Genomic DNA, 144,179 nt, shown 5'->3' on the forward strand with positions numbered 1-144,179 from the left:
GTGCTTGTACATAATAAATGATTTTGAGTTGTGAGTAAATGTTTGACGGTACATTTCACCAACTTCGTATTAAATGCCCATTTGACTTTAATTATCTGATGTGCATTGGGGAATGGAAAACTCTTACTCCTACTAAGAACTTCTGTCCTTCAGCCTCAAAACTTCATACTCCTACTAAGAAATTGCATCCTTCAACCTCAAAACTTATGTCCTGCTTCACGCAAACAAATCCGCAACCTGCAAAAATGTGTTTGACAAATATGGTTGATGTCGCACTGGTTGGGATTAATTTTCCAACAATAAAAACTAACAATGTTCTTCTTGATTTTGATTAAGACATGGAAGTCCACATATGTGATTTTGGGATTTCCAGAATAATTGAGCCACAAATCATTAAAGCCACACTATCCAGCACCATTTGAGGTTGCGTTGTGTTCCAGCACCATTATAATATGAACGTATTAATTATATACTTCTTTTTAAGGGATGAATACCACAGAATTTACATATGTTGAGAAAATATGTGCAAAAGCAAACATGTACAAGTATAGAATGTCTCTAATGAGAAGAGCTACCACAAATGTAATTCCGGTGGGATTTAATTCACTGGCTGAGTGGGTTGGGTGGGCAGAAGTTTGTACTTTAGGATGATCCGCCGGTAGAGAAGATTGTGGCAGAAGTGGTTGATCCTTCACTTTCACAAGTCTAATGGATAAAGAAGCAACTGAGAAAGTTACGGTTTCGATACTGGAATATAAATAAATTAGAGTAGTGCTGAGGTTAGGAGTTGTGTGTTGCATGAATGATCGTAGGGAGAGACTTTCCGTGAGGGAAATGGTTGAATAATATGCAGAAGAATAAGCATGACATGATAGTGCCAATGCAAATACCAACAATTTTAGCATCTCTACTCCAACATAGATAATTTGATTGAGATCCTGAATTCTCGATGTGATCACCATTCTCTGCTGCTGCTGCTCTTTCATCAATACAAATAATTCCATCACTTTTTACTTCAAGACATACATAAGATCTAATAGAACATGATGTATACTTGCAATTACATTGTTTCTCTCATTTGTTTTTCTCCCTTCCACATTTTTATCAATATACTTCCAATTACCTTGTTTCTCTCATTTGTTTTTCTCTCTTCGGGATTTTTATTAATATGAAGGGCTTACAATTACCTTGTTTCTCTTATTGGTTTTGTTTGAAAATTTCAGTAAGTTTATATAATCTTGCTAAATTGTGTGGTTTAATGGTGTTAAAATAGTTAGGTGTTAGGTTCTTTAAAATTCAATTCAATTCGATTTAATATAAGTAAGAAAAAATTTTATCAACTAATAAATTAATACAATATAATATTAACAAATTTCATCTTCTTAAATATGTAATAAATTTATATTTAAAATGTATTATAAATAATAAATTTAAATTAAATTCATATACTTTTTAGATATAAATATTTTCTATATTTTTATATAGTGTAAATTTTCTAGTTCTATATTTTTAACTTAATAACAAGAATTTAATTTTAAATGAAAAATTAAAATTTATATTACATGTAAAAAAAAATCTTTGAAATAATATTATTATATATTAGTAAATATTTAGTTAATTTTAGAATTTTTTTTAACTTACTTCACAATTTATTATTACTTTCTTTTACACTAAATTTAAAAAAAATTGTAATTTTTTTTTAAATTTTTTTTCTAGTTTCCTATTCCTTAATCAATTTCATTAATACTTCCCTTACTTTAATTACAATCTTTAATTAATATAATCATATATCTTTATAAATAATGGAATTCCGATCTTCACTTAATGCGGTAATCTACCTTATTAATAATGCCTTATTTTTATTTTACACGTCATAAATTCACATAATACCTCGTATGGAAAAAGTTTGATAATTTAATCTATGCATTCTCCAATAAGAATAATGTTTGAACTATTTTAGCTTTTCCCCGAGCAATTTTGGAGAGTGCCAAACCCAAAATTAGATCATCATATAAAAGTATTGCTTGCATTGGTGATGCTTTGAAGATTTCAAAGATAGTCTCTTCTATTTTTAACTCCAAAATTAAATGTGCATGAAACATATGTTATTATTTAATATTTTTTTCTCTAACAATAAATTTTGTGAATGTAAGTATATTCACATTCTTTTAGGATAACAAGTTACCATGCTAATTAATTTATTTTTCTTATTAAGCTCGAAAACATATGTTATCATTTAATATATTTTTTCCCTAGCAATAAATTTTGTGAATATAAGTATATTCACATTCTTTTAGGATGACAAGTTACAATGCCAGTTAATTTGTGTTTTTTTAAGAAACATTATTTCGGGTATGTATAAGTTTTTTGGAAATGGTTCATTTTTATGAATCTCATTTCAATTGACGTAATAATTTCTTTTGTGTTGATTTATATTTTTCATTGTACCAACTATTACAAGCTATCTTATTGTATATTTTTGTACCTAACTTGAAAGCATTATTTCTTTACCCATATCAAAACATTTTATAAAATTGCATATATTTACACATAGGTAAATATCACTATATTATTAAATAATGAATCCATAAAGGTGAGGAAAATTTTTAGATAGAGGAGGAATGACCTGTTATAGTGTTTTATAAACCCAACGTTTCAGACTACCAAGTGAGTCCATCATCAGGGAATGGGTAATAGATATTCTGAAGACCAAGTGAGTCCATCATCAGGGAATGGGTAATAGATATTTTGAAGCTATTAATGATATATCCATGAGCTACATTTTAGAGTATATATATATATATATATATATATATATATGATGTAAGAAATTTGGTTGGCTATTATCTGATTAATTTATTAATATTTAATAGTATTTAGGTTTTTTTAATTAATCTGTTAATTTATTGATTAATTAGTTTAATTAATAATTTTGTTATATTAATTAGAGAAACTAATTAACTAATTAATTGATTTTTTAAATTGATTAATTAATTAAAAATTAATTAATTTAAATTCCTATGTTACTATAATATTATAATTAATACATTATGATTTGAGTTTTATTTTAATATTATCAAATGATTAATAATCAATTATTTGATTTATGTTTATATATATTTTTTTAATTTAATTAATTAAATTGTTTGATTTGTTTAATTAATTACTTAGTTTAATTAATTATTTTGTTTTATTAATTAAAAATTGATTAATTGAAATTCATATGTTACTATAATATTATAATTAATACATTATGATTTAAGTTTTATTTTAATATTATTATTATCACTATTTTTCCATAATTTACTTTATATATAATGTTTTTAGTAACTATTTTTTGTTTCATCTATGTTTAAAAGGAAAAATTTAACATTTAAAGAAATTTGAAAAGCTTATCCCTAATTATTAAATTCACCATTTAATTAAATATTCTCTTATATTATTTTCCAATAAATATAATCACTTTATACTATATACAAATAGTCTAGAATCCCTCATTACTAAATTCACCATTTAATTAAATATTATCTTATATTATTTTCCAATAAATATAATCACTCAACATTATATACAAATAATCCCGAAAAAAAAACTTTAAATAAACAATAATTAAATTCACTATTAAAACACTCTAAATATTAATTTATAAAAAAATACAAATAATAAATACTTATCCCCATTACAATATATCCTATCTCTTTTTAAAACTTAATCTTATTGTCTCCTATATTTTCCTCCGCAGAAGACCTTTACACTTTATACATATAATTGTTTATAGGTAACTAACCTTAGTGTTATATTCTCTAACTAAAATAATTTGCTCCACTTATAAAATTTTGAAATATCCTTTTAGATTATATAAAAGGTTCTTCTTAAAACAGTTTATATTTTATATTTTTGGAGATTAAGGAAAAGAGTAGTATCACGGACGAATGAAATTTACGTGGATAATGAACACCCTCATCAGTGTACTAAGCAATTACTCTTTCTCTTTCCATGGGAATTTGCATAGTTATTTTGAATAGTTTTTGTGAAAATAATTAGATTCAGAGCATATAAATTATGTAATTATAAAATTATTTTAAATATAATTAGATATTGAGATAAATCAATATTTATATGTAATTATAAAATTATTTTAAATATAATTAGATATTGAGATAAATTAATGATGAAATATTGTGAATATGTAGATATTAAAACAAAATAATGAAAAAATGATGTAGACACTGAATATATGATGATGATGGTTAATGTCCACTGGAACTAAATTTTGGTCTATTAGGCCTAAAGAAACTGATTATTTAGTTTGATTTAAGATTTTATTCCTATACTCAAAAAGCTTAGAGAGAAGCCTCCCGAGCTCATTGTAATTTTGACAATGTAAAAGGCTAGGAAGGTCAGTATTGCAACAAAGGTTTTGAAACTGAGATCTAATGTGGTTGTACCCGGGGCACTCTAAGAGGAAGTGATTTTCATCCTCCATGTTCGTATTCTCATATAGATGGCAAAACCTTTCCCTCCATGGCGTTTTAGGAAACTGCCCAACAACCCGTTTCACTATGGAGCTCATGAGAGTTCATTCTAATCTTGGCTATATTAATTTTCTTCTTTGAGCTAGTTAAAACATAGAGATATTTTTGATCTTCTAGGGTGGAGTGGATGACCTCCTTATAATATCTTAATTTTCTTTTAGCTGCTAAATCTTTCCCACACCACATTTTTTCTTTGAACTTAGAAGTAACAATAATAAGATGTCAATATATAATAATTTAATGATTATGAAGTTTTGAAGTTGTTAGAAAAATTAATTTAAAGGAAGGATAAATTAATTTTTGAATTTATGGATAAAGTAATATACTTTTTTTTGTAAGCTTGGTAGGACTCTCAGATTTGCGTGTTTACATGTCCATTATTCACCCCCTACGAGGGGATGGTAGCACAAGATTCCAACCCAAGATCTAGGATGGTAGCACAAGATTCGAACCCAAGATTTCCGGGTGAGACTTCATTTCCATTGCCTTCGCCACTTGAGCTACCAGAGGTGGACTATGAATGAACTAATATATTAATAAAAAATGATAAGGGATTTTTATTTAGAGTAAGATTAAAAGAAAACAAAGGTTAAAGGTAATAGTGTGTATATTTTTTAATATTTAAAAATCTTGAGCGATATGAGTGATAAGAGGATAGTGATAGTGATAAAAGATTTTTTACCAATTTAAAATTTAGATATGAAAGTATAGTATATGTTTTTTTTGGATTTAATTATCATGAATTTAATTTTGCTATTATTAACAGTCATATTCATCTTGGAGCAAAAAAATTGGAGGATTATTAGTTACTTGGAAATGTATTAATAGCTCTTTTCCAAAAGAATAATAGCATTGGGGCCAACACAACCTACATCTTCCAGACATTCTTCTAGCTTATCAATGTATATGCCAAAAAAAATAAGGTATAAGGGACACCCTTACTTGACTCCTATATAGCATTTAATTTCTTCCAACCAACCCTTAGTAGTCCTAAGTTTAACATCAACTCTCAATTCAGAAAAAACCATTATCTCTTTGAGCTTCTTGGATAACTTTATCTTAAAACCTATGCAAAAAAATCAAGTATATAAAAGATAATTAAACAATAGTTCACCTATCTAATTATAAATAATGTATTTGAAATTTTAAATAACGTTATTGCAAAATTATAAACTTTGAAATGTAAATTATAATTATTATGATTAAATATATACCATTTAAACCTAAAATTTTCCCACCAAAAGAATTATGTTTGAGATTTCTTATGCAACGATGGCATCACTCTACATGGACCAATGAAGAAAAGGGATGGATTTGGTATTTTAAAAGGTCAAAGTTCTTTAAAGCCCACCATGATCGACTTCGCCTTTTGAAAGGTGAAGCCAACTCCAAGGCAATAATTTCTTTTGAAAATATGGAATAGGTTAGCTGTCTAATTTGAAAGGAAAAAGTGGATCATTTCAGCCGCATTTCAATGTCAAAGCATTGGGAGGGTGAGAGCAGGTGAGAGACGACAACAGCACGGCACAACCACCAATAAGAATGAAGATAATGTCCACATCCACATACTAAGTCAATAGCATTGTATGAAATTGAGAACTACACGAAATATCATAATTATTTTAACGATCACTGTAATGTTATAATTGTTCATATTTTCTTAGGAATCGAATAATTGTTCATATTTTGAGTAATGTTATGTTTATCTTTATTTTGGTTACAGTCGAAATATTTTAGAATTTAAAAAATATGTATTGCGCAGAAGAATGTACCGCGCGGATAATTCATCCAGATGCTGCGCTGTACATCTTGGTTCTATGTAGCCTGAATAACTGTGTAGTAGTAGTTATGTATGGGGTTATATATGTTTATTATTAGATAATTTATTTGTACCATCTTTACCCATGGACTGTGGTACAGCAGGCTGAATAAGTCTTGCCTTAATAATTTACTAACTCTCGGTAGATTTTTCACACTCTGCCCATTTTAAATTTAAACAAATACATTATCTAACTGACCGCATAAACAAATACATTATCTGTACTCCAGTATGGCTTCCGCTGTCGGACATTAAGTATATTAGGTGTGACTAATTCCAACACGGTTCGATGGAGAGGGTTGACCAATGAGTAGTAGAAGTTTCCGAGTACTGCATTCCTGCAAACTTCTATAATGTCGGCGTTAAAGAGCGATATCGGCCGTCTCTTCTTTGAATTGGTGATTTACATAGACGCCACCGTTTATTGGCTTATTTCATCATTTTAACTTCACCTCCTTTGGTTCAAGCACTTTCCTCTGTAATCACATCTCCATTGCTTAAGATTTGCTGAGCCTGGTTCCATGGCTTTCATCTTGTTATTGTTATTGTTTATGCCTTTCTATCATGCCTTTCTTCCGGTTGGGTATTGTGAACCCCAGCAATTTCCAAAATCAAATACCATTTTTGCTTCTTCCAGAGATAGCCATCCCTCCATGAAAATAGCTGGTCACACGCAATGGAATGATATTAATGCATTGCTAGTGTTTAAGAGGAGGATCAGTGACCCAAATGGTGTTTTGGCTGGGTGGAATTCAAGCACTAACAGCAATCCCTGCGACTGGAGGGGTGTTTCATGCAGCCGTGAACCGACTTCAAGAGTTGAGAAGCTTAATCTTGCAGCTGCCAATCTCACAGGCGCTCTGGTTGGAGAGCTTGGCCATCTTAGGTATCTAATGCACCTTAACCTCTCTTCAAATAAATTCTCTGGCCCAATTCTTTCTCAGATTGGCAAATTGAGAAATTTGACAGTCCTGGATCTCAGCCACAACCAGTTGCATGGCAACATACCGCTAGAGCTTCTAACTTCCTTACAGAAGTTGGCCGTGATGAGGCTTGACGATAATATGCTTAACGGAAGCATTCCTTCCCAATTAGGTGAGCTGAGAGAACTTCTGCATCTAAATTTATCTGCAAATTGGTTGTCTGAAACAGTTCCTATGGAATTAGGTCAGCTGCTGAATCTGGAAGTCCTGGATTTGTCTCAAAATAGGCTGTCAGGAACCATTCCTTCTGAATTGGGACGGCTTAAAAAGCTGCGTAAGCTGGCACTGTTTTCCAACAATCTGACTGGTAGAATACCTCCAGAAATAGGTCATCTTGAAAGCCTGCAAACCTTTTTAGCTTATAACAACCATATCAATGGAAGCATACCTTCTCAGATTGGTCAACTCAAACGCCTTCAGAATTTAAATCTGGGAAATAATAGTATTTCTAGAGAGTTACCTGCTGAAATCGGTAAGCTTGTGAATCTTGACTTCCTGGATCTCAGTCAGAATAAAATAGGAGGCAATATTCCTCTGGCTCTGGCTAATCTGACTCGCTTAACATACTTAGACATATGCAGCAACCAATTGTCAGGCCCTGTCCCGCCCTTTCTAGCAAATTGTTCGAAACTTAGATATCTAAAACTAGATCAAAATTCTTTGGTGGGAGAGTTTCCTGCGGAAATAGGGCGGTTAATGAACCTACATAGCTTATCTCTTTCCCTAAACAAGCTCACTCGAGTGCATCCTTCTCTAACGTTCAAAAATCGTAGCAGTGTCGTATTCATAAATTTTTGTGCTAACTATTTGAGTGGCACACTGCCAGAAAGCTGGGGACATAACAGGAACCTGCGAGTGTTAATGGTGGGCTATAACCGATTGGAAGGAAATTTACCCAATTGGCTTTGGGATCTCAGCCGCCTGCAACTTCTGGATTTCTCAAATAATAAATTCTCTGGTAAGATCCCTGCACAGATTGGTATGTTCCAAGCAATGACAAAACAGAGTGCGGCGGGAAAGCCTCCGCCAGAGACTCTGTTGCAGGATAAACTCATACTGAATATGAAGGGACTCGCGATACTTCAGAAATATTTCTTTTCCAAGCAGGCGTTTCTGGATCTATCAGGAAATCGACTAAGCGGGTGGATTCCTTCTGAATTGGGATCGCTGAATTGCCTTAGAAGTTTGAACCTTTCCAGAAATAATCTCAGTGGCAATATCCCGCGCGCACTTGGTCATTTAACGGAGCTGGAATCTGTGGACTTGTCTGAAAACCTTCTGGACGGCCAAATACCGACGGAGTTGACATATATAACTACCATAGCAGTCCTAAATTTGTCGTACAATAATTTATCTGGTGCAATTCCAACAGGTAATGAACTAATAGGTTATATATATATATATATATGAACTCTGTTTAACTGTATGCGTTCTTCCAATAAAAAATGAGGTGAACGTTCGCATTTCGTCCAATCTCTTCACATTATATTTTGAAATTACAACACAAAACTACCGTTAGCGCTGAATATTTGTAATATGTGAGTGCAGGCCGTCAGTTCAATACATTCACTAATTTTTCCTATTTGGGCAATAAATTTCTCTGTGGTTTTCCGCTTTACAAATCTTGCTACCTCAGCAGCAATGGAGATCAAGCAGAAAGTAATGGTTGGAGGGCACTGGTCGCAAAAATTGCGATCGTGCTTGCAGGAACATTGTCTCTCTGCGCAATATTTTTGTGTTACTGTCACTACAGATCAGCCTCTCGTTCATCCGATCATGAAAATACCGAAACTCGCTCTTTCGGACAGGGTTTAAAATTGAAGTTAGCAGATCTGTCAGATGCTACCGATGGTTTCAGTGAAGCCGCTATAATCAGCAAGGGCACATGGAGCAATGTATACAAGGGAATTCTCAAGAACGGTCAAGCGGTTGCTATCAAAATCTTTAAAATGAATTGCAACGAATCGCTGCAAAATTTTGAGAAGGAGTGCGAGGTGCTTGGTAAGATTCGACATCGTAACCTGGTGAAAATTCTGGGGGCGTTCTCAAATTCAAACACAAGGGCTCTGGTGCTCCAGTTCATGCCCAATGGAAGCCTGGGAAAGTATCTTCATCACTCCCAAGTATGTCAACTCACATGGGAAGCCAGGTACAAAATTGCTACTGGCATTGCCCAAGCTATGGCTTATTTGCACAGCGAAACAGGGATGGGAGAGATTGTTCACTGCGATCTGAAACCTGCCAACGTTCTTCTTGATCAAGACATGGAAGCCCACATCTGTGATTTTGGGATTTCAAGAATAGTTGAGCCACAAATAATCGGAGGCACACTATCCAGCACCATTCGAGGTTCCATTGGTTACATTGCACCTGGTGAGTCTTCTATATTATTATGTGAAGGTATTTATTAGATTAAATTATACATGGATTCATATTTATGCTGCTTTTTCTGTGGCGTGGATGGATACTGTAGAATTTGGATATGGCGAGAAAATATCTGCAAAGGCAGACGTGTACAGCTACGGAGTGTTGCTATTGGAAATGGTAACAAGAAGATCACCCGCAGATGGACTTCCGGAGGGATTTAATTCGCTGGCAGAATGGGTAGTATGTAGTTTGCAGAGTGATGAGCCGGCAGAGAAGATTGTGCAGGAAGTGATTGATCCATCACTTTCAGAAGAAATGGACAGAGAAGCAACTGAGGCAGCTGCGGATTCGATAATGGAACAAATTATAGGAGTGCTGAGGCTAGGAGTTGTGTGCTGCGTGAACGATCCCAGGGAGAGACCTGCCATGACGGTAGTGGTTGACATGTTGAATACTATCAAGAAGAATATGCATGCCAATGCCGATACACGGTAGTAGTTAACATTTTCAATACTATAAAGAAGAATATACACGGCAGTGGTTGCCATGTTGAATACTATAAAGAGGAATAAGCATGCCAATGCCAATGCAAATGCAAATACCAAGTTTACCTCTGTGCCTCAAGCAGATAACTGTAATTACTAGCAATTGCAAATACCAAGTTTACCTCTGTGCCTCAAGCAGATAACTGTAATTACTAGCAATTGCACCTCTCCGTGTAAAGGAAAGTTTGAAGGAATAGAATATTCAAGAAGATTTTATATTTTTATTTTTAATTTTATAATTTACATAAAATATTATTTTTAAATATTAATATTTTCAAAACCTTAATTTGATTTTAATTATATCTATTTTAATATTATTTAATTATTAATTTATTTTTTAATTTATATATGTATAAAAAATATGTGATTTTTTGGTTCAAAAAATTTATATTAAATTAAGGAAAATCTACTTACTTATGGGTTGGTATAAAAATAATGTATATAAAGAAAAATTTTAACATTTTTTATTTTTGAAAATTTGAATAATTACATGGTTATTTTTAAATGGTTTATGTGATTTGTGGTCTCTGCATTAATTTGCAGATTTTTTCTTGTTGCTTTCACAAAATACAAGTTAAACAAAATATGATTGAAACATTTTATGTAGATTATAAATTTTAAAAATATTCCAAAATTTAATAGACAAGAGTTAAAGTTTATTGACTTTGTTTTTGTCAATCAGATTTTAAAAATAATTAATTTTTTATCTCTCAAAATTCCAGGATATTTTCAAAATCACAAACAAATGCACTGAAGTCCAACCATTTGAATATTAACCATACCACTCTCCCTAAAGCTAAAAACAAAACCAAAAGGATTAAAATAAAGAAAACTTCCAAAAACCACTCACACCTTATTTGCTTTCATGTTTTCAATAACTGAGAGGAGCGTAATCTTACTGTTGTTTTCAATGATAAGAACGACACAATCCTACTATTTTCACAGGCTCATGAGAAGAGTTTCCTTTCAATAATAAACTTTATATTCAATTATGAAAATAAACAAATAATCTCTATTCTGTTATGGAATATATATATATATATGATCTGATATTAACCCTATGAGTGACATCAGTTGAAGATTTATTAAACAAAGGTATTACAGACTCATGTGTTGGTGTGTGTGTTCTGTGTTATTTAAGCAACGGATCGATTAGATTTCCAACACACAGACATTTAGATGGAAAGACAACAGAGAAATACAGTAAGCAAACACAAAGACACAAGAATTTTAATAAGGAGTTCACCCTATTCTCCAGGGCTACACCTCCGATCCAGCTTTTAGTGGTGGCCTTGTTTTATTGTGTCTTTAAGCAAAGAATTACAAAGTAGGGACTCAATGTGAGTTCTCCTTAAGCAGGTTTGCTTGGCAGGGTGGTTCTTGGATTCCCTAATCCACTGGAGTACACAGACTCTTCTTCTTCCTACCAACTCTGTGACCTTCTGGTCTTCAGTGGAAAAATCCAAATGTGGTGCTCAGTCTGGACAGATTCCTCTATGGGATGGCTTGAATCTCTCAAGCTCTCTGGTGCTCGATGTTGTCGCTGGTCAGTTCGGCCCTCTGTCTCTTTCTGCTTTTGCTTTACTGCCTTCTTTTCTGGTTTCTATCTCTCAGTGTTCAGTCCTCCTCTTGGGGTTCGTTCTGACTGACTCTAACTTTTTTTTGTATGCTGTCTTTATTCATGGCTTTTAGCCATTCGTTCCAATGCCTGTTCAATTTCTCTTCCACCTCTGTCGATTCACCTTCTGCAGCTGCGCTTGGAGTTCCCTGTTCGGCGTCATCATGAACGCTCAGGGAGTGGCCACATGTCCTCCTCTAAATGGCGCCAACCTGCTTTGTCGGTTCGTTTCTTCAGTTACGTCATGGATGTGTTCTTCCTCCACCGTGGTGGTCAAACGGATTCCAAATCCTTCTAAAACGCAACTTATTCTTTCATCGATTCCGCTTCCCCCCGTCGGGCTCAATCTCAGCCGTTGGATCTAGGGCCTCCAAATCCGATGCCATACGCACGTCCTACGCGATTGACTTGCTCAACTGATAGTGCGCGATCAACGGCGGTTTTCTCTCACCTCAGCTTGCCATGTGTCGATCGATGTATAGGATCGCTCCACTTTCTCCATAACTGCTTACTGTTTGAGGGCACCCCAATCAATACCGTCAATTTTCCAGAGCACGGGTCCCGCCTTTGTACATTAGTGCTTTTCGCTTTTCTGCCCGCGGTTCTCTGGCTTCTGACGCAACCAAGTGCTCGAGGCTCCCCCATTTTGGCCCTGTTCGCCCAGCAATGCACTAATCGCGCATCAAAATCCACCTCCTTTTCCCGATCCAAGGCTCCCAGGGGCTACTTTGACCTCCTGCGTAGTGTCCATGGGCCTCGGTTAGCACGCTTTGACCGAGGTCCTCATCGTTCCACGCTAGTTTCCATTTCCACTGGTTCAGGGGTGTTTTTTATCGCGGTTTCTAAATTCTTTAGAGATTTGTCCCAACCTGATACAATCATGGTTCTTTGACAGTCTTTATGGATCCAATTTGGATCACAACCTTCCCACTTAAAAGCTTTCGGACCACCAAAAGTTGGTTTTCTTTCAAGCATTGACTAAGTGAGGATACTGCTGCCTCACTTGTCCAATCTCAATCCACTTTGCATTGCTCGGCTTCGAACCTTTGAGTCCAATTCTGGGGTACTCAACATCTCCCCTATGCGTTGTCCTCACCTTCCTGTCCAAGACTGTGTCTTCCTGCAATTCATTAAGATATTCAGGTAGTAGGTCATCAATAGAAGGCAATTGAATTTGCTCTTCAGGATCCTCAATCATTGAAGGTTCAAACAATCTCAAGCAATCTGCATTTACGACTGAGTAGATGTGCATGTAAGCTGGTAGATCAAGGCGAAAAGCATTTTCACTAATTTTCTCAAGTATCCTAAAAGGTCCATACCTAATAGGCTTTAGCTTTTTACCTTCACCTTGCATCCTGTCCTTGCTAATATACAGCCAAACCTGGTCTGCAACTTGGAAACTATGCTCCATCCGATGCTTGTCATGCCTAGCCTTGTATTTTTCTTAGCTCTTTTCCAGCTGTTCCTGTACTGCCTAGTGGATTTCCTGGATTTGTTCAATAAAACTAGTTGCCTTGTCCACATCACTGTGTCCATCAACCATGGTCCCTTTACCAAAGACAAAATCCAAAGGAGACCTTGGTATGAAACCAAAACAGGTCTCAAAAGGAGATCTCTGTGTAGAAGAGTGTTTTGCTTTGTTGTAAGCATGTTGTACATAACACAATTTTTCATCCCAAAGCTTAGGATGTTTGCTGCAATATCCCCTGAGTAACTGGATCACTGTCCTGTTAACTACTTCTGTCTCGCCATCGGTTTTTGGATGAAAAGCCGTAATTTTCTTCAGTTGGGTGTCCATCAGTTCCCACAGACTTGACCAAAACTTCCCCACAAATCGGGTGTCTTGATCAAATACAATGGAAGTGGGTAATCCAAAATGAACCCATACATGTTCAAAGAATAATTTTGCAGTTTGTTCAACTGTAATCTGCTTATTACAAGGTATCAAAATACACATTTTGTCGAACCTATCCACAACCACATATAGATAATCATGACCTTTCCTAGATTTAGGCAGTCCTCCAACAAAATCCATGGAAACACTTTCCCAAGGGTGAGAAGGAACTGGTAAAGGAGTGTACAAGCCTAGTTTTCTATTGCTAGGCTTGCTTTTAGCACACATAGTACACCCTCTTACATATCTAGAAACTGTCTCATTCATTTTCGGCCAATAACAAAATCTTTGCAACTGTGCAACTGGTTTACTTACCCCAAAGTGACTTGATATCAGAGAAGTGTGTGCCTCTCTAATTATCTTTACTCTCTCAGTTTATGGAATGCATAGTTTCCCACAATGATATAAGAGTCAGTCTTTCACATGATAGTCCAATTCTTCTACCTTTTTGCCTTGACTCAAAGTTGCATATACATCTTTAAAGTCTATATCTTGAGCACATTGTTCAATGTAACTTTCATGTAGTACAGAATTATGCTTAAGTATAGTAGATGCATTTATAATGGGTTTAGATAACATGTTTGCAACTTTGTTGTGTGTGCCCTTTTTATATCTGATGACTAGATGAAACTGCTATAGAAAACCCATCCATCTGTAATGCCTTGATTACTGCAACTTAGTTTGGGAGTGTAGATATTGAAGCGATTGATGATCAGTATGTATTACTGTCTCTTTGCCTATTAAGTAATGTTTCCACTTTTTCACACTCTGAACTAATGCATACAATTCTTTATCATATGTAGGATAGTTAGCTACTGCAGGATTAAAAGTCTCAGAATGATAACATATGGGTTTACCATGTTGTGTCAACACTGCTCCCATGGCATAGTCACTGGCATCTGTTTGGATTTCAAATGGTCTTTGTAGATCAGGCAGTGCTAGTACAGGTGTTGTACTAATCTTTTCTTTCAAGGTGTTGAAGGCTTTCTGATGTTTGCCTCCCCACTGAAACACCTTGTTCAATCCTGTTAAAGCATGTAAGGGAGCTGCAATTGAGGAAAAATTAGAAATGAACTTCCTCCAATATTGTGTTGCTCCTAAGAAGCTTCTCACTTCTGTAGCAGACTTGGGTTTAGGCCAGTTTACAATGACTGCCACTTTAGAGGGGTCTATTTCCAATTCACCACCCCCTACTATATGACTCAAATAATTTAGATATGTTTTGCCAAAATCACTTTTTGAGAGTTTAGCATAAATTTTTTATCTTTTCAAAACATCTAATGTCTACTTAACATGCTTTAAGTGTTCTTCCCACGTTTTACTAAAATTCAGAATGTCATCTAGATACATAATAACAAAATCATCAAGAAAAGGCCTGAGTACATCATTCATTAATCTCATGAAAGTAGCAGGGGCATTGGTCAAGCCAAAAGGCATAACCAGCCATTCATACAATCCCTGCTTGTTTTGAAAGTAGTCTTCCATGCGTCTTGCTCTGCAACTCTAACCTGATGGTATCCACTGTGCAAATCCAGCTTGGTGAAATAAACAGCTTCCTTCAACTGATCTAAAATATCATCTATGCGAGGAAGGGGAAAACGATTTTTTATTGTTATCTTATTCAACGCTCGGTAATCAATGCACATTCTCCACGAGCCATCTTTCTTTTTCACCAAAACGATTGGTGACCCACATGGTGATGTGCTAGGCCTGATGAATCCCTTCTCGAGCAACTCCTGCACCTGCTTCTTGATTTCAGCATTCTCTAAAGTGGACAACCTGTACATCCCAATGTTAGGCAATGGAACATCTTGATGCAAAATAATATCATGTACTATTTCCTTTTTGGGTGGCAGACCTTTAGGTTCCTGAAACAGGACATCATACTCTAAAACAATGTTTTCTATATCAGCTTGTTTCTGAGCATTACAACCCTCAAATACATTGGTTTTATCAGGTTTCTTTTCCTTTACAACCATTAGTAAGAATTGTTTACATGAATTTATCATTCTTTTCATCTGCCCAGAATTTATGAGAGTATAATTATTCTTGAGCTTGTCAGCTCTTACAAAGTATTCGATTCCATCTTTAACAAGGAGATACTTGTTCTCAGCTCTATAGAAAATAGCTTTTCTATCATACAAGTAAGGACTTCCTAAAACAATTCCACATATATCCAAAGGAATTATGTCTAACTCAACGGAATTATGTCTAACTCAACCTCATCTACAAATGCTGACCCAAAAGAAAACTTGAGTTTGCATTGTTTAGTCACTTGTAGTTGTGATTTATCATTCAACCATCCTAATGGGTATGGTTTCTTGTGAGGTGTAGTTACTAATCCAATTTATTTACAATTGCTTCAGAAATAAAATTTACTTGTGAGCCACTATCAGACAAAGTATCAATCTTCTGATGTTTGGAAATAACTCGAATATGAAAAAGCTCATGCCTTTTTCTCTCATGTTCTTCATCAATAATGGTTTGAGCAGAATTACTAGTAGATGCTTTAGAATTCTTACCTTTTATACATGTGGCTGCAATGATTGTTTCATCTCCTGATTCTGACCCCAAATCTTTTTGAATAGCTGCAGCAGTCTTCTTCTTCTTGCCTCGGACTTCTTAGGTCTCAGCTCTGGACGCAGAATCCAACAGTGCTCATCATCATGCCCCTCATTTTTACACTGAGTGCATGAAGCTTTTCTTTTATGTGCAGTGTTAACCTACCTTTCTTTCCACTTCTTCTTTCTTTTCTCCTTGCTCTTGCTTGCAATGGGTTGGGATGGTCCCCCAACTTCTGGATTTCCATTCTTTCCTCTAGCTTCTAGATGAGTAGCTTGTACAAATACCTCATCTATACTAGTGGGATTAAACATGAGGATGGTATGCCTCATGTAGCTGTGTAGATCACCAATGTACTTCAAAAGAGTCTCTGGTGAGTCTAATGAGATCCCTAGAATCAATGTTCTCTTTCTAAGTTCTTGAGTATACCCTTGCACACTTTGCCCTTTCAACTACTGAAGAGTTTGCCAACTCATCATGGCTTGTTGCATGTAGGCCAATGGATAGAACTGCTTCTTAATCGCAGAAACAAAGTCACTCCAAACAGAGATAGTCTTACCATGTCTCTTTATGTCAGCTTGGGTTCTGCCTTCCCACCAAACCAAGGCAATGCCTCCTAGGCATAGGCTTGCTAGTTGAATTTTACTCTTGTCTGAGTTGATGTTTTGCACTCTGCAATACACATCAATTTGTCTAATCCAATTGTCCAACTTCTCGACATTTAGCTCTCCATCATATATATGGAAATCAAATTTAACATCTAGCTTAATCAAAGATGCTCTCTTATTATGCATAGAGCTATTAAGAGGTGTGAGAAAGCTTTCCTCTTTCCCTTTTCCTTTTGAGTGGTCGTGGGAATGAGACTCATCTTCTTCTTTATCTTGTTTAGAACCTGATGAATCTTCATCCTTATGCTTTCTAAAGTCCCTATACATTTCTTCTACCATAGACTTTATGGCTAGGAAACTCTCCATGAATTGAGGGTCTGGCCCCATAGAACCTTCCTCTGATATTGTCTTATGAGGATAGACTCTCCCAATTTCAGGATTAGTTTCGACCAAGTCTCCTTCTCCTAATTTGAACTTTGATCTAGTGAGCATTCAACAGCTAAACCAACACAAGCTTGTCTAACCTTACAACCTAGAGCTCTGATACCACTTGATTTGATATTCACCCTATGAGTGACATCAGTGGAAGATTTATTAAACAAAGGTATTACAGACTCATGTGTTGGTGTGTGTGTTCTGTGTTATTTAAGCGATGGATCAATTAGATTGCCAACACACAGACATTTAGATGGAAAGACAACAGAGAAATACAGTAAGCAAACACAAAGACACAAGAATTTTAATAAGGAGTTCACCCTATTCTCCAGGGCTACACCTCCGGTTCAGCTTTCAATGGTGGCCTTGTTTTATTGTGTCTTTAAGCAGAGAATTACAATGCAAGGACTCAACATGAGTTCTCCTGAAGTAGGTTTGCTTGGCAGGGTGGTTCTTGGATTCCCCAAGCCACTGGAGTACACAAACTCTTCTTCTTCCTACCAACTCTGTGACCTTCTGGTCTTCAGTGGAAAGAGCCAAATGTGGTGCTCAGTCCGAACAGATTCCTCTATGGGATGGCTTGAATCTCTCAAGCTCTCTGGTGCTCGATGCTGCCGCTGGTCAGCTCGACCCTCTGTCTCTTTCTACTTTTGCTTTACTGCCTTCTTCTCTGGTTTCTATCTCTCAGTGTTCAGTCCTCCTCTCGAGGTTCACTCTGACTGACTCTAACCTTTTTTTGTATTCTGTCTCTGTTCATGGCTTTTAGCCATTTTTTCCAATGCATGTTCGGTTTCTCTTTCACCTCTGTCGATTCACCTTCTGCAGCTGCGCCTGGAGTTCCCTGTTCGGCGTCATCATGAATGTTGAGGGAGTGGCCACATGTCCTCCTCTAAATGATGCCAGCCTGCTTCGTCGGTTCGTTTCTTCAGTTACGTCATGGATGCATTCTTCCTCCACCATGGTGGTCAAACAGATTCCAAATCCTTCTAAAACGTGGCTTATTCTTTCGCCGATTCCGCTTCCCCCCGTCGGGCTCGATCTCAGCCATCCAATCTGGGGCCTCCAGATCTGACGTCATACGCACGTCTCATGTGGTTGACTTGCTCGACTAATAGCGCGCAATCAACAGTGGTTTTCTCTCACCTCCGCTTGCCACACGTCAATCGATGTATGGGATCACTCCACTTTCTCCAGAACTGCTTACCGTTTGAGGGCATCCCGATCAATATCACCGGTTTTCCATAGCACGGGTCCTGCCTTTGTACGTTAGCGCTTTTCACTTTTCCGCCTGCGGTTCTCCGGTGTCCGATGCAACCAAGTGCTGGAGGCTCCCCCATTTTGGCCCTGTTCACCTATCTAAGCACTAATCATGCATCAAAATCCACCTCCTTTTCCCGATCTGGGGCTTCCAGGGGCTACTTTGACCTCCTGTGCAGTCTCCATGGGCCTTGGTCAGTGCGCTTTGACTGAGGTCCTCATCGTTGCACGCTGGTTGCCATTGCCACTGGTTCAGGGGTGTTTTTTATCGCGATTTTTGAATTCTTTAGAGATTTGTCCCAACCTGATACAGTCATGGTTCTTTGACAGTCTTTATGGATCCAATTCGGATCAATATATATATATATATATATATATATATATATATATATATATATAAGAAGAGATGAAGCAAGGAATTACAATGAATCTATCCTTTTACTTATTCATAGTACAAAAAATCTACAAGACAAACAAATATGACAAATTATTAATATCACAAATATGACAAATTCTTTTATTTCATGGTGTTCTAGGGATAATCTATCACATTATTAGATTATGAAACTTGTGAGGGTTTATACTTATTATAGCAATGCCAATTTTCTTTCTTAAATTACCATAAAAAATATATACTTTTGATCTTTTACGTTGGGATCAATTACCTCTTTAAAATATCTTCATTTTCTCTTATCCTCTTTCTATAAGCACTCCGCAATTTCTCATTAAACTTAAATTTGATAATATTTTCATGGTATAATTAGTTGTAAAATGATCTCTTTATTCAAAACTTATTCAATGAAGGATATGAAAATATCATATTACTATATTTATTACTTTAACTATAGGCTTAAGGATGAAAATAGGTTGTACTTTATTTATATTAATTCACGTTCCACGCAAACTCACATCATGAAATTTACAATGAATAATCCAACTCGTGTGCCCAACGGTCGGGCATATAGAAAATATTTTTGCCACTTGCCAACTACAGTCTACAAACTCCCTTCCATAAAGTTTTTCCAAGGCATGTTTTCACTACCTATTCACACAACCCACCATGAGCTTCTTTCCACAACATGTTCACTTAACCAGCCATGGCCATGAACTTCCCATCTAGAGGCCTCAACAATTCCAGGTTAGACTCAATACAACTAGCATTGTGGCAAAGAGACACATAGATTCTATTCACTATCATAGAAGAGAGATAGGTGGATATGGAAGGTGAAGAATGTGTGGGTGACCATAAGAGTACTTTCTATGGATGTCCTTCTCGCTCTGAATCACTTTCACCGAATCACATCAGCGGTAGCATAAACAACTCCAAAGGGATGTGTTCTCCTTTGGATTGATTGGCACCAACAACAGGACTAACAAGAATCTCGTCACTGGATTTCCACTTCGTCATTACTTGAGCCGATGAACTACTCAGAGATTCCAACCCCATATGGCTATTCCCCTCCTTCCTCATCTTCTCAATCCACTTCCTTTGGGACTCCTTCACCCTTGTCTCCCATTTATTCTCCACGATGAACTAATTATGACAGAGACACAAGGGTTCAACAGAGAATCAGGATAAGCATCACTATTAGACATGTTCTAACTGGTTCAGGGAAGAGAGGCTAAAGGGCTTGAAAGTGATGCAACTACCATTCCTAAGTTGAGGAGAGTTAATACTATTAAATTCCTTATTCAGAGTCTTATATCTCATCCCAGGCATGCTACATTTTATCCACATGTGGATGTATTTGAAGGAGGTTTTATGTTCTCTTATTTGCTTTTATCAGTGCCTTGGTGTTTTTTTTAACGGTTTCTTTGTGATTACTATAAAGTTTGGTTTACAAACTCCACAATATGTTGTGCTTATTATAAAGCTTGGTTTACAGACTCCAAAATATGTTGCTCGTTCCATTTTTGTTCTGATTCATCAAATTTTACCCTAGTCGTTACTCGAGAGACTTGTGCAGAATGAAACACATTCATCCTCATTATTTGGGCGTTGAAGATGAACAATCCTGATGTAATCCTTAATTAGAAACCTCATTTCCAAATGGAACCCCTATAATATCATCAACACATAATTCCTTAGCTCATTTATCATCGTACCCATCTCTTTACGGAGATGCCTGTACACTTTTGGAGTGACCTGGCTTGACTCTGTTTTGGGTTGGGTTTCATGTTCTTTTATTTTCTTTTATCAGTTCCTTGGTGTTTTTTTAATAGTTTCTTTGTGCTTATTGTAAAGTTTGGTTTACGTCCTCCTCAACATTGCACACTCATGAGCGCAATTGAACGCATTTCACTTGGTAGAAAAATCATGCTCGGTTGCCAGGGTCTCTGGCGCATCGACAAGCAACTACTCTCCCTACGGCAACTTATATATGGCAATTACCGCTAAAATGGCATTCCACCTAATGTAGGGATTTTGATGCTCTAGATTAGGAAGAGTAGAAGGTACCAAGGGATTTTCATATGCAGATTGCAAAGGCCTTTATCTTGATAGGAAAAATCCCTTGATCTTGACAGGAAATTTGCAGTTTTTTTGAGAAAAAATGGAGTGCATCATGGGAAGACTACAAAAAAATGGAGTCCGTCCTGGGAAGTGATGCTGGCTAAGCCGAAAATACCCACATTATGCATATAAAATGCATAATCTCTTCTGTCCTAGGTTTTTCATTGACCTACCTATTCAAACCTTCATTACTTAAGGTTCAAGGCCCCTTAATTGAATCTCATGCAGAACGAGTTAATAACTAACCCAGTCTGATCTTTTGGTAATCCTCCTCCGTGGAAACTTATAACTCACCCCTTTAACCTTTACAACAACTGCGGTTAACTCTATACCCGTGCATATTAACCAAACTCCACTCTATAAGCCAACTTATCCTTTATTATAATCACGGAGTTCACAGGACTCAATAGAGTTTGTATTCAGAACTCCCATATTACGATATGTGGTTGCCCTTTCCACATTTGATTTCATCCACTAGATCAACGGTTGTCGCAATCTTGCATCACATCAACCTGTGACTTCATTGCCTCTTGCATGCAATATGCGATAACACAAGTAGACTATAAATAGAATGAAACCATGCCTATAACCTTCTGGGGTCCGCTCCTTTCCAATTCATCAATTGAATAGCAATTGAACAACAACTGAATAGTAATTAAACAACAACTGTACAACACTTGGGATTGAACAACAATTTCGTAATTGAAAAACACTTTGTCGATTGAACAACAATTCCATAATTGAACAGCACTCCGCCAATTGAACAACAATTCCATAATTGAACAACACTTCGCCAATTGAACAACAATGTCATAATTGAAAATCACTTCGTCAATTGAACAACAATTCGTCAATTGAACAACAGTTCCATCGCATGTTGACTTTCACTCTCCGCCGTTGATCTTCTCTCTCCATATCTAACGGTCATCACTTGTCTGATCACCAAAACAATCTGATTGCCATCCTCCACCGATTGATCAATGTACGATTCATCTAATCATTCAATCTAACGGTCTATGGATCTTTGACTCACACACGGTTACCAACAACTTAAACCCCCATAGTTGACTTCACATAAGTGTTTGAATTTGCGATCGATGGCTAAGGTCGATTGCGGGCCTTCAACCTCGATCAAGAACTTCCGCACTCTCTTACCCCCGCTATTCTTCTTCTGTCGTTACTACCCATTGATCTAAATGATCTGATGGTTCTCATTATTTTTTGCCTACTTCGCATTTAGGTCATTTCTTAGTGTTCCTGTGGTTTCAGGTTTCTTCCAGGTTATATTCCTTCATTGTTTTGAATCACGACTTCCTCCTTAACTATGCTCGCGCCTTTATCCTTCCTTCACCTTCACTATAACATTAAAGGCTTCCTCCTGTACTGTTGGTGTGTACAAAGAATTAACATCTCTCTGTTATTCTTCTCTGTATTTTGCCTCTGATTCTGCACATGCAACTTTTGTTACATAGAATTACTTTAGCTCAACACAGACTATAGCTAAATTACTCCACACACACACATAAACTCATAATTGAGTTGTTTGTATTAATAAAGAGGTATTTACACATTTTCTTCTCTACAGCCTGGTTTCCAATATCAGTAGCCTCTATTTCACAATCTGCCTGTAGGCTTACAATCAAACTATTCACACTCTAATTCCTAACTAACTAGCTAACCAACTAACTAGCTAACCCTTGACTATGCATTTTAGGCTTACATTTATACAAAAGAATTCTACAACCAATTCCTAGTTTAGAACCATAAACTTCTCAACAAAACCCTAAAATCTCTTCGTTATCTCTAAGGATCCTCTCTAATCCACAAAATCATGAACTAACTCCTAATCTAAGATTTGAAATTAATTCTCAAATCTCTCAATCTCTCAACTATCCTAATTCTCTCATGTTCTCCTACATTCGAGAACATTTACAATATGCTTCACAATACTTAATTAATTCCTATTTTCATTAAAATCACTCAAAACCTAAGTAATTACATTAATTCAACACTTAGGAAACCAAATGCCTTAAAATACAAGACCCCCTATGTCTACTAAAATACAATGATATTGTTGAGCTGAATGCTCCTGCATCAAACTCCCAAAGTAGAAAATGTTCATGATCTCCTGATCATGTGTCTTCATATGTTGATAGAAAACCTCCAGGATCCCAAACTTTAGTTTGTAGTTGTCTGAATGCTCTACACCTTTGTTGTTGTTGTATGTCTACTATCTTTTGTTTTATTTTCCTCTCCTTGTCAATCAATTTCATGTTCTGATTGATCATCCTTCTAGCTACTATCAATCTTCTCCATATGGACTGTTTCATCATCAACTGCCATAATTTTTCAATTATCATTTCCAGCACATCCTTTGGCTGGTCCATACTTTTCCACTTACTATTACCTCTTTCTCTTTGTTTCAGGTTGTTGGTGTTGTCTACTAACTCTTCAAACTTCTATTATTCACTTATTTTTACTTGTTCTCTCATTCTTACTTGTTCTGCCATTCTTATTAGTTATGCCTCTCTTTCATCCTTACACTCTTTCATGATCATCTCTTTCTATATTGAATCCTGACTTTCCAACATTCTCTCCAAAAATTTAACATCTCTGTTCCATGGATTAAATACTTCCATAGAATCTTCCTCTTTCATTTTTATTTGGCTTCTCATCTTTGCCAAATTTCCTCCAGCATCTGCAACTAAACCTGCACTCACCAAACAATTATAAAAATAAAAATAATAAGGCTTATGTTCCTTTTCTTCCTTTGGCAACACATCAGTATGCTGCTCTGATTCTTCCTCCTCTGTCAGCACATCAGTATGCTGCTCTGATTCTTCCTCCTTTGTCAGCACATCAGTATGCTGCTTTGAATTCTCAACAGAATTCCCAAGACTGTCAACTAGTCTCTCCTCCACACCATCTGTTTTAATAATGTATTCCTATCCTTGTCCGTTGTAGTGAACTTCTTCATTCTCATTCAGTTCTCATTTTACAACTTGAACACTTACTTTTTGGTTTTCTAGCCTTTTCTCCAAAAGATTTAACTCATGCCATAAATTTTCCATCTCACCTGGAATTTCTCCTTAAAGCTCTGTACAATCCTCACTATCTTCTTCTTTTTCACAAGTATAACTTCTTGTTGACACTACTTCTTCATTCTTGATTAGAATAAAATTCTGATCCTCCAGCTCTGTGATAGTTTTTGATGTCTATCCATCACTCTCCCTTTGGCCATTTAAGAAAATCAATTCCTCTTTGTACTCATCAATAGAAAATTCCTTATCATAAGACATAACTTACTCACCTCCATTGAAGATATTTCTTCCACTAAGCAAGAAATTTATGAACTCCTTCTGCTGTAATAACTCAAGTTGATCTTCATTTGAAAGACAATCATCATCATACTTTACTTGGAAAATTTCAACTTCATTCAAGACACTTCCATAAGGTGGTTTGTCTTCTGCAATACCTACATTCACACACAACTTATCAGTTGTAAAACCACAAGACCTCATGATCTCATTTGATGATTCAATCACCAAGTCTTCCTGCTGTTCCAAGTCCTCTACATGACGTAAAAATATTTCAATGGTCTTCTCTTCAATCTCATCAAGTCCTTCACTTGATTGCTTGATATCCTTCTCTACTTCTTCTTTCATAACAGAATTTAGATTATGCCTGTCTTCTTCCTTCTTTACGACAATATTAGCAAATTATCCTTCTTCACATGTTTCATCTGCAAACAAACACATATTATCAAATCTAAAATCATGTGACCCTTTGGTCTCACTTAAAGTTTCAGTATTCAAGTCTTCTTCTTCACCTAGAACTTCACCTTGCTTTGGTTCAAAAATGGATACTTCCATTTCCAACTCAGCTTCTCTGAGTTTTTCCATCAGCCACTTTACTTGCTTTTGTCATAGCCTTCTTTGTAACGTATGCCACTTCACTGGATTCTTCCTTAACACCCAACCTAGTCTTTGACTTTCCTCTAGCAGCATTGTTAACACATCGAGTTCTTCTCTTATCGCAGCCATCTCCTTGTCAAACTCCACTTGGCTCATCCTCTTGCCATTTGCCTTGGCATTCTCCTTCTTCACTTTTCTTCTGTTTTGGTTTCCCTCAAAACCTCCACTATGACTATCAGTAGTCATCTTCCTCTCCATCTCTATGAGTTCCTCACTCACTCACTATGAGCTTCATTAAAGCCTCTGCAACAGTAAGTCCTACCTACTGCCACTTACCTCACCAAGCTTTCTATTATGAAACCAGCTCAAGAAAAGATAGAAAATATAGATCAACGCCTTAGAATTCAGCCTCTTCGAGGGGGAAACCTCCTTTACATTACATAAATGAACAATTCTTGGATGATACAAATGAAAAGACCTCCTTTCTATATATAGGAGTCTAAGGGGTCATAACATAATCAGAGCTGACATAACAATAATAATGTAAGGGCACAATAATAACAATAGTGGGCTTCTATGGGGCACAATAGTAACAATATGGGCACTACATGGGTACATCAATATGATAAGTGGGTTGTACTAATAACAATAAGGGGTTACACTAGTAGCATAGGGGCTTAACATGCCCCTCTCCTTCAAAAAGCGTTGTCCTCAATGCTTGAGTAGTTCTTGATGTTTCTGTATAAAATTCTTGTCCTCCATGTGGAATCTTCAACAGGTAAGTTCTTCCACTTGATGAAATACTCTGAAATTGATTGATTTCGTAGCTGTCGGGTTCTTGTTTCTATGACTGCTCCAGGTTCCAATATGATTTTTTGTTCCTCTTCAATTTCTGGCAATATTGTTTGAATTGGGATCTTTTGCAACTTTTGAATAAGTGGCCATACTTCTTCGTCCTTCTTCCATTCATCCCTTGCTTTGTTTATCCAATCTGGTTGGATAATAGAAATAGCACAAAACAATGCTTCCACATCCTCATCCTTGAAGAGTCTTCCCATTCGGTAAGGTTGCCATTTTTTAAGTGCATGTAGTATTGCCAAAATTTCCTTCTCATAAATAGCTTGCTTGAGATGTAGCAGTAAAGATAACCAATCACCTACATCAAAACATTTTTCACTACGATGTTGATCTACCTGTTGTTTCATTTGATTTTGCACCGAAGTGGCGTTATCCTTTAAAAGTTGGAGAACTTTTTGTTGATGATCGATGTGATCTTTCACTGCTTGAACCTTTTTCTTCTTGATATGTCCTTCTATCTCTAGAGGTTGAGGAGTGGTAATTTCTTCCAATCCTTTACAAGATATGGTCGGATTCATTTCTTGATGCTCGATGTGATCTTTCACTTCTTGAACATTTTTCTTCTTGATATGTCCTTCTATCTTGATAGTTTGAGGAGTGGTAATTTCGAACAATGAATTACAAGATATGGTTGGATTCATTTCTTCTTTCTCAATGTGATCTTTCACTTCTTGCACCTTTTTCTTCTTGATATGTCCTTCTATCTTGAGAGTTTGAGGAGTGGTAATTCTTGCCAATGCTTTACAAGATATGGTCTGATTCGTTTCTTCTTTCTCTGGGTGGGGTCTTGGCGTATATCTTCTTCTTTTGATGTTTCTTGATCCTTTTCTTCCTCCTCTTCATATTCTATGTAAAATAATTTCTTCTCAGCACACTTATGACCTTTAGTGCATTTGCTATCACAATTGTAACAAATCCCTTTTTCTCTTTTTTCTTCCAATTGTTGTGGTGTAACCCTTGTAGGTTGTGGAAGGCTAGGAGAAACAACACTTCTATCTTTATAGTTGTGAGGGGTACGCTTCCTGGTTTCCATAATTTTGCTTTCCACTATGTCACAAAGCCCTTTTACTCTTTCCAATTGTTGTGGTGTTGCTCTAAAGAAGGTGTTTCTCTTTGTATCCTCATAATGTGCTATCATTTCCTCCGTGAAAATTGACCACGTAACAAGTTGTTTACGAGAACAAAGCCCTTTGTACCATAAAAATTGATCTGGTTCTAAATATGAAGATGCAATACATACCTTTTGTAACAGTTGTACACCATGTAGATCAAAATATTGCTCCATCTGAAGTATCCAATTTACCGGATCCTTGCCATCAAACTTCCTCATCTTGCTTTTTCTTGATTTTAGGAGCTCAACCTTGAAACGACTGTAACTCTGTACTTTTTGATCTTTAAGTTCTGAAATTGCAACCTGTAGGAGCCTTCTGTGTCATCTTTCCAATGCCACTAGTCTGATCCAAATTGGATTCTCCAAGAAAGAGTTATGCACAATCTCCCGCAGTGACCTGATTGTAGACTAGTTCCGTAGAGCGAACTTGTATGAAGTGCCATGTGTCCTTGTTTCAAGCTTTGACTCTGAAAAATATATAAAAGAAAACTACAGTCCATCCTATTTCTGTACCTTCTTGTGAAATTTCAATCCGATGCTCAGAAAGAAATTTATGACGATTTTCCCCAGGTCACCTGTTTGGAATGTAATTCAGGTGTCTGCAAAAAGACCAACTTCCTCAGATCATATCTCCGTAAATATCACGCGAAAAGATCTGAAATTTGGATCCAACGTTCAGCGTGATTTCTTCTCAAATGGGTTTTTTTTGCGACTTTTGAAACGTCACACAAAAAATTTATAGCGAAAATGCCACGATGACCTGTTTGGATCAGCGAAACCCTAGAATCCAAAGCTCTGATACCAAATGTTATGAAACCAGCTCAAGAAAAGATAGAAAAGATATATCAACGCCTTATAATTCAGCCTCTTCGAGGGGGAAACCTCCTTTACATTACATAAATGAACAATTCTTGGATGATACAAATGAAAAGACCTCCTTTCTATATATAGGAGTCTAAGGGGTCATAACATAATAAGAGCCGACATAACAATAATAATGTAAGGGCACAATAATAACAATAGTGGGCTTCTATGGGGCACAATAGTAACAATATGGGCACTACATGGGTACATCAATATAATAAGTGGGTTGTACTAATAACAATAAGGGGTTACACTAGTAGTATAGTGGCCTAACACTTTCCTTTGTACTTGGCCTTTTGGCAAGCTCTTGGTTCGCTATCTCTGGAACCTCCTTTGAGCACTTCTCTCTGATCCTTCTAGGCTTCAACTCATTTGCATATTCTAAGAACACAACTGTCCTCTTTATCCAACCTCTATTGAAATTCCTCAAGGTTCTTCCACATTCTGCTTTCATTCAGAAACTTTTACCTGCTTCTTTTATCCCTTAGCAATTCTACCCACATCCTCTGTGGAATTGCCTTTGTGATCTGCAATAATACCTCTGCACGATCTAATTATACCATTCACCTACACTTTGAATGGATTGTTCTATGTTTCCTTCTATCTACAAGTTCTCCCAATATTCTGCTATACTTTAACTCTGTGTACCTACTGTTTGTCAGATTAGAATCTGATCTCCTCTTGCCTGCTTTCATCACCATTCACCTGCATACACATCTCCAAAACATAACTTTGTTCTAGATTCTTTTCAAGAATTTTTCACACAGGATTTCTTTGTGCTACTTTACCAAATGTTTCAGTCAAAATTCTGCTCGGATACCAAAATGATGCCGGCTAAGCCGAAAATACCCACAGTATGCATATAAAATGCATAATCTTGTCTAACCCAGGTTTTTCATTGACCTACCTGGTCAAACTTTCATTACTTAAGGTTCAAGGCCCCTTAATTGAATCTCATGCGGAACGAGTTAATAACTAACCGAGTCTGATCTTTTGGTAATCCTCCTCCGTGGAATCTTATAACTCACCCCTTTAACCTTATAACAACTATGGTTAAATCTATACTCGTGCATATTAACAAAACTCCACTCTATAAGCCAACTCATCCTTTATCGCAATCGTGGAGTTCACAAGACTTAATAGAGTGTGCAATCAGAACTCTTGTCTTGCGATATGCGATTGCCCTTTCCACCATTGATTTCGTCCACCAAATCAATGGTTGTCGCAATCTCGCATCACATCAACCTGTGACTTCATTGCCTCTCGCATGTGATATGCGATAACACAACCGGACTTCAAATAAAATGAAACAGTGCCTATAACCTTCTCAGGTAAGCTCCTTTCCAATTCTTCAATTGAATAGAAACTGAACAACAACTGAACAATAATTGAACAGCAACTAAACAACACTCAGGATTCAACAATAATTCCATAATTGAATGGAACTTCGCCAATTGAACAACAGTTCCGTAATTGAACAACATTTCACCGATTGAATAGCAATTCCGTAATTGAAAAGCACTTCACCGATTGAAGAACAATTTCCTAATTGAACAACACTTTGCCGATTGAACAACAATTCGCCAATTAAACAATAGTTTCGTCCCACGTTGACTTTCACTCTCTGCCATTAATATTCTCTCTCCTAATCTAACGGTCATCACTTGTCCGATCACCAAAACAATCTGATCGCCATCCTCCACCAATTGATCAATGTACGCTTCATCTATTCATTCAATCCGACGGTCTGCAGATCTTCGGTTGACACAAGGTTACCAACAACTTAAACCCCCGTAGCTGACTTCACATAAGTGTTTGAATTTTCGATCGATGGCTAAGGTCGATTGTGGGCCTTCAACCTCGATCAAGAACTTCCGCACTCTCCTACCCCCGCTATTCTTCTTCTGCCATTAATACCCATTGATCTAAATGATCTGATGGTTCTCGTTCTTTTCTGTCTACTTTTCATTTAGGTTGTTTCTTAGTGTTCCTGTGGTTTCAGGTTTATTCCAGGTTTTGGTCCTTCGCTATTTTGAATCATGACTTCCTCCTTAATTATGCTCATGCCTTTATGCTTCCTTCGCCTTCACTGTAACATTAAAGGCTTCCTCCTGTATTGTTGGTGTGTACAAATCGGTAACACCTCTTTGTTATTCTTCTCTGTATTTCGCCTCTGATTCTGCACATGCAACTTCTGTTACATAGAACTACTTTAGCTCACACACAGACTATAGCTAAATTACTCCACACACACACATAAACTCATAATCGAGTTTGTTGTATTAATAAACAGGTATTTACACAGTTTCTTCTCTATGGCCTAATTTCCAATATCAGTGGCATCTGTTTGACAATATTCCTGTAGGTTTACAATCAAACTCTTCACACTCTAATTCCTAACTAACTAGCTAACCAGCTAACCCCTGACTATGCCTTTTAGGCTTACATTTATACAAAAAGATTCTACAACCAATTCCTGGTTTAGATCCATAAAATTCTCAACAAAACCCTAAAATCTCTTCCTTATCTCTAAGGATCCTCTCTAATCCACAAAATCATGAACTAACTCCTAATCTAAGATTTGAAATTAATTCTCAAATCTCTCAATCTCTCAACTATCCTAATTCTCTAATGTTCTCCTACATTTGAGAACATTTACAATATGCTTCACAATGCTTAATTAATTCCTATTTTCATTAAAATCACTCAAAACTTATGTAATTATATTAATTCAACATTTAGGAAAACAAATGCCTTAAAATACAATACCCCCTATGTCTATTAAAATACAATGATATTGTTGCGCTGAATGCTCCTGCATCAGGAAGACTGCGAATGGGATTTGTGAAGCTGTGAAGGGACGTGATTTGGATTACTATAACTCTCCGCAGGGATAACTAGAAATGGACTTTGCGTGTCGATTCACAAGAAAAAGGAAAAACCTCTTTATCTTGACAGGAAATTTGGAGGGTTTTTATAATAAATGGAGTTTGAAAACTACAAGCAGGATTTCTGAAGCTGTGAAGGGACTAAAAACTGCAAGAAGGATTTGTGAAGCTGTGAAGGGACTAACACCTAAAAGCAGGATTTGTGAACCTGTGAAGGGACAAGATTTTGAGTACTATAACTCTCCACAGGGACAACAATAAATCGACTCTACATGTTGATTTGCACGAAATCTGCATGAAATCAACGAACTACTATAACTCTTCGCAGGGACAACAAGAAATCGACTCTACATGTCGATTTGCACGAAATTTTCATGAAATTAGTGAAGTGACCTCTACCCAAATTTGTTCCATGTGTCAAATTTAGATTCCACATGTCAAATTTGGATTAGATCGAGAGGACGAAAATGAATGCTTGTAATTGGTTGGGATGAATAGTGTCTGGTCACCCCGACCCTGCCCAACTTTCTTCAAGGTGTTAAATTTAGATTCCACATGTTAAATTTGGATGAGATCTAGGAGGGTGAAAATTAATGCTTGTAATTGGTCTGGGTAAACAGTGTTGGCTCACCCCAATCCCGCAGAGGGAGGGGTGAACAATATCTGCTCACACCAACCCCGCCGAGGGAACACCTTTGGCATAAATTTTTCAGCCAAATATAAGAAATAGTTTTTTGTTTTAAAATTTAGTTACAACTTTGTTTGTTTTGCAAATTTATCACTAAATTTATAATATGATTGAGATTTTATTATTATTATTATTATTTATTTATTTATTTTAAATAATTTATGAATTATTATCTAGACAAGATAGAACGTATATGATTTAGCATTAACTACAAATTAATCTTATACCAAAAATTATATCACAATATATAATATATAAAATTAACATTAGTAAATAAAATTAATTTTTAATTTTATTTATCTCATTTGTATCGCTTTTATTGTGTAATCATATCAATATACCATTCTTTACGATACCATGCAATTGACGCAAGCCCATTACGAACAACAACCAATATTTATGTAGTTATTGGCTCATAAACACAACTTAAGAGAAGCCATGACCATGCAACCCTAGGAATATAATATTAATCCTACGGTTTAATGTTCCTACGATTAAATATTAATCTTAAGGTTTAATGTCATACCCTTGGGGTTTTAATATTCTCGCTTGGGTTTATAATGTTAATCCAAAGGGTTATACTATTAATCTTAGGGTTTAATGTTTATTTTAGTGTTTATATCCCTTTGGTTTATAATATTAATTCCTTGTGTTTAATTATTCCCATGGGTTTATCATTCCCTTGCATTTATGATATAAATCCCTTAGGTTTATTAATCTAAGGGTTCACATTCCCAAGGTATAATATTATTCACAAGGTTTATAATATTCATCCTATGGTTTCATTTAAATCTCTTGGGTTTATAATCCATTAGGTTTATAATATTCTATCAATATGAAAATCAACCATGGTCAATGATGGTCAACCATGTTCAACGATGCTTAACCATGGTCCAATATCACATTGTGACAAAGATTCTCTCAATATGAAAATCAATCATGGTCAACCATGGTCCAACGTCACATTGTGACAAATATTGTCTCAATATGAAAATCAACCATGGTAAACCAAGTTTGTTTTAGGGTTTATAATATTTATCTTAGGGTTTATATACCTTAGGTTTACAATATTAATCCTTTGTGTTTTTGGGCATTTAGTATTAATCCCTTGTTTTTATTATTGCTTTGGGTTTATAATATCAATCTGTTGGGTTTATTAATATAAGGATTCATATTCCTAGGTTATAATATTCTTTATAGAGTTTATAATATTAATCCTAGGTTTTAATATAAATCCCTTGGGTTTATAATCCATTGGGTTTGTAATATAAATTCCTTAGGCTTATAATATTAATCATATGATTTATATTCCGAGGGTATAATATTAATCCTAGGGTTTACAATATTAATATGTTGGCTTGATGGGGCCTGACCTAGGTTCAGAGTTATTTAGCCAAAAAAATCCCTGTACTACTAGCCCTTTCGACAACAATCCATGAAGCGCGGATAGAGGTCTCACCCAAAGCAGTATGGGGGGATGCTGGAACCAGGTTTCCACACCCTTGAGATGTCTGAGGGGTCGATTTAGTCTAGCTGTGAATACCTTCATGCAGGTCACTTCTCACACTTTCATGACCCGCGAGGCCTTCGCACCCTATTATATTCGCCTTCACGCAACCCTAACCAGGGGTTGTGAAGCTTTCGCGCTGCTAGCGCAGCGATCAACGCTATTTCCCCAAGTTACACTGCGGAACTTACTTATCTTCTTATAACAATTAGTTATCTTCTTGTAAATAGATACTTTATCTTATATTCACTTATTCAACATATTCATATAAGTTCGTGCACCAAATAAATAGTAAACTTGCGATTCATAACCAATATACTTCAATGCATAAAACGGGAAACAATACATAGAAATAATGTAAAAATTCTCTTTATTAATGCTTCAATCAGTTACAAACTCAACCTGCCCTGTGCACTCAGCTGCAGGGGTCTGCGCGCTCAGCTGCAGACTAGTAGGCCTTTACGCACTCAAATGCAGAGCCTTCTCCTACTCTACGACCCAAAGACATGACTTTACACTTTAGACTTGATGCTTCCTCATCGGATCTTCTATCTGTGATTTTCTTCCATCCTTCTTTACACTTAGAGCCTCGCTCTATTTATACAATCCCATGGTCCATGGACCATGGGTAGAACTCTCAAGCCAACATTATATTTACAAAAGTAAGGGCAAACAACCCTATGACTCAATTACAACTGCGCACTCCACGCCCACAAATCGCAAAGTCTTTACATCAGACTTAGTAAAAACTTGGGCTTTAAGCCCCAAAACTTGCCTTGGGGGGATCCCATGCCCAAAAGGCCCCCAACACAAACATCGTGACTCACCCTCGAGTCACTCTATCGGTGCGAAGATCTTCGTGCGAAGACCTCCCAACTCTACTCGGACTACTGCAAGGTTGGCAACGCATTGAGTGAATGCCTGCTGTATCTCTTGTACGCGCTGTTCGGAAGCCATGGTGTCGGAGTTGCTCCCATGTATCTGCTCCTGCATCCCCTACACCTGTTTATAGTCCTGCACCTTCTTTCAGCTACCTGGAGCGCTAAGACTGTGCTTCTGTCGACTAGTCAGAGAATCGGGCCACCCATGTATGGTTTCAATCGACTAGCGTTCACTTTGCCTAGGAAAGGTTCTCCATTTAGCTTTACCAGCTGCACCGAGCCTCCATCTATGACCTCCTTAATAACATATGGTCCCAGCTAATGCATTATGAATTTTCCAAGAATTTATCAAACTTACTATCATGTAGTAACACCAAATCGTTCACCTTGAAGGTGTGCAACTTAATATGTCGATCATGCCAGTCCTTTTCGTGTTGCTTTTGTACCTACTGATGGAATCCAGCCAAAAAATGTTCCTCTTTGAGTTCCTCCAACTGGGCGAGCCTCTCCTCCAGGGCTCCGCAGTCCATCATACCTATGAGCGTTGTTATGCATAGAATAGGCACGATATACTCCATTGGCATTACGGCTTCCACTCCATAGACCAGCCGGAAAGGTGTCTGTCCCATCAGTTTCTTGCACATTTTCCTATAAACCCATAAACTGCAGGTACACGTAGGTCCCAATCACTTTGCTATGCATTATATACCCTGTTCAGTGCTTCTTACACTTCGTTAAAGGCTTTTGCATGGGTAACCTTCTACACCCTCATTCTTTCCACACTCTGTCATTCCAACTAGAGGGACCATTCGCACAATTGCCTCCCCAACACATGCTTATTGACCGTGTTTCCCAATGTGAGGTCCATGTGCATCCGTGCAGGTTGTTTACCATATTCTCATACCCACCTAGACAGATGCGCGTGCGGACCATCCCGTACATTATATTTGTCTGTTAGCCGCATCTGAGGCTTCCCAAAATGCATGCACATCATTCTCCTGCATTCGTGCCAGTCATCAAAGCTTCTTTGGTGCATACCCCACCACCTCACACGCGTAGTGCGCAGTACCCACTTCAAAGCCTTGAAACGTTGTTCCGTCACATCCTTTTCAAATCTGTTCAAGAAATAATATACCTCACTTAACCCATCATAAGTAGGCATATCCATCACTTCTGTCGATATGCAGCGCAATGATCTTGTCATCATATTACAGTTCAACGTGGTCACTTCATGCAATCGGTGTTGCCATCGCTTTATCTCCTCATCAGAATCTAATGTCCAAGAGCTTTCGCGCTCCCATAAGATTCGTCCATCCGCGGTGGGATTTACCCAGTCTTTCTCTCGCGTGGTTATCTTGTAGATGCAGTCCAAATCGTCATCGCTTTCATAGTCGTGCATTGGCTCTGTGTAGCGCGATCCTTCTGTAGGGTCCAAAGGTACGACTATGCGCAGAGACTTCTTCTCAAAAATCATCTTGCGCTTATTCAGATTTATCACCCCATTCATGTCAGTGGCCCAATTGATTCCTAAGAGAGTGGGGTAGGGATTGTTGTTATCAACAATCTCTATCACTTCAAAGTCTGCTAGCACGCTTGCCCCTTCAATATCCATGGTGATTCCCTCCAATCTCCCCATAGGTATTATCTTTTGTTGGTTTGTCATTCATAGTTGGACACGAGACCATTGCAACGTAGGCCTTCCCATGTGCTCCCATGTCTACTTCAACAGAATGTTCGCGTTTGACCCTAGGTCCAAAATTACTTGGTCCATCTCATATTCTCCAATCTGCGCAATCAACCTCATTTCTCTTCCAGTCCTCATCGCATGCTTTCCAATCTTCTGGACTACATGCGGTTCTCCTGGCACGGTCCTAGCACATCTGTTAATGAGTCCTGCAATCCCTTTACAGCCTTACTATTGTGCAATAGCTTCATACATGTTTCTAGGAACGTCATAAGCATGGATGGGTCCATTTCTGGCTCCGATCTATCTTTGCTTCTTGAAGTGGAGGCATCAGCGAAGCTCTTCCTAGCTTCCATGAAGGTTTCCTTAGTGTGCTCCAAATCAAACTATGGTTCTTTCATCGGAGCCTTGCAAACCCAAGTACTATATTTGGGTTGTTTTCCTTTATCATATTCTGTCGAAATTCCACTTCGGAGCACAATGTTCATGTTTGGATCTTCCTCGCGCAGCTCAGATCTCATCATCTGCAGGTTCTGAGTCGGGGAGGTTAGAGCGCTCCCTTGTTGCACAACCTAGCTATCAATGTGGGACAATCCTCCGTCTCATGATCAAACAAGGTACAATACAGACATGATGAACACGTTGCATTCATACAATCACAGGCATAATGTCCTGGCCCTCCACAATTATAACATATCAGATGTCTACGACCTGTTCTAGGTCCTCCCGCACCTCGGCCTCATTTGCGCCCCTGAAATCCAGTTCACGCCACTCCTGCATTCTGGTCAAGAGGCCGAGTTTCAGCCTGAACTTTGTAGGTGGGAGTCCTATCCATCATCAACTCATAGCTTCTACAGGTGCGCTCATCGTGTCCAACCGATATACAAAAATTACAGAATAATTGTTGCGAATTCTGTGTGTACTTCTATAACAAATGGCAGTTGTCCGTAGCATGCTTTCCTCCTATTTGACAAATCACGCACCACAAAGCAGACATTGCGCTAGGTCCTTCTTGTGCCTCCGGTCTTAATGCCATCGGCCCTCCTCCCATGAGGTAATTCATGAACACTGAGCAGTGGTCCTTGTCATGACCCTGACCCTTGAATTTTGCGCACCATACTTCTTTGCGCACTTTCGGGCGAGCTGTCCTGTCCTGTTTCAAACTCTGCATCTCAATGCATACGTTTTTCAACTGCGCATGGATCTGTTGAACTCCCAGGTTAGGATCTTGTATCAGGGTCTCATGTAGCCTCATCGCAATCACCAAGGCCTCTTCCTGGGTTGTTAACCTCTGTTGTGACAATGTGTTCCTCAAATGCGACGTTAGCGATGCAACAAACCATTCGCGGTGTTGTCCATCCATCAAAGTCATATTAGCTTCGTGAATTGTGCACTTCAGTCTCTGATCCAACTCCCAAGGAGTCTCACCTGGTAGCATTGTGATCTCTTTGAATCCAATGATCAACTATGCCTCTAACTTCAGCCTGCTAAATTCTCTGTTCAGCACAATTTGGATATCTGCGATCCCCACATTCGGATTGTCATTAGAATGCTTAGTATACCAGGTCAACGCACGATCTTGCAGAGCACTGATGAGCGTTGCTTTCTTTATTTATCATTTGTAACTCCATGTGCTTCCCATACAGCTCTTATCACGAACCAAAACTAGTCTGGATCTTCATTTCTGACTCCCTTGAACACAGGAAACTTTATCGCGCTTGCCATATTGACTCGCGGTGGTGGCAGAGGAGGTACAAGCGAAGATGGGGGTGAAGGCAGTGAACCTGGTGGTGGAGTGGGTAGGTGTGGTATGTGCGGAATCCTCTACCTTATCAAATTGGTCGCACTACTCAGTGAGACCTTCGCGAGCTCTTCCTCGTCCCTTCACAGAGGTGAAATCAAAGGGCTATTCTCTAGTCCCTTACCTGCTTCATTTCTGTAGGTTTATCCACTTCGCATAGCTCTGGACATCAAGGTAATTGCATAACCCTCTTTTCACACAATAACATTTTAATCCAAGTATTCAGAGACTTTACATACTTACCTCGCGATCCTTTGAGAAGGCGTCACTCTACCTCGTTATCGCTGACTAAAGTACCTACCGCAAACTCAATAATGAATCATCCTATAATCTAATCAAGACAATGGTCAACAATGCGCACGATATTATCCTCTGATGCTTCCAATCTGCGCACCAACTTTGGGGTCCACATAATAGGATTGTGGAGTTTCCACCTTCCTTATCTATCTGCTAGCTTCACGATCCACTCGTACAGCTCAGTAGGGAAAGATGCGAAGAAAATTTCGTGGATCTCTGTGTATAGGTAGCAGTCTAACCACCCTTCCTTTGATAGTCATGGACTCATGTTCTCCTACGCCACGAACTCGTGAATTCTCTTGTCCAACCAACCTTCAATTTCTTTCTTAGTTGGATTCCAATGATACGATATCAGACATCTCTATGCCGATTCTGGTCTCGGCAATGGAACTATTTGTAGGTTTGATGGGGTCTAACCCAGGTTCAGAGTTATTTAGCCAAACAAATCCTTGTACTATTGGCCCTTTCGGCAACAGTCCGTAGAGCGCAGACTGAGGTCTCACCCGAAGCAGTATGGGGGGATGCTGGAACCAAGTTTCTGCACCCTTGAGATGTCTAAGGGGTTGATTTAGTCTAACTGTGAATACCTTCATGTCGGTCACTTCGCGCAGTTTCCTGACCCGTGAGGCCTTTGCACCCTGTTATATTCGTCTTCGCACAACCCTAACCAGGGGCTGTGAAGCTTTCGCGCAACAATCTACGCTATTTCCCCAAGTTACACTGCAGATCTTACTTATCTTCTTATAACAGTTAGTTATCTTCACGTGAATAGATACTTTATCTTATATTCACTTATTTAACATATTCATATAAGTTCGCACAACAAACAAACAGTAAAATTGCAATTCATACCCAATATACTTCAATGCATAAAACAGGAAACGATACACAAAAATAATGTAAAACTTTCTTTATTAATGCTTCAATTGGTTATAGACTCAACCTTCCCTGCACTCAATTGCGGAGGTCCGCGCACTCAGCTGTGGACTACTAGGCCTCTACACACTCAGCTGCAGAGCCTTCTCCTACTCTACGACCCAATGACATGACTTTACACTTTAGACTCAATGCTTCCCCATTGGATCTTCTATTTGCGGTTTTCCTCCATCCTTCTTTACACTTAGAGCCTCACTCTATTTATACAATCCCATGGTCTATAGACCATGGGTAGAACTCTCAAGCCGACATTATATTTACAAAAGTAAGGGAATACAACCGACTCAATTATAACTTCTTGCTCCGCGCCCAAAAATCGTGGAGTCTTTACATCAGACTTAATCAAAACTTGGGCTTTAAGCCCCAAAACTTGCCTTGGGGGGATCCCACACCCAACATAATCCCTTGGGTTTATTAATTTTAGGGTTTATATTCCTATGGTTTAATATTCATCCTAAGGTTTAATGTTATTCCCTTGAGTTTATAATCCCTTGGGTTTATTAATCCATTGAGTTTAATATTCATCTTAGGGTTTAATATTAATTCTATAAGTTTATAATTCCTTGGGTTTATAGTATTAATCCTTTGGGTTTATTAATCTTAGGGTTTATGTTCTTATGATTTAATATTAATCCTAAGGTTTAATGTTACTCCCTTGGGTTTTTATTCACATACTTTTATAATGTTAATCCTAAGGGTTATAATATTAATCTTAGGGTATAATGTTTATTTTAGTGTTTATAGCGCTTCGGTTTATAATATTAATTCCTTGTGTTTAATATTATTCCCACAGGTTTATCATTCCCTTGTGTTTATGATATAAATACCTTAGGTTTATTAATCTAAGGGTTCATATTCCTAAGGTATAATATTATTCACAAGGTTTATAATATTAATCATAGAGTTTAACTTAAATCTCTTGGGTTTATAATATTCTGGCAATATGAAAATCAAACATGGTCAACAATGGTCAACCATGTTTACTTTAGGGTTTATAATATTTATCTTGGGGTTTATATACATTGGGTTTTTAATATTACATCCTTGGGTTTAATATTATTCTCTTTGGGTTTATAATCCATTGAGTTTTTAGTGTTAATCTATTACATTTATTAGTCCCTTTGGATTATAATATCAATCCCTTCAGTTTATTAATCTAAGGGTTCATATTCCTATGGTATGATATTATTCGTAGGGTTTATAATATTAATTCTAGGGTTTTTTATAAATCCCTTTGGTTTATAATCATGGTCAACCATGATCAACCAAAGTCCAATGCCATATTGTGGCAAAGATTGTATCAATATGAAAATCAACCATTGTCAACCATCGTCAACCTTGGTCATTCATGGTTAACCACGGTCCAACATCACATTGTAACAAAGATTGTATTAATATGAAAATAAACCATGATCAACCATCTTCAATCATGGTCAACCATGGTCAATAATCACATTTGGATAAAGATTATCTCAAAATGAAAATCAATCATGGTAAATCATTTTCAACCATTGTCCAACGTCACTTTGTGACAAGTTTTGTCTCAATATGAAAATCAACCATGGTCAACCATGGTCAATTATTACCAACCATGGTCTAAGGTCATAGTGTGACAAAGATTGTCTGAATATGAAAATCAACCATGGTCAACCATCCTCAATAATCATCAATATCCATGGTCGCATTATGATAGAGATTGTCTCATGGTCCAATGTCACATTATCACATCCATTGTCATCAATGGTCAACCATGGTCCACACTGCATTGTGACAAATATTGTCAATTTTAAAATCAACCATGGGCCACCAAGGTCAATCATGGTCAACCATGGTCCAACATCAGATTGTGACAAATATTTTCTCAATATGAAAATCAATCTTGGTCAACCATGGTCCAACATCGCATTGTGACAAGTATTGTCTCAATATGAAAATCAACCATGGTCAACCAAGTTTGTTTTAGGGTTTATAATATTTATCTTAGGGTTTATATACCTTGGCTTTACGATATTAATCCTTTCTATTTTTGAGTTTTTAGTAATAATCCCTTGTTTTTATTATTGCCTTGGGTTTATAATATCAGTCCCTTGGGTTTATTAATCTAAGGGTTCATATTCCTAGGGTATAATATTATTGATAGGGTTTATAATATTAATCCTAGGGTTTAATATAAATCCCTTGGGTTTATAATCCATTTGGTTTATAATATAAATTCCTTTGGTTTGTGATATTACTCATATGATTTATATTCCTAGAGTATAATATTAATCCTAGGGTTTACAATATTAAACTCATGGGTTTATTACTTTTAGGTTCTATATTCCTATGGTTTAATATTCATCTATAAAATTATATTAAGAGATCAAGTGTATATTCAAAAAGACCCTTAGTAAGGTGGGACATCGTTGGAAAAGTTAAATTTATAAAAGATGTAGTAATAAAGCACTACTCAATTAAATAAATTTAAAGAAATGGGATGAGGCTAGTAGAAAAATAAGCGTGTTCTGATGATAGTTAGAAATAGAAGTTATACTAAGAAAACAGGAAAAAAAACAAGATCCTAATATAGGTACCTTCTCAGATCTAAGAAGAATGAAATATCATTATATGGAAGATGAGAGATGCAGCGTGTGTATTTAGATTGTCCAAAGATTAGTGTTAAGTAGTAAAAATTCAATAATGTTACCCCCTACACCACCTTGTTATAGAGAGATAACCTCTTTTCGGTTCTTTTGAGCTTGCAACTGAGGTGAATAAACTATAATAATATAAGAATCGATTTCCATTCCTTACTCTAAATGGAAAAAATAATACAAAGAGAAACCGAAGAAGGGTTGTTGCATGAAGTTCACGGAAGGTGATATAAGTGGTGAGAATATACTTCGGATTGAATTAAATCTGAATTCCAACAAGCGGGATACAAGAGGGTAGAACAAACTATTATAAAGTCAATGTGGAAAAGGTATAAAAGATAAAATCACCAGTGATTACAAACTGAACAACTAATCATGTATTTAGAATTGTAGGAAAGTAAGCTGTAGAACTGCACGTACTCATGGTGTGTACTGCTATCCTACTCGAGAAAGAGATACAGTTGAAGGGAAATGTAGATCATCTCTTTGTAAAAGTCTTGGGTAATTATTATAGGCTAATATGTAGTAGCAAGTGGTACAATAACCTTATAATAAAATGTTCCATACGAACTAGTTGTACAAAAGGAACCCTGTATACAATAGGGAGAATCGTTTAGAAGAAACTGGGATATTATGGAATGAACATACCGAGGAATAAATATATATTAGGTGTTTGTGTGAATAATAATATAATATAGGATTTGACCTAGGGATAAGGAGCATTTAGTGCATACATAAGAACACAAAACGTTGTAAGGTATAAAATACCAACTAATAATGGCTTAAACAGGGATTAAGAACTAGTATCTTGAAAATATGGTGTAGCACAATACAATAGTCTTCTTGAGCCTATTTAATATTAAAATAGGCACAACTGAACTATATTTATCAATAAAATAGATGCTAAAAGTATAAACAAAGCTCAAGGACGCTAAAGGTTATACCCTTATGGCCACGAATCAAACCACATGGTTGCCTTGGACATGTTTGTTTTGTGGGATGGATATGATTTATGGAGGAACTAATAATATATTACCAAGGACTATAGAAATAGTATTGTGACTCCTTGATTGAAGAAATTTTAGAATTTAATTCGTTGTGGACTAGAAATTCTAGGTTAAGATATTTGAATACCTCAATAATTGGAACAGAAAGTATAACCAATGCATTTTTTTACGTAAGAAAACATGGAAAAATATAGGAAATTCTTAAGAGGAAATTTCAATGGCCCTACAAAGGGAAAATAAGTTTTTGATGGGTTATAATTGAAGGAAAAAATAGTCCTTGTATACATATATGGGATACAAGAGAATAAATGTGGATAGCCACATATGTGAAAAAACTGCAAAGTGTTTGACATATACATGGGATGGGATAAAATGTCACCATAAATTATGGATGAAGGAAAAATAAATCACGAAAATAACAATGTATGTAGAATAATTGCATACTATTAAGTTGAAAATAGTAGTAATGGTGGCTTTTTAATTCCCCACGGAACTAGAAAAACATGAAGGTACTCAAAGATAGTGCAGAAAAAGATGCAGAAATCGTCAGCCGCACACAAAAATAAATCAAAGTATAAAGGATCAAAGCTAAAATCAAGTGATTAAACATGGAATCCCTCAAAAACAATGGCAAGAGACCCTAATAAGGGAAAAGAAGCCATGGTTGATAGCAATCTTAGGAACAAAATGGCCTCAAATTTATGGGGATAGAGATCAATATTCTTGTTTCATTAGAAACTTAACAAATTAGATTATTATTGAACCAAAATAACCATAAAAGTGTTTTATTAGAATGATGGAAATGATGATTAAAATCATGGAGTAGCCAAAAGAAAAAATATACATTATTACGGTTGAATGATGTATCCATTACTATCAACAAAAAACCCCTAAACTAAAGTTTTGCTAACTGAGGTGTTATTCTAATATATATATTTACATATGTATGTGTATGAAATTGTTTAGAACCAATGGAACCAATTATACTAACGTGTTGTGTATGAAGAAAGTCAATACACATAAAAAGTGGGTGAAGTGTAAAGGCACAATTGCATATCTATGAAACTACATTTAATTGTTTTAACTGCGATATTTGAATTACCTGTGTTGGTACTATGAATTCTAAACTTTTGAGATTTAGTGTTTATGGATATGAACATGTACGAAACAAGTGGAAAAACATCCAAAAGGAACGTGACCACTCCCACCTTGAGGGTGGGATTGACAATAATATAAAAACCCTAAAAGAGTAGTAATGACAAGAGGATGTCCTACAATCTAGTTTTGCATGACCAATGCAAGTTGGAAATTATGATAGAACATCATTGAACATTACCTGATATGGTAGTTTATTAGTTGCAACATATAAATATTAGCAAAGGAAGTAGCTAGCTTTTAATTTTCTTTGATGACCTTAAAAGAAATTGGCAATTTTATGCCTCTAAATTTTGCGGAAGAGCATTGAATGGGATTCATACTACTTGGCACACCCAGTGATTAAGTGTGCCAGAAAATTATTGAAAAAAAAGAAGGACGGACCTATTATTATTATTATTGTAATATTATACTAATGTTCCTGACCTTGTGGGGTGTGTGTGGACCGATTTGTTCTAGTGAAGGTGGATGATCCTTTGGTGGAATACATGAATGAAAATAGAAAGCACCTGGTTAGCATGTATGAAAACATGTTAGGGAATTATCATGACATGAAGATAAGAGTATGTTTTCTCTGGAACTAAGCCTTGCTAAAAAATAAAGTGAAGTGGAAGCACCTAAATACTAAAGATACTTTTATAGAAATGAAATAAGAAATGTTGGAGACATTTCCTTTCTGTCTTAAAAAAAGGAATGAAATTGAGGAAACACCAAGGATAGTGTTTATTAAAAGGGGCGGAGATGTAATTACCCTATCGCACTTCTTTTTAAACATTTACTATTTTTAGACATTGAACTATTTTTGGATTTAATGGCAATGGAAGCCATGAAGAAACTTATGTGACGATGTAAATTATTTTATTATTATTTTCAATTAATAAATAAATTGCTTGGAAATATTCAAGAATCAACACTAGAGTTTCAAAGACTTATTGTCAGCTTAGAAAAAGTTGTTGGTGGGCAAGTCTACATGATGGACCTTCCCTAAAAGTCTCCTAAAAATCCCTAGGGAAAAATAATTAAAAAAAATAAAATTAACATAATCAGAAAGAAATATTATGTTAATCACTTAGTTGGAGATAAATACTAAATGGGGTGAAATATAGCATTGCAAGAGATGAAAGAGTTCTTTAAAGAAAAAGAAAAAAGTATTTTTTCAAAACAAAATAAAAACAAAAATAAAAAATCCTAAACAAAAGGATGGCAGACCTTAAAGCAAGACGTTGCTAAAAAAATATGTTGGAAAGACAATCATAAAAGAAACCACCTAAAAATAAGAGGAGTTTTTTATTATAGAAAAAAAAGAATATATTAGCTCCAGGGAAACTGGTAGAGACAATTCACGGTTGGGTGGAATGTGTTCTATCCTGAGTATTTCCCAAGTAATGATTATGACTAAATGAAATTATACTCTTATTTTATCACTGTTATTAAATGTGGTAAAATGTAGAATATGATGTATGTTTGTACTCAATTGTAAGTATATTAATCTACATGCATATACTAACTACATTCATATAAGTTGTTGTTTCTCTTGTTTATAAATATTTGTGTGCATGCATAAAAGAATTAATCGTGTAATTAGTAATCATAATGGAAATGCATTAATGTACTCATAATGGAAATGCATTAATGTACCATTTGATTTGAGAATGTGATTAAAATATGTGAGAATGGTTGAATCCATTCATTTTTTGAATTAAATATCTAAATATTTTAGAAATTTTGGTCATGAAGTAAATGTTTCAACCGAAAGAACAAAAAATTGCACTATCAAAAGAGTAAGGATATATGAAGTTTAGGCGTCGGAGAAACGGTCTCCTTTACTAACATATAATTAAATTTCATATTCTATTTATGTGGATTATTATTGGACCAACAGTGATTTTGAAAGGTATGCTACCTGTCCAAAGAGAAGAATATGTATTATCATAACCGTTATTTTATTGATTTAACGATGTAACAAATTTCATTCAAATCTACGAACGAAATATCTATAAAATGGAATGTGATTATATCTCTTTTAATAATGCAACATGGAATATTTATGTGATTCTTATTCTTTACTAAAGGGGAGCTTTTGTTGGCGTCTAACTAAAAGGAAAGTAGAGTAGTATGAGAACTAAATACATTGCAATAGTATATACATGTATGCATGCAAGAATCGATTTTAGAAGTGGTCGTAAAGGACTGAAGACGTGAGGAAATTATTAATAAGTGGAAAAGTGAAAAGGGGGTTAACATAAGAAATATAGAAAGAATTTGCTTGAATAAACCAACGCTGGAAGCGTAGAAAAATACTTTAGTGAACATTACACTCCATTGAACATGTTACCCTTCCAAAATAAAATGAAAAAGGATACGATCATGAATATACTAATAATACAATAGTCTTATAGGGTGGTAATCATAATGGTGATATTTATATAGTAGGAAGGGTGGACTAGTTTTGGGTCTTAATGGATGATATACATAAAAGGTATTTGTTGAGCGCGGAATTTTTCTAAGGCATGTTTTGGGGCTTAAAGTTTAAGTTTTGACTAAGTTTTTTGTAAAGGTTCCGCGATTTATGTACGCGGAACACAAAGACATAATAGAGTCATAGGGTTGTCTGCCTTTGTTTTTTTAATGTAATATCGGCTTGATAGACCTACTCAGGGTCTGCGGACCATGAGATTGTATAAATAGAGCGAAGCTCTAAGTGTAGAAATAAAAAAAAAATAGAACAGAAGCATAATGAGTTTAAGAGATTGAGTTGAAGTGTAAAGTGTTTCTTTGGGTCATAGAGTAGGAGAAGGCTCTCTAGCTGAGTGCGAAGAGGCCTAGTAGTCCGCAGTTGAGTGCGCTGACCCCTACAGCTGAATGCGCAAGGCAAGTTGAGTTTGTAACCGTTGAAAGCATTAATAAAGAGAAGTTTTATCATACTTTGTATATCTTTTCCTGTTTGATGTATTGGGTGTAAATTGCAAGTGTATTGTTTATTTGTTGTGCGAACTCATATGAATGTGTTGTATAAACAAATATAATGTAAGGAATCTATTTACACGAAGACAACTAAATGGTGTAGGAAGATAAGTAAGATCTCAGGTGCGACTTAGGGAAATAGTGCAAAGCGCTGCTCCAGTAGCATGGAAGCCCCACAACCCTTGCTTAGGGTTGCGCAAAGGAAAGGATATCAGAGCGCGAGGGACATGGAAGTGCACAAAGTAACTTGCGTAAAGGGACTAACAGTTGGATCAATTCAACCTCTTAGACATCTCAAGGGTGTGAAAACCTGGTTCCAACACCCCCCCATACTACTTCGACTGAGACCTTAGTCCGCGCTCTGCGGGCTGTTGCCGAAAGGGCCAGTAGTACAGGGATTTGTTTGGCTAATTAACTCTAAACCTAGATCAAGCCCCAACAATCCAACAAATGGTTTCGTTGCTGGGACCGAGATCTGCATAGAGATCTCTGATGTCGTATCACTGGAATCCAACAAAGAAATGAATTGAAGATTGGTTGGATAGGAAGATTCACGAGTTCGCGGCATAGGAGAGCAGGGATCCGCGACTATCAAAAGAAGAGTGGTTAGAATGCTACTTATATACATAGATCCATGGAATTTTCTTCACATCTTTCCTTACCGAGCTATATGAGTGGATCGTGAAGCTAGCAGATAGCCAAGAAAGGTGCAAGCTCGACAAACCTATTATGTGTACTCCAGAATTGGTGTGCAGATTGGAAGCGTCGGAGGATAAGATCGTGCGCACTGTTGATCACTCGCTCGATCAAACTATAGGAGAATTCATTACTGAGTTCACGGTAGATACTTTAGTCAGCTACATCAAGGCAGAGCGACGCTTCCTCAAAGGACCGCGAGGTAAGTACGTTAAGTCTTTGGACACTTGGATTAAAACGCTACTATGTGAAAAGTGGGTTATGCGAATAAATTGATGTTTGGAGCTACGCGAAGTGGGAGAATCTACATAAATGAAGGTAGTGCAGAATTAGAAACTAGCCCCTTGATTTCACCTCTGCAAGGGGACAAGGAAGAGCTCATGAAGGTCTCACCAAGAAGTGTGATCAATTTGATAAGGCAGAGGGTTCCGCGCATACCACCCCCACCCACATTGCCGCCAGTTTCACCGTCTTCACCCCCATCTTCGCCCATACCACCTCCACCACCATCGCGATTCAATATGGCAAGCGCGATAATATAAAAACATGTGGTAAAGTACAGATGAGTAATTGAATACCCTTTCATTGTGCATTCTGGTAAATTGTTCATGCATCCTTTCAGCTATGAACTGAGCATAATTGTACAAAGTAGCTGGAGGCTTTCTTGGGGTGAAAATAGACATGAATGCCAATATGATTTCATCAATGAATTCATCTGTGGTATAGCCTAGAATACATGAGATCATGGTTACATTTTTCTTGCCTCTTTCAGAGAAAATGGCAAAAACATATGGAGGGGGATCTGTAGGAATGTGCTGCTCTTTTACAATGAAAGTTTGGAATATTTGGGCCAGTCTAGATGGACTCAATTTGGTGTACTGGTCTAACAAATCCCCAATGGAGAGTGGGGTCAGGTTTGGACCTGGTTGGACCTGCAACATTTCATTGATTGAATTAGTTGTAATAGTGAACAAGACCTTTTGGTCTGGGGACATTATAGCCCTCTGGTTGGGAATGTAACAGGCATGGCACATATGGACAATCTCAGGAAAGACATGTACTTGTGGAAACTGGTATTTGGGAAAATTGGAGTCCCAAAGGCCAATGTCATCAGTATGGTTCAGATATTTGTCCTTACTCAAACAATGAATTTTGATTAGGATTGTATAGGCACTTGTGTCTTTGATTTAAAGATCCCTATCTGTCAGGGGGAGGTGGTCAAGGTCCAAATGGGGGGTTGTGTCTGGTCTGACATCCATGGTGACGGGGGCAACCATAATTCAATTCTTGTGGATTTGAATTTTGTAATACCGGTTTATATCAGAGGTTTTGAAGGAAACTTGGAAGCTTTCAGAAGGGTTTGGGTATTCTAATCAGGCAAACAGTTTTAATTTTAAGGTATTTTCAATTAATTTTACTTAATTAAAACACTTTAAAGACTGAATGTTTTCAAATTGAAAGGGTTGTCTGGTAATTTCTCTTCAAATACCTGGAATTTGGGTGAATTAACTTCAAATTTGGTGTTCTCGGCAACTATAGAAGTTTGAATGGGCTCTGGTATAGACTAAGAGGTTGACTGGGGTCTCTAGAACTTCTTCAGGAGTTAAATTTGAGGTCAATTGGTGATTTCAGGCAAACAATTTTAATTTTTAAGGTATTTTCAATTAATTTTACTTAATTAAAACACTTTAAAGACTGAACGTTTTCAAATTGAAAGGGTTATCTAGTAATTTCTCTTCAAATACCTGGAATTTGGGTGAATTAACTTCAAATTTGGTGTTCTCGGCAACTGCAGAAGTTTGAATGGGCTCTGGTACAGACTAAGAGGTTGACTGGGGTCTCTAGAACTTCTTCAGGAGTTAAATTTGAGGTCAATTGGCGATTTCAGCGTTTGCAGGTGTTGTAATGCTTTGCAGAGGTTTTACAATGAAATTGAGTGAAAAAGGTGAAATAGGGCTTCTCGACCTTTTTATTGAACAACGGTCACTTTTTGGTGGTTAAATTACATGAACAGTATGTGGTTTTTTAAGTTTGGCAGGGAGGTGGTTTCCCAAGCCATCACACAACTTTTATGGAGGAGGCAGTATTTTGGCGAGGTCACCCGATCTATGTTAGCACTTGACACGTAGCAGATGGGGGCCCAGGAAAAACCACTTTATCGGGCGGGTAAAGGTTGGACATTGGGTGAGCCGGATATGGCTGTGGACCGTTGGATTTGGGCGCTAATGATCGAACGACAATCGGGTGATAGATGTGAATGGATGAAATGGGCAATGCTTTCGGGGGGGGGGGGGGAAGGCTTTAATCCATGGTGGTTTGGGATTATTTACGAGTTAAACATGGGATTAGTTGATCGGACAAGGTTTAATGACGGGATTATCTTAACTTTATTGAAAATTGGTGAGTTAAGAGGGTTTTTTCGGGGGTATGGGATAAAAGTATAGTTTATAGCTAAACTAAGGGTTGGGGTATTAAATACGGGATTTACTTATATATGGGAAAAGGTATATCAGGAGCTATATCATTATGTTAAAAATTAATATGAAATGAAATGAGTAGAGTGAACATACCCCTAAGCATAATGTACTATTTGCGCGTTTTCTTCACATACACTTATACTTAGGATAAAAAAAATTTGTGGGTATTTTGAATGAAATGGAATTTAACATGGGATTGTTTACTTTTCATAGGCAAATGGAGTTTAACCTTAGGAAAAGGGGTTTTATCAGGGTAATGAAGGGAAATGACTTTTATGAAGGGAATTCTAGCACTTGATGTCATAAGTCGTTAAGCCGAGGGTCCGGTCCCACCAAAAGTCAGAGAGATGCTCTGAGCCTTTATGAATTGAAGGATTTTTAGTACTAGAACATACTTGTATATGGGGAAATTAGTAAGTATAGGGATGAAATGAATGAGGAGGAGTTAATTAGATCAACTTGTAAACCATTTTTTTTGCTTTCTTAACTACTCATGCACATTGAAAGATATGATTAAACATGATAAATGTGCTTTTTATCCAATCAACTTTATACTTCAACAACCTTTCTTCTACTTACCAATTACTTACCCTAACATTTTTTCTTCATTTATTTGGGTGCATTTAGGCTAGCAAACCCTTATCATTCATTTTTATTTTGAAAAGTAAATTATCTAATTCTAACCTTATATCTTCCATGGGCTCAGATTAAAATGATGATCTCCTTTTATTTTCTCTACCTATCTAATAATCTGCCAAGATTAAGTTGTTTGGTCAGATTTTATTCTCTAACTACAAACATAAAATTCAAAGCATGAAATAGTCAAGATTAGGCAGTTTGACTACCATGGGTTTGTGGCATGTAAGACAAGTTGCACACAACCATTATTTAAGACAATAAAGCAATAAAATAGTAGTGGCATTTAGGCTTGCACACTTTCATGATCTGTTTTTGTTTTTGGGGTTCATATATTTTCATTTTTTGATCTTTTCTTATTATTTTTGTCCTTTGATATTTATTTTAGGACATACCCTCTTTACATTTTTAAAATTTTTAATATGGAAAACATTTGCAGAAAGCAAAGGTATGTACAATATTACAAGGCTTAACCTTAGCCAATTCAAAATTATGAATCCTATCACTATAGGACTCTAACAGTGGCTCCACATGGGGATGGCATTTCTTAGTGAAATGTCAAGAAGTCTAAAGATCAGTAGCCTTTGAATTGTGGCTGAAGTTACCTTGCAAAGTGTCCTTCTGTGAATCTGCATTATTGATACTTATGATTGTAAATCTTTCAAATATTAGGGCCTTCTCTCTGGGCTTCAACTTCAAAGGATTACCATCCAATCCAATCTACACTCTGCAATTTTTTGTACAATGATGAAAAGTAAGCTTAACTATTGTAAGTCACTGGAAAAGTAATGCTTCAACATCCTACCATTAACAGGTCCTCCTGGTAGATCTGATCCATCTATGTTTCTCAAGAAAAAGGCATTGTTGCCTCTGTAGCCAAAAATGACATAAGGCCCCTGCCATAGAAAATCAAATTTTCCATGCTTGCCTTTATCTTCTCTCCTTGAATCCCACTTAAGGACTTTGTCTTCTATGTTACAATCATCTACTTAAGGCTTTTTATCAAAGACTTTCTTGATTTTTTCCTAGATTACCTGTGATTTTACATATACTTCTTCTCTAGTCTGCTGCAGGTGTATGGTTTTATTTATTCTTCTCTGAATATCATTTGGTTCCACCTGTAATTCCTAAAGGATCTTCATGACTGGCACTCCCAAGGATGATGGAAAAACTACATTCATCCCATAAACCAGTTGATAGGGTGATGTTCCAATGGACTTATTAGTAGTCAATTTATCTACCCATAAGGCATTGACTAACTTCTTGTTCCATGTATTTTTGTTATCCTCCAATAACGTTTTGATAATATTGACCAGACTTATGTTGGATGACTCTGCTAGTCCATTACCTTGAGGGTAATAGGTTGTGGAATGGCCAAGGGTGATGTGGTACTTGTTAAAGAAATATATTATTCTTTTGGATTTAAAGGTTGTTGCATTATCAATAATGAGCTTCTGGGGACATCCAAATCTTGAAAGGATATTACTCTCTCGGAAGGTGATTATGACAATGTTTATGGCTTGCCTAGAAGGTATGGCCTCTATCCATTTGGTAAAATAGTCTGTCGCTGTCAGTATCCACTTGTGATGAGCTGAGGATTGGGGTTTTATTTCTCCAATGAAGTCTAACCCCCATTGTTGAAATCGAATCTCAGTGGAAATTGGTTTAAGAGGCAAGGGTAAAAGTTTCCTTTTTCCCTAAAAAATATGGCATTTATGATAGGAGGTCACATGTTTTTTGACATCTGCAAACAAAGTAGGCCAATAGAAACCAGCTTTTGGAACCTTGTCAGCAGTACTCTTCCAGTACAAGTGTCCTCCACAATCCCCTACATGAAACTCTTGTAAAATCTTGTCAGCTTCATCTTTTAATAAACATGTTAAGAGAATACCACTACTGTCCTTCCAAAACAATGCATTATATATAACACAATATCTTAATGACTTCATTTTTAAGAATCTAGCTTTAGTTCTTGTTAATCCAGGAGGAGCTTGTAAGTTTAGTAATACAAATGTAATATCTGCATACCATGGTGAATCAGTAAAAGGTTCATTGATCTGTGAAGTCACCATCTCCTCATGATCATCAAGGGCACTAATGAAGTTGATGTCAAGGGCCTGACAGTTTGATTCAACCATGAGTTTGGCTAAACCTTGGCCTTTGATGAGTTTGGTGGGTTTTATCTCTATTTCATATTCCAATATTGTGGCAATCCATTTGCCTCTTTTTCCTTCAAGCCCATTTTGAGTCATAATGACCTTAACTACAGAGTTTGGAACATAAGCAATAATGTGAAAGTACTGAATGTATACTCCGAAATATTTGATAGTCTTAACCAAAGCCAAAGCCTCTTTTTCCATGATATTGTATTTGAGTGTGGCATCTCTTAAGGATTTACTAAAGAATGCTATTGGCTATTCATATCCTTGATTTTTCTTTTGCAACAAGACAACTGCAATGGTGTGTTATGAAGCAAAAGAAAAAATGATAAAATCCTTGTTAAAGCCCAGACTAATCAAGACTGGAGTCTTGGTTAATGCTTCAATAATAGCTTCAAAGGATTGTTTGGCCTCCAATGTCCATTTGATTGCTGAGTCCTTTCTTAGCATGTTATTTAATTCCCTAAATAATTCTGCTTGATTTGAGATGAATCTCCTAAAAAATTTAATCTCACCTAGAAAGGATTGTAGCTCTTTTATGTTTCGGGGATGGGAAATGGTCAAAATGGCTTCTTTTCTAGCAGGGTTTATCCTAATCCCATCTTTAGATATGATGTGTCCTAACAACGTTCCCTCTTCAAGACTGAAAAGTGTCTTTTTAGGATTTAAATAAATCCAAAATTTCCTGCATTTGATAAATACTCTTCTGTGGTGGTCTAAGTGTTCATTGTCAGATTTAGAGAAGACTGTGATGTCATCTTGTTATACTACTAAAAAATCATGGATTTCCTTGGCAAAATATATATCCATACCTCTTTGAAATGTGTCACCTGCATTCATTAATCCAAAGGGAATCTTCAAATACATGAAGGTACCCCAAGGAGTAGTAAATGCAGTTTTGGCTAGGTCCTCAGGTTGGACTAATATCTGGTTATACCCAGAGAATCCATCTAATAGTGAAATCCTAGATGAGCCCACTACCCTTTGCAATATATGGTCTGTTAGAAAATTATATATTATGGAGCAATGGAACACATAAAATATTGCAGAAATATAAACACAGAAAACGCACAAAACAAGAGAGACAGAAATATACGTGGTTCACCCAGTTTGGGCTACGTCCACCCAGAACAGCCAGTCCTTCCTTTCTATTATCCAACAAAATGAAGAGACACAACCTACAACAAATCCGCTGTAATATCCTCTGTTTTCTTTCACAGTCTCACCTCTCCATTTATCGCTCACAGAATACACATCTATCACACAGCCTCAAATACAATACCCTCATACAAAGAGAGGGGTTGCCTTCTAGGGCAAAAAACCCTAAACTAAACATAAGTTCTACCGTCAGATCATCCGCCTAATGAACGGCCCAGATTGACTAGAAATTACTATACTTTTACAAGGAAATTTTACAGTTGTTTTTAGCTTCGGGGGCGCTGCCCCCGAAACCCCCCGCCAGGAGGGGGCTCCCAAAGGTCGCAGCCACCCCCCCCGGACCCCCCCTGCAGTGAATATTTTACGGGCGGCGTTGCCGCCCCTTTTTCGAACTGGGGTCCTATGTGGCGATACCTTTGAATATAGAAGATAATCAGGCTCCACACCCAACATGGTCCATTTTTGGTAAGGGGTAGTTATCCTTTAAAGAGACCTCATTTAAGTTTCTAAAATCTACACAAAGTCTAATTTCACCTCACTTTTTCCTAGTTGTAACTAAGTTTGAAATTCACTATGAGTATCTAATGGGGGCTATTATTTGGGCATCAAACATTCTTTTAACCTCTTTTTCTATGGATGGCATAAATTATGATTCTGACTCAGAATCATACAGTGAGTCCAGTACTGAAGAATTTAGCAGCCGCCCCCCCTGGACCCCCCCTGCAGCGAATATTTTACGAGCGGCGTTGCCGCCCCCATTTAGAACTGGGGTCCTATGTGGCGATACCTTTGAATATAGAAGATAATCAGGCTCCACACCCAACAATCTCCCACTTGGAGACTGATTGTAGCAACTCCACCGCTGCTCCATTTGCTGGACAATGACTCTTCTTTGGACCTGGCTGTTTCTCATCTTCATCGTCATCCTCGAAGACCAACTGAAACTGAGCATATTCTCAGTTTCTCCCTGGTTACAACTTTTGTTGGCATATCTGCAGGATTCTGGCTAGTGTGTATCTTTTCCAGCTTCAACTCTCCATCTTCCAACACTGATCGTGTGAAATGGTACTTGAGCTGTATGTGTTTAGTCCTGGAATGAAATGCTGAGTTCTTTGCAAGATGAATGACACTTTGACTATCACTGTATAACGTGCCCATATAATGCTCCTTACCCAATTCACCCATAAACCTTTGTAACCAAATCATTTCTTTACTAGCCTCTGTAGCAGCAACATACTCTGCTTCTGTTGTTGAAAGTGCAACAACACTTTGGATTTTTGAAACCCAACTGACAGCTGTGCCTCCAACAATAAATACATATCCTGTAGTGCTCCTCCTATTATCTCTGTCACCTGCCATATCTGCATCAACATATCCTTGTAGGGAGATGTTTTAACCACCAAATCATAATGCTTGATTTGTAGTACCTTTCAAATATCTGAGAATCCATTTCACTGCCATCCAATGTTCCTTTCCTGGATTGTTCATGTACCTGCTTACAACTCCCACTACATTTGCAATATCAGGCCTTGTGCAAACCATTACATACATTAAGCTTCCAATTGCTGATGCATATGGAACTTTAGACATATAATCCATGTCTTCTTGGGTCTTTGGGCACATTTCCTTGCTAAGTTTGAAATGGCTAGCAAAAGGTGTACTAACTGGTTTTGCATTGTGCATGTTAAATCTTTTCAACACCTTTTGTATGTACTCATTCTGAGACAATGTTAATTTACGGTTTTTCCTGTCTCTAGTTATTCTCATACCAAGGATTTGTTTTGCAGCTCCCAAATCCTTCATTGCAAATGAATTTGCCAATTTTCTTTTGAGCACATTTATTTCCTGCATGTTAGATCCTGCAACAAGCATGTCATCTACATACAATAACAATATAATATAGCTGCCATCATTTTGCTTTTTCAAATAAACACAATGATCAGAGTGACATCTAGTATAACCTTGTTCAGACATAAACTTGTCAAATTTTAGATACCACTACCTTGGACCCTGTTTTAAGCCATACAAGCTCTTCTTCAACCTGCACACTAGTTTCTCCTTCCCTTTCACCTCATACCCTTGTGGCTTCTGGATATATATCTCTTCCTCCAAATCCCCATGGAGAAAGGCTGTCTTTACATCTAACTGCTCAAGATGCAAATATTCAGCTGCTACAAGACTTAAAATGGTTCTGATTGAAGTCATTTTAACAACATGAGAAAATCTTTCATCAAAATCAATACCTTTCTTTTGTGCAAACCCCTTTACCACAAGTCTAGCTTTATACCTATGTTTTCCTCCATCTTCTTCCTTCAGCCTATAAACCCATTTATTCTTCAATTTAGTTTTTCCTACAGGCAACCTGACTAAATCCCAAGTCTGGTTATGCATTAAGGAGTCCATCTCTTCTTCCATGGCTACCTCCAACTTCTTCTTGCTTTCAACCTGCATTGCTTCTTCATAACATTCGGGTTCACCGGAATTAGTCAACAATAAATAATATAATGAAGGAGAGTATCGTTCAGGGGGTCTACTTATCCTGGTAGATCTTCTAACACCACTTTCAGGTGTTTTGGATGCATGTTGTTGTTGTGGTGGTTGTTGTTGTTGTGGTTGTAGATTATTATTATTTTCGGGCACCTTTCCTTTTTCAGTGATTTCATCAAAAACTGCGTATTCCTTGTTTTCCTTTTCCTGTTTCTTTTCCTGCAACTGATTCTTATACAAGACCTTTTCATTGAATATTACATCTCCGCTCCTAATGATTTTGTGATTTTCGTAATCATATAAGCGATAACCAAAATCATTAACACCATATCCAATAAAGGTACATTTCTTTGACTTTGCCTCAAGCTTTGTTATATTTTCTTTATCAATATGGACAAAGGCCTCACAACCAAAAGGCTTTAAAATAGAGTAGTTTACCTTTTTACCTGTCCATGCTTCCTCTGGAACACCACCATCCAAGGAACTTGAAGGCCCTCTGTTTATTAGATAAACAGTAGTATCTACAGCATCTGCCCAAAATTGTAAAGGCAATCCTGCATGCAATCTCATACACCTTGCACGCTCCATGATTGTTCTGTTCATCCTTTTTGACACACCATTTTCTTGTGGTGTTCTTGGAACTGTCTTCTCTCTGCGAATTCCATGCTCTGAACAATACCTATCAAACTCTTTGCTGCAATATTCACCTCCATTATCTGATCTAAGAAACTTCAATTTCTTTCATGTCTCAATCTCAACCAAAGCTTTCCATTTCTTGAAAGTATCAAATACATCAGATTTATTCTTAATACAATAAATCGAAGTTTTTCTAGTTGCATCATCAATAAAAGTAACATAATAATGAGAGCCACCGAGAGATGATACCTGAGCAGGTCCCCATACATTTGTATGCACAAGCTCTAATTTTTCATTCTTCTTTTCTTTCCCAACTCTGAGAAATCTGACTCTCTTATGTTTTCCATAAATGCAATTCTCACAGAAGTCCAAATCAACATTCTTCAAACCCGGCAACAAATTCCTTGAGTGAAGAATCTTCATCCCCTTTTCACTCATGTGTCCGAGCCTATGATGCCATAATGCTGCATCTGCTCCTTTGGAAGTTAAAGCATTAACAGAGTTATAAATACCATTGCATAAATACAATGTACCAACCTTTTCACCTTTTGCTATTACCAGGGCTCCTTTGGTGACCTTCCAAGCTTTATTTGTGAAAGTTGTCACACAACCTTCACCGCCTAACTGCCCTATTGAAATCAGATTTTTCTTTAGATCTGGAACATGCCTTACCTCCTTTAATAGCCATTGGTTTCCATTCTGCTGTTTTACAAGAACCTTACCCATTCCAACGATTTTACAAGGTTTATCATCACCCAGACGAACTTGTCCAAAATCTCCTTGAACATAGTCATGAAAGTATTTCTTATCAGGTGTGGCATGGAATGAATCCCCTGAATCTACCACCCAAGAATCAGTAATATTTTCGAAAGAAAGAATCAAAGCATCTTGTAACACCTTACCTGTCACATTTGCTTCATGATTGTTTTCTTGCTGTGCATCTCCTTATTTTCCCTTCCAAGATCTACAGTCTTTCTTTAGGTGTCCTTTCTTTCCACATTTCCAGCACACTATCCCCGATCTGGACTTGGATCTGCCTTTCCTTGATTTACTGCGATATCCTGGGGTCTTTCCTCTTTCCATTTTTCTTCCTCTAGACTCTGCACTCAAAGAATTTCCTGATGTCTCACCGGAGCTTTTCCGTCGCATTTCCTCGCTAAGGATAGCACCGACAACATCATCAAACTTTAAAGTACTAGATCCAGAAACGGAGTTACTAATGGCCATTACCAAACCATTCCAACTTTCTGGTAATGAGCACAAGAATAACGGAGCTCTAAATTCATCATCAAAGTTTACCCCTACAGAACTTAACTGACTTGTAACTGTATTAAAGTCATTTAAATGGTTTGCAACAGATCCATCTTCCAACATATTCATATTAAATAACTGTTTCATAAGAAATACCTTGTTTGAGGCCGAGGGATTTTCATATAGTTTCGACAACGTCTGCATCAAACCCTCTGTCGTGGTTTCCTTCGAAATGTTGAAGGCGACTGACGCAGCGAGGCACAACCGTATTGTTCCGAGTGCCTTTCTATCGAGAAGGTTCCATTCTTCATCTTTCATACCTATCGGCATCTTTGTTTTTCCGCCCAATGGTAGGTATAGATCTTTCTGATACAGATAATCTTCCATCTGCATCTTCCACAACGAGAAGTTTTGGCCATTAAATTTCTCAACCCTAAACTTACCATCTTCCGCCATTGCTCCCACTCGAACCAGGAACCCTTCTTTCCTGCGAGTTTATCAGCCAAATAGACCTTCGGCTCTGATACCAGTTGTTAGAAAATTATATATTACGGAGCAATGGAACACATAAAATATTGCAGAAATATAAACATAGAAATCGCACAAAACAAGAGAGACACAGATATACGTGGTTCACCCAGTTTGGGCTACGTCCACCCAGAACAGCCAGTCCTTCCTTTCTATTATCCAGCAAAGTGAAGAGACACAACCTACAACAAATCCGCTATAATATCCTTTGCTTTCTCTCACAGTCTCACCTCTCTGTTTCTCGCTCACAGAATACACATCTATCACACAGCCTCAAATACAATACCCTCATACAAAGAGAGGGGTTGCCTTCTAGGGCAAAAAACCCTAAACTAAACATAAGTTCTACCATCAGATCATCCGCCTAATGAACGGCCCAGATTGACTAGAAATTACTATACTTTTACAAGGCAATTTTACAGCTGTTTTTAGCTTCGGGAGCAGCTGCCCCCGAAACCCCCCGCCAGGAGGGGGCTCCCAAAGGTCACAGCCACCCCCCCGGACCCCCCTTGCATCGAATATTTTACGGGTGGCGTTGCCGCCCCCTTTTCGAACTGGGGTCCTATGTGGCGATACCTTTGAATATAGAAGATAATTAGGCTCCACACCCAACATGGTCCATTTTTGGTAAGGGGTAGTTATCCTTTAAAGAGACCTCATTTAAGTTTCTAAAATATACACAAAGTCTAATTTCACCTCACTTTTTCCTAGTTGTAACTAAGTTTGAAATTCACTCCGAGTATCTAATGGGGGCTATTATTTGGGCATCAAACATTCTTTTAACCTCTTTTTCTATGGATGGCATAAATTATGATTCTGACTCAGAATCATACAGTGAGTCCAGTACTGAAGAATTTAGCTTCAGACCACAAAAAGAAAAGGTCTTAATGGCTGCAATAGAAGAAGATGAGATAAAGATCTTTTCTCAAATCAGAGCAATGGAAGATGGTGAAATGAAAAACAGGCTAACTGAAGCCCTTATGGACCAGCTCAAATCCAGCACTTCCAGAAGCTCAGGTAAGAAGCCATTGTTTGTTGATGCTTCTTTTGACAGAAACACTAGATCCTTTCAAAGACATCAATAAAAGCCAGACAAGGTACGTTCACTTACCTTGGGCAAAGTGAGTCGAGAGATTCACAACATTAAATCTGAGATTTCTGCTCTAAAGTCTCAAATTGCAGAAATACAGAAAGGAAAGCAGGTGGCAGAGAAAGAATAAAAGGAAGGTGCTCATCCATGAGACACTACTAAATACACCAGTAATCCAAACATTGAAGTTGTTGAAGGAAGGAAAGACCCTGTCTACGGGTTCAAAGAAATGAGCCTCTTAGCTATCTCCTATCAACAACACCATGTCAAAATAAACATATGTATTAAGGGTGAGATGTTCGAGCTTATAGCACTCCTTGACACAAAAGATAATGTAAACATCCTTAATAAGAAGATCACGCCAGCTAAATATTGGGTCTCTACGAAAAGAAAGGTAGTAGGATTGGGAAACAAAACACTCGAATACGAAGTGCCCAAAGCATCTATCTGTTTTGATAAACACGGCATTAATTTGAAGTTTGCAGTTGCAGATATCCATATTGATTGCATTCTAGGAAACATTTTCCTTGTAGCTGTTGAGCCACATGGTTCAACAAGAATGAAAGATAATTAAGCTGGATATTTCATATCTGTTACTACTTCAAAAGGAACACCAAAGAGGATTGAATTGCCATATATCTCAAATCCTCGAGTTTCGACAATGGTGTTTGGTCAATTTAGTGTGTCCTAAATTGCTATTTAAAATGTCAATCCGGGAGTCGTAAACTGATGAAGTGAAGTGCATTGTATGTGCAAGATAACCGTTTTCTTAGTCTTTTGTCGTTTTTGAGTTTTTTTTAGTTTGTTTTTGGGTTTATCTTCTGTGGATTCCCTAGTGTGAGATGGCGAAATTGAAAGTTAAGTATGGATGGTAATGGTGATTTCTACAATGATTTTCCAAACTTAAAAGTTATAAAAAAAGAAGGTTTCAAACTGACTGTAATGAAATCAATTCTCAAAAGGAAATAAATGTACCAAAACAGTGAACTAGTGACAATGGCCCAGTATCCTTACTGCTGTATGAAAAGAAAATAAAAACTGAACTTAAAGCAACTCAAAGACTGAAAGCAAAGCAAACTAAATCACACTAGTTCAACCCGCATTCTGACCCTTCACCTTTCGACTCGCTCTGGCTATAGGAAGTAATCATAAACAAGCTCAGTAATATGATATCTAAATTGCAGGAAATTAAATTGCATAAAAGGAAACTAAGATTTAACTACTCATTCATATTTCAACTCTTGATAATGACATAAGTAATTCAATATCTAACTTGCAGGAAAGCAAACTAAATCATACTACAACAAGTAATATTCTGATTCCTCACTAATTGAGTTGGTTGGCTATAGAAAGGAAATCATAAACAGATGAGTAATATGATGTTTAAGTGGTAGAAAAGTAAATAAGCAAAACAAAACTGAAAGAAATGACAATGCTGGAATTAAACTCAGTAAATGAAAATTAGCAGAAAGGACAAGATGATCTCATGTCAGTAGTTATCAAAAATATGTAAATTTGCCCGGGCTACCTACAAAAACCTGTAAAAGAAGCATTGATCAGCTAACAGTTATGAAAAAGACATAAAGGAAATATGGACAGCAATGAACATCAGAACAATGCAATATATATACAAGCAATGATTATAAAAACAGTAAATGAAAGCAAGTAAGAAACTATATAGAGCTTTGGTGTAAAGGGGCCCTATGCAACCTTAGCCAGTCAATTACTTAGTCACAAATCGAATTCAGGAATGCTATCTTCTCATATATTAAAGTGCAGTAATAAGACAAAGTAAAGCACAGTACAGTGGGCTGATAACAACAGTGAAAATTACATCTGAAAAGCTAACTATCCAGCGTATACCAACGTGTTATTTATAAGTGAAAATGCTGAAACTAATTCCTAGATTTTATGCTGCCAAGAGACACGTAAATCTCCACGGCCTGAGATCTAGTGTTATGGTCATCATGACAGTTGAATCCATGGAGTGGTGGCTACTCGATTCAGTTCACGGGCTGATCTACAGGTGTGCCAATACCTCCAGAAACTGAAGATCGTGCCACACAAACCTTCACATGGGCAAAACAGAGTCGTGCCACTGCAAAACTCCTTGTTTGGCCCTTCCTTTGACCGTCGTTGACCATGACCATTTATGAGTGATTTTGCTGAACTGAGGGGACACACTCCATGTACATGTCACTTGCAACTTTCCCATGTAGCCGGTTTCTCCATTGGACACCTGTAACATAGCCTTTAACAAAATGGCTGCGGAAACTTGTGCTAGCTACAAAAAGTGACAAGTTTCTGCAGCTGTTTGAACAAAAATCTAAATCAAACAACAGTCATAAACATAGTTAGGAAACCATTTCATAAGCTCTTTTTAGACTAATATGCAATGATTTGATAGCTTGGTGGATGAAGTAAATGAAAAAAGAAGGCTGAAAGGGTATATAGGGAAGTGCAGGTTTGGGACTCAACATACCCCCATTGTGAAGGTGTTGCATGTCCTCATGCAACCAAAATTTAGTCATTCCCTTCTAATACATATGTTTTGAAGCTTCTGCTAGGTCATCTAGCCCTCTTTTCTTCTTCTTTGGTGCTACCACCATCCTGGGTTTCCTTATTAGACATCTGAATTTGAGATTGATCAATGCTCTGCTCAACTTTTTGCACTTTTTCTTCAGTTTCTTGTTTTTCTTTTGCCATAGTCCCAAATGAAGCATAGTGTTATCATGAATAATTTTATCTACTTTTCTCTGTTCCTTGAGTGCTTCATTTTCTTGCTTGATATGCCTGTTTAGGACCTCTAATTCAAATACCTCCTGCTTTAAGGACTGAACTTGTGCATCTAGTGGCAGAGTGGTACTCGGACCTGCAGCTGATTTTTCTAATGATTCCAAGTAGTCATATACCTCCTATTGATTGGGATCTACTTCAGGTGTCTTTCTTGGACTGAGTTCAAAATCTTGTGGAGGAGGAGGACTGCTCTCTAGCTCTGGCCAAGAAGGGCTTTCATCATGTGGAGGACTAGTTTCAATGCTTGGCTGAGGATGAGGTGGACTACGGTCAGCTGGAGGTTTCTCAGGTGTCTCTCCACCCAAGTCAATGAAGTGGGGCTGTTTTATTTGTGTTTTACTCCCCTTTCCTCTTAGCCTGGTGCTTCTCCTTAAGTATGGTGGACTAGTACTCTTTTCTTGTACACTCTGTTTCCCTTTTTCCTTTTTTTTTGTTATAGCAGCCTGAAGATGTACTAATCTTTCTGACAGTGGTTGATAATCCTCCTCTATGGATGGCTCAGGTGATTGGTAGACTTCTTGGATGGTCCTTTTTCCTTTCTCTTTTCTCTGTTTCTTGTCTTTAGTTCTGTTTTCTTCTTCTTTTTGACCAACTTCTTGAGTTTCTGTAGTAGGGGAGTCTTGGACTATGGTACTCTTTTATTTTCTCCTAATTTTTCTTGGTGTCTTTGGTGTGCTACTTTCAGAGGCCTCAGATGGCTCTTAGAAGTAGTTTCTTATCAAGAATTGTTCCCAGGTATCTTTTTTTTTCTTCAGTTGGTCCTCAATGAGAATTTTTACAAGTCCATGATGATATAGATGAGGTTCTATATTGCCTATGTGTTTTTGGACTGTAATACTCATCTTCTTCAAACTCAAAAGTAAGAAATAAGGCAAATTAAGAGTCTGATTCTCTAAGAAATTCATCAACAGTCTAGCATAGTACATGTACATTGAACCAAAGCGTCCTTCACAAGTGACAAATTTTTGGATAACTAACAGCAGACTGGCCCATTCTTCCTTCAATGCATGAACAAGAATTCCTTTAGTAAACACAGTGGTGTCCATACCTGGGTTTCTTAGCATAATTGTCCATGCCTATTCATCCACGCTTTTGTTTTTAAACCATCGCTCACCTTCCTGGGGTAAGCCTATGGCAGCTGCTACTGTTGTTTCGGTCACCGTGAGCTTCAAATCTCCAATCTCCACCATTTGACCGTCAAAAGACCGTGCAAAAGCCTTGGTTACCTCTTTATTATAGCCTTTAAACTTTTGGATGAAGCGTAACCATTTGGCTTTCTTCAGCAAATCTTTTGCTTGAGGGTAACCTTCTAAATATTTCAGTCCTTCTGGCTCTGCCCTTAGTAGTTTTCCCATTCCTTCCTCTGTTTTGAATTTCAACTGAGTATGCAATTGCGTGTGAGGATTTAACAGAGGGAAGGTAGCTCGATTGCAGGGTTTATGGTAAAATGAAGTGGCTACAATCGGTAGCAGGTAACGGGAATGCTTCAGATTACAGGCGGAACAGAGGATGAGCAGCCGCAAATAAGTTCACAAATTGAAATGCGTGTATATGAAAAGGATGATCTTTAATGAAATGGTAAGTGAACGGAGTGGAGTCGAGATCTTTTTTGAATTAACGGCTGCGTATGGGATATCACACGTTTTGATGGATGGTTGCGGGAAATGCGGTGGAGAGGAGCCGTAAAGGGATTGGTCACATCTCATGAGTGCAGGTGGCAAATGAAAGTGTAGTCAACTTGAGTTTAAACCCGAAAATCAATCATGAGACCGTTAAGAAATGAATGCATGGTGTGTGGAGTAATATCATGGAATAGGAGTGGGTAATGGAGCTATCATATCGAATCATTGCACATAGTAGAACTTTTTATGGTTTGATAACTATGCATAATCATGACTTTAATTGTTATTTGATAAAAAAAATTGCTCATACCTTTGGAAACTTTGTCATTTCTTGCTCATAGCTTTTAACCAACTGTTCTTTCTTGATGTCTTGGAGATGCTCCATGTCTTCATGGCATTTTCTCAATTACACCTGCATTTTCATGATTATTGCACTAACATTTTGACTGTGAATTTGAAAAACAGAGTGGTGGTAGCTGCAGAAATCGTTTCTGGTTGCGGAAACTTCTTCCAGCTGCGGAAACTGGGACATCACCCACTTAGTTGAACAAAGATAGTTAGAAAAGAACTAACTGAGTGAAAAATAGTCCTGAAAGGAACTTTTATTGATGAAATGAAAATGAAATGAGTGGAATGGAGTGAAAGTGAAGCGGAGTGAAGTGAAGCGAAAATGTGAATGAGATGGAGATGGAGTGAAATGGCAAATGAGGTGGAGTGAAGATGGAAAAAGAAGGAGAGGAGAGATTTTTTTTTTTGAAAATATAGAGTGTCAGGTGTCCCTGATTTTCACTCTATATTTTTTGTATAAGACCGCCAATCTATGATTGGTTTTCAGGCTTCTATAATTTTTATTTATTTATTTTTTAACTGAAAGAAACAAAGGCTAGGCTGGTGGGGAAGAAGGATTCTTCTCCACCAGCCTTATTGTAGAATTCTCTTGGAACATCTTGAAAAATTCCTCTTTTGAGAGTGGCTTATGATAAATTTTCAATCGGTGGCCATTCACAATAAGAGGAGTCTGAAATTCATCAATGGTCTTGATTCTTACCGCTCCATTGTTAAAGACTTTGTCAATTTCATATGGCCCAAGCCAATGGGTCTAAAATTTACCTTTGAAGTCTTTAAACTTGGAATCAAACAGTAGCGCCCAATCTCCCTCTTTAAACTTTTTCTCTTTGATGTATCTGTCATGCCACTTAGCTCTTTGATGTTGAACTAGATCAGTCCTTAAAATTGCTTCTTGTATGATCTCATCTAGCTCATTCAGCTGCTCCATTCTGTGCTTTTGGGCTTCTGATAGATTCATCCCCAACTGGACTGCCATCTTGAAAGTCTTGACTTGAAACTCAATGGGGAGCAGGACTTCTTTCCCATAAACAAGTTCATAGGGAGAATATCCTGTTGTATTCCTCCATGTAGTTCTGTTGGCCCATAAGGCTTCGGGAAACCTTTCTGCCCAATCTCTTCTATGTAGATGGACAATTTTGGTGATGATGCTCTCAAGAACTTTGTTTGTAGACTCCACTTGGCCATTTGCTTGCGGATGGTAAGGAGTATATTTTCTGTGCTTGATTTTGTATACTTCCCTGATCTGTCACAATTTCTCTTGGGACACCAAAACGAGTAAAAATATCCTCATAAAGAAATTGAACAACTGAATTTTCAGTGGCAGAAGGCAATGTTTTGGCTTCTACCCATTTAGTGACATAATCAGTGCATACTAATATATACTTCTTCTGTTTAGATGGTGGATTAATGGGTCCATTGAAATCTAAAGCCCATTTTTCAAAGGGTTCGATGAGTACCTGTGGTTGTAATGGCATTTCATTTGAAAGAGTCGGTCTCCCAACTCTTTGGCAGTTGTCACACCTTTTGACATATTGTTTTGCATCTTTGAAAAGGGAAGGCCAATAATATCCTGAAGAAAGGATTTTATAGGCCGTCCTTTTGTCAGCAAAGTTTCCACCGCATGGTTCATCATGACATGCCTTGAGGATGTCAGGCATTTCATCTTCTCGAACACATCTTCTGATCACACAATCTAGCCCTGTTTTAAACAATTCATTAGAAATCCATGAATAATTCGAACTCTCCTGAATAATTCTTCTTTTTTCACTAGGAAATAAATGTGGAGGTAGCTTTCCTATAACCAAATAGTTAGCAATATCTGCATACCAAGGAGTCTTAGTAGTTACTGCAAATAAATACTCATCTGGAAACTTATCCTCTACAGGAGAATCTTCATTAGTATTTTGGATTCTAGACAAGAAATCAGCTACTGTATTTTGTTTCCCTGGTCTATCCAACACAGTAATATTGAATTCTTGTAAAAGTAAGAGCCATCTTGTAACTCTGCCATTAGTAACAGGTTTGTTCATTAGATATCTAATTGCAGAATGATCAGTATGGACAAAAGTTTCATAGCCTGTTATATAATGTCTAAACTTATTGATTGCATGAACAACAGCTAAGAACTCTTTTTCAGTCACAGTATAGTTTAACTCGGTGGGAGTCAAATTTTTACTGGTGTAGTAAATGGCATAAGGAACTAAATCCTTTTGACCCAACACAGCTCCTAGAGCTGTATCTGAAGCATCTGTGGAAATATGGAAAGGAATTTTCCAATTTGGCCCTCTCAAAATGGGTGCTTCAGATATTCTTGTTTCCAAAGTTTCAAATGCAGATTGACAATCAGGATCCCATTTGAATTCACAGTCTTTTGTAAGTAATTTGAAGAGTGGAGATGCTATTTTGGTGAAGTTTTCAATAAATCTTCTATAGTATCCAGTAAATTCAAGAAAACTTCTAACATCTTTTTGACAATTTGGAATAGGCAACTTGGAGATGACTTCAAATTTTGATCTATCAACTTTAATCCCATCCCCTGAAATATGATGTCCTAAAACAATCCCTTCAGTAAACATCATAAAGAATTTTTCATGACTCAACGATAAGTTTGTTTCTTTACACCTTATAAGGACTTTTTCCAAATTCTCTAATGCTTCTTCAAACGAATTACCATAAACTGTAAAATCATCCATATAAACCTCTACACAATCATGGATTAGATCAGAAAATATTCCTAGTACTGCCCTTTGAAATGTTGCAGGTGCATTACATAATCCAAAAGGAAGTACTTGATAAGCAAAAGTTCGCCATGGACAGGTAAATGTGGTCTTATCCTGATCTTCAGGTGCCACCTGAATCTGAGTATAGCCACTAAAACCATCCAAAAATGAAAAATACTTTTTGCCTGCTAAAGTATCTAATACCTGATCAATAAAGGGTAAAGGAAATTGATCCTTCAAAGTTGCTTTGTTCAATTCCCTGTAATCAATGCATACCCTCCATTTACCATTATTTTTAGGTACTATAACCAAAGGAGAAACCCATCGGCTATCTGAAATTGGATAAATGAAGTTTACATTGACTAGTTTTTGGAGCTCTTCTTTCACTATCTCCCTAAGGTTATGATTCATCCTTCTCTGAGGTTGTCTGATTGGTCTACTGTTTTCCTCAATGTAGATGTGATGAATGCAAGTCTTAGGGTCAATACCTTTCATATCAGTATACTCCCATGCAAATGCAGTAGAATGTTTTTGCAAGATTTTGGTTAGCTCTCCCTGTTGTGATCTTTCCAAGTTTTTGTTGATATTCAATGTTTTACCTGGAAATATCTCAATGGCGGAACTACCAAACTCTTCCATAGAGAAAAGCGACATTTGTCTAGATGATAGATAGTCAATGTCAGAATCTAACTGAAATTGTGTGTGGTCATATTCTGCAGATGTTTCAAAGTTTTCTAATGTGTTCAGAATTTGACTATCTTCACTGACTTCAGAAATGGTAAAGACAGGTTGTATAGTATCCTCATCATCAACCCACTCATTATCTCCTATTTTTGTAATTTCTTTTACTGGAGGATACAGATTGAATTTCTTTGTCGAATTACCATCAGAAATATACATATCCCCAGACCTACAACTGATAAAAGCATCAGCTGTGGCTAGCCAAGGTCTTCCTAAGATGAGAGGATGTCCTAAATTACTCTTGGGAGTTAAAATCATGAAATCTACTGGATATTCCCAAGAGTCTAAGGAGACCAAAATGTCTTCTAATACACCATCTGGTTTGATAATTGATCAATCTACAAGTTGCAGTAAAGTAGGTGTAAAAAGAAGATTAGGAAGTTTCAGCTGTTCCATAGTCTGTCTACTCATAATGTTGATAGCAGCCCCTAAATCAATCAAAGTATTTGGAATTTCTACCCCATTGATATTTGTTTTGACAATTGGACTACCGGGATCTACATACTTATGCATCGTAATTTTTCCCATCATGATATCTTGAATTTTTCCTACCAGGTGGATTCTTCTTGTATCTCTTGGTTTCCTTCCTGGTCTTTTAAGACTCAACTCCTTTATTGTTTTTGCTAGAATAGGAATCTTTCTAATGGCTTGTAACAAGGGAATCTTGATACAGACATTCTTCAATTCATCTAGAAAATCATAGTCAGGCAACAAGATTTGTTTTTCCACCCCTTTGTCAATTTCTAATCTTTCAGGAAAAGGAGGTGTGGATGAAGATGCAGATTGCTCAACTATAGGAGTTGTGGGGGTTAACTCTTTTTCTTTTTCTTTTTGAGTGCTTGGGTTTTGAAGAGATGCTTCAGAACCTTTATTGGCTTCAAGAGAATCTTCCTCATAAATGCTTTGTTTTTGGGCATCTATAGAAGGTTTATCTAAAACTCTACCAGATCTGAGTTGTACATCATTGAGAGGAACAATCATATAAGTAGGAAATTGTTGACCTTCTACCATGTAAGCATTTTGAGGGTTTTTATTGTTGCGGTTTGGCAATGGCTGGGAAGGAAGTTGATTTGGCTTCTGTTGGAATGGAAGCAAGAGTTGAGAATTTGGATTCCGTTGAGAAGGTTGTTGTTGTTGTGGAAATGGAAATGATAGTTGTGGATTTTGATTTGGAAGTTGTGGAGCTTGTTGGTTTTGAAAAGATGGAGGATATTGATAAAATTGAGCAAGTCTCCCATAAGGATTTTGCATGCCTTGTACCCATGATTGAAAAGGATTTTGAGGTAGGGACCAAGGTTGTTGCCAAGGATTCCAATTGGTGGGGTTTGAAAGTTCATAGAGTTGTTAAACCCTTGGTTTTGTTGCCCCTGCCAAGGTCTCCTTGCAAAAAAACAGAGAGACTCAATTGTATTTGGATCTTCTTGAAAGACAACTTTGAGCCTAGGAATTGAAGGACAATCCTTGGTCTCATGATTCTCTGAACAAATCACACATGTTTCTACAACTTTTGCATCCAAGGGACATTCCCTTAGAGCATGTTTCTTTCTACATTTTGGGCAAAAGATGGCCAAAGCTTCAGCTTCTGCTTTCTGCTTATTTTGTATCTTAAGGGTGTCTAGTTGCTCACTAAGACTCCCTAAGATATCAGTTTTGAATTCATCAATCATATTGCCAATCTCAGCCCTACTTACTGATCCAGTTGTAGATTTCTTTGCTCTAATGAGAGAAGGATCTCTAAGCCCTTTTCCAGTTTTAGATTTTCCCCTTGAATCTCTTGCTCTATGCATGTCATTTTTTTATTTTTCTTCAAGTCGGGCTAATAATTCTCTTTCTGATCTTCCAGGTCACTCTAGGTGCAAGAAGAGAGCATACTCAAGAAACTATTAAACCAATAACTTTCTCTTTTCTGATCCTCCAGGTCACACTAAGTGCAAGAGGAGAGCATACTCTGAGAGGTTATCAATTTTCCTTCCTTGAAATTTTTTATTATTTTTTTTTAAGAAATTGGCTACCTAGTTTCACTTCCCCGGCAACGGCGCCAAAATGTTTGGTCAATTTAGTGTGTCCTAAATTTCTATTTAAAATGTCAATCCGAGAGTCGTAAACTGATGAAGTGAAGTGCACTGTATGTGCAAGATAACCGTTTTCTTAGTCTTTTGTCATTTTTGAGTTTTTTTAGTTTGTTTTTGGGTTTATCTTCTGTGGATTCCCTAGTGTGAGATGGCGAAATTGAAAGTTAAGTATGGATGGTAATGGTGATTTCTACAATGATTTTCCAAACTTAAAAGTTCTCAAAAAGAAGGTTTCAAACTGACTGTAATGAAATCAATTCTCAAAAGAAATAAATGTACCAAAACAGTGAACTAGTGACAATGGCCCAGTATCCTTACTGCTGTATGAAAAGAAAATAAAAACTGAACTTAAAGCAACTCAAAGACTGAAAGCAAAGCAAACTAAATCACACTACTTCAACCCGCATTCTGACCCTTCACCTTTCGACTCGCTCCGGCTATAGGAAGTAATCATAAACAAGATGAGTAATATGATATCTAAATTGCAGGAAATTAAATTGCATAAAAGGAAACTAAGATTTAACTACTCATTAATATTTCAACTCTTGAAAATGACATAAGTAATTCAATATCTAACTTGCAGGAAAGCAAACTAAATCATACTACAACAAGTAATATTCTGATTCCTCACTAATTAAGTCGCTTGGCTATAGAAAGGAAATCATAAACAGATGAGTAATATGATGTCTAAGTGGCAGAAAAGTAAATAAGCAAAACAAAACTGAAAGAAATGACAGTGCTGGAATTAAACTTAGTAAATGAAAATCAGCAGAAAGGACAAGATGATCTCATGTCAGTAGTTATCAAAAATATGTAAATTTGCCCAGGCTGCCTACAAAAACCTGTAAAAGAAGCACTGATCAGCTAACAGTTATGAAAAAAACATAAAGGAAATATGGACAGCAATGAACATCAGAACAACGCAATATATATACAAGCAATGATTATAAAAACAATAAATGAAAGCAAGTAAGAAACTATATAGAGCTTTGGTGTACAGGGGCCCTCTGCAACCTCAACCAGTCAATTACTTAGTCACAAATCGAATTCAGGAATGTTGTATTCTCATATATTAAAGTGCAGTAATAAGACAAAGTAAAGCACAGTACAGTGGGCTGATAACAACAATCAAAATTACATATGAAAAGCTAACTATCTAGCGTATACCAACGCGTTATTTATAAGTGAAAATGCTACAACTAATTCCTAGATTTTATGCTGCCAAGAGACACGTAAATCTCCACGGCCTGAGATCTAGCGTTATGGTCATCATGACAGTTGAATCCATGGAGTGGTGGCTGCTCGATTCAGTTCACGGGCTGATCTACAAGTGTGCCAATACCTCCGGAAACTGAGGATCGTGCCACGCAAACCTTCACGTGGGCAAAACAGAGTTGTGCCACCGCAAAACTCCTTGTTTGGCCCTTCCTTTGACCATGACTGTTTATGAGTGATTTGGCTGAACTGAGGGGACACACTCCATGTACATGTCACTTGCAGCTTGCCCATGTGGCCGGTTTCTCCATTGGACACCTGTAACATAGCCTTTAAAAAAATGGTTGCAGAAACTTGAGCTAGCTGCGGAAAGTGACAAGTTTCCGCAGCTGTTTGAACAAAAATTTAAATCAAACAACAGTCATAAACATAGTTAGGAAACCATTTCATAAGCTCTTTTTAGACTAATATGCAATGATTTGACAGCTTGGTGGATGAAGCAAATGGAAAAAGAAGGTTGAAAGTGTATATAGGGAAGTGCAGGTTTGGGACTCAACAAATGGTCCAGACTGTGAAAAACTTAGACAAAGCAGAAGCCAAATTGTCAGATCTAAAAGATTGTAAATCTACACTCAGAATTGAAGAATAGCTTAAAGATCCTCGGGTCAAAAGAAGAATTGAGGATTTAAAGAAGCAGATTGAAGATTAATGCTGCTATGAAGAACCTAATGCATTCTGGCACAGAAATCAGCATACAGTAGAACTCCCATACAAAGAAGGATACACAAGGAGACCTTGCAAAAGCAGAGCCATTCCCATGAGAAAGGAATATAGATATCTCTATGAAAAAGAGATCAAGAAACTCCTCAACAGAAAGCTTATCAGAGAATCTGATAGTCCTTGGAACTGTTATGGGTTCTATGTAAACAAGAGAGCCGAACAAATCAGAGGCATTCCAAGACTGGTAATAAATTTCAAACCTCTGAATTTTGTCCTTGCAGATGACACCTATCCTATACCCCATAAAGGTGATTTAATAAGCAGGATAGCCGGTGCTAAGATTTTTTCTAAGTTTGACCTGAAAGCAGGGTTCTAGCAAGTTGCCATTGCAGAAAAAGATAAGTTCAAAACCGCTTTCAGCATACCAGTAGGCCACTACAAGTGGAACGTCATGCCTTTTGGATTAAATAATGCACCATCCAAATTCCAAAATGTAATGGATAAGATCTTCAAGCCATACTTTGATTTGCTTATAGTATATATTGATGATGTTTTGATCTTTTCCAAGAACATCCGGATCATTTTAAACATGTGCATACTTTCAAATAGTTGGTTAAGCATAATGGTCTTGTTCTGAGTAAAAAGAAGATAGATGTCTTCTAGACTACTATCAAATTTCTTGGCCACACCATCTCTAATGGCCAAATTTCCCTACAGAAACATGCATTAGAATTTGCTGACAGATTTCCTGATATTATTATAGAGAAGAATCAGTTGCAGATATTCTTGGGATGTTTGAATTATGTCAGTAATTTTTATCAAGACTGTGCTACTCACAGGAGTATGTTGAACAAGAGACTAAAAAAGAATCCGCCAGAATGGAAAGAAATTCATACCAAGGTTGTTCAAAACATTAAAGCCAAGGTAAAGTCTCTTCCTATTTTGCATGTGGCAGATGATAATGCATTTAAAATTGTTGAGACAGATGCCAGTAATATTGGATGGGGAGGAATCCTCAAACAGAGAGTTGGAGACACTGAAAAAATTGTTCAGTATGCATCTGGAGTATGGAATCCAGCTGAGGAGAATTATTCCACTATCGAAAAAGAAGTCAAAGCTGCGTGGAACTGCATCAGCAAGTTTGATGTCTACCTTATTAACAAACAGTTCTTGCTTAGAACTGATGCTTCAGCTCTGCAAAAGGTTCTAACTAAAGACATCAAAAAACCAGGTGAGGCTAAATTTGCCAGATGGCAAGCACTCTTTGCTAACTTCAACTTTCAAGTCGAACACATAAAAGGAGATGAGAATTGTCTTCCTGATTTTCTCAGTAGAGAGTACATTCAGCCTAAGGACCACATTATGATCATTGTAACAGAATGGGACCAGAACCAAAAGCAAGAGGTCCTACGCACTATCCCAGACAATCAAGACTGGGAAGAGTATAAGAAAAATTGAAAGCCTACGTGGCAACTTATAAATACAAAAGTACTAAATGCTAATCTACAAGCACATACTGACATCCAACTTCTTGTACCTGAAATAAAAGTGTATCCAAAGGGAAGCAAATGGATACATGATTTGATTTATAAAAAAGAAAAAAGAGATGACAGAATTGCAGAAGTAGCTTTGCAACAAGATTTTCATGATATATCTGACATATGGTACCATGGAGGAGCCCGCACAGGAATATATGAAAAATATTTTTGTATCCATCATACCAGGAATCTCACGTGGTCTTGGCCCACTCATAATGCGGCCACATGGCCAAAAGGAGATCCCAAAATTATTTTTCCTGACATAGTTTATGATTTTGCAGGTTATAAACAGTTGTGGTGGGATTTTCTTAATGTTGATGATAAAGAAGAGACCCACTATACTAAATTGAAATTTAGTACAATGGGTACTTTTCAAAGAAATCAGCAAAGTGACTAGTTCCAGGAATGGTGGCGTGATTACGGAGTTAATAGAACGGCCATGGACCCTGTCTACCATGAATCATACTGCATAAATCATTGTGACTTGTGTCTCGAGCATAATATTGGAGAATGTTTTCATACCATTTATAAAACTGTTAGACCAATGGCAACTAGAGAATGTTCAGCATTTTATAGGGTGATATTGTTAGATCTAAGACTTTTGTGATCCATAATGTAGATATCAGTCTTTCGGATTAATCACATCGTTAGGATTGGGTCGACGTTTCGAACCAACTAATGTGGTTCATCCTTAGGACCTTATCGTGAGGATGAACCACATTAGTTGGTTTGAAACGTCGACCCAATCCTAACGATATGATTTGGGTCGAGGTTTCGAACCAACTAGTGTGGTTCATTCTCAGGACCTTGTCCTGAGGATAAACCACATTAATTAGTTCGAAACATTGACCCAATCCTATCAATGTGATTAATTCGGAAAACTAATATCTAATTTATACTTCAATAAATACAAATTTTTTATATTCAAAATATAAAAAAAATATTATTATTAAAAAATATATTACCTAATTTCAAACTACCTTTAATGAAATACCCTTCAATGTGAATAAATTCATTTTTAAAACTTTCTATTTCAAAGCATCTCAATGCCAAAGATTCTTTGTCACAAAAAATTCCCTCTAAATTTGACATTTAGATTTTTCAAAAGCCTTTCATTTCAAAACATCTTAATATCAAAGTTTTCGTTTTTTATTACAAATTCTCACAGATTCAACATTTACATCTTTTTTTTACTTTTTATAAATTCAATATTTATTTGTTTAACTTTTCATTTTAGAATATGTTATTTTCAAAATTCCTTTTGACCAGAAAGAAATTCATTATGCTTGACGCAATGGTTCTAGGGTTTCACAGTCTGAGTTGGAGTGCTCTCGTCCCTCTAGTCTAACCCCGGTGGTGGTGGTTGGATGTCCCTATCCTGAAACTCACACATACTCAACTCTCAACTTCCATTTTATGTAGCCAGGATTGCTCCCCTCTATCCTCAAAGGACTGTTCTCAGTCTTCTTGCTTGTGGTTTCATTCAAAACCCCACTGGGAATTAACACCCCAAACTCGATCCACACAAAATCACCCTCTCAGGCCAATCTTTGAATGTCCACTGGCATATTAATGACCCAATGCTCATGGGTGGGCAAAACTCGATATGTGCTCAACTCCACGCTCTTGTCGTCAACCCTCGGCCAAGGTATTAACTTTATGTCATATGAACCATGGTCACTAGACTCCGTGGTGACCAAGCGTAATGTCACCTTTAAAATCATTGGTCGCGATCACCTGCAGAAATTAACGGGAGAGATGGATTGCGAAGGGGGCTCTCCACACTCATCATGCACCATCGATTTAATCGACGACTCTTGTAGTCCACTCTTGAACGAGATTCCATCCTCTGGAACCTTGCACTAATCTTTGCGTTGCGTTTGCACACCAATATACGAGTGTTGATCCCTAAGGCACGCAGGGAATTCAAATGGATTGACCTTATCTACAAGACTCTCAACCGATAGCATAAAACTTGTACTCGCGTACAATGATAAGAATCTTACTAAGGCACTCTCACTTGATACTCAAGTTCCTCCCTCTCGTCTCATTATGTCAAATACTTAGAGTTAGACATTTTATTCTCATAGGGTACGCACACATACAATACGTGAAGTCAAAAACACACAAAAGTCAATTAGACTTAACAAAGAGACATTTTCCCATTTGCATAGGGCATCAATTTATATTTAGGGAGAGGAATCAAATATAGGGAATAACTAACTAAATTTAGTCTTTCTATAACTCATAAAATGTATATATAAAGGAATGTTATAGGGTTTGTTGTCTACTCCATAGCTCTCATGCTCCTTTCTCGAACTGATTTTTGCTCTAATCTGTGAGACCCTTTAGTTGATTGAATCCTTGTTCTACAAACATGTATAACTAAATTGACTAGAAAATATCCTAACAAAATAAAGACAATTTTTGGCAATTTACAAAGGTTCACTTGGCCATAACACCAACTCACAAAAACAAACTAACAAGCCAACAATCCCAGAATTTTCTAGACTTAGGAGACATGTAATTATTGAACAAATGAAGGAAAAAGAAACAGAGAATCAACAAGACAAGAAACCGAAATACGAAACTGAATTCTGGATCGGACTTTTTCATTCAACAATGAGTTTCTCTGCCTTACATTTCATGGGCAAATGATAGTTTTATAGTTACATAACTACTTATTCGTTACAAAACTGTCTATACCTAAATTTACTAAATCGTTGTCAAACTAACAAACTCCACCTTGACAACAATTTTCCCATTCATCATCTTTCCTACAAGCCAAGAGAAGCTAAACTCCACCGCAGCTTCTCTACTGTAACTGGCTTTGTGAATATGCCTGCACAATTTTCTCGTGTATGGACCTTTTTAAGAGCTACTTTTCCGCCATCGATCACATGTCTCAGAAAATGATACCTTACATCAATGTGCTTGGTTCTGCTATGATAGGCAAGGTTTGTAGCCAAGTGAATAGCGCTTTGACTGTCACAAAGTACATTCACTTTCTCTCGCGTCCTTCCAATCTCATCGAGCAAACCCTTTAACCAGATTGCTTCTTTACTGGCATCTGAAGCAGCTATATATTCAGCTTCGGTAGTGGACAACGCAACTGTTTCTTGAAGCTTTGACATCCAACTAATTTCTCCACCTGCAAGAGTAAAGACATAACCTGTAGTAGATCTTCTTTTGTCCAAATCACCTGCATAGTCAGCATCTACATATCCGCAAACTGATCCTTCACTACCATTAAAGACGATGCAATGGTCACTTGTGCCTCTTAGATATCGAAGCACCCATTTCACTGCTTGCCAATGTTCTTTACCTGGATTTGCCATGAACCTGCTGACAACTCCAACTGCATGTGAAATGTCAGGTCTTGTAGATACCATCGCATACATTAATTTGCCTACAGCGTTTGCATATGGTACATGAGACATATACTGCTTTTCTTCATCAGCTCTAGGACTCAAAACCGAAGAAAGCTTAAAATGGTAAGCTAAAGGAACATTAACATGTTGCACATTATTCATAGAGAACATTTCAAGTACCTTCTCCACATACTTCTGCTGTGACAACCAAAGCTTACCATTTTTCCTGTCTCTGTGTATCTCCATGCCCAAGATATGTTTTGCTGCTCCAAGATCCTTCATATCAAACGTCCTAGAGAGTTGAGCCTTTAACCTGTTGATCTCTTCCATGCTTTTGCTTGCAATAATCATATCTTCAACATACAAAGCTAAGATAATGAACATGTCATTGAAACTTTTGAAGTACACACAATGATCATACTTACTTCTTATAAAGTTCTGGCTCACCATGAAGGAATCAAACTTCTTGTACCATTGTTTGGGAGACTGCCTCAGACCATACAATGATTTCCTGAGCTTGCAAACTAATCTTCTGCTGCGACCTCGTACAAAACCTTCTGGTTGTTCCATATATATCTCTTCATTCAAATCACCATGTAGAAAAGTTGTTTTAACATCTAACTGTTCTAACTCAAGATTAAGCAACGCAGTTAGTGCCAACACAGTACGTATAGAAACAAGTTTTATAACTGGAGAAAAAATCTCATGAAAGTCTATACCTTCAACCTGAGAATACCCTTTCGCTACCAGTCATGCCTTATACCTTTCAATACTACCATCAACTTTCCGTTTCAGCTTGAAGACCCATTTACATCCAACAACACTTCTTCCTTCAGGAAGCTCTACAAGATCGCAGGTATAGTTCTTGGCTAAGGAGTTCATTTCTTCTTCCATAGCCATTTTCCATTTCTCACTATCTGTATCATCTACTGCTTCCTGATAACACGAAGGTTCTCCATCTTCAGTAACCAAAGCAATAGATGAAGCAGAATCTTCATACCTTTTGGGAGTTTTCCTTTCCCTTGTAGACCTTCTCAGAGCGACTGGTTACTGAAATGGTTCAGAAACTTGCACTGGTTCAGAAGCTTCAACGGCTTCCTTTGTGTCTTCAACACCTTTGTCTCCAGAAGTCTCTCCTTCCTTTCGACTGTCACCGAAAGATCTAGCCTCCAACTGAACTTGTTGACTCGGCGATACCTATTCCTATTCAATTCTTTCAACATTTGATTTTAACAAAGAGGGTTCATCAAATGTTACATCTCTACTAATGACTATCTTCCACAATGTAGGATCCCACAACCTATATCCTTTCACTGCATAGTCATACCCAACAAAGACATAACATTTCGACTTTGGATCTAATTTTGAACGCTGATTTTTCGGAATAAGAGAATAAGCATCACAACCAAATACCCTCAAATGAGAATAGTCACAAGACTAACCTGTCCAAACTTCTTCAGGAATTTTACAATCAATTGCTACTGAAGGTGATCTGTTAACTAAATAACAAGCAGTAGATACTGCTTCTGCCCACAACTCCTTTTGCAAGTTAGCATTGCTAATCATGCTTCTGGCTCTTTCCATAAGAGTCCGATTCATACGCTCAGCAACACCATTTTGCTGAGGAGTATAGACAGCAGTTTTGTGTCTAACAATTCCCTCATCCTTACAGTATTGTTCAAATTCAACAGAAGTGAACTCACCACCATTGTCAGTTCTTAGACACTTAATAGATTTCCCTGTTCTTTTCTCTACCATTACTTTAAATTGTTTAAAGACATTGAATACTTCAGCTTTCCTTTTTAGCAAATAGACCCAAACTCTACGAGAGTAATCATTAATGAACGTTAAAAAATACAATGCACCTCCATATGACATAACAGGGGAAGGCCCCCACAAATCAGAATGAATGTAGTCTAAAACATCTTTACTATTATGATTGCCAACTTTAAATCTCTGTTTACACTGTTTTCCATACACACAATGTTTACAGAAATCTAAATTCAAGGATTTCAGACCGGGAAGAGATTTACGTTTCATCAGTATGTGAAGACCTTTCTCGCTCATATGACCCAAACGCTGATGCCACAGACGAGTACCTGCTTCTTCCTTTTCTGATGCAACCACTGCTTCACCGACCTGAGTACTTCCTTTTAACCTGTAAAGATTTCCGACCTTTTCTGCCTTCATAACCACAAGGGCACCTTTTAAGACTTTCAAGACGCCATCCTGACCTGTAAACTTATAACCATCTGAATCCAACACTCCCAAAGAGATTAAATTTTTCTTCAAATCAGGTACATGTCTAACACTAGTTAATGTTCTAACTGTGTTATCATACATCTTAATCCTGATATCTCCCATCCCAACAGTCTGACATGAAATATTGTTACCCATAAACATAGAACTATTGTTTACATTTTCATACGAAGTAAACCAATTTCTATGTGGGCACATGTGATGCGAAGCACCAGAGTCTAACAGCCAGCTATCAAAACTCTGAGAGACATTACATTCAGGTGAAGTTTCATCTATCATACACATTCTTCGGCAGATAATACTTCGTCTACCATACCTGAATCAGCCTGATTCGCTTCGTTCTTCGGGTTTTCGGATTCCTTCCGTTTCCAATAGTCCTTCTTCAAGTGTCCAACTTTACCGCAGTTCCAACATTTTGCCTTACACTTCTTGCCCTTCGATTTCGACCTGGAAGACCCCCTTGGTTTTTCTCCTCTTTCCTTTGAGCATCCTCTAGCGACCATGGCTTCTGATGCAGCTGTTTCAGTGCTGGATTTCCTTCGTACTTCTTCAGACAGAAGAGCTCCCACGACTGATTCAAACTTCAAAGAATCAGTAGAGCTAAAGCTGATTGAAGTTACGAAGTGATCCCATGATTCAGGCAGAGAACACAGCAAGGTTATGGCTTTATCTTCTTCCTGTATCTTGACTTCCATATTTGTTAATTGACAAATTAGTGTATTAAAAACATTCAAATGTTCTGCAACGTTTGAACCTTATTTCATTCGAAGACTGTATAACTGTCGTTTCAGATAAATTCTGTTGGTTAATGATTTTGTCATATAGAGATTTTCAAGTTTTTCCCACAATCCTGACGTCGTAGTCTCTTCAACAATGTTGAAGAGAACTTCATCCGCTAGGCATAACCGGATGGTACTAAGAGCACGGGCATACAAGTCCTCCCAGTCTGAAGTAGTCATGGTTGTAGGTTTCTTAGTTACCCCATCCAATGCCTTGTGCAACCCTTGTTGCACAAGCAGAACCTTAACCTTCAGTTTCCAAAGAGCAAAATTGCTCTTTCTGGTGAATTTCTCCACCTCGAATCTTGCATTTGACATCTTGGCCATTTTTCCTCCTTCCTAGGGTTTCAGTCTTTCTAGGGTTTTTGCTTATTAAAAAAAAAAATAATCTTAGCCTCTGGTGATTTAAACACACAATAAAACCCTTCTTGAACCCTTTCTTTTCCTCCAACTTGTATAAAAAACCACCACTTTTTAAAAAAAAAACTTGATCTGATTTCAATATTTGAATCTGCTGTTTTGTTTCAAAACAAAAAATCTGCTGAAAATAAAAAACCGTTCTGGAAATTTTAATAAATACCCGGGTTCAACAGGCAGCAGCAGCTTGATGGGGTTACACACAGGCAAGTCACTCTTGCATGCGCAGATCTGGCAGCACTTCTGGCTGCAACTGTGGCAGCAAACACGCCTCCTCCTCGACCAACGAACACTCACCACTCAGATAGCAAATACACGCAGGTCTAGCGCTGGTTCAGGCAACACGCAGAACTGGTTCAGGCAACATGAAGAACAACCCTTCACGCAGAGAAATCTACCACGCTCCAAGCTTACAAAGCTCAGCAATATCGATTTCACCAGCAAGGTGTTTCACTTCTGCATTCTAGCGCAACGAGGTCTTTCACTTCTCCAGGCAGCAGCTACGTCAGGCTCCAGGGGTTCGACCACACACATCCACCGCAAATTACATCCACCGCAGATTTGATCTCAGGCTCCCACCGCAGATTTGATTACACACGCTGGCTCTGATACCACTTATTGAACAAATGAAGGAAAAAGAAACAAAGAATCAACAAGACAAGAAACCGAAATATGAAACTGAATTCTGGATCGGACTTTTTCATTCAACAATGAGTTTCTATGCCTTACATTTCATGGGCAAATGATAGTTTTATAGTTACATAACTAATTATTCGTTACAAACTTATTCGTTACAAAATTGTCTATACCTAAATTTACTAAATCGTTGTCAAACTAACAGTAATTACATCAAATCCCAATATTCCAATTTTATACAAATTACAATTGAGGGAAATAAACTCACCCATGGAAATTTCATGACCCCCTTGGGCCTAAATCAAAATGGGTTGGCTAGGGTTGATGCTCTGGCATCAGAGTCTATCCAACATTTAGTAGTGCTCGAAGAAGAGCCATGCTCAATGCTTAAACTCGTAAACCCTAAAAGAAAAGGAAAAATACCTCACCAACCGAGTCAATAGGTCCAATCCTTTATGAACTCAAATATTTCTTATAGTTCTCACCTACACTAGCCCTATGTGGTATCAATGCTTTTTCTATTCTAAACTATATAAGATAGAGTCTCCAAGGCATTAATTTATTCACTCCAATAACTTGTGCCATAATATTTTCGCAAACTACAAGTTTATACAACTTTATCTGCTACTACCTCGTCTAGAAATGGTGCAAGTTTGCTCTAATACCACTATTGGAACACACATGAAAATGGAGACTTGATTATATAAGTGTGTGATGCATTTCACTGTCATGATATACATATACATACAATATTTTATGACCCTTGGCTTCATCTACTAAGAAGTTTCTTGGACACCTCATGACTCTTCACATTCTCTTGAGACTCTTCACTTTATTTCTCAAGGGAATAATACATTTACCATAATCCCTAAAAATTAGGTTTCCAATGATCACCAATCCTATTGTACCTTTTATCACACTCTATGAGGAACATCAAAAGAAAAGGGTGATTTAGGTAGATTTTTTGTTATAGATAATCATCACCTCTCTCTAAAGGCCTCATATAAGTCCCTTCTCAAGCATGATGTATCCCTTTAAAGCATCTTTCAAAATGTACTCTTAAGAAACAACTTCACCCACATTAGAGAAAAATTCATTATAAAATAACTTTGGATTCATCTCTTTCTTAGGATTTCTTCTAAATCCATATTTATATTTTCTTAATCAAGGAAACTCTTCCCCTTCCATTCATGTGGATCCAAAAATTCTAAGTTAGAAAAAATCCTTCTTCAACCATAGCTTCATTTGAAAATTCAATAATATTTGATTGAGGATAATAAAGCTTCACCATTGAATTTCCACATCTTGGGAATCATGGATCAAAGTCGAAGCATATATCTATCCACATGCCAAAGAATTTTTCATTTTGGAATTTGACTTGATATCAGATTAAGATCTCATCCTCAACTCAGGCCCTAGTTATGAGGTCAAACATTTTTTTTTTTGTTTTTTTATAAGTCGTGGTTCTCTACCTTCAACCCGTCAATGGAGTTCCTGTCCTCGATCAAAGTTTGGGTAATCGTTCCTTCCTTCTCTAATTATGGTTCTTTCCGTCACTAAAGGGAAAGGGAATGGGAAATGACGTGAAAATTCATTTTGGAAGCAAAGAGACAAGAAAATATGAATATCACCATTATGCGCACATTTATGTTGGCATAGATTTCTCCATAGTTTTTTTTGATCTTGAGGATTATCTTTAGGAACCTTGGGTTAGCAACTTGATTTTGAGAAAGTGGACATTTGAGGTAGAAATTGCCTCGAATGAAGTATATTGCATCTCTTTTCCCTCGACTAGTGAATCCAACCATTAATAGGGATGAATCGACCATGATATGTTATGTTTCACTTTCTAGTGAAATGTGGCAATGAAAGTTTTTGGTATGTTGCATTTTTTTGAAAGTTATTGAATAGAATATTTAATGATGAATCACATTTATTAGTTCTACTACTTTCTTTAGAATAGATAAAGGAAGGGATTTCATCAATGGGGAGTTATAATGATATAAAAACTTAAAAAAATTGGGAAGGACTCTAATCTTTTAAATACACAATTAAGAGTTTTAAAATGTCTCAATTAAACACTTGTGAAATCCCTTAACCAAAGTTTTAATATTTTGATGAAGACTAAAATCTTATCAATGGATTTAAATCTTAATCAAGGATATCCCCCAATCAAGGCTTTATGAATATCTTTTCCACATGTCTTGCTTGGAAAATAGTGCAACTTGGCTTCATGGATCGAATGACAAGGTATCTGACACGATGATTAGGCACAATATAAAGGCACCGTGCTATTGATAACTATGTCCCTCTAGAAGATCTATAAAGCGTAGACAAAATTGTTTGGCTTGTGATGATAGCCACATCTAAATAATAAGACAAACATAATCAAGATAAAAGTACGAACAATTTACAATTGTTGAAGAAGCATCTGAATCTTGGAAACCCTCCAGGCACCTTGTCCATGGGTGTACAAAAGAATCCCAATTTACCCCATAAATGGATGCATAGATTATCAACCAAAGGTTCAACTTGCTAGATTAATTCAAGGCAAAAGCAGAGTTCAATCACTAATTCTCGTATCATGGAAGATGAATAAGAAGTTTTGCTAGAAGAAGAAACAATTAGACATGATGTTTGAGATAGGATGGAAGAAGATACTCCAAACTTGTAAGCATTGACTAGACCTATCCAAGACAAATTATAAGAATGAACTAATGTTACAAAGAGGAAGCTTCACAAAACTCAATATGTTTTGACCTATACATGACTAGGTATTGACATAAAAAATTGTTTTGGTATACATTTTTCGCAAGTGATTATGTAATCAATTTGTCAAGGTCTATTATTGCAATATGGAAAAGCAAAGAAAGAAAAGAGGAAATCTCAACCTCATAAATCTCTTTCCCACCTCGTTTTGGGAGGGAAATCAATATTGATATAACAAATCTATCTAGAATCATGTACAACTCAATGTACAAGTTAGGTTGTGACTCCTTTTAATCAAATGTTAATCATTTTGTTTTTTTTTTTAAATCTACCAATACTTCAAAATTATTCACTAATTGTAGGCACCAAAGGTCTCTAGATTGTTTTCTTCATAAACCTTGATGATCATATAAATGCCTTGGAAGAGGTGCTATTTTTTCAAGGCAAAGCTAGCATCTTGCTAAAATCATGTTTTCCATTATAGATTCTCCAAATTCATGGATGGTTTTGTTTATCCAATAAAGTATTGAAAATACATTAGGCATATTTATAGAGTTGGGTATAAGTCAACCTCAAAAGGATATCATGCCTTGTGTTTAAATTTGTGTTAAGCTAGACCTTAGTATTAGTCTACTAAAGAAGATTGTTCTAGGATACCATAATTCTCAATGGATACAAAACTTGGATTATGAAGATATAACTTTTTGATGTAAGAGATACCAATAAATAGGTAATTTGCAGGATTCTTATTAAGTACCAATGTTCTCTGTAGAGAAGAAAGGTAAAATCAATAAGTATAAAGGTTAGCCATCAAAGATTAGTCCTCTAAAGGAAATGTGGAAACGATATGCAAAATGATCAATGCCAATGGCATCAACCCAGTTTCCCAAAACTCACTCGAAAAGTAGCAATGTGGTTTTTGTTACATGCCTTTCCCTTTAATGAATATTGTTTTGATTAGGTATTCTTATAGTGGGATAAAGAATATGTAAGGATTATATCATTTGGATGTGGAAAAAAAATAATTTCTCCATCCCATCCACATCATGTAGTGATATTTCAAGGTTAATTGATCTCACATTAGTCATAGTCCCTTATAATTATTGAAAATAATTTTAAAAGGGAAAAAGGAAAAAGGGTAATCCCAATATATGTTCATATTTGCAACCAATTATTTAAAAACATTTGTATATCTTTAGAAGCTATAAATGTAGTTTGAATGATTATGGAGTTTAGTTAAGTCATAGATGTATTTAAAATATTCATTTCAAAAAAAAGTTACTAGAATGCTTATCAATTTTGATTCCATAATTACGTCGTAAGGCGTTTCCCTCTTAAACCAACTCCCCTAGGTGCACACCTATCATCACTCTTTATCATTTGATCCATTGTTAGACGATTGGATTGTCCTAGTCCATTGATTTAATTTCTCCAACACAGACGGTTTTCTGTTTCCCTTTGCACAGATGTCGTCATCTTATACAATTCATGTTATGTGTTTCATCGGCGGGTTTTCCCACATCCTATGTAAACTACCCTACGCCCGTGCGCCTGTCTTTATTGACACCAACTAGCCAGCGCATGCTTGGTCAGAGAAGGGGGACTGCCATGGATTTCCTTTCCATTCTCAATGAAAATACAAGGAAAAAAATTGTGATCAAGATTTTCGGGTCGATAGCATTCCGTGCCTTGTTCTTTTGGAGAAAAGGGGAAGAGTTATAATCTTGTCATCCTGGTAGTCAAGTTTTATTTTTATTGTCAGAACTGTCAACATGGGAGGTGTTTAATGATTTGTGTTACAGGTAAGGCTTTTTTCCTTCAGGTTTGAATGCCCAATTATTATTTTTACTTGACTTGTGGTTTACTTTTGTTACCAATCTAACGTGCTCACTTCCCAACCAATCTCTGGTCAAGTATACAGGTTAATAAAGAGGACAATGAGGCTCTTTTCTCACTTAATCCCTTTCAACTAGGGTTCAATAGTTTGTGCTCCAGAGCTAACTCACCCTTCGAAATAGGTAACAAATTATTTGGTAGTTGTACACATTGATGTTGTGTATGACCACAACTATGTCAATGGGGCTACGATCTTCCCTCACAAGGTAGGGCTTGGAGCTACTAGGCAAGTCGAGTATTAACTTTTCTCGTTTCTCTTTATAGTAATGCTTTAAACTATTGAAGTCGGTTCAGTGATCAGCTAGATGGCATAAAAACCCTTAATCTCTAGGCAGTGATAGACATTATGCCCTCATTAGGTTTAGAATTCCGATGCTTAATAAACCCTTGTTAGGGTTTATCTAGATGCGAACTATGTCAAAGGACAAGGGTTTTCATATGCCATTGTGGTTGTGTGTGAGGCACCATGTTAGGGTTGATCCCTGAGCTTCCCTGGTTCAAAGTAAAAATCATTTAGGAAGCTTCATTTATAGTTTGTACCGATGTTTTATTGATGCAGGGATCCTGATTTGGCTAGAAGAATAGGAGTTGCTACACCTTTGGAAGTTCGAGCTACTATAATTCAATACACATTTTCCCCATGTATTGTTGTAAGAGTCTTGCATTGAGTGTTCTTGATGAACGTTTATTGAAAGTGAGAGTAAAGTTTGGATTATTTAGAGTGCTTTGTTTGGTGTGGATAGGTTTATAGAGATCCTCGATGGGGGCGCTGCTATGAAAGCTACAAAGAGGATCCAAAAATTGTCAAGGCGATGATAGAGATAATCTTTGGCCTGCAAGGAAAGCCTCCTGCCAATTCCATGAAAGGGGTGCCTTTCCTAGCTGGAAATTTAGTTGAAAATCTTGTGTTTTATTCATTTGTCCTTTCCCATAGAACATGAATTTATTTGATCAATCAATTATGCCACCATTTGGTATTTACATAGTTAGTGATCTATTCATGTCTGTCAAGTCAAATGTTGCAACCTGTGCTAAACATTTGTGGGTGATGGGAGAACAACCAAGGGTATCAATGAGAATAATATTGTAACCCATTATAAAGGATTGGTGCACATACACATGGTGACCTATTTTGATGCCATTTCCAAAGGAGTCTCCATCATTATGGTTTCCTATTCTAGTTGGAATGGATGGAAGATGCACGCTAATCATTTTCTTGTTTCTCATGTTCTTAAGAAGCAACTTGGCTTCAAGGTATTATTGATGTGTCTTCTTATCATCGGTCTTGGTTTTGCATTTTTACCTTTTCAAAAATTTATATTATGTAGAACATACAACCGGTTAGTTTAAAATGATGCCTTCTTGTATTGGTCACAGGGCTTTGTTATTTCATATTGGCAAGGTATTGACATAATAACTAGCCCACCTATTTCTAATTTCTCTTTGTCAGTTTTTGATTGTGTGAGTGGAGGGATTGACATGGTACTGTATTTCTCTCTCACACTAGACAATTTTCCAATTTTTAGTAGCCCTGATTAAATAATGTTCATGCCCACCTGACCTTTTCTAATGGAAATTTGTTTGATAGGTGATGGTTCCCTACAATTTCAAAGACTTTATTAACGATCTGGCTTCGCAAGTGAAGAGTGGTTTGATCCCCATGACTAGAATAAATGATGCAGTTAGAAGAATATTGAGAGTAAAATTCAGCATGGGACTATTTGAGCATCCTCTGGGAAATCCAATCCTAGCCAACCAGCTTGGCAGCAAGGTGAAATCTTAAGCGTATGTTGTTTTTTTGTTCATTGAAAGATTGTTTTGGTGAATAACTAATACCCATGGTGTTATAAATGGTTTTTGTCATAAATAGGTCGTAGGATTTTACCATATCTTCCAAGAAATATACCACATGTGTTATCGCTTCTGATGTTCTGTGGAATTTTGTTTTTCAATATTTTTTTGCTATTCAAACGTTAACATAAGCTATTATGAGGATGATCTAGATACACAATAGTGAATGGAAATTTAATTACATAGCTTTCATATGGACAATGTTATTGGGATATTGGAGCTTACATTGTAATGCTTTGTCTTCATGTTGTAAAACACTCGTTTTTAAAATAACAGGAGCATGGGGAGTTGGCAAGAGAAGCTGTTAGGAAATATTTGGTATTGTTGAAAAATGGGAAGTCAGCCAACAAGACTTTGCTCCCTTTTGAGAAGAATGCTTCCAAAGTTTTTGTTGCAGGGACCCATCCTAATAAGCTAGGTTATCAGTGTGGTGGATGGACAATGTAATGACAATGATTAAGTGGAAACATAACTGTAGGTGAGTTCCATTAAGTCTCAACCTACAATTAACAATATTGCATCAGAACTTCTTTCTATCTGGACCACCCCAATATTTTTCTTCTTGCATTTTTACAGATCTGACTTATGTAGCTTACCATGATCCATAATGGGGTGTGTCTGTTCATGATGAAAAGTATGTGGAAATTATTTTTGGCTCTTTTATCATCGGCTTTCTAATTCTTCTACTTCATAATTGTTGTGAGATTGGTGTTGAATAACCATGGTGGTAGGTTTGAGCTCTTATCTTAGCAAGTTCAATGTCAAAAATCTTGGAACTAATTACTTTCAATTCCATCGTGCAGAATGTTGTTTAAGCTTTTATCTCTGATGGGTGCACAAGTGGGAATGAATTGGCTCACAATTTTGAGAAAACGTGAAGCCTTTAGGTATTATTTTCTTCTCACCCCTGTTTTTTCTCTTGAAATATGGATTTCGGCTTCTTTTTGTTGTTCTTCTTCATCTCAGGTCTATACTTTGACATGTTTTCTTTTGGCTCTGTTCAGATTGAACAAGAATTCAGATCATTTGATAGAAACACATGTAGCTTCGTGAATTTCAAACCCCTTGTCAACAAACACAAGTATTCAAGGACCATTCCTATGAATTCATCCATAGAAAAAACTATTAGCATGGATCTAGCGAAGTGAAATTTCTTCCATATTGGCTAGAAAATCATGTACTCCTTCATGAAAGTTGTAGGCTTGACTAATGAAATTTAGTAAGACTTGGTAAACAGATTCTTCTCCCATAGGAAACTAGCAGAGTCTAAGTTTAAAAGCTAATTGAAACTATAATATGAATCTCATTTGAGCCTATATACGGACACAATTAGAAAACATACACAAAACATGTACATCGCTGTCAAGAGCCCTTGTTAATGCTATTCCATTACCATTGAATAAAAAGCTGCTAGAAAATTTGATATGCAATTCTTTTATAGCATAAATAAAACTAAAACTCTCTAATATCAATATAGATATGTACCCTAACCTTTTCCCTTATAGATCTTGGTGGGTTCCTATGTTTACAAAAAATAGATCTATTGCTTAGATCTTGGGATCTCCATGCAAGAGATTGTGCTGAAAGTGGGATCTGCACTCTATTTACCGGATACAAAAACAAATTTACAAAGACTGTTAAAAATATAACAAAACTGCCTCATATAACTTTAGTGCCTTATCTCTAAAATGAAGAGTAAGGATAAGCTCATGTTATTCTATCTATAGTTTATTCATGCATGCACACTCACTGCTGGAATACTAAAATTAGTAATATGCCCACAATGCCTTTTTATGTTGCATCCTCATATATTGATCATTATGCTGTATGAAATTTACCGATGTATGGATTTATGTAATGTTGTTGTAACAGAAGGTGCCCATATTTGCCATTTGTGCTTCAACCCAGTAGAAGATGATCAGAGGAAGACTATTTAATAGTCCCTCTTATCAAGAAAAGTGTTCTCCACCAATCCAAGTCATCTTTAACTTCCCTTTGGCCAAAGGTTTAGTCAAAATACCAAGTACTTGTTGATCTGTTGGAATGTGTTGTAGAACCACAACTCCTTTATGAACTCTTTTCTCTGATAAAATTTAGAGAATTTGATACAATTTTGATTTTTATAGAAGTATCAAAAGTTAGATTTGTCAGCTATGTTAGTAACTTTCCAAAATCGGTTGGTTTCACAACTAGAAGAACTGGCAGCCATATATTTTGCTTCTATTGAACTGAGTGCTTCATAAGTTTTTACTTTGTTAACCACTGAACCAGGAAACTATTGTTGAAATTAAATTGAAATAGCACCATGAAGTGCTATTTGTGTCACCAACACTATCTGTCCAATCAGAATTTTGAAAACCTTGTGACACCACCTCTCCATCGCTAACATATCTCAGTGCAAAAGGCACTGCCCCCTTCCAAGTATTAGAGCTTGTGTTTTGCAACAACCCAATGAACTTGCCTAGGCTGCACCATGTACTAAAGTGTTGACTGAAAAACAAATGTTAGGCTTTATGTTAACTAAGTACAGGAGGAAACCTATCAATTTATCAATCAACCAAAACACAGGGGCATTCATATTTTCATTCTGTTTCTTTCTCCTCTTGTTTTAGGCACATAAAGAATGCTATAAAATTTAATTGAACAAACAGAGGAAGCACACTATAGAGTGGTAATATTTTTCTAACCCAGAAAACCCTTTGAGATTTTACCCCAAGTATGCAATAGAGTGAAACATGATCCTTCATACAAGAGGATTACACAAACCAGAATTATTTCAAGAATCTTAAAACTTGCCAGGATAAAACCTTTGAGATTTTACCCGAAGTCTTCAATAGAGTGAAGCATGATACTTACACAAAGAAGAATTATTTCAAGAATCCTAAAACTCACTAGAACAAAGCACTTGTACAATTTGGAAAAAAAGCTTGCTAAAAAATTATGTGTTTTTCATCCATTTATACACACCCACACACAGTTGCATCATAGTTGTGCCTTTTTCTCCCCCTTTTTTATATAAGTAAGAATGCTAAGAAATTAATTGAAAAGAAGAAAATGAAGCATATTTTAAACTAGTCATATTTGTCTAACAAAAATTCATTCGAGGTTTTACAAGAATATTTCAATAGAGAGAATGATTTGTTCTACTAAAAGAACTTTCCAGCTCTTATTTTTCTTTGACAAATTTGTGTATTATGAGTTTTTGTAATTCTGAAGGGATTTCTTATCTCCAATTTTATAAATACTAGATAAGATATGTAAGCATCATGTAATGTATGGCTTGACTAAATATGACTTCTATACAAAGTAAATAAGGTGAATAAACAGGTAGTGAAGACTTGACCTATGTAACTTTAGCAGTTTGTATTATATAACTGAATATGTTTCGAAGTTCAATTGATCCTCTCAAACACCCAAAGTTGATTGTATTTTCAATGAACATTGAAAGACTCACCTGGGTCACCAATGCACAAAGTGGAAGTGTGATGTAGCTACATAGAAGTTGCACAAGAACCTTGGGCACATAAACAACCAAATGTAGTCCTTATCAGAAGCAAAATATGGTTACTATCAATATTCTCCTTATACAGACTGGCTCTCCATGATAATAATATAGTACTAAACCAAAGTAGCAATACTGAAGCTATAAAAATGAAAAGGAAAGAACAAATCTAAATTGATAGCCTTTTTGATTGGAATGAGCTATGTTTACATTTTAGGCAAGATAAAATTCTTTGATAACTTAAAAATAAACAACCACAGCACTCTATATGTTTAGATAATAAACATAATTACCCAATCATAATTCTAATTATGGTGATATCAAGCCTCTCATGGAAATGTGATTTCAGGCCAAGCTCATACTGCACACATATAAAGTCAAACATAAATATGGTGTAGGGATGCAATAGAATTGAACCAATTTAGCTGGATAAACTGAAATTGATCTAGGGTACCTGAGACTGTAACTTTTACCATTGTTACCATAGTAAATCCTATGATTATATAAACAATAATTTACGAACATATTGCTTACCCATATCCGTAAGAAGAAAGCAAGCTGGAAAGAATTCTGCAAAACATAAGTTAACCATTCAGGGGAAGCGAGATGAAACCAAGAAGCATCAATTCTGCAACCCCAAAAGAATATTTTTCCCAATATTTGTTAGATGACATGAAATCTCGTTCACGAATGCAGCAAATGGTAAAATAAATCACTGTGCCTATATGAAATTTTAGTTTAATGTTCAATTTAGAAATATGCCAAAACAAGCTACCAATACTATAAAAACACATCAATTTCATATATGTATCCTTAACACTTGTGACCACCTCAGGATTTAGTAGGAACCTGTAACTAGTGAAGAGAACCCCATGTAACAAATAACTATCTTCACATATATTTTCTCAAATAAGATGGTTTAGGAAGAATTCTTGTGAGGGATAGTCTACAACAAGCAGTATGGTTGGTGTTAATGGTTTCAAACATCCATTACCTACTTTCAGTTTTTCAAGCGCTTCATATAGGGCCTTCTTATTTCTTCTGAAGAGCCATTGCAAATATTGTGACAAAAGGATAGTTTGTTAGTGCAGAATTCAAACTTGCACTGCTTCAATCCTTTAACATGAATTCCTTGGTCAACTTTGACATCCGTTTCAAGTAATAACCAAAATAATCACCACTAGAAGAACCCAAATTTTAGAAAAGTTCTACCAGCAAAATAAGCTAAGATTTATCAAATTAAACTAAATGTGTGTTGTTAAAACCGAAGCAGAACCTTACACTACTAACATGATGGATACTCTGTTCAAGAATTAAGGAGATAACCACAAACGCCAAAAAAACAACTGCTACTGCCCAGGTAGGAGTTTTCTCTAAAGAACGATCAGTGCTAGCTCCACCTTCTGCCATATTCTTCTCAGAGGACTGACAACTTCTTCTCCTTCACAATAATCTTAAAAAAAATTCACTATTTAAACAAGTTCCAATAAGGAAGGATTGATTCTCAACCAAAATATCCAATTCCCAAATCCTAAATGCAAGCACAGGAACTATTTCTAAATACACATGTTGCCGAAGTATCTATTTTATAATGTTGGTTTATGTAAGAAACTAGCTTCATTAGATTTGAAAAATTCAAAGGAAGAGGAGAGTAATTGGCATAGTGTCTTATAATTAATCCAAGTCAATGCAATGGCTTGGAAAGTCCAAATCACTGAACACAAATCTAGGCCCACATCAGAATCCATTATTACAATAATCGATAGGTTGGATTTAACAATCAATAGTTTGAACTATTTCTGAATACCGTTGTTGCCAAAATTGTCAATTTTATAATGTTGGATTTGAAAACTTCAAAGGACGAACAAAGTAATTTGCATAGTCTATGTTATAAGTTATCATTGAGCACAAATCTAGGCCCACATCAAAATCCATTATTACAATAATGGAGGGGTCGAATTTCATGTATGAAGATATTGTGAAACAGCTTTCAAACGATGTTTATATCATAGTTACCAAATTATGGCGAATTGGCCCAAAAATCACAAAAATTTGGCAATAGGATTCGTTGCGTGGATTAATACATAGGTTTGAATACTATAAAGGTTTGAGATGGAATGTATATTCTATAAGATTTTGAGGTTTCACTCTAACCTACAAAGATGTCCTTCAAACTAGAAGGTTCTAACTTGGTCCTTTTCTCATTTGGAATATGAATGTAGATAGGACAAGTGAAAAACTCAAAGATGTGTTACTTGAGGCTTTTGAATTCCTCCATTGATGTCTTATCTTTCAAAATTCTGTGAGGATATCTATTCAAAATATAGACAATGATAAGACATGTTTATACACAGAGACACATGAGAAGAACTAGATCATGAATCATGGATTTGATTGTTTTATGATAGATATGTTCCTCCTCTTTGCAACCCTAATCTACTGAGGATTGTAGGGAACTATCAACGTTTTCTTGATTCTTTCTTTCATGCAAAAGGTATCAAACTCCTTTGCGGTATACTCCTCTCCATTGTCGTACCTTAACACCTTAATATTTATACCTATTTGATTTTCTACAAGACCCTTAAACTCTTGAAACTTCTCAAAGTCCTCATCCTTGGTTTCCATGAAGTAAGTCTATGACTTCCTAGAAGAATCATCAATAAAATATTCATAGTAAATGTTACTTGATAAGGAAGTTGAAGACATGGGCCCACATACATTTGAGTGGATTAGGTCAGAAACCCCTCTTGACCTATGTTCACTACTAGGAAAACATCCTTCACATGCTTGCCAAGTGCACAACCCTTGCACACTCCTTTCTTCTCAGCCTTGAAGATTGGCAATCCCCACACCATGTTCTGCAAGATTGGCAACATTCACTAGAGCAAGTGACCTAGTCTCTTTTGTCGAAGCTCACACAAGTTGTCGGTATCATGCCCTAAATTTCTTACATACAAAACATCAATAACTTAGTAAGCTTAAGGATATCACTTGATGGATCCCACTCTTGCAATTAGATATGTGGCATCATCACCAAGTTCTACTAAAGGTACTCTTGTTAGAGGTGTGTGTTTGCAGGGTCCACTGTCCACATACCAGTTGACATCAGGCATGATGTCAGATGACAGGCATGACACCATTGAGAAGTGTATCTCAAGAATGGATGAAAGCTCATCCGCTTGAGCTGATTCTTGTTCACTCCTTGCAAGTCGCTTCTGGCGTTATTTCTTTCCCTTCCCCTTCTTTTGATGACATTGGAAGCAAAGTGCCCAAACTTTTGACACTTGAAGCACTTGATGTGGCTCAAGTCCTTCTTTCCCTGGTTAAAAAAACATGGCTTCTCTTTCTTCCCTTTTTAACCCTTCGTAGTTCCTCTTTTCTTGTTGCCCTTATTCATCTTACTAATGAGGACAACATTCTTCTCCTCCTGAATACCTACAATAATATCCAGTATTGTCTCCTTCTAGTTGAAGTCATTCCATAGCTTGCTAGAAATGGGAAGTTATTTTTGGCCAGATGTCATAGCCAAAAAGTTTCCAAAAAGAACAAGACCTATTTAATGCAATGGGAATTGGGTACTATCTCTTTACCCTTCACCTAATAATTTTCATCTTCAATGATTCTTTATATGTCACAATGTTCTCGAATGTATGCCTTATGGCGTTTCCTTTGCAACATCTGGTGCAAATGCTAGTTATGAACTAATTGCAAGTCAATATCAATCTGATCAAGTTGATCATTGTAATTTGATTGGGAAAGAAATGAAAATAGTGAATATCAAATTATACTATAAATATATATCTTTAGTATATGTTCATATTTGCAACCAATTACTTTATATTATTTGTATATATCTTTAGAAGTTATAAATGTATTTGGATGCTTATGGAGTGTCATAGATGTATTTAAAATATTCACTTAAACAAAGTGTTACTCGAATGCTTACAAATTTTTGATTCCATAATTATGTACAAAGTGGAAGAAACATTCAATTTGATTAAGTGGATCAATGTAATTTGATTAGGGCAAAGAAACAAAAATAAGATTATTGAAAATAATTTGAAAAGGAAAAATAAAAAAAGGGTAAGTTCAATATATGTTCATATTTGTAGCTAAATACTTTAGAATATTTGTATATACATTTAGACGCTATAAATGTAGTTTGGATAGTTATGGATTCTGACACAAGAAACCTAGGGTTTCTCGGTCTAGAATTAGATTGTTCTCCGCACTTCTTTTTTACAGCACAGATCGTGGACCTCTTGTCATTACACAGAATCCATCCTGGGCATTTTTATCCCTTTGTCCCATGCCTATATCTCGAGACCCTGTCCTTCTTCAATACATGCCTATACTTTAGCCCTGACCCCGCTTCACCCATGGTCCTGCTCTGGTACATGATTCCTTCCTCATCCATGCACTATTACCCACTCCTTAGTGTGGGTCCCAATTAGTAGTCAAGTTGGATGATATAGATCCATAGTCCGCCAGGTGGGCCTTTGATCCATGGCTGAAAGCAATAGAGAAGGTCAATGATTGGTATAAATTATGATCCGAATCCCGCTGTGAAGTTAGTGGAGGGGGTTTCACACTCCTGATTTTGTTTATGGTTTCGCTCGTAAATCTAAAAAATAGAATTTTGACTGGGGATATCAATGACTTGTGGGGACCCCTATGACATTAATAGAGAAGGGGGGCAGTTTTCACTCATCCTGCCCCATTAATTGAATCAATGACTCTCGTGCTCTCCTCCTGAAGGATTTTTTGTCCTTAGGAATCTTGCGTTGATATTTAAGTTGGGCTTGAGCTCCAATATACCAACATCGATCCCCAAGGTGTAACCCACTTATGGAACGACTTGGGATATTTAAACGCTTCGACCTCCTCTTCACATGGACTCAATGAATAGCATAAAAATTGTGTTTGTGTACAATGATCAAAATCAAGGCTCAGGGACTTTGAGTTCGATACTCAAGTTCCTCCCTCTCGACTCGTTATGTCAAATACTTGACTTGGACGTTTTATTCTCACATTTTATTCACAGAGAACATACATGAAGTAAAAAACACACACAAATCAATTAGACTTAACATAGACACTTTCTCGTTTTTCACAAGGCATCAATCCATATTGAAGTAGAGGAATCAAATGCAAGGAATAACGAGAAAAATCATACATTTTATAACTCATAAGATGTATATACATAGGAATGTTATAGCCTTTGATTTCCATTTTAGAGTGGTCATTCTCCTTCCTTTAGTTTATTTTTTCTCTAATCCCTGAGATCCTTTAGCTTATCAAATCCTAGTTATATATGCATATATAGTTTTATTGGATAGAAAATATCTTACCGGAATAAAGATCGTTTTTGACATTTGTCTCAAAAAACTAACACCTCAACTTGAGACTTGTTAAATTTACAAAAGATCACTTGGGCATAACACCAACTCACCAAAACAAATTAACACCCCATAGTCCCATATTTTTTTTGAATCAGGATACATAATTACATCAAAACCCACTATTCCTAATTTTATACAAACTAGAGTTGAGGCAAATAAATTCCCCTTTCGAAATTACATGACCCCCTTGGTCCTAAATCAAAATGTGTTTCCTAGGGTTGATGCCCCTTCATTAGACTCCCCAGATTGAAAATTTTCATGACCTCCTACTCATGTGATTCAAATTGTTGTCATCCTTCTAGATCCCAGACCTTGTGGTGTTTCTAGTCATTTCCTTGCTTACTTGGTTGTCCTGCAGCTTTCTTCAACCTTCCAGGATCCCATACTCTATTTTTCTATTGCCTTATTTCTTTGTTGTTGTAATCACTTTCATTTAAACACATTTTCCTGTTGGTTTTCTCCTCTTTTCCATTGTTGTAACATTTCTTAGGTGCCTTCTTCATCAATATTCTCAATTTCTCAATTTCAGTGTGTACATTATTCTCTTGCTAGACCAAACTATTTTCACTACTTATTTATAGAATAACCTCCAAAAAATTCATGGCTTTGATTACCATCTTATCACATACATCCCATGCTTCATTAAAACAATTTGAAAACCTTTTTTGTGGATGCTCTATGGAAGATATACTTCCATCCTTTACACATTAAATGAATTTGTTGCAACAGTTTCTTTGATAATCAATTGCAGGCTCTTCTACATTGTTTCCCTCAATAAGATATACAATTTCATTAATTGTAGGCTATTGGCTACCTTTAAAAGCAAGTTATTGCTCCATACTCCTAGGCTGAAAATGAAATAAAAAAAACAATTTTCATGAGACAGACTTGTCTCATGCTTCTCCTTTTCTCCTTCTTCTATAATCCCAATAGTCATTCCATCATGAAATTTATCAATAAAATATTGACATGCTTGAAGCATCTCAACCTCTTCCTATTTCTTTCTTTCATTCCTCATGCAACCTCCTTCAGGCCATGGACTGCCAAAATAGTCTTTCATAATTTGCAACAACATTGTATTGGAATGTTGTTCCTCTCCTTTTATGAGGTTTTCCACCTCATATTCACTTCCTCTCAAAATAGATTTTTCGGATTTATTCTTCGCCTTCATCATGGTTTTTATTGTTTGTTGTGATGGTTTCCCTTATTAATTTTCTGCAGTGCTTCCTTTTATTTCTTCCAGGAAACAAACATGTTTCTCCTTTCTTCATATTTTGAAAAGAAACTCTTATGCCTTATCCTTCCTTTGAGACAATGTCTAAGAATTGTCTCTCCTCTACTAAATTCATTTTACCTTGATCTCCTTGGAGCAATTTTTCCTTCTCCTCTCCTTTTTGGACAATTTTTCCATGCACCTGAATTTTCAACACATATTCACAACTATTTAGCAAACTTTCATATTCTAAAGGAAAATATATTTCCTTAGCATGTGTAGTTCCTTCCTTACATGTTTATGAGGATCCATATTATTTTTTGTTGTCATAGGTTCACTTCCCTTCCTCTCATTTGTTGGATTCTCCTTGAAAACTATATATGATTGTCCTTTTTCATTCTTGTGACTTGCAACCATAGATAAAACATCAATATTCAAAATATAAGGCTCTCTAGCCCCATTTGGTGCTTATACCACAACATCTTATAACATCAACCACTTCTACTATTCTAGACCCTTCATGTAGTCGATGACACTCGCATAGAGTCTCTCCTCAACATCTTCCTCATCCTCTTTTCTAAGGAGTCTTCCTTGCTCAAGTTCATAATGGTGAACTTCCTCCTCTCCATATACAATTTCTTTGAGTTTGCCATTTCTCAATTGAACACTCAATAGGTACTTAAGCTTCCTTATCAAATTTTTGGCATATAGTGGTTTAAGAATACATTAGATCTTGTTATTCATATCTAATCCATATCTCTCATCTTCCTCCTTCTTCTCTTGTAGCATCATGCTTATTATGTTGACTCTCTTCTTTAACTCAACCATCTCTTTGTCAAACTCCTCTTCACTCATCTTTCTTCTCCCAATGCCATTTTCCTCAGTATCTTTCTCCATTCCCTTGTGGCTTTCACCTTAACCTTTTACAAGATCACTAGTGGTCATCCCTTTCTCCTTATCTATGATCTTCTCCATGCTCACTGTGAGTTGCAAACAAGCTTCCAGAAGACACCTCACCAAGATTCTCTCCTCTAGGATTAGTCTTTTGGTATCACAAGTTCATCTCCTTTGGAGCCTCTTGAGCCTCCTTTGCTCCTCTATATGTTACACTATGCTCACCTCTCAATAACTTCACTTGTATCTTAAATACTTTCTCTGTCCTCTCCACTTGTCCAAGCTCAACTATAACAACTTCTTTCCCTTTTTACAGCCTCGTTACTACAAGGGTTCTTTGCCACTATCCTTGAGAACATCACTTGTTCTATGTTACAACTCTTGTTGTTGTATCCAATGCCACCATATCTCCTTCCACTAATGTTACCTTTGCACTGTTAACTTCTTGCTAAAATTAAAATAAAATTTAAAGACCAGATGACTTGTTAGGTCTCAATCAATACTGAGGATTCAAAATCTCTGTTGAAAAGATGTAGCAAGAAAGGCTCAATTTGAATTTAGCCTTAGTCAAATAGAGTAAATTGAATTTCCACATCAGCAGGATAGCTCGAAGGCAATTAACTAGTGTGACATGGATCTTGTCACTTATTTAGCTCAGTAAATTCAAGTTAGAGGGCTTGGAGTTCAGTTATACATGTGTGATTGCTAAATTTTAGTAATCCAGTTCAGTTATTTTCAGTTGTATTCATTTAATTGACCTCTAACTATTGATAGAGTCAGTTTAAGGTCAGTGGTGCAGTGGGATAACAACATAACTCAGAGATCTGTCAGTTAATTGATGAATCGACCCAAAATAGCTAGTGCATGCAAGGAATTTAAATTCCTCAAATGAAGTGGAGATGACAAAGCAGTGTAACATGAGTTGTAAACTATTTTTAAGTGTACATGTGTTTCATGTAGACAATGATCCATCCTTTGGAATTTCAAAATCAATTTGGAGGAAATTCCTACCTTTCAAGGGCCATTTTCCTTAAGAATTGCACAAGGAAATACGAGGCTTCGTGAGAAAATAATTGGCTAAGTGTTGGCCAGATTTTGACATTAAGAGAAGAGAATAATTATTATTTTGCAGGTTGAGCTCAGAGCTAGAGCTAACAATTGTAATAGAACTTCTCTATTCAACTGATTAATGAAAAAATGTTTGAGGGGTTTTCCTAGTTGGTTCCCCTCGGAATCACTGGGTATTTGTGGTTTTTCTTATTCCATGTCTATGCATGCTTTTCTAAATTTTGGTTTCCATTCCACAGATCAATAGAGTAGAATTGTGTCTCTTATTTTTCATTTTGAAATATTAAGAATTTGCAATTTCTATCAAAATTTCTACATGGTATCAAAGCCCTGAAATCACATTAGAACTAGTATTTCAAAATTGTCTCCCAGGAATTTCAAATTTGTAGCTTCAGTGCAACAATTTTTCTTCAGGATCGGGAGAATGTATTTCAATAGATTGAGATTAGAGTATGCTTTGGGGGGTAGCTCAAATTTTATAGCCTGGAAGATCTAATGGAAGCAATTATCAATGACAATGGTGTGTTAGAATATGTCAAAATCGATATTGCAAAACCTCCACAGTTGGATGCATAACAACTAACCCAATGGAAGAAGGATGTTGCAAAGGTGAAAATATATATTCTGGAAGGTGTGAGAGACCATGTTGTCTCAAATCTCCATGTAAAAGAGACACCATTTTCTATGTGGAATACACTACACAAGTTTGAGATGAGCCTGTAGGGGTCAGGGTGAATATAGCAAAATATGGCTTGGTGAGCCTAGCTCTTCTAGGCCTTCCAAAATCTTGGCACAACTACCAATACTCTGTGAATGGAAGGAAAAAATGACCGAATTGGGAGATGTTGTGGTCTAATTTTGTTCAAGAAGATTTCAAGAGAAATAACAGAGATGGAACATCGTCCAAAGTTGAGGATAAAAAGAATTTTTCATTGGTTGGAAAGGGGAAGAAAGGAAAAGGGAAGAAGTCCCAAAGGAAATGGGAATCTAGCCAAAATAATTGCAAGAAGAAAGACTTGAGTAAGATCAAATGCTTCTATTGCCATGAATTTAGACACTATGCAACAAAATTTTGGGACAAGTAGTCTAATAAGAAGCCTTCAAGAGGAGCGGCATGTGAAGCATTGGCTTCACAATTCAAATTAGACTTCATCCTAATAACATGCATGGATAATACTATTATGAGGAGTGTGTGGTACCGTGATTATGGTGCCTCATTCCATATGAGAGGATGCAAGGATTTTTTCAGGAGCTTGGAGGAGAAGGATCTCCAGATGCATATCGAATTGGGGGATGTGGGAGTTATAGTGCTACATGAATTGGTACTGTCACCTTTGAGAGGGAGAAAGCATCTCATATTTTGCTCAAAGATGTTGTGTTTGTACCTGGGTTGAAGAAGAACCTAATATTTGTAGTAGTTTTGGAGGATCACGGTTATGATGTTAATTTCAATAAAGGGAAAGCCTTTTTGAGACACATAGCTACCAGGAAAGTGAAGCAGATTAAAGTTCGAGTCAAGAACCTATACAAACTTGAGGTGGTAGATTGTGTTGCATTGAACAACAAGACAAGAACAAGTGCAGAGTTGAGATGTTGGAGATATCTGGCACAGGAGATTGGGTCATCTACACCATGGTACCTTAAAAATCATGTATAAAATTACCACGAGACTCTTGAAAAGCTCCCTTTACCATCAGGATGTCTATAGGAGCTGCACATTGGGGAATTATGTCAAATCCACTTTCAATGGTCAAGATAGTAGATTAGATCAAATCTTGGAGTGATTCCACACTGATGTTTGTGGACCCTTTTTTATAGCCTCCACAAATAAACATAAGTACTATGTTATTTTTATTGATGATTTCTCTAGAAAATGATGGATCTTCTTCATGTGGAAGAAGGATGAAGTTTTTTAAAACTTGTTGAATTCAAAGCATTGTTAGGGAAAAATACTTGGAAGACGGTGAAGGCTCTTAGGAGCGACAATGGAGGTGAATTTATTTCTCATGCCTTCAAGGATTTTTGAGCGAAAGAAGGTATTTGAAGAGAGTTGACAACACCCCATAATCGAGAGCAAAATGTGGTAGATAAGAGGAAAAACAGAACCTTAGTGGGATCAGTAAGGGACATGTTGCATGATCGTGGGTTTCCATTGCATCTATGGGAAGAAGAATGAAACATATCAGTCTACTTTCAAAACTATAGTCCCCATAGAATACTTGGTATGATCACATCAGAGGAAGCTTTCTCTAGGAGAAAGCCTGATGTGTCACATTTTAGAATTTTTGGAGCTTCAGTTTATTATCGTGTCTCCAAAGATTCAAGGGAGAAACTTGTTCCTACAATAGAGTTGGGAGTTTTTGTAGGATACACCAAAACTCCACACAATTACCAGGTGTATTTTCCTTCACTGAGGATGACAGTTGTAAGGAGAGATGTCAAGTTCGATGAGGACAAGGCTATGATATGCTCTCTGGAATGACAATTGAGTATCCCACTAGAGCAGGAGCTTCTAGATCCAAATGAGGAGCCTCAGGATGAGCTTTAGGAGGTTGTGGAGCAACCACATGTAGAGGATCAAACAGGAGGCAGAGTGGAGGCACCCACTCAACCAAAATCTTCCAGACAAGGTAGAAAGAGAACCAACGAAGTTTATAGATTGTTGAAGGATGCTAAGGAGAATGTGGGGGGGCCCACATCACAACGCAGGAAGAGGAGGTCGCCTAATAGGTACACACGTTACATGGCTCTCACGACAGAGCTTATTGAGACAATACCTTATTCATTTAGGCAAGTAGTTTCTCAACCTATTTGTATCGATGTAATTGTGAAAGAATACAAATCCATCATGAAGAACAATGTATGGGAGGTGGTGTCAAAACCGAAATGGAAATAAGTGGTTGGCTTGAAATGTATCTACAAAGTGAAGCATGCAGTTGGCGAGAGCATCGAGAAGTACAACGCTAGATTTATGGCCATAGGATTTTTTTAGATAGAGTGAGTGGACTATGATGAAACTTTTACACCGATTGTAATATATTCTTCAATTAGATCCATTCTAGCACTGGTTACGCAAATGAGATGGAATATCAACTAGATGGATGTGAAGACCACCTTTCTCAATGGTGTTGTTGAGAAGGAAATTTACATAGAGCAACCAAAAGGATTTGAGACGTATGATCAAGAGTCACATGTGTGTAGACTCACGAGAGAATTGTATGGCCTCAAATAGGTGCCCCGAGCATGGTACACTCAGATCGACAGTTATCTCACTAGATTGGGCTTCACCAAAAGTGAAGCAAATGCGAACATCTATCACATTGCGGTAGATGGTAAGTTGCTTATTCTTGTTTTTTATGTCGATGATTTAATTTAACAAGTGATGAGAAATGGATTCACACTTGTAAAGAAGATCTTGCAAGGGAATTCGATATGAAAGACATGGGCCTCATGCATTACTTCCTCGGGGTGGAAGTATGTCAGGGTGATGGTGAATTGTTTGTGTCTCAAGGAAAGTATGCTACAGAGATACTTCAAAGATTTCACATGGAGAATTGCAATCCCATGGACATGCCTCTAGCTACTAAATGGAGGAAGGAATATGTTTCTTCAAGTGAGGAAGTTGATGCTACCATTTACAGGCAGCTTGTGGGTTCATTGATGTATCTTGTGAACACACAACCCGACATGTTCTATGTAGTCAACCAACTTAGCCAAGCTAGGGTGAGGCCTACCAAATTAAATTGTAAGGCAGAAAAGAATGTGTGACTGTACCTCATAGGCACTACCAAGTATGGATTATGGTATAGACGGGTAGAGGGAGTGAAGTTGCAAGGCTTCATCGATGTAGATTAGGCAGGAGGTCCATCTTACAAGAAAATCACATCAGGTGATATATTTTGTGTTGGGTCCACAACTATTTCCTGATACAACAAGAAGTAAAGGTATGTGGCACTCATCTTAGAAGAGGTTGAATACATGGCTGCAAGCCAAGCAATGTGTGAAGCAATGTAGATGAGGAAAATACTTGTGGGTATTTTCAGTAAGGAGATGGATTCGACATTGATATATTGTGATAATTAGAGTTGCTTTAATCTATTTGAGAATCCAGTATTTCACGACATGTCCAAGCACATTGATATCTAGTATCATCGTTTGCGGGACTGTGTGCAGAGGAGAATTATGTTGCTACAGTACATTCCAACTAGGGAGCAAGATGCTGACATCTTGACAAAGACATTTTCGAGAGGTAAATTCAAATTCCACAGGTGCAAGATAGGGGTGGTGGACAATTCCTTTCTTTCTAAGAGCGAGTGTTGAAAAAATGTAGCAAGAAAGGCTGAATTTGACTTTAACCTTAGTCAAATTGAGTAAATCGAATTTCCACACTAGCAGGACAAGTTGGAGGAAGTTAACTAGTGTGACATGGATCTTGCCACTCAGTTAGCTGAGTAAATTCATGTTAGAGGACTTGGAGTTCATTTATGCATGTGAAATTGTTAAATTTTAGTAATCGAGTTCAGTTATTTTCAGTTGTATTCAGTTAACTGACCTCTAACTATTCAAAGAGTTAGTTGAAGGTCAATATTGCAGTGGGACAATAGTGGAACTCAGAGATCTGTTAGTTAATTTATTAATCAACCCAAAATAGATAGTGCGTGCAAGGAATTCAAATTCCTCAGTTGAAGTGGATATGGCAAGGCAGTGTAACATTAGTTGTAAGTTAGTTTTTAGTGTATAGGTGTTGCATGCAGTTAGTGATCAATCCTTGGTAATTGCGCAATCAATTTGGAGGAAATTCCTATATTTTAAGGGCCAATTTCCTCAGGAATTGTGCAAGGAAATAGGAGGCTTTGTGAGAAAATAATTGGTTAAGTGTTGGATAGAGTTTTTCATTGAGAAAAGGGAACAATTATTCTTTTGCAGGTTGAGCTCTGAATTGGAGCTAGCAATTGTAGTAGTTTCTTTATTCAATTGATTAATACAAAAACACTTGGGGGGTTGATCCGGATTTAAACAAGAACACAACAAATTAAAGAGATAACCATAAACACAGAGATGCAGCGGAAATAATACTTCATTTCATTAATGTAAAATACTGAAATATGCTTACAAACAGAAATGGAAATAAACTAGCTAGGGCGATGGTGGCTTATCTTTAAGAAGAGATGTGGCAGCTACATGCCTCTCAACTATGTTACAATGAGGCTCGAAGGCGTATTTATGGAAAACCCTTAACATCCCAAAAATAACCCAGAAGATGAAACGCCAAATTGTGGGCCCTGTTTTGGGTAAGTTGGTACATCAACTTCTTGGGATTGTAATTTTGGCATCCAATATTTGTTTGACGCATACAATAGCTCATTAAAAAGATCTATCTGAGCACTACAACTTTGGAAAGAGAAAAATTCGTCCATGGACCCATGTTGCTCCCAGATTTCCCAAAAAACGTCGTTTAGGGCCTCAAAACGGCTCCGGAAGTTCAGGACCTAAAAAACTGCTAAAAGTAGTAAATTGTGCTACATTTAAGGAAACTGAAAAACTAAAAGAGACAGTTGTGGGGGTCCAAGTGGGATAGGTGAGTGGCCACCAACATCCACCTGGATCATTCCTCCCCCCTTAGGAAGCAATGGTCCCCATTGCGTTGAGTTCCTCCATCTGCTGAACTTGGTCCTTGGTGAGTTGTTCTGCAATCTCTGAAGTGTCCAGTAATGGTGGGAAGCATGGTAGATGGCATTCCACATTGAACACTCGGTGCAAGCGAAGGAATGGAGGAATGTTGTGCTCCAAAGATTTTTTTCCCATAGCCTTGGTAATGCTGTAAGGGCCATGTCGGAGTGGTCTAAGCTTCTGATGGGATCTTGTAAGGCGTTCTTTCTGCAGATGTAACCAAACTTTGTCACCCACCTGAAACTTGTGTGGTACCCCTGTGGGTGAGGAGAAGTTGTTCCTGTGTTCTGTCATGACCGTATCCCTTTAATGCTACTGTTGTGTGGAGGAACCCTTCGCGGGGGTCATGGATATGGCTATGATCTTCCCCTTACTTTGGGAGCAAACCAGACAGATAATGAATTTCCTAGTCTGGGAGACGATCTTGCTGCATTTCTTAGCAGAGGTCAAAGAAATGGCAGTAGGTGGGGCTACCTACGGTATCATGTATAATGAATTACCCAAAGTAATAATAACAACGCGAGGCCTTGACTCATACACAACATGTCATCTCCACAAGTATGGCTGGCCTAATAATACATCACAAACATCCAGAGGTGTAAAATCATACAATACCTCATATGTGAAGGGCTTGATGCCGTAGGGAAGGCGACATTGCTAGCGGAATCAGAGATCTTGTCCTTCGTGAAACCACCTGATACTGTATGACTGCGGGTGTGGTGTAGTCAGTAGGCCCAACCGCTTCATGACCTCTATTGAAATGAGGTTCTTCTGGCTCCCACTGTCAATAATGAATTATAGCGGCGAACTCTTCACCCAAATCTATGAGTGGAAAAGACGCTCCCCTTCCTCTGGATCTTCAGGCTCATTCTTCTGGATATTGGTGGTGGCAACAATGGTGTTGGGATCTGCATCAATGATCTGCTTCCCTTTGCCATTCCCCTTGTCGGGTTCTGACTCAAGGTCGGAACATGCATCTGATTCTAAAGCCTTCAACTCTGTCACCAATGACTACTTGGTCCGACACTCACTTGTGTTGTGAGTGGGGATATTATGGAACTCACACCACTTTCCTGTGTCCTTCTTTGACTTAGTGGTGTTATTCTTTTCTTGTGGCTTCGAAGGGTTGCCTTGGGTCACCCCGCCTTGGCTTTGTCCTTTGGTCTTCGGATTCGTAGATCCAAAGTCTCTCTTCTTTTGCTTGAAATTTTGTTCGATTTTGACAGCGTATCGATACGTTGTGCCGAGCGAGGAGATGTTCAGGAACTCCTTCTCTTCCTGGATGTATCTGTGTAGGCAGTCGCCGTATTTGAGTACCATATGTAGCTCAGAATCTTTTATACCCAACTATGTTCGAAGGGTATGAAAAATGTTTGTGAACTCGGGCACATCTTGGTCCCATCCTTGCCACAACGTGGTCCACTTTATGTATTTGTCCTCATAGCTTTTGACAGGGTAGTACTGCTCCTTGATGGCATCCCAGAAGGAATTCCAAGTGGGTGCGGCTGAGAACAGTGAGTATGTACTTTCATCCTTTTGGTCGCACTAGGTTTCCCACTAGTCCTTGACGTGGGGGGCTGCTTTGAGAAGAGTGAAAACAATCTTTACCCAACTTGAAAATTCATGAATAGAAAAATAACCCTCTAGCAGATTTAACCATTTATCTACGACATTTGCGTCTATTTGACCCTTGAATATGGGGATTTCAAAATTAACTTGTATCTTAAATGGTGTGGTGTTTCCAGAGTAGCTGTTGGAAGCCAACGCGTCGCCTCTGGGTAGCCGCTGAAGGATCTACGCAAATCTGTCCATCTTCATGTTCCTTTGTCGGTTGAGGGCTTCTTCGAGCAAGATTTTGATAGGATCTCCTGCCCCCTCGTCTTTCTTTTCATCCGCCATGGGAGGCCGTCGGGATTTGCGAGGCTGGTCTTGCAAAGGTTCAACCAGTTCAAGCCCTAACTCTTTATATCCTGACCTCGTTGGGGACATGCAAAGAAAAACAAAGAAAAAATAGACCGCTTTGATACCACTGATCCGGATTTAAACAGGAACGCAACAAATTACAGAGATAACCATAAACACAGAGATGCAACGGAAATAATACTTCATTTCATTAATGTAAAATACTGAAATATGCTTACAAACAGAAATGGAAATAAACCAGTTAGGGCGATGGTAGCTTATCTCTGAGAAGAGATGTGGCGGCTACATGCCTCTCAACTATGTTACAATGAGGCTCGAAGTCCTATTTATGGAAAACCATTAACATCCCAAAACCTAACCCTAGAAGATGAAATGCCAAATTGTGGGCCTGGTTTTGGGTAAGTTGGTACATCAACTTCCCGGGGTCGTAACTTTGGTACCCAATCTTCGTTTGACACGTACAATAGCTTGTTAGAAAGATCTATCCAAGCACTACAACTTTGGGAAGAGAAACATTGATCCATGGACCCATGTTTCTCCCAGATTTCCAAAAAAACGTCGTTTAGGGCGTCAAAACGACTCCAGAAGTTCAGGGCCCAAAAGCTACATATGGTACTCAAAATAGTAAATTGTGCTACAATTAAGAAAATTGAAAAACTGAAAGAGAGAGTTGTGGGTGTCCAAGTGGGATAGGTGGGTGGCCAACAACATCCACCCAGATCAGGGGTTTTCCCTAGTTGGGTTCCCTTAGAAATCACTGTGTTTGTGGTTTTCATGTCGATGCATGTTGTTCTAAATTGTGGTTTCCATTTCGCAGATCAGTGGAGTATAATTGTGTCTCTTGTTTTTCATTTTCAAATCTTGAGGACTTGCACTTTCTATCAAAATTTCTACAATCTCCTGCATTCCTCAATTCTTCCAACCCTACATCTTGGCTGACATTTCTTCATCTAACTCCTAATTTCTTATATGTGTTCTCTTTCCTAAAATTCTTCTCAGCCTTCTTTGCCATTAACACTTTGTTTTTCCTCTATCATTAGATATCCCCTATCTTCTCTCTTTGTGTTTGTTCTTCTTCATTAGTATTCTTTTTAATCGCCTCTCTCACTCGCTACAAACTTCCTTTATCTCTTAATCCCTAAGGAGGGTATTGTCACTCTGATACCACTTAATGAAGTTAATATCGCTGCTTTCGATCACGCATCCACACTTTTTCTTGATCTCCACTTGACTTAGCAGTTCTACAATTACACAGTCCTAACTAAAGCTCTCTCGTTCCATTGATCTAACCCTACTAGGTTTCCCTATCCTAGACCTGACATATACTTGACTCTTGACTTCTTTCTAATGTAGCCAGCTCAATCCCCTATATCCTCAAAGGACTATTCTTGATCTCTTTTCTTAAGGTTTCATTTAAAACCCCATTAGGATTTAACACCCTGAACTCGATCCACACACAATAACACTCTGAAGCCAATCCTCAAATGTCCATCTACGTATTAGTGACTAGGTGCTCATGGGTCAACCAAACTCTATATGTGTTCACCTCCACATTGTTGTCCCCAACACTTGGCCAAGGGCTTAACCCAATATCATATAAACCACAATCACTCGACTCCTCCATGACCAAGCATTATGGGACCTTGAAAAATCAATGACCATGATCATCGAAAAAGATTGACGATGGAGATGGATTATGGGAAGCCTCCCTTGTGACATCAATAGATATTAAATATCATAACTAGAAGATCAAAGTATTTGTCAAAAAAAATATTAGATATCATAACTAGAAGATCTAAATATTCATCAAAAAAAAATATTAAATATAATAACTGGAAGATCAAAAAATCTAATAATTTGAAGAAAAATAATTTTTATTAAAAATAAAATAACATTATTAAATCTTTAATTGAACTTATCTTAAATAATTGGAAAAAATAATAAATATTCTCCCTATCCAAAATCAATTCCCACATTAATATAATTAAATTATTTAACTTTAAAAATTACATCAAAATATCTAAATCCATATTTAAATAATTATACTTCAATAAATATAAATTTTGTATATGCACAATATAAATAAAATATTGTTATTAGAAAAAATTTCTTTAATTCAAAACTACCTTTCATAAAATGTCCGTCAATGTGAAGAGATACATTTTTTTAACTTACCATTTCAAAGCATCTCAATGTCAAAGATTGTCTTTCAAAAAAAATGTAGCCTTTCATTTCAAAACATCTTAATGTCATATTTCCCTTTTTATTAAAAATTCTCACAAATTCATAAAAGTTAATTTTCAAAACTATCACAACAAATTAACACAATTGCGTGCTTCTCAAACTACTTTTAAGGCCTCTAACCAAAACTTTGACGAGAGAACCCACAAAGAACAACTACTCAGAAGAGACTTCACATGATTGAGACTTCACAACTACTATGAAACGGCGTTAGTCATTATTTGTTAGGTTCCTCAACGTTGAATGTTTGTGGCGAGTGAAGTTTGAATCGACTAACAAAAATTTATACACCACCAAATAGATAATGTTCACCTACAGAAGAAGATGCCATGTAATCTTTTGTCAAAATATGTGTACAAATAAAGATGCAAAGCAATTTTTGGAAAGTCACATTTGCAACAAAATGTTTAAACGAGTTTGACTTTAAATGCTTTTGAATTTAACGGTGCCTAGAAGACTTCCTACTCAATATAGGGAGCCAAATAATACACAATAAAATCAGAGACTTCAGAGCCAAATAGTCCACATTAAAATCAGAGAGTTCAGACTCTACATTAAAATCATGAATATAAACATCGTTAAATTGGAATAATTTTGGATTCAATGACATCTATGTCCTCTGTGGGAACATTTCTTACTCAGCAGCCGGATGCGTAGACCGTGCCTACGGGCAAGAAATTTAAGCAGAGGTTCATGTTAAAGTCTATGTAATTATTGTTCCTGGAATTTTCATTACATTGAAGTTGAAGTTGACCTGGCTCTACGCACTGAATCAAATCTGTGACGACTTATTCCGATCCACTTTCCTCTTATGTCATGGGGTGTGAAATTTGACATTGACGATGTCAGTTTTTTTTTTTTTCTTCTGATCCAAGGCTGCACGGAAGCCACCGATTATTTGTTTATTGCCTTGCATTATCCTTCTATATATATCACCTGATCACCTCCTTTTCTCCAAGCACTCCTTGTGTTATAACATATCCAAAGCCTTAGGTTTGCTTCAATGGCTTTGATCTTGTTATTGTTATGGTTTCTGGCTTTCTATGGCAATCTCCCACTTGGGCAATGTCAGTCCCGCCAATTTCCAAAATCAAATACCATCTTTGCTTCTTCAAGAATTAATTATCTTTCCAAGAATATAGTTGATCAGAAGCAACGGAATGATGTTAAAGCATTACTGGCGTTTAAGAGGAGGATCGTCAGTGACCCAGATGGTGTTCTGGCTGGTTGGAATTCAACCACCAACAGCAATCCTTGTAACTGGAGAGGCGTTTCATGTGGCCATGGACCGACTTCAAGAGTGCAGAAGCTTAATCTCTCCGCGGCCAATCTTACAGGCGCTCTGGTTGGTGAGCTTGGGCAACTTAGGTATCTAATCCACCTTAACCTCTCTTCGAATAAATTCTCTGGTCCAATTCCTTCTCAGATCGGCAAATTGAGAAATTTGACAAGCCTGGATCTCAGCCAGAACCAGCTGCATGGCAACATACCACCAGAGCTTCTAACTTCATTACACAAGTTGATTGTGATGAGGCTTGACGATAATATGCTTAACGGAAGCATTCCTTCCCAACTAGGTCAGCTGCGTGAACTTTTGCGTCTAAATTTATCAGCAAATTGGTTGTCTGAAATAATTCCTGTCGAATTAGGTCAGCTGAAGAAGCTGAAAGTCCTTGATTTGTCTGAAAATAGGCTGTCGGGAACCATTCCTTCTGAATTGGGACAGTTAAGAATGCTGCGTCAGTTGGCTCTGTTTTCCAACAATCTGACTGGTAGAATACCTCCACAAATAGGCCATCTGACAAACCTGCAAGCGTTTCTAGCTTACAACAACCGTATCAGTGAAAGCATACCTCCTCAGGTCGGTCAACTAAAACGTCTTAGGGATTTAAATCTGGGAAATAATAGTATTTCCCAAGTGTTGCCTGCTCAAATGGGGAGGCTTGTGAATCTTGATTTCTTGGATCTCAATCTTAACAAATTAGGAGGCAAAATTCCTCCCTTTCTGGCCAACCTGACCCACCTGACATACTTAGACTTGTCTAACAACCAGTTCTCTGGCCTCGTCCCGCCCTTTCTAGCAAATTGCTCGATGTTGATATATCTAAAGCTAGACAACAATTCGTTGGTGGGAGAGGTTCCTGCGGAAATAGGGCGGTTAGTGAACCTGCATAGCTTGTCTCTTTCCCGAAACAAGCTCACCCGAGTGCATCCTTCTCTAACGTTCAATAATCGTAGCAGTCTGGTTCTGATAAACTTGTGTTCCAATTACTTGAGTGGCGCACTACCAGAAAGCTGGGGACAGAACCGGAACCTGCGCGTCATAACAGTGGGCTATAATCAATTACAAGGAAATTTACCGGATTGGCTTTGGGATCTCAACAGCCTGCAACTTCTGGATTTCTCAAACAACAAATTCTCTGGTAAGATCCCCGCAAAGATTGGTCTTTTACAAGCTCTGAGGAAACACGGTGCAGCAGAGTCTCAGCCGGAAACGCTGTGGCAGGACAAACTCATATTGAATTTCAAGGGAGGGGAGCTCTTTTACACATATTTCTTTTCGACGCAGGCATTTTTGGATCTATCTGGAAATCAACTAAGTGGGCGGATTCCTTCTGAATTGGGATTGTTGAACAGCCTTAGAAATTTGAACCTTTCCAGCAACACTCTCAGTGGCAATATCCCGGTTGCACTTGCTAATTTAACCCAGCTGGAATCGCTGGACTTATCTATAAATCATCTGGACGGCCAAATACCAACGGCGTTGACGGGTATAACCGGCCTGGCGTTACTGAATTTCTCATACAATAATCTCTCTGGTGTGATTCCAACAGGTAATGAACAAATAGGTTGTGATCTATGTTAAACTATTTGAACTTTGTTTAATTGTATGCAGTGTTCCTAATTAAAATTGAGCTAAACGTTTGGATTTAGTCCAAACTCTTCACACTATTTTTTGAAATTACTCCACAGAACGATACTTTGGACTGAAATATTGTAATATGTGAGTGCAGGTCGTCAGTTCAATACATTCGCTAATTCTTCGTATCTGGGCAATAAATTTCTCTGTGGTTTTCCACTTAACCAATCTTGCTACCTCAGCAGGCAGGCAGATCCAGGAGTAAGTAATAGTGAAGACGATGATAACACAGCACGGGTGGCAATAATAGCGGCCGTAATTGCAGGAACATTGTTTATATCCGCAATCTTCTGGTATTACTGTTACTACAGATCGGCCTGTCCTTCATCTGCTCATGAAACACCTGAAATTCGCTCTTTTGAAGAGGGTTTAAAGTTAAAGTTATCAGATCTGTCAGATGCAACCAATGGTTTCAGTGAAGCTGCCATCATTGGCACGGGTGCACTGAGCAAAGTATACAAAGGAATTCTAAGGAACGGTCAAGTGGTTGCTATCAAAATCCTTGAAATGGCCTACAACGAATCGCTGCGCAGTTTTGTGAAGGAATGCGAGATCCTGGGTAAGATTCGGCATCGGAACCTGGTGAAAATTCTGGGGGCGTTCTCAAATTCGAACACAAGGGCTCTAGTGCTCCAGTTTATGCCCAATGGAAGTCTGGAAAAGTATATTCATCACTCTCAAGTATGTCAACTCACATGGGAAGTCAGGTACAGAATTGCAACTGGTATCGCCCAAGCTATGGCTTATTTGCACAGCGAAACAGGGATGGGAGAGATTGTTCACTGCGATCTGAAACCCGCCAATGTTCTTCTTGATGAAGACATGGAAGCCCACGTCTGTGATTTTGGGATTTCAAGAATAATTGAGACACAAATAAGCGGAGTCACACTATCTAACACCCTTAGAGGTTCCATTGGTTACATTGCACCTGGTGAGTCTTCTATTATTACTGTGAATTTATTGTTTTAGAGGCAATTATAGTCATATTTATGCTGCTTATTGTGGCGTGCGTCCTGTAGAATTTGGATGTGGCGAGAAAGTATCTGCAAAGGCAGACGTGTACAGCTACGGAGTGTTGCTATTGGAAATGGTAACAAGAAGATCACCCGCAGGTGGACTTCCGGAGGGATTTAATTCGCTTGCAGAATGGGTGGTATGTAGTTTGCAGAGTGATAAGCCGGCAGAGAAGAATGTGCAGGAAGTGATTGATCCATCACTTTCAGAAGAAATGGACGGAGAAGCAACTCAGGCAGCTGCGGATTCGATAATGGAACAGATTATAGGACTGCTGAGGCTGGGAGTTGCGTGCTGCCGGAGCGATCCAAAGGAGAGGCCTCCCATGAGTGTAGTGCTGGACAGGCTGACTAATATAAAGAAGACTAAGCATGCCATTGCCAATGCCAATTCCAATTCCAACGTCTCTGCTCCGACGATGGGCTCAATACTTCGCTATCTTGAAAAGTATGCTTTCCGCTCCTTTTTTTTTATCCTACTCGAATTTATTTATATTTTGAAATTAATTTTATTTATAATTTATAAAAACTTATTTTTATCTTTATTTTCTTCATTTTTCCATATAAAAATTTATTTTTATTTTTATTTTCTTCGTTTTCATTTTTATTGAATCTTTATAATATTTTTAAACAATCCATTACACCATATAATATAATATAATATAATATAATTTTCAAATTTTAAAATATTCCCAAAATTTATAATCAATAATAATGCATCTCTTTTTCTTTCTTCTATCTTCTATTCTCTATTCTCTCCGGTTTTCAATAGAGTTTGGAGCAATAATATGTGGTATAATATTGAGCAATAGAGTGAGTTTGTGGTATATATTTAGAGTTTGGGTTTGAATTTGATTAGCTAGCTGTGTTTCACAAATGCTACAGCGACGAGCAGGCACAAAGGACGGATACAAGTACATCATCTTTCTGAGGAATCGATCTCCACCGCGTAGTCAGTCCGTTTCGATGATTAAAATCATGAAAATAAAGTAGGTTAGACGGAGACCCCGTCGTCATGTTTCATGAGGATCATAAATAAATAATCCCCTGCCGCGGTTGGAATAGAACGGGTAAGTGTGTTGGTGTATTGCTTGAAACATATGTTTATAATTTCCATGTAACAATTTTGAATATTTTGCTCTATTTGAAGACTCGGCTTATATCATAGGGATAGTTTATTTAATTATATTTGTAATGCTTTTTGAATTTTAGACCAATTATTTTATAAGCAGGTGATTAGATATATTGATAATGTATCATGGATGTACTTGTTTCTGTTAATTTTCTAAACTAATACCATTTAAACTTATACATATATAATAGAAAAAGAAAATAAATAATATAATGTATTTTAATATTATTTTTTAAATAGGTACAACTTAATTGTTAATTTATTTTAGTTGTTATTTAAAAATTAAACCATTTAGAAAAATCTAATTTTATATATATATATATATATATATATATATATATATTTATAATAAATTTGATAAAATAATTTTAAGGAGTTCACTATTTTTTTTATTATAAAAATTGTTTTTAATGTAAAATTAAATTCACAATTTTGGAAATTTTATCATGCCAATTTTTATAGATTTAAGAATTCAAAATTAATATTCTAGCCATTTTTATTTTTATAATTAAAAATAAACCAAAAAATAAAATGTTTAGACTATTTATTTGAATACTTAATCCTTCATCAAATTTCACTAACATATATAAACAACTGATAATATTAATTTAAAATAAGGTTGTTATGTGAAAGTTATATTAATTTAAAATGAAGTTGTTGTGATAATATTAATTTAAAATGAGGTTGTTATGTGAAAGTTATATTAATTTAAAACGAAGTTGTTGTGTGAAATGTTTAGACTATTTATTTGAATACTTAATTTTTCATAAAATGTGTGAAATGTTTAGACTATTTATTTGAATACTTAATTCTTCATAAAATTCGCTGAGATATATAAATCAATGATAATATTAATTTAAAATGAGCGAGGTTGTTATGTGAAAGTTATGTTATATGAAATAGTTAATGGTTTTACATTTTTTCTTTTTATTTAATTTAAATTTATTGATATAATTTTTTAATAAAATTATAATTTTAATTATTTGAATTACATTGTTTTGACTCATAGGAACAGGTAATTACTAGTAAATTTCAGTAAATTTCTATGGGGTTATGATTTTTCTTTCTCTTCGTACTCCTGAATCTGGGTCTCTCCAGTTTCAACAATTTCACATATCTCAGATTACCAAATGAGCTGCCCCAAAGACTTTAAATTACATTTTTTTAATTTATAAATGAATTTAGAATTCTGAAAAATCTTAAAAATATGTAGATTAAGTAATTCAAATTTGTAATTTAAATAATTTTTTATCAATTTAGAACAAAATTACCAAAATATATACTTATATAAGAAATAAAATAAATAAATCACTTATATAATATTAATTTTCTTATTGTTTTTGATTTGGTAATTATCTATTAACTAGCACAATCATACTAATAAATGTGGTTGATAAACTTAGAACAACATTTACTATTATTTATTTATAAATGTAAACCTTAATAATTTATTTATTATTATTTATAAATTATTAATTTTAATATTTAATAATATTAATATTTAATAATATTATTAATTATAAAATATTAATAATTTATAATTCGTATTAATTATTTCAAACTTCATATTATTAATAAATAATAATAATAATAATAATAATTTATTACTAATTATAAATTATTAGATATTCAATATTAATAATTATAATTAATATTAATAAAAAATAATATTCATATTCATATTAATATTAATATTAATTAAACCCAAGGGATTAATATGAAATGCGAGGGAAATAATAAACCATGGTTAAACCATGTTTTTTTAGGGTTTATATACCTTGGGTTTATAATATTGATCCCTTGGATTTAATATTATTCACTTGGGTTTATAATCCCTTGTATTTTTAGTGTAATCCCTTGGGTTTATAATATCAATCCCTCGGGTTTATTAATATAAGGATTCATATTCCTTGGGTATAATATTATTCATAGGGTTTATAATATTAATCCTTGGGACTATTGCAACGTTGGACCATGGTTGATGATGGTTGACAATGGTTATCCATGATTCATTTTAATATTGAGACAATATTTGTCATAATGTGACGTTGGACCATGATTACAAACCAAAGGAATCTATATTAAACTCAAGGATTAATATTATCAACCCTATGAACAATATAAAACCCTAGGAATATGAACCCTTGGATTAATAAACCCAAGGGATTGATATTATAAACCTAGGGGAATCATAAACCCATGGGATTAGTATTAAAACCAAGGGATCAATATTATAAACCCAAGGGACATAAACCCTAAGATAAATATTATAAAACTTAAAATAAACATGGTTGACCACGATTTACCATGGTTGATTTTTATATTGACACAATCTTTGTGACAACGCGACATTGGACCATGATTGAACATGGTTGTCTCAATGTGACAATCGACCATGAGACAATATTTACCACAATATGGCCATGGTTGATTTTCATATTAGAGAATCTCTCTCACAATGTGATGTTGGACTATGGTTGACAATAAACCCAAGGGATTAATGTTATAAACTGAAGAGAATAATAAACTCAAGGATTAATACTAAAACTCCAAGGGATTATAAACCCAAGGGAACATTATTAAACCTAAGGGATTAATATTCTAAACCCAAGGTATATAAACCCTAAGATAAATATTATAAACCTGAAAATAAACATGGTTGACCACGGTTGACCATGGTTGATTTTCATATCGACAGAATCTTTGTCACAATGTGACATTAAACCATGGTTGACCATGATTGACCATGGTTAACGATAGTTGACAATGGACATCCATGGTTCATTTTCATATTGAGACAGTCTTCGTCATAATGTGGCGTTGAACCATGGCTGACCATGATTATAAACCCAAGGGATTTATAATAAACCCCAAGATTAATATTATAAACCGTATGAATAATATTACACCCTAGGAATATGAACCCTAACATTAAAAATGAAGGGATCGATATTATAAGCCCAAGAGATTAATACTTAAAACCCAAGAGATTAAAAAACCAAGGAAATAATATTAAACCCAAAGAATTAATATTATAAACCCAAGGTGTATAAACCCTAAGAGAAACATTGTTGAACATGGTTTACCATGGTTGATTTTCATATTAACACAATCCTTGTAACAACGTGACGCTGGACCATTGTTGACCACAGTTGGCCATGGTTGTCATAATGTGATGTTGGATCATGGTTGATAGTGATTGATTTTCATATTGAGACAATATTTGTTAAAATGCGACATTAAACCATAGTTGACCATGGTTGACCATATTTGATTTCCATATTGAGACAACATTTGTCACAATGTGACATTGGACCATGGTTGACCATGATTGGCCATGACTAACGATTGTTGGCAATAGTTGATCATGGTTAATTTTAATATTGAGACAATCTTTGCCACAATGTGACATTGGGTGATGGTTGACCATGATTATAAACCCAAGGGATCAATATTATAAACCTAAGGTAATAATAAACCCATGAGAATACTATTAAACCCAAGGGATTAATATTATAAAGTCAAGGTATATAAACCCTAAGATAAATATTATAAACCCTTAAATAAACATGGTTGATCATGGTTTACAATGGTTGATTTTCATACTGACTTTGGAACATCATTGACCATGGTTATCACAATGTGATGTTAGACCATTGGACAATCTTTATCACAATGTGACCATGGTTGACAATTCTTGACCATGGTTGACCATGAATGAATTTCATATTGACACAATCTTTCTAAAAATGCAACGTTGGACCATGGTTGACCATAATTGACCATGGCCAACTATGATTGGTTTTCATATTGAGACAATATTTGTCACAATGTGACGTTGGACCTTGGTTGACCATGATTGAACATCGTTTATGATGGTTGACAATGGATGCCTATGGTTCATTTTCTTGTTGATACAATCTTTGTCATAATGTGACAACCATGGTCAACGATGGTCTAACGTCACATTGTTACAAAGATTGTGTCAATATGAAAATCAACCATGGTAAACCATGGTCAACCATGTTTATCTTAAGGTTTAAAATATTTATCTTAAGGCTTATACACCTTGGGTTTATAATATTAATTCCCTTGGTTTAATATTATTCCCTTGGGTTTATGATCCCTTGTGTTTTTAGTATTAATCTCTTGGGTTCATTACTCCCTTGGGTTTATAATATCGATCCCTTGGGTTTTTTAATCTAATGGTTCATATTCCTAGGGTACAATATTGTTCAAAGGGTTTACAATAAAACAAATGTAAGCTTGGCAGGACTACATCTTCAACATGTCCAATATGTCACTCTGATTGAGGCGGGGAATTGAACTGGTGACTTCACATCAATGAGTGCCTTAACAGACCAGTCGATCACGAACTATCCAAGACCTCGTGGACCAAAGGGTTTATAATATTAATCCCTTAAGTTTATTGATTGTCGTATTGTTGTATTGATTGTTGAATATGAGAAATAGTTATATATAGATATATATCTATATAACTAACATTACAATATTAATGAAATAGTCCAATAAAAAAGAAATAAGTAATTTTTCAATTAAATTATTTTTTTAATGAGATTAAATAAAATAATCAAAGTTGTATTTTTTTTTTTAAATTGAATTGATTCATTTAGTTTTTTTCTAAAATTATATTTTTAGAATTTTAGAATTTTAAATAAATAAATAAATTTTAAAATAACAAATATAGGTAAGAATAATTAAAGGTAAATATAAAATATATAAAGTTCTAATAAATATTATTGTTTCGTATTTTTAAAATTAAAAGATTGATTGATTGATTTATTTATTTTTTATATTATATTTCAAAAAATATTTACACATATTTATGGAAGAGATGTATTAAAAAGAGAAATTAGTTTTATAATTATGTGTAAAAATATGTTCTAATGATAGATCAACTTTTCAACCCAAAGGAATGATATTAAACCCAAGAGATTAATACTATAAGCTCAAGGGATTAACATTAAAAACTCAAGGGATTAACATTATAAACCATGGTTAACTATGATTGACCATGGTTGACCATGATTGACCATGGTTGACCATTATTGATCATGGTATACCTTAGTTGACGATGATGGATCATGGTGGACCATGGTTAATCATGATTCACCTTGGTTGACCATGGTTGATTTTCATATTGAGACAATATTTGTCAAAATGTGACATTGAACCATGGTTGGTCGTGGTTGACCATGATTGACCATAATATTAACATAATATTATAAACCTAATATTATTTTAAACCTTAGGATTAATATTATTAACCCTAGCCATCCACTATAAGTCATTATGCTTGACCATATGCATCCACTATGATTCACTATAGGTCACTTATAGATACTATGATTCTCGAGGGGTTTATAAAAATACATATCATATCCATGCTAGGATCAGGGGTTTATAAAATTCTTTGTTCTTCTGGTAAATCTTGCATTGGTCAAACGGGTCATCCTTTCAAAGCTCGACTCAAGGAGCACATAGCTAACACCAACCATAACGATCTTTCAATCTCTGTCATCATAGAACACTCATATAATTCCAGACACTTAATTTGTTTCAATCAATCAAAAATCATAGTCTCTGCACCATTCTACAACTCTCGTATTATTTGAGAAGCCCTCGAAATCAAGAAGAACCTTAATCACTTTAATAGGGAGGATGGTTGCAAGCCCAACCAATCCTCGAAACACGTCATCCATCATCTCACCCTATGACTCTTGACCTGACCCTGATTACTGTCCCCCCTTCTGAGTGCCTCTTATTACCTTCCTTCCCCTTTTTTGATCATTTCCTTTCTTTTATCTATTAATTTTTGGTAATCTTACACAATCCTTATTTATTAACTTCATCTAACTAATACCAATAAATATATATATTCTTCATCGTCAAAGTTTATATTAATCCTTTAATATAATTTATTTATTTATATATTTAATTTTTGCTTCAATTTCAGATTTAAGATTTTTGGGTTTGTTCATTGGTTGGAATTGATTTCCCATATCCATCCTATTCATGTTGATTTGAAAATCGATGTTTCAAGCCTATGACTGAGGTTCATCATCAGGAAACAAAAGTATATGGAAAATTGATCAACCTTGGTATGATAAATAGGGAAATGTATTTAAAGTTTTTTTTGAAAAATGGTCGACAATGAAATTGATTAAGAAAGGTTTATTATGAATATTATGTAATTTGAGTGATATGTTATTGATAAAATTAAAATAATGTTAGTAAATGATTAAACTATTTTTACAAAAGTTAATAAATATGTTTGTATATTAATATTAATTAAAAATAATAATTTATTTATTGTTGAAAATGATTAGTGAATTCTTTTTATACATGAATAATTAATGTAATTGTAATATACTGAAATTAATTAATATATTAAAATATTAGTATGAGGGATTAGAGTTAAATAATGGAAGGAAAAATAATCAAAGAAATAATGAGGAAAGGAAATTAAGTTAAGGTGTTCCAAACGTTCTAGATTTGGATATCAATACAGGGATCCAATTTTTGCTTATGCTCCATCCTTCATCCCTGTGTTGGTTTTTAAGATTTTTTTATTTTTTTGTTCGATGGCTTTTCTAAATTTTCTTTGGAAATAGTGGTCTATTTTGACAAGCATGCAAGTTTCCTCATTGCATATGTGATATTTAGTGTTATTGGAATGTTCTACAAGTGCATAGTTTATTAATGCATTATCTTTTATGTCAGCACAATGTTCAATGATGCAAGTGTTGACGGATTGGCTAGTCTCCCCAACATATGGAATTCCACAAGAGCAAGGAATCAGATACACTCTTTTTCAGCATTTGGGGTCAATCGAATCTTTGAGAGAATTGAGGCGACTGTGAATGGTATTTATATGTTTGAAGGTGGTCATGATTTTATGTTTTTTTAGGATGTGATAAAATTTTGTCCGTGGTCCCTAGAATATTCAGAATATTTACCTTGCCAATGAAGTTAAACAAATTATTATTTTTATTTTTAGGACAAGTTTCTATGTTAGCTTTATTAAGATCTTTGATGTCTTGATTTTTTTTATATCCATTTTTTAAAAAGTACATTTATTAGATGGGATTTTTATTTATCTAAGTGATCTTTATCAGAGATTCGAATAACTCTTATTGCAAGAGTGTTTAGAATCCCTAATTTTTGGTCTGGATGGTGGTGAGAAGTAGCATGGATATATTGCTCTAAATGGGTATTTTTTGGTAAACTTAGTGAGATATGGATGCATCGAAATTTCGGGTGATGAGGATGTCAAGGAAAGGAATGTTTTCATTAACTTCTACTTCCATGGTGAATTTAATGGATCAGGAAAGACTATTTAAATGTTGTTTAAAAGTTTCTAAAGCTTTGTGGCCGTGCGGCCATATGATGAAGGCGTACTTTCAAGGGCTTTAATTCTTCACCTCTTTATTTTCATAGCTATATTTTTAACCATTAACTATAAAATAAGAAAATTCTTGTCGATTTATTAATCCCCCTTCATCTTAATAATCACTAATTCATTTAAAAGTTGATCAAATTCAACTATTTTGTCATTTATAAAATTTAATTTTATGATACTAATAACAAATATAGATGAATATATTTGTTATTATTTTATCTATGTTTGTTATTAATTCTTAATTTTTCAATTAATTTAAAATTATTAATAATTAATAATTTTAATTTTCAACTGATTCTTAAATTAATAATTTTTAGATTTTCAACTAATTCTTAAATTAAATAAAAGTTTTCAAAATTAAAAATCTAATTCCTGTTTCTACTATTTCATTACTCTATCAATTTTGTTAATTTTTTCCAGATTAATAAACCCTAATTTATTATTTTTTCAAAAAATGGTTGGTCAAATATTATTTTTTCAAAAAATGGTTTGTCAAATATTATTTTTTCAAAATAGTGAATATGGTCAAGTATTATTTATTCATTTTAAATTTTGACCATTAATCCAACGAATACATAATTAAAAAAAAAACTATTAAAAGGCTCTCCAACACTCGTTTACCCACAAGGCTCTCTTTGGTCCCTTTTGATGGATGGAATCACCATCTGAAACATTGGGTGAATCACACACATTCCACAATGTTATTCCTGAAATCTCTAAAAATATGGTTAATTATGGAAGTATCCAATCTCTTTTATCTAGTCTCTACGGAGAGGCATATATCAAAGAGATAAGATTTTTTGAGAAGTTGCACATCAAGATTAAAAAATGAGTTGCTAAATTAGCCTTTCTCAAACATTGCATAGACGCTAGAATCTTTCCTTCTTTCACCCATCTCCAATTTCTGTAGAAAAGAGGAGATCTGGAAAGAATCTTAAACAAAACTAGCATGGCCATCCTGCATGTTGAAATTCAATTTTCCAAGTATGAACTCAATAATCTTTCTTGGAAAATTTTCTCTACTAATATCAATCTAGATTCTTACATCCACACTGATATTTGGAATATTATTGATCATCTCTCATTTTCTACTGCTCTTGATGCTTTTGAATCCATCTCTAGAATTTAAATTCATAAATTTAATAACCTGCAAGCCTCCTGTTGCATTTAATTATGCAAGGAGCTATTGCTCCATGATCTCATTCCTGATTGAAATCACCAGACAACAAAATATAATGGCTAATACAATCCAATAATGATTCCCAATCCAGATCGTCATGCATGCAGCAAGCAGTCGGATATATGTTATAAAGATAAGAAATCACACCTGGAATCCTCGCAATGCAGGAAAGGGTTTTGATTTTGATGTAGATCTTGCGCTCCACTCGAGCGATTGAACATGTATGCACCGGATCTCTATCCCTACACACAAACATGCTTAAACAAGGACAACATTTGATATTCCTCGGAAGATCATCATATCAAAAGCAATAGATACGATCATATAACATACTGAACACAAATTCATGTAAGGAAGGGAACATAGATTTCTATTAACCATATAAATGAAATTACATCAAATGTATACCTTCAACAAATAAGATCCTCTCCTCCAACTTGCAGTATGATCTCCTCTCCCAAGACAACAGGCCTCTCGCGCTATAGTTTGGATACTCTCCCTTTTCCCCCTTTCCACTTAGTGAGATTATATAGGCTCATTCTATCCTCGAGGAGAATGTATCTAGAAACCTAGGGGCTTTAGAAGTTAGGATAATTCTACAATAATGGACCCCTAGCTAACTCATACACAAGTGGATCAAGTTGATCTCCTTGGGAATGGAAAACTAGAAACCTTTTTCACAGTGAAGATCTTTTTCTCAATTATCTTAATTATGAAATAAATATTATTTCACAATTATAATATTTTGGCAAAATAATTATGAGAAATTTCTCAATTATGTAATTTAACCCATTTGTCATGGGATAAATCTCACATAAGTAAAATAAAAGGTGAAAATGGATGCATTTAAGCCAATCAAATGAGGTAAGTTGATATTGGGTTTCTCTCACTATAATGGAGTGGAAAATAGGGTTATAACAGATGTCCCCTAATGCACGAGGTCAGACGAGAAATTGATGACCAAAATGCATTGCAATAATACTCAATTCTCAAAATGGGAGGAAAGATCCAAGACTATGAAGATAGATCAGAGGAACTCAAGTGTTGAAGTCACATCTGTGATGATAACGTCCTTGAGGTGGGCACGCCCATGCTCGGTTAGAAATAAATACTGAACATGGCTACCATAAAATACAATGTGGATCCATGACATGAAATGCTAGAACATGGCCATGAGGACATACACAGTGGATCCATGTGACTACACATATAGCGCATAGCCACCAATGTGGATCTATGTCACAGTATACATTAGTAGCAATATGGACACATGATAGATAGAGAAGTGTCTCAAGATATCCCTCAAAGTACATAAATGATACATAACTCCAACGCAGCCTGGGAAGGTGTTGACGGTGTTGGACCTGCCAACAATCAGGGGATCACCCCAATATGAAGTCCCAACTAGACCTCACACTGTTTGGTGTGGGAATCCCATCCGGTATGAAGTCCGGATTTCCATTATCTTATAGATTTGCCTCAAATCTTGCTTGTCAGCACAGTAGAGTGGTTTGCTTTGTCTTCAAGAAGTGAGGTTCATGTGCCTGGGGATTACTAGTGTTACTTGTGTCAATGGTGCTTTCACTGTAGAGGGAGAGGGTGGGAGTGAGTTCCAAGTTAGTTGGGAGGAAGCCCCAACACTATTAGAATACACAACACAACAGGGCGTGCACGCCTTCTGGAGGAACATTCCACACGGATGCAGCAGTCACAACACACAAGGGATGATAACACGTACAACACTTAGTAGATGAATCTGCGCGAGTGCAATGGTTGTTATAACAAGTTTTATGTGAAAGGTTTGTCTAATGTTCGGGAGGTAGCCACCATGGGCAGGACAACGTTAACAACAAATACAACAAATTTTCATTAATAGATTGTGTATTACAACAAGTTAATGAGTTCAAGTGTTCAACACAGGTTAAAGCAACATGCATTATAAGTGTTCACGATTAGTCTTACAATAGTTACAATACATGTGTGAAAATGTGCTGGCCTGTTAGTAGGCTTCTGAATTAAGCAAAAGTTCCAAGACACATCGTTACACCATACATCACTAACCTTGTGGGTGGGGCGTTGGAGCCACGACTTACTCCTCAAAGAAAATGTTACAGACTCTCAAGGCTATGTGGGAGGAGTTGAGATGAAAAAGGCCTTTACATGTACAAATGAGGGGGTATTTATAGCCAAGGGTGAAGCTGACCCTTGTGGCTATTCGACTACCCTCATGACTGTTTGACTTCCATTAATTTTTGAATTTACATGACTCTTTGTACAACAAGTGGGTCTCTTGTACTTCCACGTTACATTACATTGATTGAAACTATGGCCCATAGTAGAGATGTGGATGACATGACTCATGACATGACTTGACATGAAAGTGTTGGTACATTCTTGCCGATGTTGGTGTGCATGTCGAGTTGCAGTGTTGATGGGTGATGGATGTCCTCATGGTGTGTCACAACTTCACCTCTGCATGGCAAAGTGCGTAGAGTCTTCGATGGTCATTGGTTCTCTTGATGTTTCTTTTGCATGTTGCTCCTTGCTTGTATGTTGGAAGGCTTGAAAGGTTTGTTTGTTCGTGAAAGGTGCATGTTCGTTTGTTTTTCCGTCCGTGAGCACATCTTGCATGTTTGCTTGTCCATCCGTTCGTGAACACATCTTTGCATGATCATTCGTTCACGAGCACATCCCTTTGCGTGCATCATTTGTTTGTCCGTTGGTGAACCTATCCTTCTACATGTGCTCCCTTCGTCCATCCCATTCATTGTCATGCCATGTTTGTTTTTTTACCTATACCTGCAGTCACTCATGACGAGATGACATCAAATCCAAAAAACCTCTTAGTCTACCATGATACATTATCATTTCGGATGCAGGTGACCGAGAGAGATAACAAGGTTGCGAGGTGGGATGGAGGCTCTGGGCACTGCTGATGAAAATTGTGCAAGAGTCACTGAATGATGAAGATGGGAAATACGAATCCACAGTGACTGCCCGCGGGGTCTGGCTCAGCTGGAGGATAAAACTACGCAATTTTTGAGAGGAACAATCTGGGCGTCAGGAAGGATGGGCAGGCAAAATTTGTTCAATTTCCAGAACGAGCAGGTAGTGGGAGCTTGGCAGCCAAAACTGTGCAATTCTTGGAGGGAACTAGAAGCTAGCTGTCGGGACACTGGCAGCAAAAACTACACAATTCCTGGAGGGAGTTGGTAGTTGGCTAGTGGGACACTGGCAGCAAAAACTACGCAATTCCTAGAGGGAACTGGAAGTTAGCTGTTGGGTCACTGGCAGCAAAAACTATGCAATTCTTGAGGTGAACTGTCAGTCGACTGCGAGGAGCTGCTGGTGGGAAAACTACGCTGATGCTAGGAGTCTGGCTTGTTGATAACCTCTACATAGTTTCTGAGCTGAGTGGATTGTTGGGCAGTAGAGGGCTTGCTCATGAAAATTGCACAATTTTCTTGGTGAGAAGTCGTTCGATTGTCAGGAGGACTGGCTGGGAAAACTGCGCAATTTTTTGAGGTAGACAGGGATAGGCACTGGGTGTCTGTCTGGCATGTTTGCGCAATTTTCTCAGCCAGTGGAGCGGGAAAGGTCTGCGGCCTTTCCACAATTTTTTAGGGGAGTGGGCCCCGGGGTGGGTGTCGGGTCAAACTCTTTGGTTGACTAGCTTGAAGGATGATTGATTTGCTTGCAGGTAGCACAACTTAAAATGACTTGCTTGGTGCTTCTGCATTGTTCTAGGTGACAGTCAATCGATTCGATGGCAGGGTGATGGTCCGGCTGTTAGAGGAGACTCCAGTCGCCAGAATTTTAGCAAAATGACTAAGTGTGTGAATGAGTGAAATACGCATATGTGATCATGCAAACACACACTTAGATGACTCGATGATTCGAAGATTTGCAGGGTAAGTTTTCATCTTTGGTGTTGCTCTGCTTCTAGCAGGCTTGGAAAATACCCTGGAAAAGTCATGCAGGAACACACACATTTCTCCACTGCCAGCGAGCTTGGTTAGTACCCCGGTGGAGTTGCATGCTTCACCTCTCTGTGCCTGAAGCCTTTCTCTTCTTTCGCCTTTGTATTTTTCAAGAGGGCTATGCATAGGCGCTTATATATTTTTGCGCCAGAAGAGGGTCCCGACTTATTGAGAGCAGAAGAGGTTGTTCATTCAGAGAAGTATGTAAAACCTCTGACATAGGTTTGCTCATTTATATTTTCCCCTTCTCCATTTCTACTAGTTGGATGAGCTTGAACACACAGAGTAGAAGGATGAGTATAGGAATGGCACTTCCTAGTGTGGACACAAGTTCATGGTTGGATCAAAACTTCCCATGTAGATGGCTCATATTTTCCATCAAGACTTCATCGACCGAAGGTTATATCCAAGCATAGAGAAGACGAACACAATACTAGCCAAGTGCTGCAGTGTCACAAGTCTCTGCAAATTTCAGCCACATACTCTATTCGAATGCTAGAACATAGTTTTTAGCATCAATTATTTCCGGAAACAAAAATAGTAAGGTATTAAGAAACTCAACAAACAAAAACAAAAATAGTAAGTGAAACATCCAAATGAAAATAAAGACAATAAGTAAGGCAAAAAAAATGAAAAAACAAGCATCAAGCATACTATGTACATGGCACGGGGCATGTCGCGACCTACTGGAAGTAGTGCTTGAGATCTTGGTCGTTGACAGGGAGGTTGTCAATCCTCCTGTCAAGTGATTGTAGATGACGTGTGTGTGTGCCAAGCTTCTCACGAACCCGTATAAGGCTACCAGGTTCGGTTACCGGAACCTGGTGATATTCCAAAAGACCTTTAAGTGAATACGACAATATTACCTCAGATACTGCGTGCAACATAGGCTTTGATGATGGCACGGGATAGTTGTTTTTATTCTAGGAGCGATTCAAGTTTCTGAAATCAATGCATAAGCGAATTTCCCTGGATTTGTTATGTAAAGAACTTAAATTAGAAGCCCATGTATGATGACAAAATTTGTAAGTAATCCAAACATCCAAAATATTTGTCAATTTCTTCTGTATAAGGAGCTCAAACGACAAATATGTTTTACCTGGCTTTTGCTACAATGTCGTGGCTCCTCCTTTACCTGGAATCCCATGTTGGATTATTCACATGTCGTATTTACTAAGTTCATCATTTTCCCATGCAAACACATCTTGGTACTATTTGATCAAGCGGTTAAAAGCTTGTTGTTGCTGCGGTGTGTAGTTTATACTGAGACTGACTATCTTCGGATCGTGATTGGTTCCCAGGTCGCTTTTTTTGTTAATAGTGGTGGACTTGTGGGTTCTACTATTTCTTGTCCCTTGATAGAAGTTCTACATGTTGAAAAGTATGCAACAAGAAATTCTTGTTGAGAGTGCAACAAGATGATGGAGCTTAGTGAAAAGAGTCGCCTTCACTAAGTGGGCCCGCAGGCTATTTTTGGCGCAAGTCTATTTTTAGACTATGTCTATTTTTGGACATATGGATCATGTCTATGGATTGCAGGTTGCTGTTTATGGATGATTGGTCAAGTTGGGAAAAATAGATGGACTTATATTTTTGGTCAAAGTGTGAGTGATCACAGTGTGAGTGATCAAAGTCTATTTTTAGACTGGCTGTCAAAAATAGAAAAATCAAATATTATTGTCTCATAATAATATTTGGACTATAAACTTGATCTTATTCTCTTGGAGCACTTCAGTTTGAGCTACATAGGTGGCACATGCAGCTGTTAGAAGGAAATACGCTTTTCTTATGAGTCAGTTGAGTTGTTTCATGCATGACTTCAGTTAGAACTCAATCAGTTGGGTTTGGTGGAGTTGATTGTGCAGTTGATGGAGTTGTGTTCAGTTTAGCCTTGTTAAACTAGTTGTATTTAGTCTAATTGATCAATAGACTAGAGATGAGTTGGGTGAATTAGCTATTAATTAATTCACAAGTTATTAACTCATAATGCAACTATAGAATACATCAGTTAACTCAGTTGCATGTCAGTGCATCTTCAGTTCAACAGGGACAGGTGGTAGAGAATCAGATTGCTATCAGTTGTGACTATAGTTGTGCACCAGATCTTGCACAATCAAGGGATTGAGGATGCCAATGAGTTTGCTCACGTATTTGCCCAGTATTGTAGCCTTTTCTCACGTCCAACAAAGTTTGAGTGATTATTTTGAGGTGAAATACGAGTTTGGGAAGCCATTCTCATCAGTTCTTGAGCAGGTATTGAGCAGTGGAGGCAGGCAAGCAGTGGAATAGATTTGGAGATCAGATCTGAGCTGTATTGTGTGTAACAGGTGGAGATACTTGTGAGAAGTATTATGTTGTGTATTTTTACATGATTCAATCAATATAATATATAGATAGTGTGGGGTTTTTAGCGAGATGCTTTCCCTGGGATACATACTGTGTTAATGAGTTTGATTGATGCTTCTATGTGTGCTTGTGAATGTTTCTGCTTCTGTAAATTGATGATCAACGTAGAGGAGGTTATGTATTATGCATGTTCCGCTTATAAGTGTATAATCAGGATAATCTCTGTGAATATGTGTCATATTATTCAAAATTTCTACATGGTATCAGAGCTAGATAATTGTAGAAAAAGTTTCTACATGGTATCAGAGCTGCTTGATTTGTAGAAGAGATTTTTACAGGATATCAAGCGAGGATTGATCATCGGATCTATTATTTAGAAAGTGTTTACATTTTATTTCTTCAGGCAGAGTTTGTAATCGGGCTAGGTAGCCTCTGGATTCATCCTTCTTTTGGAAGGTGAGATATCCGGTGAATGCCCATACAGTCGATCTCTGTACAAGAAATACTTTGTTCTCATGAATTCTAGATTGGAAGCGGTTGAGTTTTGAGCTGGTGGAATTCGGATTTAATTCCAAAGCAAGAGATAAACTCAGAAACTTTCAGTGTGAGAATGAAGATAGTATGCCCAGGTATCTCACGAAGTTCACCCAATGTCGGGATGAGCTGGGAAGTGTGAGGGTGACTGTCGGATGAGGATGGTGAGTCTAGCACTCCTTGACCTTCCTAAGAGTTGGCATAGCTACCAGGACTCGGTGAATGGAAGGGAGAAACTGCCAAATTGGGAACGACCATGGTCAGATTTGATGCAGGAGGAGATTAGACGGAGCACCAGAGACAGTTCTTCATCTATGCATGATGAGGAGAACTGTGCCTTAGCGAGTAAGGTGAAGAAGGGGAAGGAGAAGGTTTCTCTTTTCGAATCTTGTTCTTCCAGTGATGGGAAGAAAGTTGACAAGTCGAAGGTGCGATGCTTTCGTTGTCATGAGATTGGTTCATGGGTCAGGAACCTGTATGCTCTTGAGGTTCAAGATGCATGTGAACCCTTGAGCAGCGAGGCAACTGATGGAGACTTGGTGGTTGAGAGGGAGCGTATATTACTTCTCAACGTGCAGAGCTAGAAGAAGTCTCAGACGATTGTGGAGGAGCCACGATTGGTGCAGCAACTTCAGGAGGTTGTGGAGGAGCCACAACAAGGGAAGCTGAGAGGAGATCGAGTAGAGACATCTACTCATCCAGAGACCTCCAGTAGCGGGAAACTTCGAGCTAGGTGGGCTGAGGAATCGCATGCAGCCATACCTCCAGGTAGGAGGTGGGGTGATGTGGATTGATTGTCCCAAGGAGGAGGGGCAAGATCCTTGAGGTACCCAACCTCTTGGATGAGACCTTGCTAAGGGAGCCCCGATGTGTAGTAGCAGGAACTAACTAATTGGGTAGAGATAGATGCGGATGGAGCGGCAGAGAGAGCGACATTGCAGGGAATCCCAGGACAGCGCATAGCTAGCAAGCTGTAGCAATGCGAGAGGCACAAGTGTTTTGCACAGTGCTAGGTGGCATAGAGAGGTGTGCAATGGTGCGAGATGCATGGAGATGTTGCAGTAGCGCAGATGTTAGAGAGGGAGCACTTGTCAGCAGCAGGTAGAGCTTCAGCATCAGAGGGTGTTTCTATCCCAACAGGGAGGTCAGTTGGGAGGTGCAGTGCGGATGCAATGTTGGGAGATAGAACCAGCAGCAGCACGGATGCAGTCAGAGATCAAAGTGACAGAGGCTAGAGCAGTCAGATACTGAAGAGCACAGATATGCAGAGTTTCAGTCGACAGAGGCAATAGCAGTCAGAGACTTTGATGACAGAGCAAGTGGACCGGCCATAAGTGTTGCATGGAGAACATTCTAGAGTTACAGGATCGGGTTTGAGAGGAAGCCTTTCTTGTTGAGAGGGAGTGTTGAAAAGTGTGCAACAAGAAATGCTTGTTGAGAGCGCAACAAGATGATGGAGCTTAGTGAAAAGAGTCGCCTTCACTAAGTGGGCCCGCAGGCTATTTTTGGTGCAAGTCTATTTTTAGACTATGTCTATTTTTAGACATATGGATCATGTCTATGGATTGCAGGTTGCTGTTTATGGATGATTGGTCAAGTTGGGAAAAATAGATGGACTTCTATTTTTGATCAAAGTGTGAGTGATCACAGTGTGAGTGATCAAAGTCTATTTTTAGACTGGCTGTCAAAAATAGAAAAGTCAAATATTATTGTCTCATAATAATAATTGGACTATAAACTTGATCTTATTCTCTTGGAGCACTTCAGTTTGAGCTACAGAGGTGGCACATGCAGCTGTCAGAAGGAAATACGCTTTTCTTATGAGTCAGTTGAGTTGTTGCATGCATGACTTCAGTTAGAACTCAATCAGTTGAGTTTGGTGGAGTTGATTGTGCAGTTGATGGAGTTGTGTTCAGTTTAGCCTTGTTAAACTAGTTGTATTTAGTCTAACTGATCAATAGACTAGAGATGAGTTGGGTGAATTAGTTATTAATTAATTCACAAGTTATTAACTCATAATGCAACTATAGAATACATTAGTTAACTTAGTTGCATGTCAGTGCATCTTCAGTTCAACAGGGACAGGTGGTAGAGAATCAGATTGCTATCAGTTGTGACTATAGTTGTGCACCAGATCTTGCACAATCAAGGGATTGAGGATGCAAATGAGTTTGCTCACATATTTTCCTAGTATTGTAGCCTTTTCTCACGTCCAACAAAGTGTGAGTGATTATTTTAGGGTGAAATACGAGTTTGGGAAGCCATTCTCATCAGTTCTTGAGCAGGTATTGAGCAGTGGAGATAGGCAAGCAGTGGAATAGATTTGGAGATCAGATCTGAGCTGTATTGTGTGTAACAGGTGGAGATACTTGTGAGAAGTATTATGCTGTGAATTGTTACATGATTCAATCAATATAATATACATATAGTGTGGGGTTTTTAGCGAGATGCTTTCCCTGGGATACATACTGTGTTAATGAGTTTGATTGATGCTTCTATGTGTGCCTGTGAATGTTTCTACTTTTGTAAATTGATGATCAAGGTAGAGGAGGTTATGTATTATGCATGTTCCGCTTATAAGTGTATAATCAGGATAATCTCTGTGAATATGTGTCATATTATTCAAAATTTCTACACTGCAAATCATAAGCTTCTTGTTGAGAGAAACCACAACCTTGGGGATGAGGTTGCCTTTCTTTCCATCAGCTACAGTTTTCAGGGGTTGCTCGTGCTCATCTTCATCAACTGTTGTTGGCTTAGTCAGCCCTGACCCAAGTTCAGTGTTATTTATCCAAATAAATCCCTACACTACTGGCCCTTTCGGCATCAGACAGCGGAGCGCAGATCAAAGTCTCACCCGAAGCAGTATGGGGGGATGTTGGAACCAAGTTTCCACACCCTAAGATGGTTGTGATGTCGGTTTATACCCTCTTCCCCTACTTTCATGCAGGTTTCTAATCCTTACGGATATGTCAGTCTACCCTTTATTCTTCCCTTCAGTACCTCCGCGAAGGTGTATGATTGACCTTCGTGCAGCCCTAACCTGTGGTCCAGGTACTTTCACGCTGTTGTTGGGAAAAGTATCCAATACGGAATGACCCTATCCCACTCTAAGGGCGATAGTACCTCAGCAACAATCAAAGCAAAGCTATTCGAGATTACTTCTTTATGAGATGTAAGAGAGGGGAGAAAGAGATCCACTAACCGTTGTCTTCCGCTAATGATTGATCCAATCTTCTCTCTTTGCTGCTTGCTCCCAGCTCCTTGCTCTTTCACTGGCCCAGCTACACCAAGATCCTGCAAAATGGCAAGAGAGGGAAACTACAAGAAGCATACATTCATAATTGATTCAAGGATTAGAATAAATCAAATACACAAGTATAGCAATACACCATTGAGACACATGCATATAGAAGAACCTCAAATGCTTTATTAATGGAAGAAGTAAAGTTCAGGAAGTGATACAACCATAAAAGGCCCAATCTAGCATCACCTCCCAGCAGAAAGAAATCTCCTCTTCACCTCTTTCAAGTAAATCACCCAATAGTTCTATACTCAAACCAACAACACTTCCTTACATTCACAAGATTCCAGCCTCCCATAGACCTCATGAGAGAGCTCTATATATAGGAGTTTTGGAGAAAGGATGAGTCAGCTTGAGCTTGGCATGGAGCTGACTAGTGTCCTCTCCCACTTCAGTTATTCTTCAGTTCTTGAGTCCACTTGGAGGTTCTTGCTTCCACTTGGAGATCTAGACCCTCTTACTCATCACCAGTCGAATTCCCTGATCCAAGTGTCATTTTGGAAGCTTCCTGGGCATTGACACCTTGAGGAATGACTGTGCCACTTGGCCAAACTCGCCCAACACAGGTAGCCTTCTTTGCAGTTGACATTTAGCGCAGGTACACAGTGGAGCAGTTGACATTCAGCGCAGATGCTCAGTGGAGCAGCTGACATGATCCAGAATTAGCCTGTTTTTGAGTGTTTTCAGGTGGAGAACTGATATTTAGTGCTGTGGTTTGCTGACCTTGTTCCTCTAGGGGTAGGAACAACATGTTTAGGGACTTTGGATCCCTTAGATTATTGACATTTCATGCTTCATGCTGTAATGCACAAAAATGTCTATAACAGTTGCCCCCTAAAGTATGAGGTCGTTTATCGGGTGAAATGCTTTATCAGGAGGATCCGAAGTTCATTCAATCGCTAAGAGGTGACCTGTAATAAAATACAATACAATACATTATTTTTCATTCTGCTTTCATGATCTAGCTGAGTCGGGCATTCCCATGCTCAGCTTTATAAATTCATTTTGGTACATAGAACGGACGATCGTCTGATGGTAGACTGATAATTCTCTGCTGAAATTATCATCCTTTGAGTAGGATGATCATCTGCTGCAATGATGTACATGTAAAATGTCTTTATATTTCCTGAATATATATCGCAGCCCGGATGGATGAAACTAGATCCGGGGTCTTCAAACTCGTTCGATCTTCACTCTAAGTACAAGTCGATCCATGTGAGAATTGCGCTGAAGTCGAACATGGAAAGACATCGCTTGATTACCGGTCAATAATGTAAACCGTTAACAAGCGCGAGAGGAATCACCGATAATGATAATGACCCTCAAGGTACTGCAGTACAATTCACGTGGTGTGAATAAAGGACTTGGCGTCGAACACCACGCAAAATCTTCTGGTCGAAGGTCATTGATGTATACCTGTCGCCGGAAGTGAGAAACTTGCCATTGAGGCATGCAAGCTTCAAAGTACTGAGGGGGGTGTTCCTAGATCTACTTCTTGGATAATGAGCTGAAGTCGACAAGAAGCGATCCGTCAAAGGAGGGCCTTAATGAATCCCACATCAGTGACACGGAACGGAGCTAATGATTTTAGTGGAGGTGAAAACAATCTGTGACATATGACTCAGGGTGGCGATCATGGGTGGATGAAGGATAATGTATGGCAGTGGATGGGACACGGTTGACTCTTTCTGAACAACATCTCTTGAACATATAACGACACTGATGCGATGGATCGGTAGCATTACCCCAAATGTGGATGGTTTGGCGAAGACCATGGTGATGAGACCGGTGAATGAAACAACCCAACCCGATGTGATACGGAGGAAAAGTGTCATGTTCAAGAGCGACTTGCTACCATTAAAGCTTTGAGGTTCTCCCAATTTTTCCCCAGTCATTTCTGACCAGTACCTCTTTATTTTTGTCAAGCTTGAGGAGGATAACATATGCTTGTTCTATAACCTGCCCTTCGGGCAAGCCCATCGCTATGTTTTAACCAGCCTAGAGATAGGGAAGCTCGTTCTCGTCTAAAGACAAGTTTGTCGCTATTTAATCATTTTAACGAGTCTAACGACAAGGAAAACTCGGTCCTTTTCATTTTTAGAGAGTCTGAAAAGGTACATAAAATTAACTCCAAAATTCCTTTTTCGTCATCTAATCCCTTAAGTCCGAAAAAGTATAAAACAATACAGAAGGGATGAGTTTTCGATAACTTTAACGAGTCGAATAAAACAAGCGCTCGACCTTTTTGTGTAATAATCCCTCAGGTCCAAAAAGATTAAAATCTAGAGGAGGGATAGCTCTTCCGGTCACTTTAACGAGCTGGAAGGCCAAAACTCGGCAAACTTTTCATATTTTACGAGTCAGATGAAAAGAGCTCAAAGAAGACTCGTCTTTTGAGGAACGAGTGATAAACAGGGATAGCAGCAGATTCCAGGTACAGGTTGGAATTTTCCAATCACGGCAGTGTCACAAGGATGGCTAAGTGAAATCACTCTTCGCAGCTGTTCCTCAAAATAGGTAAACAATCATATGGAGGTGAACGATTGGCCAAATGGAATGGAGGTGGCAGGTGCAAACACGACCAAGGCTTTTTATGGCTAATAAATTTACGATCACAGAGATTACTTACCGGGGTATGTTCATTTTTTAATGAGCTTGTATGCTCAATCTTATGTTTATTTTTTAACGAGCATGAACTATGTGCTAAAACTGCTCGGATCTCGCTTTTCTATTTTTTAACGAGCATAAGTTCCGCGGTAAAACTGCTCGATATACTAGTCATAAGATAAGAATGTCTCCTATGAGATAGCTATTTTTTATGGAGCTTTATCCCACGAAGCTATGCTCCTTCTTTGGCAAATTTTGACCTTTGCCCCACATCCTTTCTTTATGCAAGTTCGGAAACGACTAATCCAAAAAAACAGATAAATAACCACTCTTTGCTTGCACTCCAAAAGGTTTGCATGCCCCCAGGTATAAAATACAATTTCAAGGTTGCCCCTCCTCTCCCCCACCTCTGTTTTTCTTACGGTGTTCACAGCTACTTGTCGTCTTGCTAGTCTAATGTTAGCGATACTTGTCTTCTCGTTATTTTTAACAGGTCTTATGCGGTACTTGTCTTCCCGTCAGCCCAACTTTTGACAGCTCTTTTGCAAGATCGCAAGAGAACAGCTACTTGCGACAAGAGAGCAGCTACTTGCGACAAGAGAAGAACACTACTCAAAGACAAAACATTGGTGTTATCGAGGGAGGCTTGCCTCTTTCTGGTTACCCAAAGATTGTTTTGTTAACACCATCAAACGAAAACATTTCCTCGGCACTGTCTACCGAAGTAGACAATGGTGAATGACCTTTGTCAAACAAGTAACCTTGACAAAAGAATCCTATTCTAGAACAACCCCTCTTCCATCCACGGACGGGGTACGGACTAGTCATATTCTTTCGCGGAAATTCTACCTTATACCCAGGGTTTCCTCTGCCCGAAGCAGACCAGCATGCATGCCCCCTGGGTTCCAGTCCCATATTTCCGAATCACTCGCACTCATCGGGAAGGAGGACTGGGGGTGGAGACATTTCTTGAGTGAATAGACCATTGAGGGTTGGTATGTGACTATTTGCGATGCGTGATCTCGGAAATGAAAGTTGGTCTACGAGCTTGACCATTCTTCCTTCGTGTGGAAAACACATTACTCTAAAGAGTGAGGAGACTATTGCTCCCATGCAATATATATAGTCTCGTCCAAGGAGTAGGTTATAATCCAAGGGTCCTTGAACGACCATCACGTTCATTCGAACGGTCTTCCCTTTCAATGTAACAGGCACATTGGGGAGGATCCCTAATGGTCGACTGGTTCCTTTATCAAAACCCGAGAGATTTCTTATCTCAGGCAAAAGCTCCGGGGAACCCAGTGCTTTCCAAGCAATAGAGGAAAGGATACTCACAGATGCCCCTTCATCAATGATAGTTCCAGCCATTACCATTCTATAAATTTGGACTATGATTCTGAATGGTATACTGGCTGGCACCCGGGGTCTGCCTAGTTGGTTCCAATCAAAGGACACAACCAGGTTGCTTGGTGGTGGGACCGAATATACGGCCGGATATGACCCTGACGATGTTCCTTCCTGCGATAAAGGAATGGGCGCATTGCCCTGATGCTCATCAGAGTCGGTGTTGATGAAAAGAATCTGGATGGTGTCATCCTTATTCTCTTCAGTGAGGGTGTCATTTGAAGATGAATCTTCATTGACGGTGTCATTTGAAAATGAAACCTCCGAAGGTGGAACCGGGTCAACTACCGTTTCGACTTTTAGACTTTCGTCTGGTCTGGATTCAGTAGGTTCATTTTCAATGACTGACGCTTCAGCTAACCACTTGAGCGGGCCAGCTGTATTTTCAACCAACGAAGGACTTGGCACGAGTTTTTTGTATCCAGGAGGAAGTCTCAACGGTGAAACCGGGCGATCTTCCAAAACTCTCTTCGCTTCGTCTAAGAAGGGACAATGGTGGATGGCGTGATTGCCTTCACACAGTCTGTAGGGGGATCTTGCCCCCCCTCTTTGTCTTGAACCTTCACTTTCGCTGGTTGACGGTAAGCATTCAACATGGCTATCAGAGGTTGATGCCCCCAAATTGTGCAAACGAGGGGACCAGTCCCTTAGTATCCGGGGAATACAGGGACAATCTCTATGGAAGTGGTCTCCTCTACATATGACACATGGCGATTTAGGCCCGGTCTGTGTTGTGTGTGGATTTTTGTCATATGTCTTTTGCTTGCCCCCAGTCGCCTTAGGCTCCTTCTTCTTCTTTTCTCTCTTCTTCTTCTCCTTCTTCTCCATGGGAGCTTGGCTTTTGCCGGCTCTACCTTGCGAAGATGAAGGATTGGAGGAAGAGTTATAGGAAGTTGAAGGCTGGTGGGCAGCTCTAGACTGATCTAACTGTTGACTCGACTATTCAGGAACCATGGTGTTCTGAACTACATTGGTTGAGAATAACCAAATAGGCAGGCCAATTGTCAGTCCTGGAAGCGACAATGTGGCCATGTGGGGTGCACCAACTTCTCCCCAAGAGGAGAAAGGACTAGGATTTCCATCATGTGGAATTCCTTGGTTGGGGCGTTCCATGTTCTCAACCTACAGATCAACGCAGGAATAAGAGGTGATTATGTTCCATTTAAAATAAATTTTATAACGACGCTTTAGACACAACTTGCTTTTTCACTTTTTAAGAGTCGAGAAAAAGCTAAATATGACTCTAGTCTCCTTCGATGTTTTAACGAGCCCGAAGTGACAAATGCTCGGATGGACTTTTTCAGTTATAGAGTTTGAAAAAGGCCAAAAGAAACTGCTCTGGAGTTCTAGGCAGAGGGTGTGCCAAACTTTTCGCAAAACCACAGAATACGTTTTACGGTACGAGTGGTCGATCTTCGTGAATGTTGTGTTCACTGCATTGCGATCAGTAGGGCGGCCGACACGGCTTCCTATGGATAAAGGCTTTGTTCCTATAGGGGTCTCCCAATATATACGCGACGGTACGTGGGAGCACAAGTCCGTATTGATACTTATCGCTTCACCGTGGAGGAATCACCCAACCACTCAACGCTAAGATATCACGTTTAACGACGCCGGAACACGTCTCTAGCTTAGACCTCTATGTGTTTGCGTTATGTTTCAATGCGTTGTTATGTAAATTCAATTTATTTTAAGGTTGATCTTGTTTAGCAGTTTGCCTTTATGGATCACCACGAGATGTATAGTAACACTCCTAAATGCAGTCTAAGATGATAAGCAAGCTTTTCAATCTTTCAACTTTGAAAATCTTAACTACTGAGGGAAAAGAAAGACATCATCTTTTCACACAGATCATAGAGCACACACTAATGCACTTTTCCCTAAATCAGCATGCAAACTGTCAAGATGCACATGCACAATGCAGGTATTTCTTTTCTCTTTCTTAATGTTGGTGCAATACAAAAAGAAAGCTGTTGTATAACTTTGAATTCAATTTCAAGTGAAAGCAAACAAGCTTGTCCAAAATGAAAAGACACCTTAAGATTTACTTGTTTCAACACTAGAAATATATAAATTCAAACCATATGACGAAAGCAAAAGCTCAATCAGCTATGAACAACAAATAAACTAACTCTTAAGATCAAAGTGACACTTATCACAGGTCTAGATCTAAGAGGCCACAACAAGACTAGTTCACTTTCGTTATGGGAAACTGTAAATGATATAAGAAATACACAAAGAACAAACACAGTTTCTTTATACAACCGAGGCGGAATAGTGGCAAGGAAAGTTGGTTTTAGATAGGTACATTGACTGGTAACTGGCTGCAAAAACAAGGATGAAAACAGGGCAATAAACAGGAGGGAACCCCAGTAGCACTAGGCAAAACTGGTTCAGCGCAGGTAGTACACTGGCAGTTTGACCTTCAGCGCAGGTAGCCCCTTCGGGAACTGCGCTGAAATGCAGACTGCCTTCACAGTGCCTGCACTGAAGAGATAAACTTTCGTTTTTCTCAGTTTCCGGGTCACAGATTGCTAAAAAATTCACAGTTTTTGGCCAAATCAGAAGCTATCAGTCAAGTACACACTAAGGGATGAAAAGGAGGATGAAAAGCTATCACTAAGAGCTATTTAGAGTCCTTGTGGATCAGCTCTTCAAATCATAAATTTGCCCAGAAACTGAGCTAGAGTAGCTGCCCTCTACTTTGCATTTGAAATATCCAAATGCAGTTCGATTCGGTACTCCCTGTGTTTATGAAATGAATAGCAAAAACACAAACAACCAACAAGATACGATCCCCAGTGGAGTCGCCAATTTTTTGTTGGGAAAAGTATCCAATACGGAATGACCCTATCCCACTCTAAGGGCGATAGTACCTCAGCAACAATCAAAGCAAAGCTATTCAAGATTACTTCTTTATTAGATGTAAGAGAGGGGAGAAAGAGATCCACTAACCGTTGTCTTTTGCTAATGATTGATCCAATATTCTCTCTTTGCTGCTTGCTCCCAGCTCCTTGCTCTTTCACTGGCCCAGCTACACCAAGATCCTGCAAAATGGCAAGAGAGGGAAACTACAAGAAGCATACATTCATAATTGATTCAAGGATTAGAATAAATCAAATACACAAGTATAGCAATACACCATTGAGACACATGCATATAGAAGAACCTCAAATGCTTTATTAATGGAAGAAGTAAAGTTCAGGAAGTGATACAACCATAAAAGGCCCAATCCAGCATCACCTCCCAGCAGAAAGAAATCTCCTCTTCACCTCTTTCAAGCAAATCACCCAATAGTTCTATACTCAAACCAACAACACTTCCTTACATTCACAAGATTCCAGCCTCCCATAGACCTCATGAGAGAGCTCTATATATAGGAGTTTTGGAGAAAGGATGAGTCAGCTTGAGCTTGGCATGGAGCTGACTAGTGTCCTCTCCCACTTCAGTTATTCTTCAGTTCTTGAGTCCACTTGGAGGTTCTTGCTTCCACTTGGAGATCTAGACCCTCTTACTCATCACCAGTCGAATTCCCTGATCCAAGTGTCATTTTGGAAGCTTCCTGGGCATTGACACCTTGAGGAATGACTGTGCCACTTGGCCAAACTCGCCCAGCGCAGGTAGCCTTCTTTGCAGTTGACATTCAGCGCAGGTACACAGTGGAGCAGTTGACATTCAGCGCAGATGCTCAGTGGAGCAGCTGACATGATCCAGAATTAGCCTGTTTTTGACTGTTTTCAGGTGGACAACTGATATTTAGTGTTGTGGTTTGCTGACCTTGTTCCTCTAGGGGTAGGAACAACATGTTTAGGGACTTTGGATCCCTTAGATTATTGACATTTCATGCTTCATGCTGTAAGGCACAAAAATGTCTATAACACACGCAGCTATGAAAATGTATTGTATAGGTTCCCAAGTTATCTCAAGTGTTTTACTTATCTTACTAATCAATGACAGTTAGCGCCACACAAACTAATATCCTTACTTGCATTCAATTAACCAATACAATCACATATATTTGTGTATCAACTAAACATTGTAAATTAAACTGAAAATGTAATATAATCAAATGCATTAACAAGAACTAAATACACAGTAATTGCAGAATACTTCTCTTTATTGATATCTTCCAGTTTAATATAGACTCTATCTGCCCTGCACACATAGCTGTAGGGGTTCATACACTTAGTTGTGGACTTCCACCCTAGGCCTCTATGCACTCAGCTGTAGATCCTCTGCCTACACTAAGACCTAAGAACACTTAGACTTCTCTACTCTACTTCGCTACTTTTTTCCTTTTTTTCAACTTAGAGCTTACTTACTTAGCTCCTTTTTATACAATCCCATGGTCCGCAGACCATGGGTGGATCTTTACACCCGACTTGACACTTTACAAAATAAGGGTAGACAACCCTTTATCACTCTTGACACCTTCGCGATCTGCGACCACAAAATGCGGGGATTTTACAACTTTATTACAAAATTATCCCAAAACATGGGCTTTTAGCCCCAAAAATGCTCTTGGGGGAACCTGTTCCCAATAGGCCCCCAACACAAACATGGTGACTCACCCTTGATTCACTCTATAGGCACGGAGATCTTGGCGCGAGGACCTCCCAGCTTGACCTGTATGACTTCCACTTCGGTGGTGCACTGCGCGGCCGCCTGCTTCACATCCTTAACCAACTACTTTATCACTAGTCCTAAACTATCAGCCTGAATTTTCTGCTAAATTGCTTGCAGATTAGTAAGCTTGCCTTCAATGGAGGCCATGACCGAATAAGATTCGTCCAACCAGGGCTTCAAGTGTGCCTTCAGCACTGCCTCTTTGTGTTGCGCTGCATCTACCTGTTCCTTTAATGTTTTTGCCTTCTGCAGCTTCACCAGTATCTGTGTGAGAGCAGCGATGCCCACTGTACCTTTTACTTCATCATAGCACTGTTGTAGTTCTCACGCCTTCGTCTCTAGCCACTGTACATTAGGATCCTCTTGCAGACTCATAAGGACCTTGAACAGTTTTTCAAATAGTCGTGTGCAGTTTGCTATTGCACTGTCTACCGCTGCTATCGCCTCTATGACAGCGGTTGCGCACTGCTCCTTTACTTCCAGCGGAGTTGAAGGATGGGCCTTCAACTGTAAATCTGCAATCTGTAGGTGTAGCTCCAACTGAACCTTATCCAACTCTGTGCGAGCATCACGTACCCCTGTAGCAAGCTTGCAAATGTGCACCTCGACCAGTTCTCCCTCGGGAATGGCCAACTCCGGTACCATTCGACATGCTTCTCCACGACCTAAACTATGCACCTATTTCGGTTAGTTACCTGAGTCATGGTGGTGATGGCAGAGTCTCCCTATAGGGCTAGCTGCACATTATTGATCTGCTGCTCACTGATCACCTGCACAATGCACTGTTCACGGGACCTCATCTCTGCGATCACCCCATCTTGTAGTAGGTGGAGTGCCTCGCCAGGAAGTGCTACCAAGTTCAACCCCACTCTCTTGAGGGCACTGATAGTGGGCATGTCAGCTTCATTTTCTGTGGTCAGTGCTCCATCCGACAACACTATCGCTCGGAAGTCCTTCACACACAGCATCTCGACAGCTTCTGAAGTACCAATAGCGAGGCTGGTAGACACTGTGCCAGCTTGTGATATGCAGATCTGTAGCTCATGAAGACCAATCTGGATGGCCCCCAAAAGTTTCTATTTTTGCTGCTTGAACTGCTACAGTGCCTTCATGGTGACATCCCACACCGTGCCTCCAATGTCATTCAAATAGCCCTCCGTTAGGGTGATTGGGTCCAACGACGTCTTACTGGCCTTGGATTTCTTCTGCCACCCCACCTTTTTTTGTTCTCTTGGATGTTTGATGCGACATGATGTCGTCTGTGGGTCCACTCCATGCTGTTATGTTTGCTCATCCATTTCTTCCTTTGTTTCAGGTGAAGGCGACCTCGCACCTTTGTCAGAGCCACACTCTGTTTCACCTGTCTGCTTTTTCATCTGCTGGGTGGCATCGCGCTCTGCCTGGGCCTTGTCAGCGGCCTCCTTCTTCCTCTTCTTGGCCAGATGTGCCATCTTGATCTTTTCCTCCTCTTGTAATTTATAGGCCAATTTAAATTCTAATTCGACCATTCCCCCATATTCGTTTCATTAATGCTGGATTAGCGGTAGATTTCCAAGGATCTTACACATAAATTTTGTCTTAAATGCCGGCCGTCGCTCTATTTGGCTACATTCTCATTGTCAAAACATGAAGAGTGACTTCAACATTCACTTTCCAGCTAACCTGCACGGTTTTTCCCTGGGTAGCGCAACTCTCTTCGCGTTGTCGCGAACCCTGTGACATTGCCTCATTCAGCACAATCCTCCAATCATGCAGTTCCCCAACCCGGGTAGTGTAGTTTTTAGTCCTGCGCCTCCTTGCAGCTGCCTGGAGCACTAAGACTATGTTACCTTCATATAGTAATATGGCCAGATCACCGGTGTATGGCTTTAATCGGCTGCCATTCACCTTTCCTGGGAAGGGATCTCCATTCAATTTAACCAACTGAATTGCTCCACCGTCGGTAATATCCTTAATGACATAGGGCCCTAGCCAGCACATTCTAAATTTCCTTGGAAATTTATCAAATTTTTTGTCATATAACAAAAGCAGATCATTTACCTTAAAGGTGCACAATTTAATGTGTTGACCATGCCATGCTTTTTCGCACTGCTTTTGGACCTATTGGTGAAATCTAGCTAGAAATATTTCTTCCTTAAGGTCAGCAATGTGCATGAGCCTCTCTTCCAGGGCTCCACGATCCATCATACTTATGAGTGCTGCTATGCGCAGAATAGGCACAATGTATACCATGGGCATCACTGCTTCAACACCATATACAAGCCTAAAGGGTGTCTGCCCAGTCAACTTTTTTCATGTCGTTCAATAGGCCCATTGTACTACGGGTATGTGTAGGTCCCAATCACTTCGTTGAGCATTAAAAACCTTGGTCAACGTATTCTCCAACACCTTATTGAATGCTTCCACCATCCCATTAGCCTGTGGGTGATAAGGTGTGCTTTTCTGGTGATACACCTGAAATTCCTCTGCTAGCGCATTGATCGTCTCGTTCAGAAAGTGCGTATCGTGATCACTCATAAAAACCTTTGGACACCCAAATCATGTTAGTACATACTCAAAGAGAAAATTCACAGTGGTCGCGCTTGTGCAGTCCTTCACAGGTTGTGCCTCTACCCATCGAGTCAAATACTCAGTCGCGGTGATAATGTACCGTGCTCCCATCTTCT

The 144,179-nt window shown here is 37.3% G+C and overlaps 1 protein-coding gene across 1 annotated transcript; it reads left to right on the forward strand.

Annotated features, from left to right (window-relative positions):
• The first annotated feature begins 6,754 nt into the window (after window positions 1-6,754).
• On the forward strand, window positions 6,755-114,120 carry LOC149250895 (uncharacterized). Its single transcript, XM_089453784.1, has 8 exons — window positions 6,755-8,709; window positions 8,886-9,710; window positions 9,811-10,195; window positions 72,515-73,117; window positions 110,032-111,878; window positions 112,059-112,895; window positions 112,984-113,425; window positions 113,863-114,120. The coding sequence occupies exons 1-8, from the start codon at window positions 6,876-6,878 to the stop codon at window positions 113,906-113,908; spliced, it is 6,819 nt and encodes a 2,272-aa protein (XP_089309910.1). The 5' UTR covers window positions 6,755-6,875; the 3' UTR covers window positions 113,909-114,120.
• Window positions 114,121-144,179: the final 30,059 nt, after the last annotated feature.

The sequence above is a fragment of the Pinus tabuliformis genome, chromosome 7 (genome assembly GCF_031772625.1).
Source record: "Pinus tabuliformis cultivar Carrire ecotype Pingquan chromosome 7, CPIR1, whole genome shotgun sequence".
Classification (NCBI taxonomy): Eukaryota; Viridiplantae; Streptophyta; class Pinopsida; order Pinales; family Pinaceae; genus Pinus; species Pinus tabuliformis.

Coding starts and splice junctions, on each gene's coding strand:
- LOC149250895 (XM_089453784.1), top strand. CDS start 6,876: ATGGCTTTCATCTTGTTATTGTTATTGTTTATGCCTTTCTATCATGCC. Junction 9,711..9,810: donor CATTGGTTACATTGCACCTG/GTGAGTCTTCTA, acceptor TGGATACTGTAG/AATTTGGATATGGCGAGAAA. Junction 113,426..113,862: donor ATACTTCGCTATCTTGAAAA/GTATGCTTTCCG, acceptor CAAATGCTACAG/CGACGAGCAGGCACAAAGGA.